The sequence below is a fragment of the Rhamphochromis sp. 'chilingali' genome (assembly GCF_963969265.1).
Source record: "Rhamphochromis sp. 'chilingali' genome assembly, chromosome: 7".
Taxonomy (NCBI): domain Eukaryota; kingdom Metazoa; phylum Chordata; class Actinopteri; order Cichliformes; family Cichlidae; genus Rhamphochromis; species Rhamphochromis sp. 'chilingali'.
In genome coordinates, this window is record NC_137934.1 from 18,076,107 (window position 1) to 18,219,723 (window position 143,617).

Genomic DNA, 143,617 nt, shown 5'->3' on the forward strand with positions numbered 1-143,617 from the left:
GCCCCTGGTGCTGTGGGAACATCTGCTTCCTCTATTCTAACATGACATGCTTCTTTATTTAGCAAGATGTAGCAGTGAAGGGCACATACATGGGTGTCTAGCTACTGCAGAACATGGGAATCAGTGTTCAGGCTGGTCTGTCTAGTGGAGTCCTCCCACAGCCAGTCTGCTGAGATTTTTTTCCAAATAGGCTCATCACTCCTCTGTGTTGTGTGTCTCCTTGTCATAAAATTATGAATGCCAAGCTAGCCAGAATACATACTTTATTAGGCAGAGAAAATACTGTCCAGAAGAAGAAAAACACCAAAAATAAATTTCTGTCATACATCGATTCCTCTCACACGTCATAGGAAGGTCACTAATACAACAAAGAGAAACAAATATTTCCAATCTGACCACCAAGAATAGGCTAGATGGTTGCTGTAGCACGGTCAAAAAGCGTGGCGCAGCTCGAGTGTTGTTAAAGCAGAGCATGATGGTGCTTTCGGTGAGCACATCTGAGGCAGCTTCCTTACTCTCCACACTATGAAAACACATACAAGAGAGGCAGGTGGCACTGTAGTGGGGAGGCAAATCAGCAAACATGAGGCATCAAGAGTGAATAACATCAGCCAAAAAATGGTGGCAAATACACAAAGAAGATCAGTTGCCTAAATGAAGATAAGCTTGAAGAGGTGCCTTGGCACAAGTGCAGCCTTAGCCGAGTGGTTAAAATCTCCTGAAAGAGTCAGAAAGGGAAGGCAGCGGGGGTCGGCTTTTGGCAGCTTGTTCTGACCGGAGCTCGCTGTATCAGTTTGGGGATGATGGGACCTGTTCCACTTTTTTCCCACGTGGAGCTGCTGTTATAAGATGGCAGAAAACCCTGCTGTGCTTATAACACACACATCCAGCCCCTTCAGACTTTCAACATGACACAATCAGACTAGTACATAAACATGCAGACTTATACAAAGGCAGAACTTTACAAAGTCATGCAGATGGAATGTTTTGATATTTCTGACTCTTGATATATTTAACCGGCTGGCCTTAAGTCTATTTTTATATGAGGGGATTTATAGGGAACTACCATAACTCAGTCTAGGCCATCGTGATGGGCTGGAAAGTGTGCTCTTGGAAAACATAACCAAATCAGTCTCTTCATGAGGGAAAAAAAAGAATGAAGGGACTTTACAAAGCTAAATATATCTACTTAAGAAATGTTTCCTTGGATCTCTTGAAATTCTCTATGAGAACTGGTCCGTGTCTTTTAAGGAGGTAGCCTGATCCACACTTAATTACACTAGAATCCTAAGCTTCTCAACATTTTCTTTTAACACTCAGGAAATAGCTTGAAGACTCTCTTTGTTTTATATGAGGCGTGTCGTGTCTTAAATGTAGTTTGGGAAATGTGCTTAATACAGCTTCATACAGCATACTGATGACAGCGAGAAGTCTGACACCGCTCTGTCTGATAAATATAAGGCAGGAAATGTTGATTTACAAAATCCAGCCTGGCTTGGTCCAAAGGTGAGAAAAAGAAGCCTTCCAGCACCAATTAAAGCCTCACTAATGAACATGTTAAGGCAATATGTTAAATCCACTGATTCCAGGGGTACGAGGTAAGATAGGAGTGGACGTTTGTTAGCTTGACGCTCTTCTTACACACAGGACCATCTGAAAGAATAAAGCTATATCATCCAATAGAGTTTAAGGAGTGCAGATAAAGATTAAAAATAAGTGGAAATAAATGTGCACTTTGCTGAATACATGTGTAACTATTGGAAACTGTTAGTTAAAAATAATGAGCAAACAGATGGGTACAAGTTAGGGATAGATGGAGGAAAACTATGTAGCTACAGCTGTGGAATAACAGGTTAAAAATGGCTAAAGAGTGGAAATAAAGCATTTATGTAATTATTACAGTTGAGGATAAATGTGACATAATATGCATAATTCCCACATTTTCATTTTTTACTTTTGTTTCCTAAAATTTGAAAATTTTGAGATTAACATGAAATAATCAGTTTGTATTTCTCAGTTTTCTATGACTATATCTCTTGAACATGTCAAACTCTTTGTGTCTTTTGAATGACTATGGTTCAGTAACCATTCAATTTAGGTAGATACACGGAAATTATATCACTGAGGGAGCAGGGGTTTTCCCCTCGTAGGTGAAAGTTTTGCTGGAGGAGGATTTGGGGAAAAATATTATGCTGTTTAATTGCTGTTTATGCATCAGAAACTGTTCGGTATACTATGTTTTTTGCATTTGCAGACAGTTAAGATAACAAACAATGGAAATACTGTTTTTGTGCACAACTGTGATTATTTGTTAGCAAAACTGATAAAATAAATTGATAATACCTGAAACAGATTCATAGCAATTCAAAGCCAATAGCTTTAAGTTATACATAACCAGGTAAAGTTACTGATATTAAATCAAATATTTAGGTAAAGAATTGAACTAAAAAAAACAACAACTTTAAAATAAACATTAACTTTATAAACTGAAACTTATGTATAAAGAGCTAAAACTTGGAGTGGTTGAAAAACACAATCATTATTTTGCCAAATTTATTGGAAAATGAAAGAATGGTTTGATGTTTCTAGCTAAACGTCACAGATGGTGTAAGCGGTGGACGCCTGTCTAAGTGGATCAGTCTTAATAGCTTTTCAAATAAATGGTCAACACACATAGTTGATAAATACTAGAGTATGACTAATGTTTTGGATCAGTTGCTAAAGTATTTGCTAGAAGAAAGTTAGGTTGAATGAGCAATCTGGTTTCATCTATAAAAAGCTTTAAAAAACTTTAATATGCTTATATTCGTTTTTGTCAGCCTTTATATTACGTACAACTTTTATTTTGTACATTTAGTGTTCGTATGGTCTTCAGAAATTAGCTGTAATATGTTAAATAGTGAGTTTTAATGGTGCTGATAGGCTAATGTTGTTGCTAAACATTTCGAAATATAAAATTATTCCTTTAAGAATATCTTAAGTGAAGTTGTTTAACTTCACAATTAACTTGTTTTTCATTCACTCTATGACTCAAAGTATTTTTACAGTTAAATCACAAAATATTCCACAAAAAATCACTTTAAGGATTATTATGGTTTTCCCTTTTAGTGCATTGGCGTATTTGAACAGCTCAGCAGACAAATTGGTTTGAATATATAGTCTAATCACAAAGAATGATTAAACTTACAAGACTGGATTTTCCTCTGTTTACTAGACTAGTTTTATATAAGAGATAATCATGGTGAATGTCTTAATTCTACCAACACAAAGATGTAAACTCAAGCACGACTGATGCGAATGCTCATCCATGTTCTGGCAGTGAGAGACACGCTGACCCCACAGCCCAGACATGAACAGCATCGTGCCGCATTGCTGCAACCGAATAGGCTTTAGGAGGACGTGGTCCCTGCTGCGGAGTCGATCTCACAGGTTCTCGTTGGTGTCGTGTTGGCACTGGCTGTCGGTCAAGGGGTTCAGGAAGGGCAGATCCTCACCGCAGCCCTGCAGCTTCAGGACCCGACTGCTCAGATCCAAACAGCACTATGAGAGGAGTCACATGGGGAGACATAATTAGTACGCTAAATATTTAACCACAGGTGGCCAATCTTGTTTCACAACACACATGAAAAGTTGGATAGTTTATTGCACTTAATACCTCCAGATATATTTCAATTTAATAATCTAAGATGGAAAATTGTGTGTATTCTTAAATTCTGCTAGAGTAGTTTTGCATGATTCATATCCAAAATAATCAGCTTCTGAAAAAAGCAGCTGTAGGTCCCTTCCCTCTCCCTATACGCCAGTTTTCTTCTGATCAGAAGCAAAGTCGGTGTTGTGGCTTCTGAACTCAAAGCCAGAGCTGTGAGTCTTAGAAACAAGTTTGGAACCCCATGGCAACCACTGGTCACTATGGAAACAATGCTTATTCCCCAACCAGTTGACAAGTCGTTGCTGGAGGTTGCCAGCAGTTGCTAGGTGAAACTGGTCACAAAGAGGTACAGAGTGCTGCATAAAAAGAAATCTCATTAATTGCTTTGGTTCCTAACAGAATGCTGCAGCCTGTAGGTCACATGGAAGATACAGGCTTGTCTGCAACTACTTGCCATCTCTAAAGTAAAAGTTGCACCTTTTTAAATGTCTTGGTTGCAGCAGCAGTAATCATAAGGTCTTCGACACAGCACTGTTTTTGCAACCACTCGCCAACTGGTCAGGGAATATACTTTTTTCTCTAGTGACCAAGGCACAAAAAGGCAAAGTGGCATCATGTGACACCCCTTCGATGAGAATGTATTGGCTATTACTGGGTTCAACAAATGAAATTCAGCTGAAAGTAAACCAGGAAGCTGCATTTTGGGCACAGATTTACTCCATCTTTGATATGACTTAAGTCAAAAATAGACCTGGAGGGCAACCTGTGGAACGTTTCTGAAACAGGCCCCCGTATTTTCGGCATGATTAGCTCCATTGAGTGGGTGGAGACAAATGTCAGGGGTGATTTGTGACATAAAGATAGCAGCAAGCGTGAAAGGAAAGGTTAACAAGCTGGTAGTGAGATCTGCATTAATCCAGTATCGAACTTTATACGGTGTAATGGGAATTATACCATAAATATCCATTTATTTTGTTGTGTTTTTATTGAGTAATTTGCTTCATTTTTCTGATTCTTCTGTTGTTGGTTGACCATAAAGCCTCCCTATCATTGAACTTGATTATGTCATACAAGTTGAAAAATGAATGATAATGAATTGAAATTTAAAGTGCAGTCTAACACTTTCTCTATGAAAACAAAAAGACTTGGAACATTGATTTATGAAAGCAGGGATGTTTTATTCTTCGTCCTTCTGTTAAGCAGCTTTTATATTACATTTGTGCTGGTGCAGGTCATTAATCACAATTACTAACACTGCTTATGAATATTTGCAGGGAAAGCTAAACACCGGAATGAGCTCGGAGCTAAAATGTTCATCTTACCTCACACAGTCCTTCAGGGCTGATCTACAAAATAGGAGCTCATGTTCTTTTCACACCCTGAAGTCTCACTTTAATTAGATCTTCCAGGAGATAACTAGTTGCCTGATTATGTAAAGCTGAAATAAACGAAGGACTGCTCTCAAACTGCCAGCTTGTCTTGTGATTGGATTTAGATGTCATATTTCAAATGTGAATATTAAACATTTCACATCACAGAATGTCCAGAATCTCCTCATGTGGGATTTATCTGCACAGCGGGCGCCCGATTAAATGCTGTGCTATAAAAACAACACGACCCTTATGCAATAAGAACCGGCATATTTCCCCCTTACATGTTCAGTTCTATGAGAATATTTCTTCTTCTCCTCTTTTTGGTTATTTAAAGCTTTGTGACCATTACAGCTTAGCTGAGTCTGTAAAAGGCCACGCACACATCAAAAGATGCGATAAGGCTCACAAAATATGAGAAAATGAAATGAGGATCTTACATTAAGTTCCAAAAGAGTCTGCAGACCCAGGCACAGCTCGAACGCCTCGTCCTCTGAAAGGGAGGAAAAGGAGGAGAGAGATAAGGGCAGAGGGAAGAGAAATACATAAACTGCATTTCAGTGCATTTTGTAAGCTGCTTCCATTTCTTAACACCTCATCTGAAAATGCATTCATTAGCCTGAATCCAGGTTAAGTCATCAGCATGCTCCATATTCATCTGTGTTAATGAGCGCTGTTAAGCATATGTACTTGTGTGGGTGGTGGCAACGTGAGAATTTAATGCACACGAAGGACCCTGGATGCAGGTATAAGGGATTTAGAGTCGGTGGAGAAAGTCCACAAAAAATACAATAATAACAGCAAGCGGTCTTTTTTTTGTCTGTGTGAGGACTGAATGTTTTCACAGCAAGGGAAAGGTAAGTAAAGTAAGAGCAATTGCATGACTTAAGGGCTCTAGATTAACTTTAAAGGAACATTTCAACATTTACAAAACAGATTCTAGCTCCTTGCAGGGACTCAGATGAGAAGACTAATAGCTGCATGCTGGAAGCAGCGTTTTTAGTTTTAGATTTAGTGTAGCTCTGTCCAAAGGTAACAAAATCCACCTAAAACCACCCCTGAACCTTTTATAAAAAAAAAAAAAATGAAATAAAAGTAACTACTACTTAGTTACTACTTACTACTACTACTTAGCTGTAGGCTAAGCTTGTAACAGGGTTTATTTAAGGTTATCTTAGACCCCAGTCACAGGAAGCGACAGGTGTTTGCAGGCAAGTTTTCCACTCAAACTACTTTGCAACAACGGCAAAGTTAGGAACAAGGTTAGGATTCATGTCAGTCTGTATGTTATCTACAAAGCTACACCAAGGAAACTGTTGAAGCTGTTTTGAGAAGCTAATGCATTTACATAAGTGCTGCAGGAAATAACAAATTCGGTCTACCACTCATTTACACATTTGTCCTGACAAACTCAACCCACCATTGGAGTGGGGCTGCCACTCTCACTATGGTTTTCTTCAGATCATCAGGTAAGTAATCCAATAGCGGGCGCCATATATCCAAAAAAATATCATCGTTGCCACTTAATTTTGCACTCAGTCTTTCCATTGGTAAAACTCTAAAGATTTCTTTATACCACTGAGTTATTGTTGGTGGTTTTTCATTAATCCAATTGAAAAGAATACATTTTCTTGCCAAAAACAATAATTTACATAGTAGTATATATTTGTTTTTATCTGGAAATTTGTTCAGAATTGACAGCCCCAATAAATACTGAGATGGATCTTTTTGTATTCTGCTTTTAAATATACCTTTTAATTCTTTTGTTACACAGAGCCAGAATTTTGAGCAAGTCCAAAGACAGTGCAAGTAGGACCCCGCCGCAGATTTACATTTAATACATTGTGCAGACCTGCTCGGATCAATTTTATTCAGAAAAATAGGCGTTCTATACTGTCTATGTAAAATTTTATATTGTATTTCTTTAAATCTGTTACTAAGCAATAAAGAATGCACAGATTGTATGCACTCACTCCAGGCATGATCATCACAATGACACTGGAGGTCACCCTCCCAACTCCTAATCAGTTTTCCAATATTATGTTTGTTTAAACCAGAGATGGGCAGTACTGTAATCCGATTACTTTTTTCAAGTAACGAGTAAAGTAAGGGATTACTATTGCAAAAACGGTAATTAGATTACCGTTACTTTCCCGTAGGAACGCTGCGTTACTGCGTTACTAAAACCGTGATTTTTTTTGTGAGAATGTCTCATGACAGTGATGTAAGCGAGTGCTACGTTCGTGACAACAGCTGTGTACAGATCAACAGTGGATCATATATCGAGTGCGGGAGAGAGTATGAGCGTGCAGCGTTTAAAGCGTGGAAGTACTGACCTTTAAGTTTGATTCCATAAAAAGTGACAAAAACATTAGTGTCTGTTGTGCTGGGAAGAAAACTTCTTTTTACAGCGAAAAAAACCCCCTAAACTTCCAAGCAAGCATCGAGTGCGCAACGACGTAATGGGAAATTCACAGAGAAACTCGCGGATTCTTCCACCTGCACCAGGGTAAACCTCCGCCTAAAATAGAGCAACAGGACCGCTAGTCTTTGATTTTATTTATTTTCTGCTGTGTTTCACTTGCATCTATTTGAAAGAGTGAGTGTAAACACACAAAAAAAATATTTTATGTGCTGGAATGTGCAGAAAATAGGTTTAAATATTAAACAAATTTCTTCCAGTCAGAGAATGTTGCATATAATTAAATTTTTGCTTGATGCATAAAGTTAAAAGATTAAAACTAATAAAACAAGTTTTAAAAAGAGACTTTTCCATTTGATTACATTTTGTGTGATGGATTATGCAGAAAAAGTAGAATTGGGCTGAAAGATCTATCGCTTTATCACCTCTTCAGGTTGTAAATCGTGTTTTTAAAAAGTAACTAAGTAACTAAGTAATTAAAGTAACTTGACCAACACTGGTTATAACCTTGTAGTGTATTGTAAAACTGTCTTTTAGTACTATTATCTGCATTTAAGTGTAAAAAGAAATTTTCCATGGGTCCTAGTTGCATTGTATTGTGCAAAGTATCAAAACGTGAAGTAATTAGGTGACGAGCCTGTAAAAATGCAAAAGAAATCCATTTGATGTATTCCATATTTCTTTTGGACCTGCTCAAAAGACATACAAACATTCCCATTAAACACATCACCCACCACACATATTCCTGCACCAAACCATCTCTGAAATATTACACTTTTCATTCCCGGTGTAAAGTGCCGATTATTTATAAAAGGTGTTAGATAACTCAGTATAGGATTACTTTCAGTGTATTTATTCATATCACGCCATGTGTTTAAGTAAGTATCAATCATTACTTTGTTATGTTTTTTAATATATTTACTCACTAGTTCGCTTAGGAGATTAAATGGCGAACATGTCCAGGCTTCAAGGGGATTCTCTGTCTCTTTTAGATATGCGTGGATCCATTCATGTATAACTCTACTTTGACATGACCAGTTATACAGCAAAATGTTAGGAAAGGCAAGACCCCCTTTATCTTTGGGCAGCTGTAACGTTTTCATACATAATCTGGGTTTCTTACCCCTCCAAATGAACTTTGACAGATCTTTTCAATTTCTTTTACAATTTTTTTGGTAAGAGTTATTGGGAGCATTTGTAAGGGATATGAAAGCCGTGGCAACACGGCATTTCTATTCCTTAAAAACCATCGTGCCAAAAGTTTAATAGATTTTGGTGAAATTTGCTCCACACTTACCTCCACCCACACACGTGAGACCTTCAGTTCTCATTTATTGGCATCAAGAGTTCATACACAGCTAATGTTATCCAGTTTAAGTCAGTGGTGAACTTTAAAAATCTTGAAATGGTATTCATGATTTCACTGTGATATTTTTACCTTTAATGTAAGCTGAACACTGGACTCTCTGTGTTCCCAGCTGCAGCTGCAGCTCCGTCACCGAGCTGTTCACGTCGCATGGTGAACTGGCCTGTCTGGGCACCAGTCTAGCAGCACACACAGAGACACACACACGACGACAATGAAGAATATCTTCATCAGTCCAAAAACAGCCTTTGTGGGTGTATCATGTCAGTACACCTACCTACAGCAGCTTCACCTCACAAAAACAAAGTGCATCTGATTTTTATTAAAATGTCAAAGGTTGGTGCTGCTGGGATTTTATTAACTAGGATCATAAAAAGCAACAGAGGAGCAGATTTTCACATTCACGTACTCGCAGACAAACACTTGTTTACGATTTGGAAAATGAAGTTTGCCGAATTAACGATCAAACGTTTTTTTTCCTGTGTAGCAGTGGAAGTACTGAAAACTATCACTGAAAAAAAATCTTCAAATCGAGAGGATTCAGAGGGAGGTTCTGTAGCCTCTGCACTCCTTCAGTCTGTTGTACAATATCACATTTTAGCAGCAATACTTTTGACACAAATATAATTCCAATACATAAAATCAAGAGAAGCACCAACAGTTGCGTTTAAGAGTGAATGTAAGAGGATTTCCACATGTGTAATGCAAAGACAAGTCAGAGGATTGGGACTAAAATATGTAGCCTTAAGAAAACCGCTCATCAGTGAGGCTAATCAGAAAAAAAAGGCTTCAGATTCTTAGGGAACATAACTTTTACCCTGTTCCAGAGTGATTGGCTCATCAGGGAAAGAAGAGAAGTCGATGACATGATGCTCCCAGCATGCCTGGTGCTTAATGAACAAGCCTGTGGGAGCAGTGTTATGATCTGAGGTTGCTTCAGTTGATCAGGTTTAGGTTCAGCGATCTAACTACCTGAATAAATGTATGACCATGTTCTTCCATCAACTTTTTTTCTTCCCTTATTCCTATAACAATGCAAGAATTCACTTGGCTCCAATTATGAATGAGTAGTTCAGGGAGCAAGGATTGAGTCTGGACCATAACCTCACTGAGTCTTTGGGATGTGATGGAGAAGTCTTTGCATTGAGGTCCAACTCTCCCATTATTAATGCAAGAGCTTGGTTAAAAAAAAAATTAATTAAACTCTGACAGAAATAAATGTTGCGACATTGAAAAGGCCCGTTAAAGCAATGCCATGGAGAATTACGCCGTCATTAAAGCTAAAGATGGCCCAACAAAAGAATCTGAGTATGTGCTTTTTGTTTTTTTTAAACTGTCTCTCAGCGCTAACCACATTCTACACAGGCATGCGGGTATTAACCTGAACTTTATCCACATTTGGCAAACTCATGGTGTAAACGGCTGCACAATATTTGTAGGGATAAAATGTAACTTTGTTATAGAACTGACTCCTTACTTTAAAATGGAAATGATTTTCTTTTTCTTAAGGAAAATTACGAAATAGCCACCAGAAAAAAAAAGATCTTTATTATATATTTGAAAGTTTAAAGACGACATTAAGATCACATTTTTAACAATCTGGAGAAACTTAAGAGCTTTATGTTGTCATTCAGATTTCTCTTTAAAGCTCATTTATTTAAATCTACTTCTTCTGTGAAGTGTCCTTTCTTCTATCCTTGGTTACTTTTTTAATCACTTCAGTATTTGTACTGAGCTGATGTGTTTCTCAGAATAAATTAAGATGCTAATATTAGGTGCATGTGCAGTGAGTGTTTAGAGTGTTTCTTACCCCAGCCTCTGACAGCAGGAGGTGGAGATGTGGTTGTGTTGGCTGCCGGTGTTGATGGATGCCTTGACTTCAGTCTCGCAGCACTGTGGGGAGACAGAGGGGTGATTTTTGGTGTCACAGTGTTATTTTTTACTGCTTCATTTTGGGACCAGTGCATGCAAGGAAACCAGCCAGCATGAACAGCACATTAGCACATTAACTATGGAGAGCGTATAAAGAACGCTGATCTCTCCTGTTTTGAATGAATCTTTTTGGCTGCCATATGCTCACGACTGCCAAACTGAAAAAGTACTTTCAACTCTCAATCAGGTTGGGTTGTGCAAACAAAACAAATATTCCAGTAGTGGAGTATTTCTAACTCCACTGTTGTTTTTTGCTATTTTGTCTGCTTAGCTTGCTCTGTACTGACTCTCCGTTGCTGCAGGTGTTTAGCTTTTTCATACAGTTAAAAATAAACCACCCAGATTATTCTTCATTACCTCCATTACAGGTCTTGAGGTGTTAACCATTAGCTCTATATTAGACTCAAATTGCTGACAAAAGATCTCAGTTCCTCAGTTTGGACAATGATTTTTTTAGAAACATGCATGGAGTGCAGATTTAACACATTGGCCAAGCAACTCTCTGTGTGGAGAGCAAAGTATTTGATGTGGGGGAAAATATACAGTTCACAAACTAATATCCTTCAAGTTAGAACAACAATATGAAAATTAAAAATTATTATTCATTTTAATATCATGTTCTCAGAATTCCAAAAAACAAGTCATGGCCCCCAGTTTTTTTTCCTAGGGGCCTTAATTATTTTTATTTTTTTTCCAGTACATATGCCACTTTGAAAGCACATGGACCCACCAAAGTCAGAAGGACAATTTCCCAATTTGGGAAATAGGATCATTTGATTAGAATTTGAACCTAACTGCTCCAGCTGTTGCGCCAATTCTTTAAGATGGTTAAAAAATATAGTGTTGTTCTATTGTTTGAGTTACTCTATATGGACAAAAGTACTGGGTCTCCTATACATTGCACCTGCATGCGCTGCCTTACAATGGAAACCTATGTCAAGACGCTGCCAGCACAATTCCTTATGCTGATATTAATGCCACAGAAAGTTTGCAGTTACTGAGTAGGCAGAATGCGGGTGGCTTTTATACACTGTGTGCACCTCAACACTGTGAAACCCCTCACTGTACATGATCTACTGTTTAATTACTGAGGTGCTACTTTGCAACAATACCATTTAAAGTTGATGGTGGAATATCCAGGAGGGAAGAAATTTCACAGACTTACTTTTTGCAATGGTGTAATAAGCCAGCAGTTAAAAAGGCTACTGTAGCTTAACAGTAGCTAGCTTAGCAGCTTGGGTCAGCTAACACATCTGATAAATGCATAAATGTTTATACATGCAAGAATAAAATAAGAAAAATATCATGTTATTATGTGCCCAACAAAAATGCAAATGAGTTAATTCCCAATGTATCAATATAGTCTTTTAATCATCAAACTTTTGTCCTGAAAGTACATGTTACATGCTAATGTGAGGTTTGCCCTAATTAACATTGACAGCCTGTTTTATCTCATATTTTCTCAGCTGCTTGTAGTCCACTTTAAGCGCTTTTTTGTATTTTCTTGTAGTATTTATGCTAACCTAACTCACCTGGCGATAGATTTATATTATTACATAGATTTATATGAACAAAGTTGCATCCTATACCCACCAAAAAGGGCATTTAAGTACATTTCCTTATCTGATTTTAAATCCAGAGTTTTACAGTAGCAATGCAAGCAGGCGTCTTTTGGCCCAATTTCCACTGACATTTGTACTTTTCTTTATCTCACGGGTGCCCTGCTGCCTGCAGGGCGCCTCATGTCACAAAGACATGTTTCATCTTTTGCCAGCAGATTGTAATGGTTTATTAGAACTGCAGTCTGCAAAGGCCTCTTCCCATTCAGCATCCTCTGAGGTGATTTCATGCAACATGTCCATGTTTATGGAAAGAAAGCAAAGTACTGGATTAATGAGGTACATACAGAACATATGGCAGCTCTGCATGTCAGAAGCAATGTGCTGGCACCACCCCCATAAGTGAGCATCAGGCTCTTTTTAGGTATTTTCCACCATAAGATGCAGATATATATCAAAGATTCTCGGTGTATTTATAAACAGATTTACTTTCAGATCAAGTAAAGCTTTAGTAGCAGAATCTTTGGGCAATTTCCAGTCATCAACAATCTGAAATATAGTCATCTGTTTCATCTCTCTTACAAATCTAGGACAGTCAGCTTGAGAAAATAAGGCATTTAAAAACACTCGAATGGTTAGTTTCTATAATTTGCTGATGTTTTAAATAAAAGTACAACTAAAAATACTCAGTACAAGTTCACAGGAACACAACATCCTGCATTTTTTAAATTGTATCTTGTAAATAAGGAGTCAGTATTTTAATGTCATGAAAAGAGAGTCTTTCTGTTTTAGATATTGGACATATTTTCAAACATCCAGTGTTCTCTTGTCCTTCTCTCCTCGTTATCTCCTTTATAAGTCAATACCTTATCTACTTGACCCGAGGATATTCCCCCATTTGGAAGTAAACACGTTGATTTTCCATTTACCTTGTTTTGATCCCTCTCAGTCTATGCAGACCGAGCTGACTGAGCAAGGCTTCTTTGTCCTCACTGGCTTATCAGCAGACCCACAAACCTGCTCTTTTGTCTCAGGCCGGTAGTGCAATAATCCCTCCCCATCCCTGAGGTTTAAAAATAGCAGCCAAACAAGTAACTAAAGAACACTTTGCATTTAATAAGTTGATGATAAAACCCAGCAAACGCACACCGAGTAATGGGTGAAAACGCTGAATCCACTGAAAAAGTGGACTTAGAGAAACTGTGTGATATTCTCCCACAGGGATGAGAAGCTGTTTGATCTCTGTATTGATTTCTTTCAAAGGATAAAATACAGTTATGTCCTTGGTGTTATGCATGGCCACAATTCTCCAAAATTCGCGTAAAGAGTTCAGGAGGCCGGCCACGAAGGAGGCCGTGGCGGCAACAACCTCGTTTAGGAGGGCGGCCACGACGGCGATGACGACCAGCCAGCAGCCTAGAAAACGGCCAATGAAGATGAGGTGCCAGACGCGGACCGGATGGTGGTGTGCCAACAGTGGAACCAGGCACAGATGAGGAGAAGGAAGAGGCAGGACCCGCTGAAGCCTCTGGCCCCCCAGCCGACGTGGCAGCTGGTGTGGCATGAGGCTGGACGGGCTCCTCGGGCCCCCCAGCCGAAGAAGCAGGAGGCTGGACGGGCTCCTCGGGCCCCCCAGCCGACGTGGCAGCCGGTGTGGCATGAGGCTGGACGGGCTCCTCGGGCCCCCCAGCTAGCGAAACAGGAGGCTGAACGGGCTCCTCGGGGCCCCCAGCTGGCAAAACAGGAGGCTGGACGGGCTCCTCGGGCCCCCCAGCGAAAACAGCCGCAGAACCAGCGGGCACCGGGGCCCCTGGCACACACAAAACAAAACCAGCAGGCACATGGGCCTCAGGCACACATGAAACAAAACCAGTAGGCACATGGGCCTCAGGCACACATGAAACAAAACCAGCAGGCACATGGGCCTCAGGCACACATGAAACAAAACCAGTAGGCACATGGGCCTCAGGCACACATGAAACAAAACCAGTAGGCACATGTGCCTACTGGTTTTGCATGCAGATTTGTGTTGTTTCTACCATCTTCAGAGCTTTTCTCTTTCTGTAAGCTGCTTTTACCTGATCAGTGGTGAATACCTAACCTTAGTGGCAGTTCAGATCGGGGTTTATGATTATATTTTAAACACTTTCCAAGACATAGGAGAGAAACTTTCACATGGTTTCATTCACCAGACATGTCGACCGTAAGCTCTATGTCTTTTTTTACTTGATGTCTCTATTTTTCTTTGGTTGACAAATCTATGGCAGTAACCCTGGAGAGTCTCTGGAGAGGCTGATGTAACTCAAGGACCATTGAATTCCTTTATGCAGTACTGGCTGTCTTGGCTTGATGTTACAAAGCTCCATTTAATGATCTACTTAGTTCATTGTATTTCAGACACAGAAGCCCAATAAACTGCACAATAATAAATATCACTACAATATTTTCTATCACATGAAATAGAAAATAAACAATCTGTGCTGATGTTCATGGACCAAGAAGTGCAAATTGTTTCAGTAAACCTGACACTGTAGTTCCAATGCCTGATCTTAAAAAGTAATTTATTATTATTATTTTAAAAGGTATTAAAAATAATAGAAATGAAGTGTGATAATGTGTAGGACTTAACGTGGGTGAGTGAGGGAGGTATAGGGGTAAATACTGGTTTCAGCAAATATTCTTTGACTGTTGCTCGTGTGTCTCAAATACTGTAGCTTTGTAGTGATCATGAATCTTCAAAGAGGACTGATGTCTTGGTAATTTGGGGCTTTTAATGATTTCTTTGAACTCTTCCATATCCAGGGTGAAATCATTGTACAGCATACATCTTTAATGGCTTCAAAAAAGTAGAGTTACTAGCACAACTTTGAATTTATATTAGACTTTCTCTCATTCACACAGGGACAAAAGTATACAAATATATACATTTACTTGCTTAAATCTCTTAATAAGTGGTGGTGAAGGTTCTGCAGTGTCTTTTAACTTGACAAGGCCAATGTCTGTTAACTTCTTCTTACTGATTACAATTGACTACAGCTGATAGTTTCTCTTTGCCAGCATAAGAAGTATTTGTTTGACAGCACTCATTGGATTGACCAATACTCAGTACAATGGGAAACTCCAAGGAACTCAGTGAAGATCTAAGAAGGAGAGTTGTAGATTTACATGAGCTAAGATGGTCTCAGGAAACCATTTGTAGATTCCAAATGTACAGTACAAGTCATTCATGTCTTTCTTGCTTGTCAATCAAGAAAGAAGTCCCTGCTCCAAAATCAACACATTCAAGCTTTACTGAAATTTGCTGCAGCCCATTTGAACAAGCAAAATACCTTCTAGAGAAAAGTCTTATTGTTAGAGTAATGGTGAGGCTTTCAAACCTAAAAACAGCAGAACAACTATCGTGCATGGTAGTGGTAGCATCATACTTGACATCTCTCGTTCTAGTCTCTTTCAGTACTTTTGGATCAACTGTAAGTTTTTCAGGGAATTATTAAGACATGTCGATATACAGTTTTCAAGCTTGGAAGTAAATAAGATGTTAGGATTTATAGGGCCGAGTGCAGCAAACTCAGTTTTATCTGAATTCAGAAACAGGAAATTAGACGCCATCCAGCCCTTTATGTCTTTAAGACATTCCTGGAGTTTAACTAATCAGTGTGTGTCATCAGGCTCGATGGATAGGTAAAGCTGGGTATCATCTGCATAGCAATGAAAATGTATGCTGTGCCTTCTAATAATCAAGGGTGTAGATTTGGCAAAGATGGAAGGGACATGTCCCCACCAATATCCAGCGGTTATTGAATTGTCCCCACCAATAATTTGATCTCTCCGAGTAAAGAAAAACAAAACCGATAGAAATAAAAAAAAAAGACGATATGTCAACGTCTCATTCACCCAGCGGTGCAGAACGTTCTCTACCGGAGTCCTATCTCATGTGACAAATATGGCCAATGTGATTGGCTGTGCCTTTCAGGGAGCTCTGTTTAGTTTTAGCAGCGGCAAGCCTGCACTGCAAGGACCTGCAAGGAGGAGAGCAGGATGGCAGCACAAAGGAAGAACCTGGATATAAGGAAGTATTTTTCAAAGAAACCTGTAAGTCACTTAAAGTCAAGTTCACTCATAAAATGTGTCCGTCATAAAACCGTTACATGCTATGCTAGGCTTTGGCCCACATCAGTCTAAAATTGTATGTAACCATGAATAACGTGTTTTGTAAACTAACTGCACAACAGGCAGCAGTATTAGTTGTCTCAGTCTCAGAGTAGGATTTCTAATTTTGTTTGAAACTGTCAGAGAAAACGGCAGCCTCGAGCAAGCCAGGATATTAGTTTACAGAGGCTGTTAAAATTATATGTCTAACGTTAAAATGTTGGTGACACAATAATTTCATCCTAATGTGCTGACATATTCATAGGGTTAATTTTTGAGACAAAATATCACAAAGTAGTCATGATTTTGCAAATATTCCACCTTGTAGTGCAGTTTGCACAAATGGTTTTAAAAATGCACTCATGCTACAAACATTACTGATGAGTCCAGATCTGCACAAATTGACAGAAACACTGAAGCAGCTACACATTTTATTCTTATTGTCATGTATGTCCTATTTGTCAGGTGACAGAAGAACCAACACAAAGCTCAGAGAGTAATGGTGATACAAGATCACAGGTGAAATTGGATGATGACTTGGCGGGTCATTATTGTATTTGAAGCTATTTTTATTTTTGTATGATACCCGATTTATATGGAATATAAACTAAAGTCTAAAATACTTTTTTAATTGTAATTTAACATTATATAAAACTATTAATTGTAATTTTAAATGGTTTAAAAGCATGTAGAATAGCATATGTAGGCAAGTATATTTCTCCTTTTTTATCAAGAAGCAAAGACAAAAAGGAGGAAATAAAAGAAACGGGGCAGAGTTCGGTGGTTGAATCATCAGTCCCCACCAATGCCAAAACCAAATCTACGCCCTTGCTAATAATAATGTCCATGATGAGATGGTGCTAAATTCTGTCCACTGATTAGCACAGGCTTCTTGTCCAGTGAGTTAAAATCTAATAGTATATAGCTTATCCACTATGTTAATGTTGTAGGTAGTATCAACACAATGACCTCAGTTTTCCTCCTGAAAACACTGTAGACCCACCACTGAACCACTGAAAAATGAGAGTATAAATGAAACAGTGGCATAGGCTCTTTGATGACTCAACCTAGGACTACAAATTATGCTTTACAAGGGCCAGTGTTGGGTACAAGTGGAAAAACTAGCCCCCAGGTGGAGAGTTATCTGTTTCTTACCATGTTGGTTAAACACAAGTTTGGGTAACCTGCTGCTGAAGATTTTATACCATTTTTTGTCTTTCTCTCCATCATTTTATCCTCCACACTTTTAAGCCCCTGCGCACTTTTTCTTTTATATGCTGAATCTGTTTTGGGCGCATGCAGATGTGTTGACCAGGTTAGACTTATTTAATCACTGTGACTCAGTGGTGTCTGTGGGTCCTGCAGAGCTTTTGATATGTTGTAAAGAGAAAGTAAATGAAGGCTTTGAATGATGAGTCATGGGAGCAGAGTAGTGTGGTCTTTGTCTCCTCTTTTGTTTTCAGTTTGTTTCAGCAGAGCACCGAATGTGGGTGAGCGTAGATTGAGTACGCAGGGTTCAGTACCTTGCACTGAATGATGAGAGCAGTTAGGACAGGCGAGCTCTCCCCGCCCTCGGGCTTCTCAGCTGTCTGTCTGGCTCCGGCCTCGCTGCTGTCGTCCTCCTCATCCGACCGTAGGCTCCTTTCACTTTCCTCAAAAGACTCCCTCTCCTCTGTGGAGTCGTCAGCCGTGCTCTCGCTCCTCTCCTCGGTGTCAGCAGGTCCGTCCTTGGTGTCGGCCAGTGGGGAGCGAACCCTGGTGCTGAGGTCCCGGCCCTCACCTCTGAGTCGCGTGATGTTTCCCTCCAGCAGGCGACGCTGCACGATGCTGTGAGGTTGCTAGAAAGAAATGCAGAGGACAGATAGGTCTTATACAGGAGTTTTTCTCAGTACAGACCTTTTGAAAATTGCACATAGTGTGTAGTGTGCATATAAGGAGAAAGAAAAACACCCTGTAACTCTACAAATAAATTAGTCAGACCACTGTGTACTGAGCGTTAGTGCAAACAGCTAGTATATAATGTATGTAGTTTAAAATATATTTGTTAGGAAAAAATAGGCCTGCTTCCTGTTTAGGCAAAAAGAAAAGAACAAGATGAGCCAGAGATGTACAGCTGCTGATGTGTGAATTAGTATATATATGAGGTGTTGTTCAGATCAGAAACTGAAACACGACTTCTTCTGATGCCTCCAGAAAAGAGCCGAGAAAGAGATCACTTGTGCATATGAAACAGGCTGCTTTTTAATATTTTGCATTGCAAATGAGTAATTTATGCTCATGAAATGAATCACTTTTGCCCACTGATAGTTCATCCAAATATTTCACATGCATGTTTGCATACTGATGGTTCACACTCTGGAACCTTTGTTAAAACAGAGCTCAGATTTCATAGCCACAACTAGGGATGGGTATCATTTAGGTTTTATCCGATACCGGTGCCAAATCGGTACTTTTGAAACGGTGCCGGTGCTCAAACGGTGCTCAAACCGGTGCTTAAAGAATGGAGAACACAAAATTGGTCCAAAAACCTCTCATGTTCAGCTGTTTTTTGTAAAAATATAACAATGTTAGCCTTTTCTGCAGCTATGGGGCATATATGGTATCACTCTTGGCTGGAAGCAGTGCTTAAACAATGGAAAAAACACAAACTTTGTCCTAAACCTCTCATGTTTAACTGTTTTCCACTTTTTCTTTGGTCATTTTAGCCTTTTTAGCCAGGGTGAAGGGAGTATCTGCCATCAAACAAGAGGACAGCCGCATGTAGCTATGATGATGTTTGCTAGTTCACCTTACATGCATTAATGTAATAACGTGGTTAGCCTACTCAACGTAAATTAGCTACTCACGCAGAGAAGAACGGCTGCTGCTGCCACCATCATCTGTCATCATTTCTGCTACACTGGCAGGGCTAGGGGCCAGGACTCTCCTCTTCGTGTTTTTGGGGGATGTTGCATAACAGGCAACCCACCCGCAGTAGATGTGCTCGGTGTGAGGTCTGGCAGCAAGCTATCAAATACGGCGCATTTCTGGGCTTTTAAAAAAAACGCTATGCGTCGCCAGGTGTTTCATCGGATTCGAGGTGTTACCTCCTTTGACAGTATCACAGTATCAGCTTAAAGCACTTGTTGCAGGCTGCTGAGTTTGCATATTTTGCTATGAAGTACAGCCAGACTTTTGACCGCTTCGCCTTGGACATTTTTAATCTGTAGCTCTGCTCTAACAGAACGTACGTACCTGGCCCCGCCTACTATCCTCGGAAACGTAAAATGATTGGCTAGAATCTAAAGTGTATCACAGCTCAGGAAAAAAAAGCACCGAAATAAAGCACCGAAATCTGCGCTGCTTTTCGGTCTGGTTACTACCGTTTATGTCAGAACCGGTGCCATCATGGCACCGGACACCGGTACCCATCCCTAGCCACAACCCAAAAAATCCCACAACGTACATGAGAATGCAGCATGCAAAAACAGTTTCATTTCTGGTTTATCAGTGCATGTCAATATCAAAACGAAATGAAAGTTATACTGTTGATATCTGACTTATTTTAACTTCCTTGAGAAGTGCACACAGCTAATATCTACGTCATCTACAAGCATCACCGTTTACAGCTGACTGTCCTCATACTTCATAGTTACAATGCAGAGGGACACATGCTGAAAACAGCTATCTGTTTGAAAGAGAAACAGTCTTAAATCAAAGTGTCCTCACCTCTATCTTTAAGCTTTATATATATGAGTTATAAAATAATCCAACTCTCATGGTTTGGCCCACGTGGATATAACATGAAGGGGTTTTGTTCCCAGTAGATGAGTCACAGGAATAATTTTTAAGTCCGGTATTGTCAGACTTTACCTGTGGACTTTTATTGATCCACTATTTCTTTTGTTATGAATGTTGATTAAAAACAGCACCGCATTAAAAACAGTCATGGAAATGACTGCATGACCTCAAGAACACTTCCAGAAATCACTGTGCCATTAACAAAAAGGTTAACCCTCAGAGGCTTAAGAACTCAACCCTAACCCAAGTTTTAAAAAGGAAAAAAGACTTCATTTGGAAAATGAAGTCTTTTTGAATCTGGAGCTGTTAAAATGATTGTTTTCTTTGTGTCTGAGAGAACAGTTTAATAAAAACAAAAATGACATATTCTGTCTACCTGGAGTTAGAGTTAGAGTTATGGTTAGGGTTGAGTTCTTAGATGTTTGAGAGTTAAAGGTTCAAGTTCAAGGTTCAAGGTTCTTTATTTGTCACATGCATAGTTATACAAGTATAACACACAGTGAAATGTAGCCTGACACGTTCCTCGACTTGTGCAAAAATTCTCCTCACATGGCAGAATAAAACTTTATCTTCAGTGAAAAAGTGAAACGCTGTCCCAACTAGCTGAGATGAAGGTCGTATTATTAAGACATGAAAGGCAATTCAAGGAGGATACTAATGCTTTCAAGTCATCACTGTCAGTGGACATAAAAGGCTTAATGCAAGAGGCTTTTATTTGATACACAAACCTAGTGGCCTTTTTTTTTCGTCTAATAAACACTCTTTTAAGTAATCTTAATAAAAGAAAATGTTCTGAAAAAGTTCCTCATGTTTGAAACTGCATTTTAAAACACAGCCTCCACAGATGGATATTGAAAAGCCTGATTTCTGTTGCTTTAGAAACACAACATGTGGCTGTTTTTTCTGGATCACATGAGGAGAAAATTCTATTTAAGCTGCCTGTTGCTCCATAATCACATTGTTCTTCCAGCAGTACAGAGCCTGGGTACAGACTTCCAGAAAGTACGCTTTTAAAAGAGCAGGCCACTTAACACCAGCAGAGTCACTGCATTAATAAAGCACAAATGAGTTGAAGGAACACTAAAATCAGCAGGATATTAAGAGATGTTCCTATAATGTTCTAATCACACTTAATGAAAAAACAACAGCAACAAAAAAACAAACCTCTGGCCAGGCTGTCATAGAATAATTTGTTAATAATTTGGGTTTCATAGAAATGTTGCTAATGAAATGATGAGGAATAAGAGGAAAATGCACAGACTTGTTGCTTTTACTGTATGTGGACTGTTTTTGCTGCTCGGCTAGGGAAAAAAAAACAAATAAGATAATATTATGTGACCAAAATAAAAAGAATGTTTGGCCTGCTAACATGCTATTAGCACCTAACAGCTGGGACTGTTAGGGATCCAGTCACTGGTATCGTAGGCATCCTGAAGCATTTGAAGTGGACATTTGGACCCGTGAAAAGTCATCAGATTGCCTCTGAAACAGACTGACTGGATAACTGTCTCGCCAACCAGCAGTGGCATCTGTCGAGCCGTAAAGTCGCAGTTTGAGCATTCTGGGTAAATGCCAAGCCTATAAAGCACATCGCCAGCTGTCTCCCTGCTGTTATCAAAAGCATTGTAATACTCTGTCAAACAACCTGGGACCTCTACAACCTGTCACACACACCATCTTGCATCTTGTATCTTGTACCTCATTCTTAATACGATTAACAGACCTGCAGGCATTGAACCTCTATAGAAAGTGACGTTTGGCAACTTCAGTCACTCCTGCACAGGCGATTCATCTTGTGGGATGCGGTGTAATTTCTTAGCTCACATGTCCTGACAAATTAAGCAATTTTTTAAAAATCTAGAAGAAGGTTTGCAACAAATGCACATAAACACTGGTTATGCTCAAGGACAGAAAGGCCAGATTAGACTTTGCCAGAAAGCATTTAAAAGAGCCAGCGCAGCTCTGAAAAACATTCTTTGAAAACCTGAAACCAAGATTAACTTGTACCAGAATAATAGAGAGAGAAAAATGCGGAACGAGAGAAGCAGCTCATGATCTGAAGCCTACAACATTATCTGTCAAACGCGGTGGAGCCAACGTTATGACATCGCTGTCAGTGGAACCGACTCACGAGTGTTTATTAATGATGTGACTACCGATACTCTCGGCTCAGATTCAGCCAAATGCTGCAAAACTGCAAAAGCAACCCGAGAGTTTCTCACGACAAAGAAATGGGATATTCTTCAATGGCTAAGTCGGTCACCTGATCTCAGCCCAGCAGAGCAGCTTTTCAGCCACTGAAGACAAAACTGAAGGTAGAGACACTCACAAACAAGCAGCAGCTGAACGTGGCTGAAACAAAGGCCTGGCAGAGCATCTCAAGGGAGGAGACACGGCATTTGGTGACGTCCAGTCATTGAATCCAAGTATTTAAAAAAACAATCCTTATATTTAGAAAGCATATATGTTAGTTTGCCCAGTTATCTTGAAGTCTCTGAAGATAGGGACTGTATAAAAATGAAAAATGTATGTAATGCAAAACTTTGGCTAAATCCTGCAAATTAAAATTATTTGTTTGATTTAATGTCCTCTCTAGTGTTGCATAGAACAAAAATTACCAAAGAAAAAAAAACAATGTCGTTGCCAAAAACGTAACTTCAAAATAACGTGACTACAAGTGGCAGATTAGGTTAACACAGCACATTAACTTCTCAAGTTCTCCGCTGCTCTTTAACAAAAATCCTCAGATTTAGTCGGCAACATCTAAATGACTGCGAGGTCAACATTAACAACTTTGTGTTCTACCAGTGAGAATTTATATAATCAGCCTCCTTTCTCTTGTGATCAATCAACGGCACGATCTATAAAACTCATCAACGTGTACGTAAGTGATTCAATAACAGCCATCGAACAATGAGTCACTGACACATTTTCCTCTGTTGCAAGTCATGTGTAGTCCACCTCCCAGATCCTTGGCAAGGAAAAACCCTGATAAGATGATCATATGTGACCATCCAACGGCTGGGGCTGTCAGAGATTCACTTGTTGGTATCGAAGGTATTCTGACGCATTTAAAGTGAACATTTTCACCTGTGATTGTCTCTGAAACAGACCGACTGGATAAATGAACAAAATGGACAAACGATCACCTAAACAATCAGCCATTCTTCTGTCTGGGACCCAACCCAGATTAAAGTTTAAATTTCAAACAAGGAGCTGGAGAATAAATTGACATGAACTATAAAGTTCAAGAAAATAAACAAGAACTGGATGTATGATTTGTTTTGGAACATGTACGAGCGATCAGCAGCAAAAGCTGACCTTGTTTCTGTGAAGAAACGCCATCCAGCTGCTGCGATTGTCTCCGTTTCACTCCTGATATGACACAGGAGTTATGACGCTGCTATTCGCTTGCCTGTTTATTTTCCACATTACTGGGTATTATTTGATGTTCTGCTCTGATGAACATGCACACACCATCTCTGCTGTTAAAGTATTCCTGAGCACAATATAAATGAAGACAAGGACGATTTTCTGGATTGCAAAGCAAGAAGAGGACAGATGGAAACACGACAACTAAAAACAAATAAGAGGAGGCTTCGGGGCCCCGGAGAGGCGGCTGTCTAACCTTAACACAGCAGTAATAATGTCGTGTCATGTCTGGACATGTCTGTGGTCTCACTCTGTTTGATCTGCCATCACGTTTGAGTGGCACTTCAGTCCATCGCCTCTGCGGACCATCCAGGAGTCTGTTTGCCTGCCTGTCAGCTCAAAGAGCTCAGCGAGCATTTATTCACCTTTAAAAAAAATCAGCACATACTTGAAATAAAACAAGTTTTCTGCAGTGTTCTGTTGTGTCCATAGATTGGTCTCGGCCTGCTGGGCTTCACTGCCGAGCTGCAAAAACAGCACACTTCAAACTAGTAATCACTACTCGTGTCACAGAGTTCAATCTAGCCCATTCATTCCTCGCTGAGCTCCAGCTGTGGCTGAGCAGCTCCTCTTTAAATGTCTCCTCCTTGTTGTTCCCCCCTTTCATTTCCTCTCATCTCCCCTTTTCCTTCCCTTATCTCTCCCATCCTTTCCTTTCTTTCTGTCCCCTCCCTCGTCTTATTGTTGTCCTTTTCTCTCTTTACTGTACATCTCCTGTTTCTTTTTATCCTTTTCCTTACATGTAATCATATCTTATACAGTATATTCCTTTCATTTTCCATTATCTTTCCATTTATCCCACTCTTTCTCCTCATCCCAGCTCCTGTTTTCTTCCATTACCTTTTTGACTATTTGCTTTCAATTTTCTTTTCTTCCCTAACCTCTTCTCTTTCCTCTTTCTGGGCATGACATAATCTCCCCACTCTTCTTTATGTCTCATAAAACAGGGATATTCACACTGGACATGCTCTGTAATTGTTTTTTGTTCTCCAATGCTAACTTTGGTTTTCTCTTTCTGTGTTTGTTGTTCCATAAATCATTAATTTTGGCAATTATACTCTTTGACAAATATGACACACGTAGCTTGTTAAATGGATAGAAATGGCATGTGGAGGATAACAAAAATTGTATTTTAATTAAATTTATTATTAGGTCTGGTGGCATACCAGAATATTTTTATTCAGCACACAAAGAAAAAGACTTAAATGTCAGACTCCAGCAGTTTGCAGAAGACAGTCTGAGTTTGATTAAAGGTTCATTTGTTGAGATCTTCGGCGCTCTCTTTGGACTGACTCACAGAAACACTGAACACAATCTAATTTTAGCGATTAGCTTCTCCATATGTCCTTTGATGGTTAAAGTCTGTTTCTGTTGACCCTCTAACTGCTCTGGGGTCAGCTGGTGTAAGTAAATCACATTTTGCAGCAGGATGCTACCAGCAATCTGCATTTGCTGTTTTACAGTTTAGGGTAAATGCTACATTTTACATTGCAGGACACACTTTCTACCACTCTAAAGTTTTGACACACTGTCTCATTGAATGATTTTTCTTTATGACTATTTACATTGTAGATTCTCCCTAAAGGCATCAAAACTATGAATGAACACATATGGAATTATTTAGCAAACAAAAAAGTGTGAAATAACTAAAAACATGTTTTATAATTTAGATTCTTTAAAATAGCCACCGTTTGCTTTCATTACTGCTTTGCACACTCTTGGCTTTCTCTCAATGAGCTTCGTCGTCACCTGAAATGGTTTTCCACCAGTCTTGAAGGAGTTCCCAGAGATGCTGAGCACTTGTTGGCCCTTTTGCCTTCACTCTGTGGTTCACCTCATCCCAAATCATCTCGATTGAGTTTAGGTCAGGTGACTGTGGAGGCCAGGCCGTCTGGCGCAGCACTCCATCACTCTCTTTCTTGGTCAAACAGCCCTTACACAGCCTAGTGGTGTGTTCAGGGTCATTGTCCTGTTGAAAAATAAATGATGGTCTAACTAAACGCGAACTGGATGGGATGGCATGTCGCTGCAGGATGCTGTGGTAGCCGTGCTGGTTCAGTGTGCCTTCAGTTTCGAATAAATCCTCAACAGTGTCATCAGCAAAGCACCCACACACCATCACACTTCTTCCTCCATGCTTCACGGTGGGAACCATGCATGTAGAGACCATCTGTTCACCTTTTCTGTGTTGCACAAAGACAGGGCGGGTGGAACCACAAATTTCAAATTTGGACTCATCAGACCAAAGCACAGACTTCCACTGGTCTAATGTTCATTCCTTGTGTTTCTTGGCCCAAACAAATTTCTTTTGCTTTTTGCTTTTTCTTAGTAGTGGTTTCTTAGTAGCTGTGTGACCATAAAGGCCTGATTTTTGCAGTCTCCACTGAACAGTTGATGCAGAGATGTGTCTTCTGCTGGATCTCTGTGTGCCATTTATCTGGGCTCTGATCTGAGGTGCTGTTAAGCTGTGATTTCTGAGGCTGGTGACTCAGATGAATTTAACCTCAGCAACAGAGGTGACTCTTGGAATTCCTTCTTCCTTCTTTCCTCGTGTGAGCCAGTTTCATCGTAGCGCTTGATGGTTTTCGCAACTGCACTTGGGTTAAAGCTTTACTAGTTAGCAGTGCCTTCAAAGCAAGTTCAACACATCAGGGATATCTTTTTCTTATCTGGCTTCACCAATCAGGCTCACCACAGAAGTGCTTATCAACTTAATAAGTTAACCCAGACTTTCCTAATCCACAGGTGTTTACAGCAAAGAGGTGACACTGGCAGCATCTTCCCAATCACAAGCACAGACAGGTCTGCTGCCAGCAAAGCACTGGAATTTACAAAATCAAGATAAAAGTATAATATTAGGAAAATATGTGGAGGTTCAGCAGGTAATACAAACTAAAAGCAACACAGCTGCTGCAGACAAAAAGAAGTGTGAGTGTGTGCGATAAAGCGCTGTACGAATGTGTGTGAGCTTTGAACGCTTTAGTGAGTAAGACTCAAAAAACAAACCACAGTCCCATTAAATAAATGTTTAGTTGTAGCTTTTATATCCCACAATTAAAAACAGGAGCTGCTAATTGAGTTGCAATGGCTTTATTTGGCCAAATATAGACTAAAAATACTGACTTATTACAATTAGTTCCTGGATTTCTGTTTACATTTGCCAAACATCAAGGGCAGCATCATCCAATGGATCATCATCCCAAAATAAAGTAACACTAATACCTTTTTTAATATTTCTATCTTAAGGGCACGTTGTGTCAGACTTTGAACAGCTCATGAAATACACACTGTGTATTGCTGTGCTGTGCTGTGCTATGTCTTCAAAAAAATGCTACGTGAGCCAAATTTCCTCCGTTGTGCTCTCAGCACGCTTCTCATCTCGATCCACCGATTGCTTGTTAACAGACTGCGAGTATGTGAATTGGCATGTTTCTGGATTTAATGTAATCTAATCCAATGAAGACAGCAGGCTTCAGTATCCCATAAAGAGTCGGTCCATCATACACGATGCAGCCTGCTGCTCTGCCTCGTTTGACAGCGAGTGTTTTTCATTGCTAGAACAGCTGAAGTGAGGTCTGTTTGTTTTGTGAAGGGAGATTTTGGACAACGTGTTTGTGAACATTTTCTTAACTGTAAAATGTGTAATAGATATTGTGGCAACCATAGGAAGTTTTTACTGTTTATTCTATCTTCCGATCATAATTAAAAGGCATTTATTGGCATTGTTCTTATTTGGTTAGAAATTAGCCGTGAGGCAGATGCTTCATGAATCCTTCCAGCCATAATTAATCCCATGAGGATAATAAGTTTAAAATATCAGTCATAGATAAAAGAAACAGTACAGCTACAGTTGTGCTCAGAAATTTCAAACATGAATGTCATGGCAGTCTTTTTAATGTGGAATGATTGCACAGCATCTTTAATAACTTAAAAAAAACAAGTTAGGTACGTTTCGATTTATATTGGATTTTCTCTAATCCATACAGGGTCAAAAGTATGCATACAGGCTTAAATATATACATGCACTCACTTAAAAATTCTGTGGTGCTGAAGGTTCTGCAAAGGACATAACCCATTAACCTTTTGTTAGTCTTGATAATCCAGACTACAATTGGTAGTTTCTCTTTGCCAACATAAAAAAGATTTGTTTGACAGCACTCAGTACTCAGAACAATGGTACTGATCAGTCCAAGCAAGTACCAATTCTCCAGAGAGGATTGGTCAAACGTGAGCGAAAGTTATGCCAGAAGTTTGTTGATGGATACCAAAAGTGTCTACTCAGTGTGCAACTCGCTAAAGGACATTTATCCAAATATTAGTGGAGATGTGAATTAGATCAAATCCATCCATCTTCCTCCGCTTATCTGGGGCTGGGTCACGGGGGCAGCAGCCTAAGCAGAGAAGCCATGACCTCTCTCTCCCTGTATTCCCCTGGACAAGCTGGAGAATATAATCTCTCCAGCATGTCCTGGGTCTGCCTCCCATTACGGCTAAACTCCTCATCCTATCTCTAAGGGAGAGGCCAGCCACCCTTCGGAGGAAGCTCATTTCTGCCGCTTGTATCCGCAATCTCGTTCTTTCGGTCATTACAAACAGCTCATGGCTATAGGTGAGGATAGGGATGTAGATCAACTGGTAAACTGAAAGCTTCGCTTTTTCACTCCGCTCTCTCTTCACCACTGCACGTACAGCGTACAGCGTCCACATCACTGCAGCCGCAGCACCAATCCGTCTGTCTGTTTCCCCTCCCTTCTCCCGTCACTTGTGAAAAAGACCCCGAGATACTCAATCCCCCCTTAATTGGGGCAGAAACTCGTCCCTGACCTGGAGTCGGCACTCCACCCTTTTTCCGACTGAGGACCATGGCCTCAGATTTGGAGGTGCTGATTCTCAGTCCCACTGCTTCACACTCGGCTGCGAACCGTTCCAAGGCAAGCTGGAGGCCATCACCCGATCAAGCCAGCAGAACCACATCATCCGCAAAAAGCAGAGATGATATCCTGAGACCACCCAGGTGAAAGCCTTCTGCCACTCGGCTACGCCTAGAAATTCTGTCGGTAAAAGTTATGAATTGAATCGTGACAAAGGGGAGCCCTGGCGGAGCCCATCACCCACCGGGAACAAGTCCAGCTTATTGCCAGCTATGCAGACTAAGCCACTGATGAGTGGTTGTAACTTCTGACCACAGATTTATGAAAAACACAAAGAGTCATAAAACACTTTCCTTTGGGGTTGTTAATGATCCTACTCAGTCACTTGAGGTTTACATTTAAACCTGCCATCATCTCAGCCAATATTAAAGGTTTATAATGTTGTACTTTTCTGTCTTATTGTCTAAAAACAAGATTTTTTTGTTTTTCACATGCAGCCAGAGGAATAACCAGGAGTGTTTTCGCAATGTGGGCACAATTCAAGCCAAAACTGGTCAACTGTCCCGCAGGCATCATGTTCATTTGTGCTCATTCATACGTGGCCTGTTGCTGATTTTGCTGATGTGGGTCCTGCGGTGACCCCTGAACACTAACCCGTCCAAACTGGTCTCCCTCCAGTACGTCAGAAAGACAACTGTTCATGTTTGACTTTAGACCTCGACTCTCTGTTTTTCTCAGTTTCTCTTCCTTTGAGTTTCTCCCTCTGTGAGTCAGATTAGAGGCTGAATGCCATGTGGACTAATTATCTCTGCAAACAGGCTCGCCTCGCCCTCATCCAGCCAGTCACGTGACCTCACTAATGCCCTCTCCCTCACTCTGATGGACGTCTCCAGCTGCTGACTTCCTGTCGCAGCGACCGGGAGGCTCCAGCAGCTTCACATCTGCTGCCCACCCACCCACCTCTACGCTTTCGCCTGTTTTACACTACTCTCCTTCTCTTCATTAAGTCCAATAAACCTCAGTGGAGTCGCAGAAAAACCTCAGTGACTGAATGAAGTACAGATGTGGCGACTAATGGCGCTGCTGAGGGTCTATTTGATGATTTGATCTCATTTAGGAAGACACAATTGATCCACTGATCAGGATTAATGATGTAGCCGTGATTTAAACGGAGCTTTTCACAAAATGGACTTTTTAGAATTGTGGTTATTTGCTTTCTTGTAGAGTATTTCTGACTCATTTCCAGACCTGTGTCGGATATTTTATTGACCAAAAGTTGTTGTATTTCTTTGCCAGCTTTCTTTGCTCCCAGATTTTTTTTCTGCCCTCCGGCAGCTTGTTTCAGAAAAAAAAATTATTTATGCCCTCCCACTCTGACTGGCTGCAGGTGTGGCAGTTAATGGCTGCAGCTGGAGACGTCAAACCGTGTCCAATGCTGAGTGAAGAGCCGAAGAACATGCTGCTGCACAGCAGAGACTCCAGCAGGATGGTTCAGGATGCTAATTTTGTGTCTAAGCTCACAAAATAAAAGCCTGAGTGAAGTGTGTGCTGAGGCTAAGCGCCACAGGCTAATAACACAGGGAAAATAATGAATTCAGCTACTCCTGATGTGAATTTTCCACTGCAGCTGGTAACGGTGTAGTTTTAATCCCAGCTTAATTGCTTTGTCACTGTAGCAAAAGCAAACAAAAGAAATTCATGTCTGTTTTTTTTAATAGAACAATGATTAACTGACAGTGTGTTTGGCTGTGATCACACAGCAGTTGCCTTCGAGAGTTCAGACGTGCTTTTTAGTTTTCTATCTTTATTTATGTGTTAAGTATATTGTGTAGGCATTTCTTGACTGGTTTCTTTTAAAATATAGTTTCTGTTAGTGTCTATAGATCATTTATATCTGATTCTTTGTATTTTGGTTAATGTTACTGCAGCCTCCACTAGTATTCTTGTACACATTTGCTGTGTAGGTCTGCTGTCTGTGCTGAGCTACTTCGTGTTTTACTTCTCATTAGCTTGTCTCCCTTGTATATTGTCTTGCTTTACTTACTGTATGTCATTTACCTTAATTATGTTCAGCTGTGTTTAGGTTCCCTCCTGTTTCCGCTTCCCTCGTTATCTCATGTGTATTTATAGTTTGCCTGGTTTCCTGCCTCATTAACTCTTACTATATTCCACATGGTTTCTCCAGTGTCTTTTGATTTTTTGGAGATTATATGCCACAATAAAGGCTTGTTTCTTTTGTTTTAAACTGCTAGCTTGTCTCTGCAGTCTGCATTTGTCCCCAGTCTTCCTGCACTTTATGACACACTCAGGTACCATGCACAACATTCATTTAAGAACCATAACATGACATGTAGATGAATGAATGTTCAAATAACAGTTATTCAGCTGTACAACAATTGCTGTCCTGCTTTGTCTGTCGTCTTCACATGAAAGCTAAAGTACATACAGTGGCTTCAGAAAGTATTCAGACTCCTCACTTTTTTTAAACTGTAGGTTTTATGTTTTTAGTAAAAGTTTCTTGAAATTCTGTCATCATGGGAACTAATGAGAAAAAAAGAAGAATTTAAAAACGATGTAGCTAAATCGCAGTCAAAAGTTGTATACCTTTGAAAAAGTGATTTGATACCGAAATCCTAAAAAAATTTGATACTGAAAAAGTAAAAAATGTTTTTTTAAAAGCCCAAATGAATTATTTTGACCACATTTTTTTTATGTAAATCTTTTTTCTTGTTTTTTTACAGTTTCAGTTTGGGGCTGTTGTTCATTCCTAGAAAACAACCAACTGAACATACAGAACTGGGCTCTGGGTGCCATGTTTAACTCTTTTGGGCATTTTATAGGCATAAATAACCAGTGAATTAACTAGTCATAAAGAAATGTCTTAAACATTTTTGTTTTTTTCTTCCAGTTGTAAAGATCACAAACACCAAAACAAAAGTTGGATCAGGAGGTCTCGTTTCTCACACTGTGCCAACATCTCTGTCCCTTTCTCTTGCTTCCTCTGCTCTGCTGTGTGGGTTGTTGTGTCGTTTTTGTTTTTGTCTGGTATTTTTAGCCCCTCTATGGCATCGAGGGAGCAGCTGAGGGAGTGTTACCGCCCATCCAAAGCTCTGGATGACAGAGAAAGAAGTGTTCACGCTAACCCCTCTCCAGCCCACCTAATTGTCCTGGAGCTAATAATAAAGCACTAACCGATGTGGCAGACAAACTCTCCAGAGATCCGGGAGATCTGTGACCTTGTCATTGTTGCTCTGAAGTGCTGCTTCACCCTCTGGGGAATACAAACAATTCAGTTCAGGGAGTGGATATGAATGAAAATTAAAACCTGATGGAGGATGAGGTGTGCACATCCCTACCCTGATGTTTTCCTGTCTTTAAAGGCAATGTTGGCGACTATCAAGCCTTTGAGTCGCCGAGCAGCTGAATAGGGGAATATTGTTGACGCGCCCGCTGTTTAAAACGTAAGTCAAAGTTCCAAGTTAAAACTCCTTTATTTGTTATCAAATCCTTAAAATCCGTAGAAAAAACAGTGATCAAAAACATTCCAAGTTTGAGCGGTCAGCAAAAGTCGACTTCCCCCATCACCCACTCATTCACAAAATTTCCCTCGGGCCGTGAACAGGTGATATAGCAATCACTATTACAGACACCACGTGACCCAAAGCTACGCCTATCCATAACATTCCGGCCCCTAATTATTACATTTTTACAGTAATAATTACACATCCAACACCACAACTCACAACACACACTTCATCATATCACAGACACCCAGTGAGACAACATAACATACTCAAAAAGTCCACCAAAGTTATTTTCTCATGTCTTCTCTTCTGTCTGCACATGGTCAGTCAGTCATAGGCCAGAGGTTACCAGCACTTAGCCTAAATATAGTCAGTCTGTAATGTACATCTCATAACATTAAAGTCAATTCAAAGTTAGTTATGTCACACTGTGTCAAAATGTCATAGTCATGGGTCAGAAACCTCCTGAAGAAGGCATATCTTTGTGATGGGTCTGCACACATGGCTGGTTGGGGTCTTAATCCAGACCTGACGCACAAGCCCCTTTTCATCTGGTGCAGCTCCGGTGACTCTCCCAATGATCCAGGAACCGCGAGGTGCAGAATCATCCACTATAAGGACCACATCTCCAGGAACGAAGTTGCGTTTAATCCTTCCCCATTTCTGGCGCTGCTGAAGTTGTGGCAAGTACTCTTTAGTCCATCTTTTCCAAAACAGATCAGACATATATTGAACTTGCCTCCATCGTTTACATGCGTAGAGATCGTCCCTCCGGAACAGGCTAGGTGGTAAAGACGGGTTTGACTTGAGAAGAAGGAGATGGTTTGGTGTTAAGGCTTCCAAATCATTTGGATCGGTGGATTCCAGCGTAATGGGTCTACTGTTGAGGATTGACTCCACTTCACAAAGAGCAGTTTGGAGCCCTTCCTCGTCCAAATGCTGTGTTTGGAGAGTGGAATTAAGGACCTTTCTGACAGAACGAATCAACCGCTCCCATGCTCCGCCATGATGCGATCCAGTTGGAGGATTAAAGATCCATTTCACTCCCTTCAAAGACACAGCATCAGAAATCTTTTCCTGATTCCACTGTTCCATAGCTCGTCTCAGCTCGCGCTCTGCGCCCACAAAGTTAGTCCCGTTGTCTGAGCGCAGTTCTTGTACCTGACCTCGTCTTGCAATGAAACGTCGTAAGGCGTTAATGAAAGAGTCAGTGTCAAGGGATGAGGCAACCTCAATATGTACTGCTCTAATTGCCAAACAAGTAAAAATAACACCATACCGCTTCACAAGACTTCTCCCGCGCTTCACTTCAAATGGACCAAAATAGTCCACTCCAACAAAGCTAAATGGGGGTTTCTCAGGGGTCACTCTGCTTTCAGGTAACTCAGCCATCTGCTGCTGGCCTGCAGCTCCATGAAATCTTCTGCAGGTCACACACCTCGACATGATGCTTCGAATCAAAGTACCAGCACCGGGAATCCAGTATTTTTGATGCAGCTTTGAGAGTATGTGGTTCCTTCCACCATGACCCACCTCTTTATGAATATGCTGTAAAATGAGATTAGAAATGTGAAGCTCTTTAGCAATTATGACAGGACGCTTGGAATCTTCTGACATGACAGCTCTACTGAGACGTCCGCCAACCCGCAGCACATCATCCTCCAAAACAGGATTCAACTTATATATGTGGCTGCTTCGTTTCACAGACTCTCCACTTTGGAGACGAGAAATTTCTTCGGCATATCTTTTCCTCTGACAGAACTTAATTATTTGCATCTCAGCATCCTCAATCTCTCCCAACGAAAGAAAGCCATGCCGGAAATCAACCTTATGTTGGGCATCTTCAGACTGAATTGCATCAGATGCAGACTGGAAATGTTTCTTCTTGCGATGCAAAAGCAATGTCTTGAACCTCAAAATCCAACCCATCACCCTGATGAGACGAGTCCAGGATGAGGCACGATGGATTAAAAGGGTCAGAGGATGATCATCATCATGTGCTTGTAAGACCTCGATGGCAGCAGACACCTTAACTTCAGGATCTTCATGTGGAAGTTCTTGCAAGTTTCCTGGGTTCACAGGCCAATTGTTCTCTGGCTGTGTAAGAAATGCAGGACCAGATATCCATTCAGTGTCACGTAAAAAGGTCTCTGCCTTCATACCTCTGGAGGCAAGGTCCGCAGGGTTATGTGTGGTGTTCACATACCTCCATTGGGAGGCACTAGAAGCCTTGAGGATTTCTGACACTCTGTTCGCCACAAAAACACGGAACCTGGAAGTCTCATTGTTTATATATTTCAACACTGCGGTGCTGTCCGTCCAAAAGACAGTTTAGGAGAGGTAGTCTCAGCTCCCTCCTCCACATTCTATCCATGCGAACCGCTACCACTGCTGCCGTCAATTCCATGCGAGGGATTGTGACTGGTTTTAAAGGTGCCACTCTGGATTTTCCCATTATAAAGGAACTGTGCGTCTGTGAGCGACTGTTGTGCAGCAACAGGTAGGTAACAGCCCCATAGCCCTTCTCACTCGCATCTGCAAAATGATGCAACTGAGCGGTGGTCGTCGGTCCAAAGTCAGAAGGCTTTAAACATCGTCTGATGCTGATGTTGTTCAACAGATGCAATTCTTCTACCCAGCTTTTCCACTCTTGAGCAACTGCTGATGGTATAGCATCATCCCATCCTATCCCCCTCTGGCACAGATCTTGAAGGATTCTCTTGGCTGTGAAGATAACAGGAGCAAGGAACCCCAGAGGGTCATAGAAGGAGCTTACTGTGGATAGGATTGCTCTCCGAGTCAATGGTCTGTTTGGGATAGATATGCAGAACTTAAATGCATCTGACTGCAGGCACCACTTCACTCCCAATGCCCGCTCAACAGGTAAAAGGTCACAATCCAGGTCTAGCTCCTTAACTTCATTTGCTCTTTCCTCCTCAGGTATAACTGCCAAAACACTGCGGCTATTGCTGATCCACTTTGTTAAGTGGAAACCACCTTTGGCGCAAATGTCTCTGAGGTCTGAGTAAAGATTGATGGCTTCTTCTTCAGAGCATATTGAAGCAAGGCAGTCATCGACATAAAAACTATACAGAATGGTGTCGATCACCTGCTGGCTGAAGTATGCTTTGTTATCCTCTGCGCATTTCCGCAGGGCGTAGTTAGCACAGCTCGGAGAGGACGTTGCCCCAAACAAATGAACACCCATCCTGTACTCCTGCATGCGCTGATTGATGTCACCACCGGGCCACCAAAGAAACCTCAAAAGGTCAGCATCTTCCTCTGGCACATGCACCTGGTGAAACATAGCCTCGATGTCAGACATCAAAACAATGGGCTCTTTTCTGAACCTCGTCAGTACGCCAACCAAACTGTTTGTTAAGTCAGGACCACTCAGGAGCTGCGCATTAAGAGAGACACCCTGGAATGATGCTGCACAGTCAAAGACGACGCGCATCTTCCTCTTGGTAGGATGGTAAACCCCATGGTGAGGGATATACCAAAGCTTCCCATCACTGCGCTCTAATTCTGTGACTGGGACTCTCTTTGCATATCCTCTAGATATAAGATCTGTCATGAAGGCAGTATAGTCTTTATGAAAGTCTTTATCTCTGATGAACCTTTTCTTCAAACCTAAGGCTCGTTGCTCAGCAATTGCACGGTTGTCAGGCATTCTTATGTCTCGGTCTTTCAGTGGCAGGGCAATGCTGTAGTGCCCATCCCCCAAAGTCACCGTCTTGCTGGCCAATTCCAGGAACTTCAAGTCTTCCTTTGACAGCCCCATCTGTTCATCATCGCTGCTCTCGGGAAAGTCCATCTTGAACTGCTGTTTCCATAGCTTGTCCAGTGTGACAGCAGAAACTCTGTTGACAGTAACTGTTGCCAAACATCCTGGCCTTCCACAGCATTCTCGATTAAGTGGCCCATTCACAGTCCAGCCGAGCACAGTCCTAATGGCAAAAGGACCATCGCCAACACTCCGGATGACCTCCAAAGGTTCTAGAGCTCTGGGCATATTCATGCCAATCAAAAGCTCAACATTGGCCTTAATTTCTGGCAAATGAACATGCTTCAAATGTGGCCAGTCATCCAGGTCCTGTTGATTTGGGACTGTGCTCGTTTGCAGTTTACTCAGTGCCATTTTATACATCAAGATTGTTTTGGAGTCAGCTGCCCAGTTTTGGAGATACCTAGAGATAATAAAATGGAACCACTTGCCATTTGCCTGGCATAAACTCAGTGTACATCTCACTTTCCCAAAAATCAGTTGCTCAAGTAAAATCCACAAATAAAATTTAATTCTTCCAAACTACATTTGACATCAAAGAATGCCTCCATCTCCCAATAATGAGACACATTCTTGTGACAGCAGGACGGAATGCAAACTTTCATGGCATCCCTTCTTAGCTGCTCAGCTTGCAGGCTTTCAGCTTCAGCGCCAGGGTTTTAATCAAATAGACAAATGCTGTTTGTTCACTTGAGATGTTCTGCCAGTTCTTTACTACAATTTCCTTTCAGCTGCTACATGTTTGTGGGTCTCTCTGCCCTCAGTTTTGTTTCCAGTAACTGAAAAGCTGCTGTTGGATTAAGATGAGTTGACGCACTTGGCCACTGAAGAACTCTTGGGTTGCTTTTGCGCTGTGCTTTGGGTCATTATCTATTTGCACTGTGAACCATCATCTGATCAGTTTTCCAATATTTGGCTGAGTCTGAGCAGAGATCTTGCTTTGTCTATCAGTAATCACATCATCAAAAAAACAATAATGACACAGTTCCACTGGTAGCCATATATGCCCATGCCGTAATACTGTTTCTACCATGTTTGACAGATGATGTGATTTACTTGGGATCATGGGCTGTTTCACTTGTTTTCTGGTATAAGTTAATCTTGGTCTCATGTGTCCAAAGAATGTTTTTAAGACCTGTGCAGGCTCTTTAGATGTTTTCTGGCAAAGTCTAATTTGGCCTTCTTGTTCTTAAGTGTAAACAGGGGTTTGCACCTTGCTGTAAACATCCGTATTTACATTCATGAAGACATCTCTTGTAAACTGTGGCAATGCTACACCTTCCTATTCGGGAGTTTTCATGACTTGGTTAGATGTTGTAAAATTGTTTTATTAACCATGGAAATAATACCATGGTTAGTGCATTCATTCTTTTTTAATAATGTACCAGATTGCTGATTTGCCCACTGCATTGTGGTGGAGTACAGAAGCAAAACTACAGAAACTGTAATTTACAGACCTAACTGTATGTCCATATGACTGAATTACTGTAGCAGTAGTCTGATCTGATGCACCTCACAAATACAACCACGGTATCTATATAACAGAGAAAACTAAATTTTGCACTAATGCAAAATATTTTTAAACAACAGTAGCTAAAAAGCAGAGGTGGGACCAAGTCATTGTTTTGCAAGTCTCAAGTAAGTCTCAAGTCTTCTTTATCCTCAAGTCTCAAGTCAAGTCTCAAGTAATGTCAGGCAAGTCAGAGTCGAGTCTCAAGTCACTGGTGTAAAAGTCCAAGTAAAGTCACAAGTCTGAAATTTTGAATTTCAAGTCCTTTCGAGTCTTTAAAAAAAAACGAAAAAAGAATGTTGCAGTTATGCTAAATGTAAATATTAGACCATGTAATTTTTAAATCTGTGTTTTTCTCAACACATGACAAAATAGTGAACTTAGAAAATATACACAAATTGTGAAATTGCACCTCTTTAAAATGCAGCTCAATTAAACCTAGCTCCAAGAATAATTTTCACCGACAGTTCTGAGATAAGCTGCATGTTATTCTTGGATGCGCTTGTAGGACCGGCTTTAAAATCGCATGACAAAAATATCATACACATTAAAAAAAAACTGCATCACCAACGTAGCCTGGACAACATTTGCTAGTTAGATGAAGTCAGCTATCTCATCGTAGCATATTTATATGCATATTTATAATCATACGGTTCTTGGAGTGAGTGCACACACTCATGAAGTTTAGTAACTTCAGGTCACTGCAACAAACCCAGGTACAGTTTACCGACGGATGGGTGCAGGACCTTGAAATGCACCGTGTAGAACGAAAGACCATCGTACGTATCATAAGTTTACCAGTCTCACAAATCGTCGTCATAAATACACATTCGTTAACCGTTTATTAATATAACCTTTGAGCTCAACGGTAATTAATTAGTAGTGGAAATAATTTCTGGTACGCGTTACAGAAATGTAGCAGTGACAATAATACTGTATGCTGTAATCGTACTGGGCAATTTTTTATTATTAACCTTTATTTAACCAGGAAAAGTCCCATTGAGATTAAAAACCTCTTTTGCAAGGGAGTCCTGGCCAAGAGGCGACAACACGTTGAAATTACAAAGTTACATACATACAATTAGTGATACAAAACAACTGTTTTATCCTGTGAATAAAAGTATGTTTTTGTCAATGTACCATAATAACAGAAGCGAAACACAATATTGTGTCAGGACAATTCACTATTTATGCACAATAAACAAAGGAGCATAGCGCGACAATTTCTGTTCAGCGTCAGACTTGCTTGTAACCTATATCACCAATTATGTTATGAAAATGACGCATTAACTACAACAGAAGACTGACCTTTGTGGAAATGCTTGGAGCAGACTAACATGTGAGCTGGAGTGTTCTGGGACGTTATATTTGGTCTTTGAATGGCTGCAATCCAGGCCATCCGTCGCCTCTTTGTTACTTCGGAAACATGGCTCGAACAATTTCTCTTTAACGACGTAATCCGATAACAACCGATTTCTTTACCCGTCGGCTTCCCGTGGCTGTCATGTGACCGGCTATTGCAGTTAATAATACAACAGCTTCTTGCCATTTTTTGTGTTTCTTTTTATCGCTGTATAACTGATTTCAATTAAAAGCCTGCGTGCGCTAGTACCTCTTGCCACGAGTTCCCAGAATCCTTTGTGGTTCTACCCCAGAATGACATCACATTTTCAATCTCTATATGCATGTTACATTTTATATTTGGGGTGAAATATCAAGTCTTTTCAAGTAAACCGGTTCAAGTCCAATTCAAGTCCCAGGTCATTGGTGTAAAAGTCTAAGTCAAGTCACAAGTCTTACAACATTTTTTCAAGTCAAGTCTAAAGTCATAAAATTAATGACTCGAGTCTGACTCGAGTCCAAGTCATGTGACTCGAGTCCACACCTCTGAGAGAAGCCACTAGAAACAAACTATTCCAGCCTAATTGATGACATTTATGGCATTTGTTTTCTGTGCTGACTGATATGCTGCTCAGTGCTTTGCTGCCTGCTTTTAAATCAGATGTCACTCTGAACATAAACACAAGCTACATGTGATGTCTCTGATGTGTATCTGTTTCTACCCGTGCTGATGCTAGCATGACTAAAGCTAGCCAAGCAGCAGTAAATATGTGAAGCAAGGCAGAAGGATATACTCATCAAACAAACAGGATCATAAGAATATAAAACCACGAGCACTACAAATGTAACAGAAATATGTTGACATAAAATGGCATGTTATTTGAAATCTACACGAAACAATGACACAACTACTTCTTTTCAATTTTTTCAATTTATTTATTTTTTACCAATTGTCCAAATTAGTCTGTGATTGGCCTTAGTGTGACAGAAATCATATTTATATACAACTAAATATGACTCAGCAAACATGTTTTAAATGGATGATTCCTCACTTGATGACGAATGATCCATTTCCATATTTGCTGAGTCTTAAATTTGATGTCAGTGAACTTTTCAGTGGTTGGTGTTAAAAAAAAGCCCCCAAATCCCCTATGAGCAAGCACTTGGCGACAGTGGAGAGGAAAAACTCCCTCTTAATAGGGAGAAACCTCTGACAGAACCGGGCTCAGGAAGGGGTGGCCTTCTGTCTTGACCGAGAGGGGTTCAAATGTTCACTGACAATTTAGTTGTATATAAATATGATTTTTAGGACTTGATGTTGACACCAATTATGTGAAATTGGGGACGCGCACAGTTCCGCTTCTTCTTGTTCTTCTTCTTACTTGGCGGAATCTCTGGCAGGCTCTTGACTTCAGTCTTGAGTTCAGCCACCTTGACATTGAGCATTTTCTGTTTGTCTTGTAGACTTTGCAAAGATTCCTGTACAGAAAATGCAGCTGACTCTTCTTTTTCTATCTTCTGTTGTTCTGTGGTGTCTTTTTCTTTCTGAGGCTCCTGCAGAGACCTTGCAGTGGATGGCCGTGAGTCCTCTTTTTCCATCTTCTCCTGTTCTCCAGTCTCGTTTTCTTTCGGAAGCTCAAATTTGTGCATTTCATTTGCAGCAGTGGAATTTTGTTCTTTGTGCTGCTGTGGGATTTTAAGTGAGGAAGCTTTGGCCCCTTTCAGCTCTCGCTCCAGAGACTCTAGCTTCAAATCATGAAGGGCCTTGTTGGGGCAGAGCTGGGATTTCAGGTCACTGATTTCCAGGTTGAGTGTCTCCTGCTCCTGCCTATGTTTAACGGCCTGCTCTTCAAGCTGATTTTGAGCTGCTAGGAGCTGTTTCTGGAGCATCTCAATCTGCTCTTGCTGAATCCTACATTTGAGCTCAAATTCAGCCTCCTTAGAGGACTTCAGTCCTACAGAGTCAGTGTGTGAAGCCTCTGTGGTTGGAGTGGCAGACTCCACACACTGCTCTGTGGTAGGGTGGCTGATTTGGTCCTGCAGGGTAGCAATCACCTCATCCAATATGACCATAGCTTCATTGTCACTTGCGAGAGTGTCTGTCTCACTGATGTCATAGGGCTTATTACTAGAAGCCTCTTCCAGCTGCTCTATGAGGCCTTTGATCGTTTCCTCGTGATTTCGCTCGTTCTCGTGAATTTCTTCACGAAGTTTGTTCACCTGAAACTGGTGATAAGAGGCCCTCTTGTTTGCACCTACCATTTTACAGTAAAGGTCGTTCTGATGGTGTTGGGAGGCTTCCAGTTGGTGTCTGAGAGCAGCAATCTCGTGCCAGGGATTAAACGGGGGTCTAAATGTGGGAATGGGTTGATATTGCCAAGTCCCTCCATTAGGCACAGGGTTTGGTCTGCTGGGGTTCTTCCCATTTCTCTCTCTCTCCATGTCCTCCTTTGCATTTGAAATGGGGAGGGATTCAGCCTTTTCTTTTTCAGGAGTGGCTCCAGTGTTTTTTTGCAGTTCTTCATTTTTCGGGTTTGCTCCATCACCCGTGCTGTTTTGAGCTTCAAGAAGAGCCCGGGCATATGCCCGAGTAATTGCTCTTCTTGGTTCTTCAGCCACTCTTTTCTGTTTTTGCTTTTTTTGTTTCTTTGGTTTCACAACCGTTTCCTTTGGTGGTTGTGCCACAGGAGACTTTTTAGTATTTGGTTGTGCGGCTTTATCAACCTCAGGTTTTGGTGTGATGACCATTTCTATTTTTGCTTCTGCCATTGTAGATGCGTCAGCGTGTGCGTCTGCGTTTCTCTGCGTCCGCCTTGTCTTTGTTTTAACAACCAGGTTGCTTTGTGTTTCTGCCATCCGAGATCCACTAAAGTTGGTTGAACGTCTCCCCTATTTATAGGGTTTTCCAGTAGAATGTGCACTGTGACATCACAGGCTGTTCCTGTGATGCGCTGTTCCTTTGAAGTGCCATGATTGGAACAATTCAAAATAAAATGCCCACAAACCTAATGTAAAGGAAAGGCTTTTATTTTGTAGCACATACTGAATTAACACTATAAAAGCTACTCTACAGGAATTGCAGTAAAAAATAAAACAAAAGCAAAATATGTTTTTTAAATGGTTGTTAAAAAAAACTAACCAAAGTAGAAGACAACTGTTTAGTGGAAAGTATTCGACATTCTAGAGATTCTCAGGCATAATAACTTCTTTCATAATTTAAACAAGGACAGGTAGAAAACGTTCATATTTAGTGAAAGATATTTATTAACATTATCCAATGAGAGTTACTGAATGTCTGTAGGCAGTGAGATCTTGGTGGTTGATGAGGCGACAGAATGTCATCTATGTTTTGTTTTAAATTCAGTTTCAATGCTGAATCTAAGAAACAACAGACTGCAGAGGGAGACTTTAATAGAGGTTTACTAACTCTTACTATCATATACATTGTGGAAAAATCTGTCTTTATTTAGCATAATATATTTGTTATAAGCACTAAATATGTTTTATGATTAACTGATGAACACTAACGTACCAAGCTGAAAATTCTGCTCACCAGTCAGCAGCTTATATTCACAAAAAACGGATAAATCTGCGATCCATGCAACTCTAACCAGCAGAGGTGGGACCAAGTCATTGTTTTGCAAGTCTCAAGTAAGTCTCAAGTCTTTATCCTCAAGTCTCAAGTCAAGTCTCAAGTAATGTCAGGCAAGTCAGAGTCGAGTCTCAAGTCACTGGTGTAAAAGTCCAAGTAAAGTCACAAGTCTGAAATTTTGAATTTCAAGTCCTTTCGAGTCTTTAAAAAAAAACGAAAAAAGAATGTTGCAGTTATGCTAAATGTAAATATTAGACCATGTAATTTTTAAATCTGTGTTTTTCTCAACACATGACAAAATAGTGAACTTAGAAAATATACACAAATTGTGAAATTGCACCTCTTTAAAATGCAGCTCAATTAAACCTAGCTCCAAGAATAATTTTCACCGACAGTTCTGAGATAAGCTGCATGTTATTCTTGGATGCGCTTGTAGGACCGGCTTTAAAATCGCATGACAAAAATATCATACACATTAAAAAAAACTGCATCACCAACGTAGCCTGGACAACATTTGCTAGTTAGATGAAGTCAGCTATCTCATCGTAGCATATTTATATGCATATTTATAATCATACGGTTCTTGGAGTGAGTGCACACACTCATGAAGTTTAGTAACTTCAGGTCACTGCAACAAGCCCAGGTACAGTTTACCGACGGATGGGTGCAGGACCTTGAAATGCACCGTGTAGAACGAAAGACCATCGTACGTATCATAAGTTTACCAGTCTCACAAATCGTCGTCATAAATACACATTCGTTAACCGTTTATTAATATAACCTTTGAGCTCAACGGTAATTAATTAGTAGTGGAAATAATTTCTGGTACGCGTTACAGAAATGTAGCAGTGACAATAATACTGTATGCTGTAATCGTACTGGGCAATTAGTGATACAAAACAACTGTTTTATCCTGTGAATAAAAGTATGTTTTTGTCAATGTACCATAATAACAGAAGCGAAACACAATATTGTGTCAGGACAATTCACTATTTATGCACAATAAACAAAGGAGCATAGCGCGACAATTTCTGTTCAGCGCCAGACTTGCTTGTAACCTATATCACCAATTATGTTATGAAAATGACGCATTAACTACAACAGAAGACTGACCTTTGTGGAAATGCTTGGAGCAGACTAACATGTGAGCTGGAGTGTTCTGGGACGTTATATTTGGTCTTTGAATGGCTGCAATCCAGGCCATCCGTCGCGTCTTTGTTACTTCGGAAACATGGCTCGAACAATTTCTCTTCAACGACGTAATCCGATAACAACCGATTTCTTTACCCGTCGGCTTCCCGTGGCTGTCATGTGACCGGCTATTGCAGTTAATAATACAACAGCTTCTTGCCATTTTTTGTGTTTCTTTTTATCGCTGTATAACTGATTTCAATTAAAAGCCTGCGTGCGCTAGTACCTCTTGCCACGAGTTCCTAGAATCCTTTGTGGTTCTACCCCAGAATGACATCACATTTTCAATCTCTATATGCATGTTACATTTTATATTTGGGGTGAAATATCAAGTCTTTTCAAGTAAACCGGTTCAAGTCCAATTCAAGTCCCAGGTCATTGGTGTAAAAGTCTAAGTCAAGTCACAAGTCTTACAACATTTTTTCAAGTCAAGTCTAAAGTCATAAAATTAATGACTCGAGTCTGACTCGAGTCCAAGTCATGTGACTCGAGTCCACACCTCTGCTAAAAAGTAATGGACAGAGGGCACTACAGGCAAAAGTAAAGATATTTTTATTTTCAGGATGAACTGTACCTTTAAATAGATGATCGGGGTTTATTGGTTTAAATTGGACACAGTGCTTAGTTTTATTTAAAGTAAAGCTCACTTTTCCACCCTCTATAAGCTCCTTCTGTGCCACCGTTTTACATCCAAGTCCAGTTCTGTAGCTTTTGATCATCCTCAGATGTACCTGGAGACTCCAGATCTCTTGATTAGACAGGCCTACAAACACACACACACACACACACACACACGCACACACACACACACACACACACACACACACACACACACACACACACACACACTCAGGCTTCTGACTCACTCGTCTGTAAGAGATCAAACCGACAGCTAAGCTGCAGGGTGAGGAATGAGCAAACTGTGCAGCAAAAGTAACACCAATAGGAGATTTCATTTCAAAGCTTAAGTAGTGCAATACTTTAGGAGAAAAGTTTTTTCAAAACTGTGAAATTTGTTCAAAATAGCTGATTTTATAATGTGGAAGTGTTTTGCATTCAATAAGATGCCACAAATTATTTGTGCCACTCCAAAAATTTCTGTCCACTATAAAGGAGAACATCACAGCCTGATACCTGCAGGTCTGACAGCAGCAGGTGTATCACTCCTGTTTTCTACCTGGAGACAGCAGTCGCCTCATTGTTCTGACACACAACACAAATCTATCCACAACACTACACACTAACTACACAAGACAACACATTAACTACACTCCAAACACGCTAAACGTCACAAATCTCTCACATCTCACTCTCTCTCTCTTTTTCTCCTCTCTCTCTCTCTCTCTCGCCGTCACTCCAAAAACTTCCCCCTCTTCCTAAACAACCAAATGTCATGTCGCCATATCATTTTTTGATTGGTTGACGTGGTGCATTTTTCCACCAACACGAAAGGGCAGTTTTTTGTTTTGTTTTTTTATTTTTTGGTCATAAGCAGAGAGTGCTTGCTAGCGCTGTCCTTAGTAAACGTGAGGAAACTATTGAGGAAAAACAACGTGTATATATTGTTTATCATGACTCTGGTTTTTGCGTGTCCTATCAACACAATTTGAAAACTGATATAGATATCACCTTGTTGCTTTGTAATCTTAAAGTGGTCGTGTGCCCCTTAGCTCCAGGTGTTGTGCCAAAAAGTGATCGTCGGGCAGAAAGTGATTGCCGTCCGCGGGAGCGCGCGCAGCTGCTTAAAGTTGTAGCGCCCAGATTACTTACAGCTACTTCCCTGCAACTGATATAAAACGCGGTAAGCTGAAGACAGCTTCAACCATCTATTTATTGAAGAATAGTAACGCGACCGCACCGCATTTTCTTGTTAGTAACAGTAACGGCGTTGTAACGATTAAAATAGTAATTAGTTAGATTACTCGTTACTGAAAAAAGTAACGCCGTTAGTAACACCGTTACTTGTAACGCCGTTATGCCCATCACTGCTACTGACAGATACAAATATTTAACATTTCACACACTGTGGACAAAGTAATGGTGAGTATATTTATAATAACTGAATGAACTCTGCTGATAAGGACCATTTCACATGTCTGAACGCTCAGGACAAACTTTTACGTACTAAACAGCCACTTTGTTAAGAACACCTGTTCAACTGCTCATTAATACAAATATCTATCACTTAATGACATGGTGGCAAATCAGTGAATTTAAGCATGCAGACATGACCAAGACAACCTGTTGAAGTTCAAACAGGGCATCAGAATGTGGACAAATATGATTTCGAACATTTCGTGGTTGTGGTTAAATGCTGGGATTACACGCCACAGCCTTTCTGAGTATCATTACTGGCCATGTCCATCCCTTTATGTCCACGGTGGCATCCTCTGACAGCTGCTTCCAGCAGCATCACACACCATGTCACAAAGCTCAAATCATCTCAAACTGAATTTTGGAACATAACAGTGAGCTCACTGTACTCAAATGAACTCCATAATCACTAGATCACATTCTAATAGAGCTCCATTGAACGGGAGATTCACCTCACGCATGTTTCTTGCACCTTGTTCAACTTCTAACCCTAACCTAAATCTGTGTGTGTGTGATTTTTGGCTTTTGAAAATTGTTCTTCTAAAAAAAACATCCTTCTGTCTAACTCGCATTAAAATATTTACAAATCTTATTTCCCATTGTCCAAACTACACTGGGTGTGGTTTATGCTTATGGGTTACCCCTGATTTTTAGGACTAGACTTAGACCTGGTGCTAATCCCATGATGGTTTAGACCTCACAGAGTCTTCTACATTTGTCATGTCTCTCAGGCTGCAGCAGCTTTGGTGAGCACGTGTTGAGTGTGTACAGTGGAAAGCATCGCGGTTACACAGTGGTTACACAGTGGTTACACAATAACTCGCTCTATGCTGAGCTCAGGTGTTGATGTTTCCAGCCCAACACAAACACTCATCCTCTCCTGTTTACTCTTCTTACATTGTCATATGCCTGCTCAGAGGTTTGTATTGTGTTGCATAAAACGGCCCCACTAAACTGCGCCTCCTCCCTGACTCTACCTCCAGCTGTCTCTTTCCTTCCCCTCCGCCGCTCTTGTGTTCGAGAGGTGGATTTTGCCCTTTTCAAGCTCAATTCTCCCCTGACTCCACAGCCAAACATGGCTGGAGTAATGCTGCTGCTGCTGCTGCTGCTGCTGCTGCTGCTGCTGCTGCTGAAAGGGAAATGACCTCAGGCAAAAGAGCAGCAAAACAAATTCACTCTTACATAACGGGCTCTGCTGTGCTGCTGAATTACTCACTGCACAGGACAGGCCAGCAAGTTCAAATTAACTGGAAGGAGACGATGCTACAGCAAAAAATAAATAAATAAAAGCGAGCTTGTGAACATTTTTTTATTGATTTTAAGTATGAGGATTGTGTAGCATCATATTTTTTCATTATCATAATTAACCGTCAAATGGCCAAGTTATGACCTCAAGATTAAATAGCTTGCGCAACAACCTTGAAGTAACTGTTTTCTGTATGTATCAGTCTCTCACATTGTTATGTGGGAGTTTTGGTCCACAGTTCTTTACAGTTTTTTGCATTCATGGGCTCATTGCAACACTTCAATTCTTTCATTTTTCAGCCTTTTTGCATATTGGCTGCTGTGTTTGACATCATTGTCCTGTTGCATGACCTACTTTCAGCCAAGCTTTAGCTGTCTCTAAACATCCTACTCCAGTATACTTTGGTATACAGAGCAGTTTATGGTGCCCACGTGCTGTGGCTGCAGAACAAGCCCAAATCATCACCCCTCTACCCCCGTGCTACACTCTTTGTATGTTGTGTTTCTGCTGAAATGGAGATGTACATTATGGCCAAATGTCTGATCATCTTTTCAAAGTCTTTTGGTTTGTTCAGATGCATTTTTGCAGACATAACCCATGCTACCATGTTTTTTTCCTTGAAACCTTTCCAAACAATTCATACTACTGTGAATGTGAACTCATGAATTTGAACATTTAACATGCTGAGGCCTGTAAAGTCTGAAATGTAGCTCTTGGGTTTTTTTGCAGTTTCTCTGGCCATTGCAATGTTTGACCTTCAAGTGGATTTGTGGGTCAGACCATGAAACTGTGCACTTGTTGGCTAAAGACTTGTGATTGACAAGTCTATAGCCAGCGAGCATGTTTCCTACCAGAATTTTAGATTTCCAAAGATTTAAAATCGAATGACTGAACCCATAAACTCTTCAAGAAAGTGTTTACAGAGGCCAAATCATAACGTTGTTTTCCCACAGAAGTGTAAAGGACCAAAAGTCTGGGATGAAATAATGACACAAACCCGACCCATTTTATAATCCTGCACTCCTAAAGTTCCGATGTAATAAATTTCCTGTTTGTTAAAGTCTCAGCTGTTCTGTTTTTTGCTATATGCACACGCAAACTCACCACTCAGCCTGAAATTTCATGAGGCTAAAACTTCCTCCTCATAGTCAAAAGCTTATTAGAGGTCTACACGGGTTATATCTTTAACCAACGTTGTCCTATTTTTGGAGCTCAGTTTCAGACACAGGGTGAAAGGACATCATGGAGCAAAGTACAGTATAAATATCTGTGTGTTTTAAGACAGAGTTATTCAAACAGACCCCCCAAAAAGAAAAGGATGGATCTGTAAAGGGGCATCTGCCTCCTAAATCTTCCCTTTAAACTTTGTAAACGCAGTTGTGCAGCTGTTTATTTTCACCCTATAGACCACAGCTCACTGTGTTTTATCATGTAGGATTTATGCATCATCTGTCTGGTAATACTCACAAATCACCAGGAAATGCAACGGTTTCTGTCAGATAATGCAGCACAGACTCAGTGCTGATTGTGTTGTGTCCTTAAAATTATGTAGTTTGTTGGTATACTTTCATGATATTTCTGTATCTTAAGTGTTTCTGCAAAAAATACTTTTTAAATTACACCTGTGCATCCAGGATGCTTAGATTTAGCTTGAAACAGAAGCATGGACGATGAAAACCACCCTGCTTATGATGACGGCATTGTAATTTGCTGTTAAGTGTTAGAAAGCTAACAGTTCATCTTAATTGACATTTACATCTACATTAGCTTCCATCACACATCCCGTAAATATGCTGTAATGTGAGATGACCTATTTGGCTGCAGCTTCAAATTCATCCCACAGATATGAGATTGGTATCCACCCACTCGTCTAATGATAAGACACAAAACAACGAGCAGAAATATCCTGAAATTTCATCTCATGAGTAGCTTAAGCATTGCATAATATAGCAGAACCAAGAAAAGCAGGAGGATACGACCAGTGTCGCTCTGTCCAAAATTTTAAAAAAGGACCCCTGAAGGTCAAAAACAAATGTCTAAGAGTCAAAATAGCTTTACAACTCTCAGTGTAGGGAACAGAAGAGGCCACAAGACAATACAGTAGCAAAACGTACTGCATATTTATTGTTATATTTATACGTGAAATGTGAAGATGTTGGAATAAGTTATGAAATAAATAATAGATTGTTAACTGGTTACTATATATACAGTAAGTACATGAAAACTTGACAGTGTATAGTGTATAGACAAGTACAATGTTTCTATAACGATGTACAACAAAATCAAAACAGTGTATGCGGCGCAAAAAGCTAAATAAATAAAAGACAGCTAAGCTGTGGAATCTTGTTTCAATTTTTTCTGGGTAGAACTAATCAAACTTTCAAGTTATTGTTTCAGACATTTGAGTTTGCAGAACTTTTAAGAACTTGGAACTTGAAATTTTGACTCATGGATGGCACAAAGGTGTTTTTTAGTGACAGAAACAAACATCCTTTTCTTGATGTAGCGCTGTGGGGTTTATGTTAAGAAATAGCTCCCATATGAAATCTCAAACAAAATAACTGTTTTTCAGATTTCAGTAATTTCAATGATTTCTATCAATCTTCTGACCTAAAAATGTTAATAAAAGCATTTCCACACTGTCATAATATTAATTTAAACAACAGGAACATGGTTAGGGCTACAGGTAATGGCTGTTTTCATATTTCTCTGGGAATTGACTTGTTAGTTTACAAAATGTCTGCAAAAGCTGACACCTTCAAATTATACAAAATAAAAAAATAATTGTGAAAATGAGTAGAAACAGGATTTTTTCATAAATGTTCTGGTATTATCAAAACTATTCTCACTTCATGTTTAAGTCTAAATTTCTAAATGAACGGCACTGTGGCCTTTAGAAAATTTTTTTATTTTTTTATTAGAATTTTCCAGAGAAGGAACAACATATATGTTAATTTATTGTTACAATTATCCTTAAATTAGGTTAAAAATACCAGGATAAAAAGTCTGGAAAATAGAAAAGGCAGACAGCTTTGCAGACAAACAAGCAGATCTGACAGCTGAACCCACATGACCTCATCTTTTTGTCCTCAGAAACACATCATGCCTTCCTTTTAATTTATTTATAGTGCGTTCATTCGGAGCCTGAGTGAGTACACGGCCGACTGCGGGGAGGATGTACAGGCACGGTGGAGGACTGCTGGCAATTTCAGCTCCCTCCTCAGTTTTCCTGGAGCTACTCTCACATCAGAAATCACTTAGATGTCATGCTAATTGCAGCGTGGCCCCCCCTGGCCATGTCTGTGCTACAGATTGCATTTCGGATAAGTGTTGAGATGAGCTTGGTTCTGTCTTTAAGGAGAAGATAATTGGTATTGTGATAAGAGTGTTTTCAGGCCCCTGCAGATGTGGAATCGCAGGCTGCAAATGGATAACTTGCTCATTAAATTCTAATAGTGTTTTATTGAGTTTTTGTTTTTCTGATTTTATCTTTTATAATGTTCAGATGCATGCTTGTAATGGACTCTTTTCAGCTGCCAAAGAGGCTCTGGAACAATGAGCCTAGAAGCTCAGTGAAGCGCAGCGAGGCTTTGACCTGAATGCTAATGTCAGCATGTTCACAATGACAAAGTTAATATGTCAATGTTTGCTGTGTTCATCATCCTAGTTTACATCACAAATACTTGGTGATGTGGAGGGAAAAAAATCATGCTCTTTAGTTAATATTTAATCTATATGATGAAGACAGCATTTATGAGGAACTCAGGATCTGGCTTTTTATAAGCAGATGAATTACTGTGGCCAAAGTGGGCACATGAATGTGAAAAACAGCTCACACAGCGACGGACCCCAATTTTGCCATTTTTGTTACAAAAACAAAACAGTAACATTTCGAGTGGGTCATCTAATAATCAGAAGGTTGGTGGTTCGAACCATCAGTCCACTATCTTTGATGTGCAGAGTGTGCGTGAATGTTAGGCCAAGTGTTACGCAGAGAAACAAGCACCTGTGTGAATGAGCCGAACCAGAAACCCAGTTAAATCTACATGTGTACGGAAAAGCTTGTCACTGCTATAGTTTCAAAGGAATCATAGCTGATGTTGGATTAAAAATATTGAACTATTGCAGCATGACATTTGTGTTTACATCACTGTGACGGGGCGCGGTTTGCGGTGCTGCTGCAGGTGCGATTGACCCACCTGAGCGGCATCTGCAATCACGCCTCGCTGGCTTAAAAGTTTAGTGAGCAGCGGGAGAGCTGCAGCTCTGTGTGTGTGTGTGTGTGTGTGTGTGTGTGTGTGTGTGTGTGTGTGTGTGTGTGTGTGTGTGTGTGTGTACGGCAACCGGTAAAATAAAGATGATCAAAATGCCACTGAGTCTGCCGTGTATGTTTACAATCACTATCAGAGAAATATACACTTCTCTTTGTTATATTTGTTACTGCTATGAAGAAGTCATCTTTGATCTGACTATTAAACTTGAGTTCCTCTATGACCGCTCTCTTCACTTCTTTTTGGACTATGTTGACCACCTGGCAACCTCTAGTTGCTAGGGAAAATCTGAATTTCCTGACCATTAAGTGAGTGGTTGCTGGCTGGCTGATACACGGTGCCACACTGAAAACCACCTTGTGATTACTTTGGTCACTAAAAGATTTCCGCAATCATCTGTTGTTTGCATGGGAGACGGCTGCGTTTCTGGTTTGCATCAAACCTTTTCAGGTTTTACTACCTCATGGTGGCTACTAGTTAGCAAGTGTTTGCATGCTCATCTTCACGTCTTCTATGCAGACTACAGGGAACTTTTTAGGAACCAAAGCAATCACAAGGAGGTTTTTGGTGCAGCATGCTCTTTGTGACCAATTTCACCCAGCAAACACTCATTGATTGGTTAGAGAAAACTATTTAATTACTATATCATTTTTTTATGCTTTTTCTTAGCAATTGGAAGTTGTTGTGAAGTTGCCAACCAGTCTCTGAACTTGTGTGGCTGAGGCCTAGGCAGCAGTCGTGCAGGATATATGATAAGGACAGGAAGAAGACCTTTTTATACATCTGTAGATAAAAGAGGAGTTTCATTACAGAAGTCTACATAGAAGTGCTTTAAGCTTGCTTTCTATTTTAAATATAGCTGTAGTTGCAAAAATATCTTATGTTCATATAGACATCTGCTGGTGAACACTTGATTAGTTTATGGGCTCAGTCACTCATTTTTTGGATCATAATGAATAATATATTTAGTCCACTTTGTAAATTTTGGTTATTCTAAATTTAAGAAATGAGAATTATCCATTCATTGTCACATCTGCCACTCATTACCACATCTGGAAAAAAAAACTTTATCTTGAGGCTTTAAAATGGGACCTTATAGACCACCACAGTATCTACAAACAGAGGTGATGATGCACACAGATTAGTCATCTGAGATCATACTATTAGTCATATGGTACTGACACAGAATAAAATAAGTTGGAAACATGTCCAGCTGTCTTTAAGAGAGTTTTAGACCATCTGGGTGATTATATTTTGTAAAATCTAAAACATCTTGGATGGCTTTTTTCGCTTTTGAAGGCCTGGTTGGAGGGTTAAAGGTGGAATTGGTTCTAGGTTAGAGTTTGGGACTTAAATGTGTGGTTAAGAAGATTGGGAATGCATTGATGTAAATAAATATCCTCAAAAAGCCAAATTAACAAGACTCTGTCTGTATGTGTGCAGCACGCTCTACAAACAGAGTGGAGCAGGCAGCAGCCAGTGTAACAAAGAGCAATGTTTAGCCAAAATATGAGCACCGTTTATGCAAATTAACTCAAACTTAACTATGCACTTACTCTAGTCCTTAGCTAAATATCCGCCAGGTTTGAAGCGAATCGGATCAACAGTTTTTGAGCTAGCTGAAGAAAAGCTAAATGTTAGTTAATAAATAAAATCACAGCATGCGTCCTTCCAGTATTTGTTATTGTAATTCATTGAAATGATGTGTATTTCTCAGACACTGGGTGAAGAAAGAAAGAAGGTCAGTGGAAACACATCTACATCACTGGATTGTAATGAAGCAGCTCAGTGGAGACAGAGGAGAAGGGGGGAGGAATGTTTTTCTAGCAGCAAATGTTGGTATTAAAATCTGGCAGACGTAAATGCATCGCAGCGTGATATCCGCAGATCACAGAGCGCTGCCAGAGCTGCTTTCCTGTGCCAGCGTGACTGTGCTCAGGTTCTCAGAGAGCTCTGGGGAATCTGCGAAGCTGCCACCATCAAACCAGAACTGTGTCAGAGGAGAGCTTGAGTAATAAATTGCTGAGATTATTACAGGGAGTTCCTCCAGAGTGTACATAACAACTTCAGTTTAGTGAGGTTTCTGGGGGAAGAGGAAGTGAGCAGGTCAGACTTGCCCCACTTTACTTGCAAGGCTGTCTTTCATCCTGTATGTCAACCCTTAAAGTGTGTGTCTGTTTCCAAGTGTGCACTAACTTCAGTCTCTATTTGAGAGGCCTGCTCGGTGAACTGTAAACTCCTTTGACAAGACGTTCCCCTCTCTGTATGCAGAGTGCACGACTGTGAATGTTTTATGAATCTTTATTTTAGAGGTTACACTTAATGGCCATGCAGTAACAAGAGGATTTGCAGCTTTTCTTCATTTTATATTGTTATAAAGTGGTTTTGGAGGCTGGTCTGATATTATAGAAAAGGATGTAATTTTGGACTCAGGGATTGAAATTTAACTTTTTTCACAGTTAATCCAAATAATTAATCAACAGTGGAGAGAATAATGGCTGTCAAAGTGGCAGAGAAGTGATTAGCTCCATCGGGTCTTAAGAAACACTGCTGCATACGTTAAAAATGTTAAATGCAGGCTTTAGTGTTTGCAGAGCGAGCAAAACGTGACCAAGGTGGCATACAAAGCCTGTAAATAAAAGATGGACATTACGACCATGCCAAGACCGACTGGCCATGGACTCCAAATTGCAAAGCCTCAGTGAAGTATTGTTTTGAGTATTGTGTTTCACAGCCAGAAGATACTATATTTGGAAAAGAGTGTGGAGTGCTAGCATGGGTGCAGTCGTCAGAATACTAAAATTACATTCACCAAAACTCAAGCCCAAGTTTCTTAGACAGGTTATACCTCACTGCAAGCTATTATATTATTTAGATAATTCAATTAGGGATCCTCCGGAAGGCACAAACATGTGCATGTTTGATTCAGGATGACTGGATGAATCCATCCTGTATCTACAATGGTAAATTATATCTGATGTTTTCTGGCTGTTACTTTTTTGTCATTTAATTCTGATAAGTTAGAGTCCAGTTACAGTGCAGTTAAGGTGGTACCTAAAAATTAAAGCAGCAAAATTATCTTTGTTTTTTCCAGTAAAACCTCTTACTGTCATTTCATTTGGCTGTGAAATCACTGCGGTCAGAGAGCCTCACTGTCTTACATGGTGAGTGTAGCTGTACGTTCTACTTGACAGCAAACTCGATATCCATCCATCGTCTTCCATTGTGAGGCAGGAGGCTAAGCAGCCACACTTTCCACTTCCTGGAAAGATCCTGAGGTGTTCCCAGGACCGACGAGACATATAATCTCTCCGGCGCATTCTGATTCTACCCTGGGGTTTTCTTCCCAGTTGTGCATGCCCAGAAAACCTCCAAAGGGAGGAATCCTTCCTCTAACCAGATGCACCAACCACCTCAACTGGCTACTTAACATAAAGGAGCGGGGACCTTATTCCGAGTTCCTCACTGTACCCCTAAGACTAAACAGAGCTGGGGGAGTCTCTCACCCCCAACCACGATGGAGCGTTCCACCGTTTCCCATCAGGGAACCAGACCAGGGGGGTAGTTTAAGCCAATTTTTTGCTTGCTGTCCAATTTTTTTGTGCAAAGCAAGGAATAGCCTGGCAACCTTCAAACGATTTCTTTATTTCACCAGCTCTATCTACAACATCCTTAAACTTCCACTGACTCTTTCAGCTCTTAGGTGTCTCAGCACACCCTTCTACACCATATAGTGTTGTTGGTACAGCCATCGTAGGCCTGTAGGTTTGTTTCCAGCCAATGAAATGCCATCAAATTACACAACAATCATTGACCATAATCGACAAGGGAAACTGTATTCAAGTCGAACACAGAACACAAATAACATAATCACATTACATCACAAAATCCCAACTGTTGCAGCTCAGTCAAAGTGTGGGTTAGGTCATCAGCAGGTTATGGCAAATTAATCTGCTCACTGCAGACCTTTGACAGCTGCCAAGCACCTGCATGCACATCACCACCTCTCCAATTGAGTTTAGACACTCATGCAGCTCACTCACCAAGTCTTTAGATGTGCCCAGTCTCTTCAGACCATCCAGGGGCAGGAGGTCAGCAGAGTCCTTGTGTGTGAACTGGGTGGCCTGCTTCAGACGCCTCTGCTGGTGCAGGATGGCTTTATCCCGGATTGCTATCTCTCCTTTTTTCGCCTCGCTCATTGTCTCAGGCTATTAAAACCAGTTCTTTCTGATGCTGTGCACGGGAGCACGGAGACTGTAACCTCACAGTGGCAGCAGAAGAGGAGAAACCCCTCCAAAGAACATAAAGCTCTTGTCCTCTTTAAGGTCCTCAGCAGCAAAATAAACCTCTAAACGTTGCTTCTGTTGCTCTCTCTGAAATGCTGCTGTATAGTCCTGAGCATGTATTTCTCCCAGGAGCTATTGTCCTGCTCCTCTCATGTGCATCTTTCCTCACAGCGTCAAGATCTGCTGAGTCTCTCACAGAGGCTGCGAGGCTGTGTGGAAGGTGTGACAGAGTCTGTGTAAGTGTTTCCTCCCCTCCCCTCAGAGCTGTCTGTCCTTGTATCGCTCTCTCTCTCTCACATATACATCTCTGCCTTCGGTAGTGCTTCTCTCTCTCTCTCCTCTCAGCCTTCCTCTTTCCCTCACCCCCAAACACTGAGCATATTTTCCCAGCTGACTCTTTGTACATCAGACCTCACTGCTCCCCTGCTAATCTGTAACCACATTCTTAACCATCACAGTAAGCATTTCTCTGCCTCGTCTAGTCTTTTAAACTGGCACAGCCACCCACACGCACAGTCTGTCACTCCTGTGTGTTGCTTCTGAGCCCGACACAGTTTGCAGCTGTGTAGGTGCAAGAGCTCGCTGTGGTCCGACCCCAAACAGGGGATCAATCTGCACCACCAATGGCAACAATTGATTTCCTTCCCGTCTGAATTAAAGAATCCATTTTCTCCTTTCCATCCATCCACACCACCAAAAGCTATAAATATGCCGTTCATCATGACCTCTACGCGATGACACATTTTTATACAGCAGTGGTGATTTGGCCTGGAGGTGTGGAGGGTTTCCTTGAAGTGTAGTATGGCTGCTCATTTATCAGTCACAGCGTTTAATGAGTGTATCCTTGCAGAGGGTGCGTGTTAATATATATATATATATATATATATATATATATATATATATATATATATATAAAGACTGCTTTTTTAAAGTGTATAATTTTCATCTGGCAGAGGGAGTCCTTGTGAAGGTGAAGTGGAAAATACTGCCGAGGGATTTGATGTTTGTGTGCTGCCACCTGCTGGTTGAGTTTTTCTGCCCAACGTGCATCTTTTCTATCAGTAAAGAAAGGTTTTGAAACCCCTAAATCATAAAACACGTAAGCCCTTCCACGTTATCTCTGGGTCAATTACAATGGCAATGCAAGACAAGCGCTGAGGCACAACCAGCCATTATTGAAAAGAATCTGTTTTTTTTTCCTTTGTACTGTACATGTCCTGTGTTACAGTTGGACAACTTAGCGAAGAACCAATATTCATTTTGTATCTTAAGGCACAGCAGATGAACAGTAACTGAAAGTCATGTCCTTAAGCAAAATGAAAAAATAGATCAAAGACCTGACAATGAAATTAGAGTTGCATCTGACCCTTCAAGTGATTATCTACTGTTCACTGAAGCATCATCAGAAATGGCCTCGGTGGAAGGGTGGCTGCCGAGAGAAATGTCTGAGGTATAATTGGTTCAAATCATCATCAGTATGTACAGATGAGGTTAGGAGAGAGGTAACAATGAGTTTTTAGAGCCATCTGTAAAACATTAAGGCTCTGTCATGGTTTGGAGATGCATTTCAGCTGGTGGTGTTGGGGATCTTGTCAAGATTGATGGAATTACACAGAAAAGTACCAACAGTGTTTGCACCACCAAATAAAACCATCGGGAAAGGTTTTGAGTGGCGCTGGCTTCATTTTTCAGCATGACAATGATCTAAAGCACGCTGTCAATACATTTAAAGCATACCTGGAAAGAGAAACACACATTGGAGCACTATCAGTCTTATACTAGCCTCCCCAGAGCGCGGACCTCAACGTTATAAAGCAGTGTGGGATTACCTAAAGGCAGCCGACATAGGAAGAGTTTTGAATGTCTTTCAAGAAGCCAGGAGATTTATACTGAAAGGCTATTGAAATAATTTAAAAGTTGCCAAGAAAGTTCAGGCTGTGCTGAAGAATATACCAAATATTAACTTTCTAGTTTGTTAGAATTGTAGAAACACTGTTGAATTAATTAAAAAAGCCAAAATAGGTGACTTGTGATAGTAGACATACTAGTAAAGGTGAGCTAAAAATGATCTTTCTGTTGATTTGAGGTTTAATATTTCACAAATGGGTAAACAAATTAATATAAGATGGAAATAATATCACAGAAACCCTTAATTCATGGACCATGAATGAAGCCTCAAATTAGGAGCAAATGCACTTGCAGGCCAGGCATTTGTGCCAACTTTTCCTGGGAAGGAATGGAGCAGGGTGACCCTCAGAGGCAGGACTTTCTCCGGGGTCATGTTCCCGGAAAGTGGAAAAGATATTTTGGTAGGATGTCACATCATAGATTATCAGAGTTAAAAACAGTCAGTCCTTTCTGCTGGTTGAAAATAAGCTACTTTTGGCTGTTCCCTAGTCACAATGGGTCACCACAGCGGGTAGCTCAGCATGTCTGAATTTTATAGCCAGATGAAGGATTTATGTCTCTGGCTGAAATGGAACCAGTGTAATGAAACCAGTGAATGTGCAAACCACACTCTCCGTTATTTGTTTGTTTGTTTGTGTGTGTGTGTGTGTGTGTGTGTGTGTGTGTGTGTGTGTGTGTGTGTGTGTGTGTGTGTGTGTGTCTGATTAGTAGGATAGCATTTAGCAAAGAGAAGACACTGGAACAGACCCCTGAACTTCACCTTTATTGGTCATGACTTAAATGTCCAAACTGTCAAACAACCACTGCAGCAGTTTCAGACTCACTTCTCAAACCTGCACCCGTCCCTCCATTCATCGCAGAAATGAAAACAAAACCTGCTTCAGCAAAAATCAGAAAGTAAACACAGCGATATTGGTTGGTTGCTGGAAATGTAACAGAGTCCTGCATCTTGTGCTTTTTTTCCTGTTTTTATCCTTGCAGAAGGCACGTGTGCATCAGTTCATGAAATCGCGCTTTAAGCTTTTCTTAGTGTCTCTCTGAAGAGTAAGACTATGCAAGTGTTCATACAACACATGAAGCTCCCTCTGAAAGAACTTCTGCTCCTTGTACGACTGGCAGTGTAAAACCAAAGCCACGTTATGATTACCTGCCATGTGCAGTGCATTAATGCATGTTGTTTCTGAGATTTTTTTAAGGTTTGTAGTGTGTTGTGCTGTGTTATGTTAAACTTTGATGCCAATGGAGTGTAAACATCAGGAATAACGTGGCCGTTAGATTTGAAAGCATGCTGTTATGCAGCCCTCGTCAGTGCCTCTCATGTTTTGTATGGTCGTGGATGTAAAAGTAGAAAAGTGCGTTTTAAGTCTGCTTAAGACAAAACAGTGGCAGGCAGGAGATCTGCACAGAGCCTAACTCGGAGTATCATGTCTCATTTCAAAGGCGGAGGGGTTTTCAAATCGCCTGAAAACTCTGGGTGCTGAAATATTTTAGTTAAAATAAAATAAAGTAGACAGAAAGGAAATAAATAAAACGAATAAAAAGTTTTTCGTAAATTTAAAAAAATCAACCAAAATAAAAATATAAAGAAACTGTCAGCAGTTTTAGTGTTTGCAGTCTGTGCTTACTGAGTCAGCTGCTTCCAAAAAATGTTTTTATTATAATGATTATTCTGAATTTTGTTAAGCCTGGGACCTGCTAAATATCCTCCATGTAGTAATAAATTAAAACATGAAAAACTGAAAAAAAAAAAAAAAAAAAAAAAAACTTGAATTAAAAAAAGAATTAAAACTAATTAGTGTATTTTTTATTATTCTATTTTTTAATTAAGCTGTATTTAATATTTTCTTTCAGTTTATTTTCTCAGTGTTTTTGTTAAATGATTTTTGGAAAGAGTGTGGACAGAAATGTCACGCTGTAAATGTTAAAGAGTAACACAGCATGTGAAAAATATGCAGGATCCAGGCTGTGCGCAAAATTAATTTCCAGTTTTTCAAAAATTCATTTTAACGTCACAGTCTACAAATAATAAGGAAAACTCATCCCCACAGTGATGCTGCAGACTTTTTAGTCTCTCTGAAAGAAATTCATAGAAACAAAAATGAATATTTTGCATGTTAAACTAGAAGTTTTGAAATTTGGACTCCAGATTGGTTTTCACATGCTGCGTCACACATAGAGGTTGTTAAAGCTCTGTACGTGATATAATTTACACTATTTGAATTGGAAATGTTTTTCTCATCAAACATCATTTCCAGGACCCTAAAAGACTCTTTTGACCATATGTATGCTGTTCCTCCACCTTTCAAATCTGCAATCCAACCATCATGTGCTCATCCAGATGGTCAGAGGAGACTTTTTGAGGGTTGTGGAAATGCCTTCAAAAGGCAAAACCAGCTGGTTCTGTGTTTTCTAAACTTCACCTGGTGATTATTTAATGGTGACTGCTGACTTTAACACATGAGAGGCACAAACTGGTGCTACCTCTGATGATGCTTTGGGCCACACTTGTGATTATAGCTTTTCCATTTGCATCCACAGCAGTATCTTTAGCGTAGTGCACGTTTTTCAAGTTTTTAAATCCGAGGCACGGCGGTCACGAGGCGTTCAAACTGCCAACCACACCCTGACGCCACAGATCCCCAATGAGTGCAACAATAATTGGTCTGTTAACAGTGCTCGAGCTTTCCCGCCGCTCTGCGTGTCACAGCACGTTAGGAAGGTAAAGTGAGCAGAGCAGCATGTTCTGTCCCAGAGCCGGGAAGCGCCTGAAGGCCTCCCAAGCGTCTGAGAAAATGTTATATTTGAGAAAAACGCGGTGTTCCAGGCTGGTGGGCAGGCTGACGTCCCGGCTCATAATGTAGATGCCGTCGTTGTGCAGCGTGCATGTCAGGTTCAGTCCCGACTTGGACGTGTTCTCCTTCAGCTGGAGCCACTCCCCTGTGGTGACGTTGTACGACTGCACCGTCAGCACGTCCTCCGTTTGGCTGGGACGTCGCCGCCGCAGCCCCGTGTCCAGCTCGTGGGTGTATCCACCCACCAGGTAGATGGTATCCTCCACGGAGAGCATCTGCTGCTTCCGGATGTGAGCCGGGCAGGATCGGAACGTCGTCCAGGTGTCAGAGATGGGGCAGTATCGGAGGATGTTTGTGTTCCTCTCTGTCCGGTGTAATGGGAAGAAGAAACAAAAAAAACTTTACGAGAGTAATTGTTACATATTTAATATTAGAAAGCCCAAAATAAAAAAATAAATAAAAAAAAAAAAACACAGAATGACTGAATAATTAACAAAGAGAAATGTAAGAATGTGCTCCAACATAAACAAACCGATAATAAAATAAAGAATAGTTTTTAAATCTTATAAAATCTCCTACAACCTGGGAGATGCATTGAAGTTGCTCATCTTATTTAAACAAAAACCCAAATATGGAAGCAATAACCGCTTTGATATCCTGTTCACCCAGCAGTGATAAATCCCTTATAATTAAGGTTATATAAGAGATAATCCGGGAAAAGGTGTCCTGATTATAAACGATATGTTGCTGACTGGTAAAGGGATAAATACACATTAAAATGAAGAGTTTATAGGATTATAAGAAGCAGGAGCAGCTCAGCAGACCCAAATATGAAGGATCCAAACTACCAAAATCTTAAATTACTCAATATAGAAATAATGAGTCATTCAGAGATCAGTCTGGGTGTGTAGTAACTACCTTAAGGTGCATGAGCAGTCCATGCTTTTACTGTAAAAGTTTAATAACTTTTTGTGTGATTTCTCATTTCAATTATATTTTTGTCTTTTTGCTTATTGTATTTATTGTTTTTTACTTTACTTAAAATTCTCGTTGGGCGCTAAAATGTGACATGGACATAATGGTTCTAACGAATGCCTTTAGAGGGTTTTTTTAAAGGGGGTAAAAAGTGATCTAATTTTGTTTGAGAAAAGTAAACTGCAGCTCAAGAGGAACTGAATCTGAGAATATAAACAGCTGTAGGTAAGAAAGATCCAAAAACATCTGGTGGTGCAGCAAAGCCTGCGTCTCTAACAGCCAGCAGGGGGCAGATGGTTACGTTGTACAGAAGTGCATGAGAAAAGGTCCTCGGCTCCCTCTTAGTGTGAACTCAGTAAACACTTTGCTGATGAGTTTATGGCTGCAAAGCACACGATGTTTGTTTTGTAAACTGTGGTCCCATTAGAGTCAAAGAGGAGGGTGAAGCTGGATGTTTCAGACTTTGTTATTAACAAATCACCAGAAGAAGCTGCAGTGTGGAAACGCGATCAGATTTGGATAATCACAAATCCTTTATGGTGAGGAACGGAAAACAAAGAAAGGGATGGATGCACTTCTGCATTAACGGTATGTAAAACATCTACTTCAAACTGTCAACAGTGACAAAACAACACAAGGACAACGTGACAAACACCACAGCCAACTGAGAGGAAGTGCAACAATGCAACAACAAGAAAATCTGAATTCACACAAAGTCATTTTCAGTTTAACTCACTTTTACTTAGTGACCTCACAGTATAAGGAAAAGACACTGTCCTGGGTATCTGTGTTCTGTTTGTTCCTCTTCTCTCGCTTCTCTTATTTTAAGCCTAATTTTTTCCCCTTGTGACGATTAAACTTAACAAAACAAACATCTTGATGTTTTCAGTAAAACGTATCAGGAAACTGTTTACTGTCTTTACACTATAAACTGCCTTGATATGAGAGTTACAGTTACCTGACACTAAAAGTAAAAAAACAGATGTTCCCTTATGAGCAGCACATGGCGACAGCAGGGAGGAAGAACTCCGTTTAACAGGAAGTCTTCTCCAACAGAATCACCGTGACATACAAACATCTGTTGAGACTAACCAGAGGCTAAAAATACCATACAGCCATCAGGGAGGTTTTTACTCTGTGGAATTAAGTTCTGTTTTTTCCCTTCATTTCTCAGAGGCTTTTTGGAGGAGTTATAACTACAGTGCCATGAAAAAGTAGTAGTCAGGATTGGGTGTGGCTAAAAAAATGTGGTTAATCACAATTAATCTATGAGTTAACAAGAGGAGTATTTACTTTTTCACACAGGGCAGGTAGATTTGGATAATTTTTTTCTCTTAATAAATGAAATTATCTTTTAAAGACCGCATTTTTTATTTTATTCAGGTCATCTCGCACTGTGGTTTCTGCTGTGAAATGATTCACGTCACCTTCAACCTCTAAATGTGGGCTTTTTTTGCTCCTTAAAAAAAAAGGAGAAAAAATCACTAGATGAAAATTCACAGTTACTCTCCAAACTGTTGTCGGACTGTGTTGGCGTGTTAGTGTATATGCTGCTGTAGCTCCTGTACACACACCTCTCGCAGTGTATCCACCCATGACGTAGATCATACCCTGGCACTCACAGGCAGAGAACTCAGCCAGCGGGTCGGGCATCGAGGAGACGCAGGTCCACCAGTCCTGCTCAGGGCTGTAACACTCCACTGTGCCCAGACACTGGCCTCCCACAGCGTACAGCTTCCCCTGTACAGCCAGCAGCTTGAAGTTGGACCTGCATGAGAAGAATCACTGACTGAAACGCGATGCAAGGCAACCAATGGGGACCAAGTGGGGACTCGTGTTACCTCTTCTGGTTGAGTGGCGCTACCTGGTTCCACTCGTTCCTGCAGGGGTTGTAGCAGTGCACAGCAGAGATCTCCTGACTCGTCATCCTGTACCCGCCAACTATGAACAAGTAGTTATCGAGGATGGCCGACCCATACCCCCTGACGTTGATCATATCTGGAGGGAGGTTGTTGGCGAGAGGCTTCCAGCGCTGCTCCACCTCTCCATACCTCAGCATGGACCAGGGCTCATCCTGATCTGGAACGTCCAGGGACAGGCTGGTGAAGTCTCCGATGGCCACCAGGGTGGCAGTGCCATTCATGCGCATCTCCTTGACTTGGTCCCTGACAGCAGAGGCCAGGCTGCTGAACTCGGGCCGCCTCAGCATGGGGTGGTAGTAGCAGGTCATGTATTTGAGGCAAGCGGTACGCAGGTCGTGAGTCCCATACACCTCGGAGAGGCTGTACAGCTCCACGCAGTTCTCCAGCCGGATCTCCGAAGTGAGGAGCTTAAGGATGGAGGTGACCTGGAGAAAGGAGGCGGTCTCGATCAGATCCTCCAGAGTCTCGTTGACTACCTGGACTTTGGAGGTGTTGATGAACTCCAGGACCAGCTCCAAGCCCAGGACGCTGAGTCCTTGCAGCTGCACCGAGTCCTCCGTGGACTCCCTCATCCCCGAGCTGTACAGAGCTCGGAAGTAGTCGCTCTTCTCAATCAGCTTCTTTTTATTCACCTCGTAGGTTTTGTCATCCATGATGATGGCGATGATCTGCTCGGATGACATGGTGAAGATGGTGGTTTTGGTCTCTCAAGCTGAGTTTTGTCTTTGCTTTCCCTTTCTCAGTCTCCCGAGCCCGTCGCCGTTTACATTTCACCGGCCAGGGAGCTCCGTGCCCGGTCTATATATGGTAATGCTCAGCCCGTAGATCGCCATGGAGCTGGGAAGCTAATCAGCTAGCTGTAGAGGCGCTGCAACCGCTCCCGGATAAACCGGCCAAAAGAAGCTTTTCCCCGTGATGGCATTCCTCCACAACTCGGCCCCACTTTCTGAAAATGTTGGTTGAATATCACGGTTTGTTTCTCAGCCTGCCAGGAACGTTTTCATAACATTTTCCTTGTGAGGGACAATGTCGAGCTGTCAAATTTAACTGTTTTGATTCTGCACCCTACATCATGTGCGTCTTCTTCTTCCATTGGAATTATTGGCAGATTAGGCGTATCGAAGACACCTTACTGCCCCCAGCAGGTCGTTATTAGAATTACATAACATGGTTTGAATAAATGATAAGAGTATGTTAAATATTTGATCCCCCTTTTGATTAGTCTATTTATTTTTGTGATTGTTTATTTATTTATTTATTTCTATTTACTTATTTTATTTGGTTTGGCTAATTTTGATTAGTTAGTTGTTATTATTTATTTAGATTTTTTAATTAAATAAAATTTAATTTGGGGTTTTGTCAGAGATGCTATTGGCTGTGGTCACCTCAGCTTGACCATAATTTCTTCATATTTTGGTTCCAAGGAACCAGACTTTCTTGTCATTTTTAAAGTGGGCTTGAGCAGCAGTTCTCCAGGATTTCTGAATATCTTTCAAAGTTTTTCTTTGGACATTGGCTGCTTTTTTAAATCATTTTCAGTCCAGTTCACGTACATATTTACAGAAGAATGATTTACACTAGGGCTGCCACTAGGGTTGCCAACCGTCCCTTAAAATACGGAATCGTCCCGTATTTAGAAACAAAAGTACACGTCCCGTATTGAGCTAATAAGGGACGCACTTTGTCCCGTAATACAGTGAGAATCAAAAGTAGTCTATAAATGTTTATGGAATTAACGCTTTGTTTGAAAACATAATTCCCAGCCCCTCTCCTGCTTTGTGACCAATGAGCTGACAGCACACTTATGACAATTCGAGTATGACAATTCAGATTACCGCTCATCTCATTGGTCGAGGAAAGGTCGCTTACGGAGAAAATACCGGAAGACAACAGATGACCACAACAAGAAGCATGGCCAACAGGGAAACAAACGCCGTCACTGCGGTGCAAGTCTCGGACGACAGTACACCTAAAGCTGGGCAGACACTGTGCGATTTTTTCAGTCGCGTTATTCAGCTCCTGCTCAAACTGCACGATTGACTCGCAGGGGTTAGAAGTTGGTAGGTCACGATGCAGGTCTCACACTATACGGCCCGATGCTCTGATGCGACCTGAGTGCTCACACTGTGCGTCCATAAAATTAAGGTTATAACAGAAAATCTGTCGCTCGCTCTCTCTGTCTCTCACTCACACAGACACACCACCACCATCAACTTTGCTAAATTGCTAATGAAAAACATGATTAGGCAGCTGTGATTTAGCAGCGATGTAGATCCAACTATTTTCACGGTTGTTGTGGTCGTGATAATTTTGTGAGGCCACATCGAAAAGGCTCGGATGAGCTTTCCAAAGTTCTACAAGTTGTGCCTCCATCGCTTGTGTCCAGATCACACGCTGCACAGCCGTGCTGCTCCGTCTTTTTCACGGCGTTTACGTGTTTGCGCGCGAGCAGTGTGAGCGGCTCACGAGCGATTGATGATCGGGAGCTGGTCGTGAGGTGTTAATCACTTCTCGTTACCCCACGTATACTACACGATGAAGGCCAAAATCGGTCCGATCACTCAAAAATCGGCTCAAAATGGGCCTAAAACCGCACAGTGTGAGCCCAGCGTTAGAGCAGCAATGTTTGTTCCCCTCAGAGAAAGGGAAGAATGGGAAAAGGAAAACACCTGGCTGGAAAAAGTTAATATGGGCATGTGCAGTGAATATCAGCGCTATGTGGCCAGAAGTGTGATAATATAATTTATTTTGTGTAATAAACAACTGCAAGGATAGATGATTACAACAAATAGATGACTAATACATAAAAGTAATACATAGATGAATAATGATGATGAGTTATGATGCGTAATCATGGGAACAAGCGGGTTTACAAACAGGAGCAGCTGATTAGCATTAGAAAAGCTGAAATAATACCTCAGCTGAAGCCAATTGTACTAAATGCACTAAATGTGCACTGTTACAAGAATATTTTTCTTTCTATTGTTTTCTATTATTTTAAGTTAAGCAGGACAGAGTTCTTTTAAAGAAAGATTTACTTATATTCTCAAAAGTTAAGCATGACAGGCTTCTGTTTAAGAAAGAGACCTGTTTTATGTGTTAATGTTGTCATTTTGAGCTAAAAATAAATGGCTAAATGATCATTTGTTTCACATGTGTTCATATCACAAAGAATACACATCTACTTAAATCAAATTCAAGTCAAAGGGTTAAAAAAAAATAATTTCACACACAAAAAAAGAGCTAGAAAATTCACCACACTGGGAAGGGTGAAGACAACTGGGTCGCCCGGCCCTGGCCCTTATTTATTTTTCAGGGAGTTGGCAACCCTAGCTGCCACAAACGATTATTTTGATAGTCGACTAGTCACCGATTATTTTTGTGATTAGTCGACTAATCAGATCATCATCCATTGGACGTACAGCATACAGCTTATTGCACCAGCAGCATCTGGTCTTATATAACTATCATTAGCTTACAGCTTGAAGTGTTTGTGCTAACTAAAAATAAAGACAAGATGGTAGTTTATTAATTTTTAATGAAATTTGCAGATTGTTTCGGTGAAGTTTAATAAACTCCTTGCTTTCTAAAATATAACAGGACACCGGAGTATATTATCCAGCGTCTCAAACTTCTGATGATCAGCTGTCTGCTTGAAGTTTATTTAGCTGTGCAAAAACTATAACTTTAATCTTAGCCAAACCGATTTACTCAGGAACAAATAAAATACTAAAGAAAGCCAAACAATAACATTTTAAGTTATCTAAGTGACTTATATATCATGTTTAACCTGAGTAGCGAAAGACAGTGGTGGGTTTGAAAACGATTTGCCGGGAGTCCGGTGTTCTCACGGCTCTAGTTAGCCTTGCCCCCGCCTAGCTAACGAGCTAGTGGGTAACAGACGTCTCAGAAAACGTCGGAGAGCTTTTGAAAATATGTGGTGTCTTGATAAACTGAGCAGATATTTGAGGTTTACACAGCTACATTCTCGCCTGAAAATATGTTAAACGTTTATTTTGTGACCCAGAAAGAATAATAAGAGTAAAGTTAAAACTAACTAGCTGCCGCCATTGTTGACAACTGCGCTATGAATTCTGGGACACAGCTTCTTCTTCTTCGGGGTTTAACGGCAGCTGGCATCCTTGTACATGCAGTGCTGCCATCTTCTGTTTCAGTCCGTTATTACACCCTTAAATCCTACTACTCATTCCTGCGTCCTTTGTGATCTTACAAAGCTTCAAACGATGCGTCGACTATTAAATTAGTCGTCGACGATTTTAATAGTCGACATAATCGTGACTAGTCGACTAATCGTGGCAGCCCTAATTTACACTTATTAGGTCATTTAACACTAACCCTTGAGTCTATGAAGCACTAAAAAACAATGTTGTATCTTGCAATAATACATATATGACAAACATAAAATGTCAAATAAATATTATGAAGTATCTAAACAAAGTAACGGTACCCTGGAGTTGTGTCACTGGCGTTGCTGATTAAGAAAAGCCTTTTATTTTGAAGGAAAACACCGCGGTGCCGACATCTATAACATGTTTCGTGAAGCGCTGCAAAAAATTGGTGTGGCGAGTCCAGTATCTCTTTTCATTTTTCAGACCTTTTCTTTTTTATATCATAATTTCATATGAAGCATTTAGTTGAAGTTGTTAGAGAACTGAAAAAGAAAGAAGAAAGAAATTTTGTGAGAAAAACAAGACTGACAACATGTGGTTTGATGCCCTATAGGTTTAGAATTTTTTTTTATAGAAGTTGTCACTGGTGTCACCTTGATGATGAATCACAACAGAGCTGTTACAACTAACTAACACCACCGTTAACCATTAACAGAAATAAAAAGCTCTTCATGAAGTTTTGTAATAATAATAATAATTAGTAGTAGTAGTAGTAGTAGTAGTAGTAGTATTAATCCTGTGTTTGTATGTCTAAATCAATTCCACCCAATCCCTGGGTGGTTTATTGTGTCACTGATGTTACTATGCTTTGGGGTTTGGGGGATTTTTTCCCCCACTGTCACAGATCCATTGAATTCTGTTACACTTAAGGGTAAACATCAAATGGATTGTGACACTACTCATTATAACAGTTGCATAGCAAATAAGTGGCTTCACAAATGAACAAACACTGTGCAATCAAACTTAACAACTGAAAATAAGAAAACATAATCTCCTGATTTGTTGCATTATGAGTGCAAGTCCGACTACATGTGCTGAAGAGACTGAGGAAATAATATTTATCAAACGCCTTTTAAATTGCAGAAAGAGTGAGGTAACACCATCTAGTCTGTAAGCCGATGTACAAAAGGAGATTAAAAATCATTAATTTGCCTTTTTTTGTGAATACTAAAGTGAACAGGTTATGTTATAATATGGTCTATGTGTAAACATTAGAAAAATAAATCAATTTTAGGACATCTCACCATCGCCAAATCGGAGTTTATGTAGAATAAAAAAATAAATACAGACAGGATGAAATTCAGTTTTAAAAATGTTGGACCCATGTTACAAGGTGTTTTATTTTTAGGTACAACTAGTGATTGTAATCCTGCAGAGAGAAAATTACAAACTAAATAAATGTTTAGAAATTATTTGTACATGTATTGTATTTTAAATTATAATCTTTTTCCATCAGATGCAGATCTCATTATTCAGATGAATGATTAACTCTCTTCGCTAACTAATATTCAGAGACATTTATTTTAAGATCGTACACAGTTTTACTGAGAGAAAGGACACCAGTGCACTGCATATATTTTTAATTTAAAAATAATAATAATAATAACCACACATTATAAAACCCTGGAGAATAAACCCAGGATAACGGTGTTGTGATAAAAACTGAGGTTCATAGGACGTAACAAGAGAGCTTTAATTTGAAAACCTGTACCGGAAACGATTTTTATTATCAGCCTGTTGACGCTGTTGTGGGTGGAGGAGGGGAGAGTGGGTGAGACAGGCAGGCGGGAGCATCAATGACAGGGACTCTTCTTGTGCGGCCCGCTTCGAGTACGCGGCTCCAGGCAGCGGACACCCGGCGCTCTGTGACCCGGACTGAGGATGAGGAAGCAGGCGTGGGCCTCCCGGTCCCCAAGCTGCAGCTTTTTACTCAGCATCACCACCACCACCACCATCATCATCATCGCCGCTCATACATCATCAGTTAAAGGCGCCGGAGACCTGCGGCCGTGTAATAAGGTGAGCGTCGTCGTTATTATAATTATAATATCTGCTGCTTTTTAAAACACAGATCCCGCTCCGCTTTGCTTTTTCTTTATCCTAGAATAAATGATCAGGGCAACAAGTCAAATGGCCATGCATGCAAGAGTAAATGTGCAGAATAGATTAAGATAAAATAAAATAAAATGAAGAAGGATTAAAAATACAAAAATAAATAAAAACAATGTAAGTGCTGCAAGTCGTTTTGCTGCTTTACATTGGCTCGGCTCAGCTCGGGTCCGGATGTATGTGCGCCTCGTCCTTCACGTCGCTGATCGGCTTAAAATGCCGTTCATGTTGACTATAAACACCCTGCTGGAATCCTTCTCTCATCCCCTTCAGAGCAGCCTCATGCCGGCAAGCCCGACCGGGATTACTCGCTGAGGAGGACAGAGAAAGGCTGCTGGCACGGTTCGCTCTCAACCCTGTAAGGATGACTTGAAGGAATCTCCCTCTAGATGGGGAGATTTTCATGCCAGGACTGATACCCTGTAAATGAAAAAACTAGCATTATCCTTATGGTCACTAGGGGGCGACAGCTGTGATTGAAAATCGAAATCCAGTTATGAAGAAATGTGTGATCCCTGCGCTCGGCAAACACTTATAGCGATTGTTTATGGACTCATTTGCTAGTTTTTTGTAATACTGAACAGATCGAACTCTAAAAGTGCCTTGTATTGTGAGATAAATATCCTGCAATATTAAAGCGAGAATGATGAGCCTGTGGGTAAGGACATGGTGAAAGGGGGGAGGAAGAACTTTCTTTTAGCAGGAACAGATCACAGCAAAATGTTAGCATAAATTTATCACAGATAAATATGTATCCTTATCATTGAAGATTAGACTCTGTATAACATGTATATGACAACAAAAATTTCATATGGGTTAAAAAAAAACAAGTTTATTTTGTTTGTTAAATCAGGGTTACTTATTTAATATCCTTCTCTGTGAATACACTCCTGCATTTTATGATGTCCTGCCTTTACCTGGTCCAGAGAAAAGCTGCTAGTTATGAACCACTTGAGTATTTAAAACAGAAAACAAAAGAAAATAAAAATAAAAAAGCTAATAAAGTGCATGAAAATAATAGAAAAAGAACATTTTTATGACTTTTATTTTATAGTTGTCTACGTAGCTAATCCTAGCTAACATTATCCTGTTAGCTAGATAACTAAGTTATCAGTTACAGCAAACACTGTGGCAGTCACAACTCCATATGATGTCAGACAATATAAATAAACTCTAAATGTTCTGAAAGATATATATATATATATATATATATATATATATATATATATATATATATATATATATATATATATATATATATATATGATTAAAACAGGAAATAACAACTACTGATCATTAACTGGATCAGTGTGCATGTAAATTCAAGCATAGTTCAACTGTGCTTTTACTTTCGAGGTCACAAATTAAGTTTAATGGCCACTTACTATAATTTCCTATTGAAATGCACAATATAAGAGTGTTAGTGAACGTTTCGTCTAACTGTTGGAAAAAAATTATAGAAGCAAATGTCTCTAAATGGTAAATAAAAATGTTTCACACTTAATATAACTCAATAAATAAAAAACTAATTTCTCATCAGAGTTTGAATTCTGGGTAATAAAACAGGATCCAGCCTGTGTTAGATAACAGTTCACTGCCGTCAGTTTATAAAATCAATAAAACCTACCGCACCCTGCATCAAGGAGCCGCTAAGCCACTGGGAGCAGTTATCATTATTAGATTAGATGAGATTCAGCTTGATAGCTGTCACACAAAACATGGAAATACAGCATTTAAAGAGGTGTGAAACGTCTGAACAATGGTACAAAATGAACATTAGTCTAATACATGACGGAAAACATCAGCAAAGTCTTGATCCCCGTTTCCAAGGAACCAGACTTTTTTTTATATTTTTTAAGGTGTAAGAAATGTTGAGAAACAGTTCTCCTGTTTTTTAAGCTTTTTCAACATTCATCTTTGTACATTGGCTGCTTTTTCACTCATTTTCAGTCCAGTCCTTGTACCTGACCTTTTTTTTGTTTGTTGAACCTGTTAACACTGACCTATGAAACATTCAAGCACACAAAAGGCACCAAACTCAAGGGGTGAAGCATAACACCCCTTGAGTAGGGGTGTCTATTCATAACAGACAACAAAGAACTAAGTTTAAATGTTATCTTTAGCCACTTTGTTATCAACAGTCTGTCATATAAACATATTGGTTCCAGTTTCTTTAGTTGAATGTATAAAAAAATGTCAACGATGACATATTTTGATCCACCAACCAAAACCATCAGGGAATCATCTGGACATGGAGAAAATGAATGGGGAATTTTACTTCAGGAGTCAGGGCCATTAAAAAAGCGGGCACTGACAAGTTGATTCCTTATTTTAGCCAACAATAGCAGAAATAAGGGATAAACTGTTGAAAATGGTGACTAAACATCATGTTAGGCAGGGAAAAAATAAAAATTACTGGTGGTTTAAACACTGAGTGTAGATGTACATCAAAATAAAGCATGAGAAGTGGTGTTACTGAGGGGGTCTTTACATCACATGAATGGGCTTTCTGGGTAAGTCAGATGAAAACGGTTGGAAACCTGACTGAAAAAGCATAAACAGTAAGCGGTCATATAACAGCTGTGTGCTGTTTTCTAAAGATGACCTTAATACAGCTTCAGAAGTTTCCAGATGTTTTTTTCTGCACTTAAAAAAATACATTGTTAGAGAGATTAGGGTCCTATCAAATCCTCAAACCTCTGCTGTAAAGAGGCACTGAATTTTATCCCGTCCCTGCTCGCTTCCTTCCATCAGTCTCCATGACAACCGGCGTGAATCACCCAGGAGACCAGCAAAAGGCATTAGCCTGTGGTTTGTTTTTTTTATCAGTGTAACCTTTCCCCCCACTGTCAGCACATTAGCCCTCTTTGTGTGCAGAAACACAGAAAGGTGAATCTGAGCGCAGGTGATGCTGCTGCTCGCACGGCAAAGCCTCAGTTTGAATGTTTGCTGGCGTGTTTGTCGGAGGGGGTGCGGCATGAATGGCCACGTTTGTCACTGCGGCGAGGTGATTAGTCATTTAAAAGAGCTCGGGCTTATCTGCACCACACACACACATCTGACATCTGAAAGCCATCGCTCTAGCACCGATTGACTCTGTCAGGTTTATCGCTGCGATTGTTTCAGTTTAATTAGCTGCTGCTCGGATGTCAGTCGGTGCTCAGCTGATTTGTTTGTCCAGTTGAACAGCAGGATCGAGGGAGGAGATGGAGATCTGCCAGAGCGAGGCTTTGGACTCAGAGGAAGTTGCTTTAAAAGTACAAAGAATGCTTTTCTTTGGGTTTTGTTGTGCTGCCGCCACTATTAATGGTTTCACACTGATTAATTTGTGGATTGGTCACCATAATGTGTGAAATTCAAAACTATAAGCTAGTATCACTCAACAAGTCCAATATCAGCTGATGCATGGACAGCTGGCTGGACACTTGACTTGTTTCTGAAATGGAAAACAGGTGAAAACACATGTTACTAATTCCATTAATCAAGTGTAATTTCTGTGACTAGTAACACCCAAGTTTACCTTCTATTTCACATCAAAGTAGCTGCTGTGAAATACTAATAGGTGGTATAAAAGACACAAATGAGCATGCCAAAGATAAACCTGATTTCATATATTAAATGAACTTCATATTTTATTCAGTGTGACTTGAAAAAAACTAGTGACTGACACAAAAAAGTCACCAGGAAGGTTTTTATTTGGAGCTACAGATCAATTCAGGTTCCCCATGTGCTCTTATACAACCAGAGGTTGTAAATAGATACATTATAAATAGTATGTAAGACATTTTTTCGTTATTACTTTACCTTTTAGTGCCCTTTATTTTAAAGGGCACTAAAAGGTAAAGTAAAAAAGAGGGCCTGTGGATGAACATTCAGTTCCCTCAATGAGCATGAGGTCACAGCCAGCAGTCCTTTGATAAGATGACCCGCTAACACGCTCTTAATGGACCATTAGATGACCGGTGGATGGTTGCTGTGGACATTGAGGTCAGCCATCTTTTTACCCTGTAAATGTCTCCATGCTCTCCTTTGTACGACCAGCTTTTGTTGAATGTGGAATCAGCAGCAGAGCAGTGTTGTTAGTGTCAGGCTACACAGGGTCAGCTCTTATTGGGGAAGCTATGTTGTACTGTATGTGTGTGTAGCCTGTGCGGGCAAATTACGCAACATTAGGCAAACAGTGCTAAGGGGAAAAATTTGAAACCACCAGTCATTTTTGGTCCAGTTCAACCTATCCACCAATCCACAGATTTGAAACAGTCTCATCTCCTGGGAACCATGAATGGATACCTTATTGATCTTTCTATCTGCGTGTCTGTGTGTGTTTGTGTGTGTGATCATCGTGCAGTCAGAGTACTACTACCAGTACACAGAGTGTGACAGCACAGGGGCACGATGGAGGGTCGCCATCCCTAGGTCTCCAGGCTCCTGCTCAGACCTTCCTCCTCCGACCAGAGGCACTGACTGCTGTGAGTACCACCACAGTGTGTGTGTGTGTGTGTGTGTGTGTGTGTGTGTGTGTGCACGTGCCAACACAGCCTCTCTGTTCCCTCAGCCTTCTCATGCCCGGCTGGGAAGTTTTTGGAGATGTCCACGCAGCAGTGCACGCCGTGTGCGGCTGGTTCTTATTCTTTGGGCAGCGGCCTTCGTTTTGACCAATGGGATGCCATCCCTGCAGGCTTCACCAGCTTAGCCAGCTTCCTCGACACTGGGCCGAATGGAGAGGACATTCAGGCCTGTAAAAGGTGGCGCACACAGCATTACCATTACCATGGAGATGGGTATTCATGTATTATTGAATATATAACAAGATGGAGTATGCTGCCGCTGTGTTTTGCTCTCATTGCAGCTCATCGTGGACGCCGCAGGGCGTGTATCTGGAGTCCAACCGTGACGAGTGCACGGTGTCCCTGGTTTATGCCGTACATCTGGAAAAACAGGGCTCTGTCTCCTTCACCTATCAGTACCCCGACAACAACATCTTCTTCGAGTTCTATGTAAGCACCTGTAACTAAAATAGTGAATAAAACCAAGAGTGTTTTATTTCTTGATTTATTGACAATTTAGATGATTAGTGATTGTAAATTGGTTGTAGACGACTACCTGTCTGTAGTGTGCTCGGCCTCTTGCCCAGCTTGGTTGAAGTTGTTTTATTACGGGAGTAACTTGTGTTGCTCATAAACTGCATCCTTGAGAGTGTTGTGAAAAATCTGGTCCAAATCACTCATTTTTAATATGAGATAAGATGAGAATTTCTCATAATTACAGTAGCAAAATGAATAGAGCACCAATAAAAATAAACTATAACAATAATACGACACAATAATAGAATACACTCCACAAAGTAGAAATAAATAAATGTAAACATAAGTATGATTCATTCTATTTATGCTATTAAAAAACTTACATGCAAGACCTTTAAAAGCTTGCTATGAAAGAAGACATTTTTAATTATTCTTACTGGTTAAAGAATAATGAAGGTAGTCAGGAGGCGGCTGAGCTTACCTTTGCACAGAGAAACAGTCATACTGCAGATATTTGTTAGCTGATGAGTTTTGAGTTTGTATGAGCTTGACTTGTTTTTAAGCCTATTTCATACAGATGAAATGTAGTGCTTTAAAAAGTCAAACACAAGGCTGTGCAAGTTTATTCAAGTTATACTCTGGGTGTAGCGTTTGTCCGTATCCGTAATGAATTTAATAGCAGGTAATGTTGAAGAAGAGTCATTTTTGCTTGTTTGTGTAGATAATAACCTCTGTGTTAACTTGTTCTCAGGTCCAGAATGAGCAATGCCAGGAAATGGCTCAGACTGACGATCAGAAATGGATAAAAGTCACCAACAATGGAGAATGGGACACACACACGGTGAGCACGTGTTTCTACCTCTGTGTGTGCAAGCTGCTGCAGTATCATGTGATGTGTGGCTCACTGTGTGCACCTTGGCCTCAGGTGAGCCTGAAGTCTGGTACCAACATCCTGTACTGGAGAACCACTGGGATACTGGTGGGGGGGAAGATGGTCAAGCCTGTGCTGCTGAAGAACATCCAAATAGAAGGTAAAAGTTGACCTCCAGCTCACGGTCGGATGCTTTTTGCAGGTGTGCGTATACTTAAAGCATCTCCACACTTTTGTCCAGGTGTCGCCTACACATCCGAGTGTTTCCCGTGCCGACCCGGTTGGTTCAGCCCGACCCCCGGCTCCTCATCCTGCCAGCCCTGCCCCAGCAACACTTACTCTGTGAAAGGGGCGTCCTCCTGTACGCCCTGCCCCGAACACCACTACTCACGTACGTACAGGACGCCCAACAGCACCACAACAAACAGTGTTTACATTATTTCAGTCATAATGTAAACAGTGTAAGCTCTCTCTCATGTTTGACATGGTGAACTTACAGTAATAATAAGCTTGCATATTTCCTCTGAGGAGACGGCTAAGGAAACACCTTCCCTCATAATAATAATAGATTCATTTAGTTTTAGCACCTCATTGGTCTCTGCTGATGCTCATCCTGCCTCTGTGTTTGCGTCCTCTCTCAGACGAGGGATGGCCTGAATGTAAGGAGAGGCCACCATGCTCGGAGAAGGATTACTTCCAGATCCACACAGCCTGCGACAGCGAGGGGAAGGTCAGCAGCGCTTGCATGTTTCATATTTCTCTCTCTCTCTCTCTCTCTCTCTCTCTCTCTCTCTCTCACACACACACACACACACACACACACACACACACACACACAATGACCTTTTTAAATACACAAGGACAGATATGCATATAAACACGCCCTGTGTCGCACTCATATGCAAAGTCAACAAGGAAAACCAGAGCGAGTGTATATATGTGTGTGTGTGGGTGTGTGTACCATATTTATATATCTTTGTGGGGACCAAAAATTGGAATGCTACTATACTTGTGGGGACCATCAGTCCCATATGGGGACAAAATTCACATCCCCACAATTTTGAGACTCAAAATGTGGTTTTAGTGTCGGGGTTATAATCAGGTTATGTTAGGTTTAGGCTAAGGGTTATGGATAGGGATAGGTATTATTTTAAGCGTACTAATTTATACTTATTAATATTTAATTCAAATTGCATTTATGCAGCACCAAATAACAACAGTAGACATTTTATATTGTAAGGTAAAGACCCAACAACATGAAAAAAAAAAAGAAACCCCTACAATCGTATGCTTGGTGACAGTTGGAAGGAAAAACTCCCTTTTAGCAGGAAGAAGCCTTTGGGAGAACCAGGCTCGGTTCTTTGAACATATTTAATATAATGACCAAATATATTAATGAAGAAAATTAAATTAAATATTTTTATAAGCTGGCTTCCTCCGTGCCTGATCATTTTTGTATTTATTTTATATTTGTTTTTAATTGAACTGCTTTAATAGTAACTTTCTTTATTCCTTACTTTTAATCCTTTTGTGCAGCTGGTATTCGTGTATCTAAAATGGTTTCACCTTTTAAATGTTTTACTTACTTTTTGTTTCCTCTCTCATCTCGTTTATTATTTATTATTATTTTTATTTACTTTGTCACATATTTCTGACACTGCCTGTCACGTGATATGTACAGCACTCAAATTTTATACACTGTACGTATGAAAAACCGTGAACGTTTCACACAGAAAGACAGATGTGATTAAAATGCATCATTAAAAGTGTTCGACGGCTCATTTAGTGTTGTAGCAAAAGCAGGTAAAGTCTCTCAGTGCGATAAACAACCCATGAAAACTCAGCCTGAGAGGCAGCATGCCGACTGGCTTTTGTAGAAGTGCACCTTGTTACAGGGCAGTAAAAAAATCTCACCTTTGTTTTTTTAAGGTGTTTGTTTTTGCTTGAGCAGAGTGAATTTCCTGCTTTAAACCTGCTTTGTTACAGACACAGGTGCTGTATCGTTGGGTGGAGCCAAAAATCTGCGTGGAGAACATCACAGGAGCCGTGGAGCTGCCGGCAACAGGCCAGAGAGAGCCCTGCCCTCCCTGCAACCCCGGCTACTACAACAGCAACGACTCCACCTGCCTGCCCTGCCCACCTGGAACGCACTCGGACGGCACCTACGGTAAACCTGCTCACACCTATCCTCACCGGCCTCACCCTGGTGTTGATAAAATTTAAATCTGTTTTCATCAATCTAAACATCTTTATCGTTTCCACTGCTTCGTGTTCATACAAGAGCTGGTTAGCGATACTTATAAATGCTTTAGAAAAGCATTTAAGGTATAAATACATATAGAATTTAAAGAAGCAGTACTCAAATTAAAATAAAATACAAGTAAAAAATGAAAAATGAGTTTAAAGCAGTACATAACAAACATTTACAAAGCAATAAATAAATGCATGTAAATAGATGTGGCATGCTGTAAACTGCTGCAAACATACTATAACTAATAAAAACAATTACAACAGTCATACAACTTGTACACTTAAGCTGGATCCTGTACTTGCAAATGAGCTCTCTTCCAATAAAAACCAAAGTTCATTTAATTCCTTCATTATTCTCCATTCAAAGGCTGGACGTCCTCCCAGCAGTTTACAAAGCCTCTCCATCTGCTTATATAATGATCACCTCTGTCCATCATTATGAGATGAATTTGTTTAAGATCGACCCGGCTGAAAAGATTGTACAAACACAATTTTTGTACCCAGGAGGTAAATGTCATTGTCGTGTCTAAACAGCTTTTATGTGATCTTTGCGTGTGTGTGTGTGTGCCAGCGTGTGCACAGTGCCCTGCAGGTACCGAGCCGGTGTTGGGTTACGAGTATAAATGGTGGAACGTGCTGCCTTCCAACATGAAGACTTCCTGTTTCAACGTGGGCAATTCCAAATGTGACGACAAGAACGGTGAGCACACGGATGCCTGACACATTAGTAGATATATTTATAACAATACTTTGTTTATGTAACACCTTCAGCTGCAGACTTTACAAAGCACTTTGACAGAAAAGAAAAAGCAGAAAATGTAAAATATTAATTTTCTGGTTAATTACAGTAAAATTTACATGAAAAATGTAAACACAGTGAAGGAAACTACAACACTAGCCATTCCCCGTGTATCTAATCACTAAGAGCAAATGCAGAGGTGACAGTGACAAATGAGTCAGAATGAACACGTCTGGGTGGAAAATGGGCTTTGTGTTGAGCTTGAATTGCGAGCTGAAATCACCTGCAACCACTTTTTACCCATTACTTCTGTGCTAATTGTGGATAATGTTGTAAAACAACCTCTCATATGCTGTCATGGAGAATTACGGAGGTGTAATACGAGTGCATCGCGCCTTTTGCTCCATAGGATGGGAGGTGGCGGGAGATCACATTCGCAGCGGAGCAGGAAGTTCGGATAATGACTATCTTATCCTCAGCTTGCATGTCCCCGGCTTCAAGTAAGTCTGTGTGTTTGTGTACAGAGAAGAAACCAGCCTGTCCTAATGATGACAAACAGGATCTGTGTGTTACTAAATGCGAGTTTGTGTCTGTGTTTGGTGACAGGGTCCCAGCCTCGCTTTCAGGGATGACCGGCAGCGAGTTTGGCCGGATAACCTTTGTGTTCGAGACCATCTGCTCAGCCGACTGCGAGCTCTACTTCATGATGGTGTGTGCCTCTTTGTGTTCATTTCCAGCAGAAGGTGGTAATTAGGTGGCTAACTTTACTGAGTGAGTCAGAATGGTCACGTCTCATCATCGAGGTCTGGTTTATAATGGTGTTCTGCGTGTTACTGCTCAGTTAGCAAATCCTTTGTTTTTGTGTTTTATTGGCACGCCCCCTGCAGGACGTGAACAGGAAGAGCACCACAGTGGTGGAGTCCTGGGAGGGCAGTAAGGGCAAACAGTCGTACTCGCACAGCATGACCAGAAACGCCTCCGTCACGTATACGTGGGCCTTCCAGAGGACTAACCATGCTCTAGATGTGAGTGATTTTCAGTCGTGTGATTTTTATTCATGGCGTCAGCTGTTAAAGCAACGTTATTAAGGCTCTGCCGAGAGTGAGGCTGTCTCAAATATCAAGATATCCAACAAGGAATTGCGGTGGCATATTTTTGTCTATAGGTCCGTCGTTTCATTGCTGACACGGTGAAGATCTACTCCATCAACTTGACGAACGTGATTGATGGGGTGGCATCAGCGTGCCGTGCCTGCGCTCTGGTACCTCAGAATTCCCAGCGTGCCGGCTCGTCCTGCGTTCCCTGCCCAGCTGGTTTTTACATCGACAGAGACACCAACCGATGCCAGGAGTGTCCCCCCAACACACACCTGGCTGGGCGACAAACCTACGGCCAGGACGCGTGTGTCGCGTGTGGACCAGGAAGTATCAGTAACAAGGTGAGAGCCCTGCAGTCATGATACCTCATTCTGGATCATCATGTTTTAGTACTTTTATCCAGTTAAGAGAGATCATGTTTTTCCTTTTTCTTTCAGGAACACTCCCGGTGCTACAGCGACTGCTCCTTCACCCACACGCTGAACAACCGCACCCTGACCTTTGACCTCAGCGCCCTGAGCGATGTGGCCTCACTGACCATCGGGCCCAGTTTCACCTCTAAAGGCACAAAATACCTTCATCTGTTCAACATTAGCCTGTGTGGCCACGGGGTAATTGACCTGCTTTCTGCTTACATCAGCCTCAAAAACACTTCAGAGATCAGCCTGTGAAGCAAACGTATTTAAAAATCATTTAAATGTTCTTTTGTTCTTTTTATCTTTCACCTGTTTTTTATTGAATGTTTGAAGTGTAAGGGATATAAGAACTGAGTTTGCTTATCTTGTATGAAGTCACCTAAATTCTTGTGATCTAAAAAACATACTGAGAATTACTTTTTAATGGTGGATATATTGAGGCAGCACGGTGGTTAGCACTGTTGCCGCGCAGCAAGAAGTTCCTGAGTTCAATTCCACCATCAGGCCGGGGTCTTTCTGTGTGGAGTTTGCATGTTCTCCCCGTGTTTGCGTGGGTTCCCTCCGGGTACTCCGGCTTCATCCCACCGTCCAAAGACATGCAGTTTGTGGGGATAGGTTAATTGATTAATCCAAATTGCCCATAGGTGTGAATGTGAGTGCGAATGGTTGTCTGTCTCTGTGTGTTAGCCCTGCGCCAGACTGGCTACCTGTCCTGGGTGTATGCTGCCTCTCGCCCTATGACAGCTGGGATAGGCTCCAGCACCCCGTGACCCTGAAAAGGATAAGCGGAAACGAATGGATGGATGGATGGTGGATATATTGTATATTTGACCGTGAGATGAGATGTTCGTGTCCACATCTCGTTAGGATGTAAAGCGGTGAAAAATAGATGTGAAAATAATCTGACATTAGAGAAATTATACACTGACAGATTCATTTTGGCGCTGGCTGCAGGGAAAGAGAGCTGCTGTCTGCACCGATAACGTCACAGACGTGTCCAACAAAGACGACCAGAGCGACGCAGCTCAGTTCGTGAACTCAGTGGACAGCTTTATCTGTCAGTCGACCATCATCCCATCGGATGGGCGGGGCTTCAGAATGGCCATTTCCTCGCAATCCATCAGCCTTGCTGACACTTTTATTGGTAAGGGCCTAAACAGAACTTCCTGAGTCACTCACTTTCAACCACCGCCAAGCTTCTTCATATACATACCTGGGAGTTTCACTTAGGGTTTAATTACATTTCTCAAGTCTAGTTATCATATGGAATCAAGTCCCATCAGTGGAGGGTGTCTATTTGTAAAGCCTTAACTGACCAATCAGGTTGGATTAAGAGAATTCTGACGTTTCACTATAAGAAAAACTAATGGAAACAATTTGTGAAACAGATTTATTTGGGACTGACTCGTGAGCGCCCCCTGCTGTACCCCTGGGTGAACAGTTTTAATTGGGTTGGATCACCCAGATTGGTGCTGGTTGAATAGCGTCATGCAGTTTTGTGATAATCAGCTGGTAAAAACCACCTTGATCTCTCTCCCCTTTGTTTTTTCAGGAGCGACAGTAGACACCGTTCTCAATGGTGTCAGTGCCGAACCAGATCTTTTCCCGGAAAACTCACAGGATGTTCCCGACATCAATTTCTTCTACAGGTAAAAAGAAAAAAGAAAGCTGGAAGCAACAGTCAAATATTTTTGTTGTGTTCAAGTCCCTGATGTGTGTTTGTGTTCCTTCAGTTCAACGCAGGTGACGGCATCATGTGATCTGGGTCGGAGTTCAGTCATCACCGTTCGCTGTAACCCAGAGAAGTCTGAGCGAGGAGAGCTCTCCGTACCCAGGTAGTTGCACATCAGTTAAAGTGTAGTTTCTGTATAGATTTGATGTTTATTTTTATACTTTGTTAACAAAAACATTCAATAACTAATAGGTAACAAATGTACTACTCTTAGCAGCTCTATAACTGATCTGTGTGTTTGACAGCTCCTGTCCAGCAGGAACATGTGATGGATGCACGTTTCACTTCCTGTGGGAGAGTGCCAGCGCTTGTCCACGTTGCACTGAGGACGACTACCACCGGATAGAGGGAGCATGCAAGGGAGGCGTCCAGGTAACTCACACCTTCCCCATACCTCATTTACTTCACAGAAAGCCGGAGTCTCTCATACTGCCTCGCGCACAGTGAGTGAGTGATTTTGGTAAAACCATGCAAAGTTTTACCTTCACATTGTGAGACATTTTCAAGTTAAGACCCAAAAGTACATTTTTAATTTGCCTCATCTTTTCCACAACATGATTTTTTGCAGGAAAAAATAAAAACAAAACACATTTAAACTTTTATGGTTTAGCCAAAACCAGTTTAATAATGTTTTAATGGAACAAACTGATTTATATCCTGAGAAAACACATTAATCAGTAATGTAAATCCCCTCATGTCATCAGGAAACTCTATATGTGTGGAACGAGCCCAAATTGTGCACCAAAGGAGTGTCTCTGCCTCCCCGGAGCTCCTCCCCGTGTGAGGCCATCGCTCTATGGCTTAAGGTCGGCGTTGGAGGCGGGGCCTTTGTGGCCGTGCTGCTCATCTCCCTCACCTGCTATTTCTGGAAGAAAAACAAGAGGTAATAAGAGGCACCCTAACAGCAGGCCAATGTGCTCATTAAGATCACAGCGAATTGTTATTAGTGGTCAGAGATGTTTGTCTGTGACAGCAAATTCTTCACCCTGAAGGCACCGGTGACAGTTTTAATGCCCAGCGTTGCAAATCAGTGAATCGTAAACATGTTGCAGAGTGAACTCAAAAATCTGTTTGTAACCCTTTATGATTACTATCATCTTGAATGTATTTTAAAGGCTAGCAGGATTGAGAACATGCTTGTGTATGAAAAGAAATAATCTGTCTTTATTATCACCGTAATTGTGACCTCTTGTATCTATCTGTCTGTGCAAATACAGCACACTGAATGTTTGTGTATCATGTGATTAAGGTCACTGTAAGTAGATAAACCAAAGAAAAAGTGAGAATATTTAGTGGAGGGAAAGACTGTAGATTTAACAGTGATTGATTTTTTTTATAAAGAAATTGAATGAAATTTTATTCTAGACATAAGACAAATATTTATAGTTATAGCACAGCCTCCAATCAAGGGTGCGATCCTCGTGTATTTTACCTTACATCATGAATTCATTTGTAGCTAGAGCTTTCACAGTAAAGTTTAAAATTTACACTGGAAATACTTTTTAGTAATGTGTAACTAATTTTAAGTAACGTTTAAGTAACTTTAACTAATGTTTAAGTAATGTTAAGTAGTGCATAATTCCAATATATTTTAGTGGAAAAACAAATCAAATTTCCCTATCTTACACTGTTTATGCATTATATTAGTGTATATCATTGAAGTTCCACTATTGAATTGTCCTCTTATATTACATATAAATATGTAATAAGGGCTGGTCTCCCCTTCCTGCTTAGAAGAAAAAATAAACACCAGCAAACGCTGCAGGGCATAGGCCCAAATTATGTGCTACTTAAAATCACTAACAGTATAATTTGTGCATTACTCCCTTATTCTAGTGTATCCAATGCTAAGTATTTCTATGACTATATAATTACATTGCAATTTCAGATTGAATGTACGGAAATTACTTTTAATTCTAGATTAATTGCACTTTTAGGGCTTTATTATAAAGTGTTAGGAAAAAGGAAAATCACATAAATATTTCCTGAAAAATTACAGTTAACAAAAGAAAGAAGAACGAAGATATTTTCAGTTAAGTGAGAATATAGTGAAAAAATATGGAAAAGTGTCAACAATATCCCACAAAGGAAATTGTCTTAATATTAGGCTTTGAAAATGATTATCATTTGACATCAGTGTAAAAAAAGAAAAGAAAAGCAGCTCTGTGAGAGATGAGTAACCGGGCATGAAGGGGGTGACTGAGTACATAAGAGGCGTGATTTTCTTCAGAAAGCTGAGTCAAATAGATAAGTCATGGAACGAATTTCTGTTTAAAAATACACTCGTACCGGATGCTGTCTGATGTTAAATGATACACTGCCTGATTGTGATTCACACCCTGTGGTTTGTGGCCAGGCTGGAGTACAAGTACTCTCGTCTGGTAATGTCTGCCAACAAAGAGTGTGAGCTGCCAGCTGCAGACAGCTGTGGCCTGGCTGAAGGAGAGGAGCCTGATGACGACGTGGTCTACGCCCAGAAACCCTCGCTGCTGGGGAAACTGCGCGCCATTGCCAACAAGGTGTGCATAAAGTAAATTTTACTTCACGTGTAAAGACTTACCATGTCTCTTTGATTTTACACGTAACATTTCTAATATGTGCGTCTCAGCAGGAGGATGGAGAGAGCAGCGAGTCTGTGCAGTTGAAATCCTCACAGTCTGATCGATGGGTCCTGGGTTAAACTGATGCCAGCAGAGGAAGAGCGAGGCTGGGCTGACACAACAGAGGAACAGTCTGTTAGCAATGGTCTCGCTGTCCACCTCCCTACGTGTCTCTTATAACCTCCTTCATTGTGGGGGCACCTCTACACACCCCAGTTTGAGGACAGCATGGACAATGGCTTTAACTCTTCCACCCTGGAATACACAGGAAGCTCCTGCTTTATCACCATGGATGCTCAACAGCAGTTACAGAGAGAGGAAAACAAGCTTTTAATGTTTGGGGGTTTTTGTATATTTTGTAATTTAATTTGGTATTTTCTGTTAAGAGTCACGTATTTATATTGATGTTATGATGTCAAACCTTTATTAAAGTTCTCTTTGGCTTTGGGGATTTCTGTGTGGATGTTTGGGGTTCACATACAAGCATTAATTATATGACATCATCATCCACCCACTCTGCCTCCTTAACAGACACCTGTTATTTTTAAAGTAGGCTGAGGTCAAACACCTTTAACACGTAATTTGCCTGTATACCTTTGTAATTGGGAGTGAAGGTTAAAAGCTTGTTTTTATTGTATTCCTGACTTAAGGCCATACTTTTATTGTGAGCTTGGTACATGGGTATTATAAATGATAAAGATGGATGTAGCCAGCTTGGTGTTCTTTGGTTCACTGTTATTTATATCACCACAGCAGTCACCTCAAAGTGCTTTATATTGTACGGTAGAGAGCTTAAAATAATGCAGTTAAAACTCCAGCAATCAGGCAACCCCCTATGAGCAAGGAAGTGTTACTGATGTCACAGAGTGAGGACAGCTGATCGCAGGAAGTGTCTCTGCAGCCAGAGGAGTCACCTCCATTTGGCTGTTAGAAAAAATACACTTTTTAAAAATCTGTGCGAATTTCTTCATTATTATTATCCGTCATGTTTTGATGGTGTGTTTGTTGATACGAGTGTACAGGGCTAAACTGATTAGACAGTGCCTCACAGTGAAAATGATTAAAGACCAAAAGCATACTACAAAAGCAACCCAAGACTTTCTCAGGGCAAAGAAATTAGATATTTTTAAATGTTTTTGAAAATGTGGGACTGTGCAATATTTCTGTTAAACCCTTTGAATTAAAGATGAATGTTTGCACTTCAGTCTCACTGTGATGCGTTTGATGACCATTTAAATTCCATTGTGGTGGTGTACAGAGGCGAAATAACAACGAGTGAGTCATGTCCAAAACCCTATGTAGCTATATACATACTTATATAAAAAAAATTTAAAACTGTATGTATAACTTAACTCAGTATAAACGTCTTGCATTATTAAATAGTGTTAATCAGTATGGAAATATTTTTTTGAAATAAATTGATATCTGGTCGTTCATACTCTTGTTTGCTGTTAGATGTTGCAGTACCGCTGTTGACCGCTAGGTGAAACAAAACTGTCATCATTGCTCTTTTGGGCTTCAACTGTGTCGATAAAATCGGAGGATTGAGCCACGATAGGAAACTATGTGAACTATTCTAATACTCATATTTATCCAGCCGGGGTCTTTGACCGGCTCACTGTCTTCCCTTCCCCCGAAAGTCACGCCTCCAGTCCTCCAGTTCTGTGCTCCGCCTTTCTCCCTAGAAAACGTCCTCCTCCTCCTCCAGCCATAGAGGAAACTTCCGAGCGGACTTCGTAGCTTCCAACTGCGGGATTTGTACGTTAAAAGCCGCTGCTGCTGTGAGGCAGAGCACCATGCGGACCTCCAGAAGTTAGCGGGGAGATGAGCGCAATTTCATTGACTGCGGTAAGAAAGTGATCCCCCATTTTTGTCCTCATCCTCCTCCTCTTCTTTTACCCGACATGGACATGGAAAGAATCACGGCCTGAGCCGCGGCGAAGTGGGCTAGCTTCGTGTAGGCAGACATTAGCATTTTTTCTTATCGCTAAAGTATAAAGTTGGTGAATTTAAAAATAACACCGGTACAGTTACGCTTACCCACCCCCCTCTCTTTTTCTTAAAAAAGCGCAAACTGTTGACCGCAAACTGAAGTTTGGGTGATGACGTCACCACGGGACGAGGATCCCACTATATGTCTAAAAAAACAAAAACAAAATGGCTTTTCTCAGTCAAACCACGTCGAGGCAGAGATTTATTGCACGCACTAGTTTTTAAATTTGGAAACTGCTGTATCGTTGGGCGATGTTTTGGGATAGTTTGTGATGATGTGAGCCAGAGGGCATGAAAAAATTCTGATTTAATATAATTGTGAAGCTTAAAAATGTATTTAATTACGTACTTTTGTAGTGCCCACGTCTGAAAGCCCCATTCAAAATGTGATTGTGTGGACTGTATATAAAAGATGGAAGATGTCATTATTTTCAAAGGCCAGAAGGGGGCGACTTCTCTGGTTGCAAAAAGACTTCCAGTTGTATGATGGGTTATGGGAAAGTGAACCTTGTCTCCCCTGATGGAGTGTAGGCAAATGCTTTTTTAATGACATTAATTAAAAATGCCATCAATTAATTATTAATTAATGGCATTTGTTAAACTAAGCAAAGTTAAAAATGTGCTCATGCTACCTTTAGTGAGGTCACAGTACAAGAGGTGAGTGTTTGACACCAATACTGATGATAAAAAGACCTCTATCCAGATCTGGATCAACTCCAAAAGTTAATCACTTGTAAGCTGATTCAAGTCTTACCTGTGTTCAAAAATAAATCAATAAAAAATAACTTTTTGATTTAATCTTGCTAACAAACAGAAAACTGTGTTACAGTGTTAACCACTGCTGAATGAATTTGAACTGTGTGAGACAGTACCATTAGTTTGTTGCAGGCTCACTATAGTGAACATATTATTTATCTGAGAGTATGACTCTCAGCATAGATGTAGTTATCCTGTTACAAATTAATAATAATGTAAGAAATATTAAGGAATTGCTCAGAGTAAATGTTTTTTAAATGTTATATTTTAATAATGGCATTCAGCCACATCGGGGCTCTGGCATTCTACTTTCCATGTTCAGCAAGTCACTGATATTGTGTCTTTGTTCTTCTACCCATCTTTCCTTTTTATCTTAAAAGTCTCTAAATTTTTGTGGATATTAAAACACAATGCAGAAAAATCGTTGAAATGATTAACATCTAAATGCTGAATGTTGTTTGAAATATTTAATTGTTGTGTCTTATTTTGTATTGTAAAGCACTTTGTGATATTTGTTCTTGAAAAGAAAAGAACATACCTGGGACTCTCCACCATTTGGTCTTAGAACTTCTCGGATGAGAAGTGAAACATCTTCAGGAAACTTAAAGTCCTGTCGCTTTCTTTCCACGCTCCTTAGACTACCATGACTGCTTACTTTACTTACTTATTAGTCATTTTAAAATAACAGAAAGTTATTGTCTCTGGTTGATAGGTTTTTGTTATTGTTTTGCTACTGTGTTACTACAGTGTGTATGACGTTAAATGTTGTAGTAGAGAAACACACACGCACAAAAGTGATTAATTAAATTTAAAATTGTACTACTATTTCAGTTTGTTTAGATTCTTTGTCATATTTTATTCCCATAATTGTCACATGCTTTGACCACATTTAAAAAACAACTGTTAAAAAAATCAAATTTTTGTCAAAAATGTTTATATATAAAATAATAATAATAATAAATACTTGACAGAAAATCTGAGTTTGTGTTGTTGTTCAGTAGGGCTGCCATGATTAGTTGACTGGTCACGTTTACGTCGACTATCAAAATCGTCGACGACTAATAGTCGACACGTCGTTTGAAGCTTTGTAAGATCCCAAAAGACGCAGGAATAAGTAGTAGGATTTAAGAGTGTAATAACGGATTGAAACAGAAGATGGCAGCACTGCATGTAGAAGGATGCCAGCTGCCATTAAATCCCGAAGAAGAAGAAGCAGCGTTCAGTATCGTAGCTGTGTCCAAATTCAGGAACCGCATCCTCCTGCCCGCATTTGTAGGCCGATTACGTTACAGCAACACGACGAAGACTGTCCAAATTCGAAGACTCCGACAAATGCGCCCTTCATTTCCCCAGATTTGAAGGATGGGTCGGGTGTATACTTCGTGGCCCAGCCTATCCCAGAATTCATAGCGCGGCCCTGCTCAGTTTCCAACAATGGTGGCAGCTAGTTAATTTTAATGTTACTCTTATTATTCTTTCTGGGTCACAAAATAAACGTTTAACATATTTTCAGGCAAGAATGTAGCTGTGTAAACCTCAAATATCTGCTCAGTTTATCAAGACACCACATACTTTCAAAAGTGCTCTGACGTTTTCTGAGACGTCTGTTACCCACTAGCTCGATAGCTAGCCGGGGGCAAGGCTCACTAGAGCCCGTGAGAACACCGGACTCCCGGAAAATTGTTTTCAAACCCACCGCCGTCTCTCGCTACTCACTTAGTCACTTAGATAACTTAAAAATGTTATTGTTTGGCTTTTTTCAGTACTTTATTTGTTCCTGAGTAAATCGGTTTGGCTGAGATTAAAGTTATAGTTTTTACACAGCTGAATAAACGTCAAGCAGACAACTGATTATCAGAAGTGTGAGATGGTCGAGAATATACTCCGGTGTCCTGTTATATTTTAGATAGCAAGGAGCAGACGGCAATCTGCAAATTTCATTAAAATTTAATAAACTATCATCTTGTCTTCATTTTTAGTTAGCACATACCTTAAACACTTAAAGCTGTAAGCTAATGATAGTTATATAAGAGCAGATGCGTGCTGGTGCAATAAGCTGTACGTTTTACGTCCAGTGGACGCATGATCTGATTAGTCGACTAATCGCAAAAATAATCGGTGACTAGTCGACTATCAAAATAATTGTTTGTGGCAGCCCTATTGTTCAGACAAAATACACATTTTTAAAGGTTTACCTGGATATTGGGATATTTGTAAAGTTAACATGTTTATAAATGAATTAATGAAATAATCAATAGCCATGTGTAGTTAGTTATTAATTCAAAATTCAGTTTAGGCTTTTAACAATTCTATATATATTTAAAAGTATATTCAAGGTAAAATTATTATTTTGCTATAATTATTTTTTTTTTTAATGTGGATATTTTGTTCTGTGCTGTAAATACAAATACAAAAACAATCCATCTCTTTTCTCTTTTCCTCACATTTGGCTTAGTAAACTTTTCTAAAAATGCACAATTCTAACAAATTACATTTACAATTGAAGGAGATGCATTGTTAAAAAGACAAGTTTGTCTTCATAAAAGGTTCAATAATGTAAAATGCTTCCAAAAAACTAGGGTCTGTACTTGGAGGCTAAATTCTGTTTACCAACATTACTGATGATATCAATACGGCTAAAATTAGAGTGTGCAGTCTGTGTCTGCTGGTCCTTAAATGAATTCATTTCCTGTGAGTAATGTCTTTCCAGTTTTCTATTTTTAACTTTTGGTGGTGGGGAGACCGAGAAAGACACCACCTAAAACATAATGTGGAAAGTACTTGGACTTGGAGAAGTTGTATTATTAGTCAGTTATCTGTTAACCACACTTACGTCTTACTGAACTTTTTACAGTTTACAGGGTAAATGCACGTGCTTAAAAACATTTACAATATCTCAAATACAATTTTACAAGTAAGAGTAAAATCTATTACACTTTTTATGAATGGACCTCATGAAAAGTTCCATTAAATTTAAATTTACACTGCCTCTAAATTTAATATGGATCATTAATTTTGAATTGCTCAGTTTGTCATTTATAGTTTGACTAAAACAGTTTCAGGCTGTTTTGAATATTTCTAAAACGGTAAGAACAGGAATATAAGCTTATGTATAAATAAAGTTTTAGAAGCGAGCCATAGTTGGGATTTTTGAGTGTTCAGTCGTTTTTGTTATTTATGTGACCTTCTCGTCTTGAAGTTTTTATTTAAATAACAAAAGCAGAGGACAAATTCACCACTCCCACACTTTGGACAGGTGAAGGATGTGTGGAGCTGTCAGGTTAGATGCTACCAAACAAAACACGTTTAAAAATGTTCCTAAAGTCAACCACATACTTGTTTATTTGTTTTTGTTTTTTTTTACCATACCCTTCATTTTAAAGTGACAACAGTTTGTTTGTGTGGTAAGTTCAGTATCAGTTAAAGTGGTATTAAAAACTTGTTTACACCTGTAGGCGCCGTGTTAATGCTCGTGTACGTTTGTGTGTCACAGGTAAACCACTAGAGCTTCTGCGTTCTCCTGCTTGTTCAAGTGGTGAGTTCATCTCCTCTTTGCTGTGTTGTGGTTGTACTTTGAGTCCCTGCAGAGGAAACTGTTTACAGTCAGTGTTGCATAATGTGCATCAAAGCAGACTGTGACTTGTGACTTGTGGCTTTTCTGTGCAAACAGGCAACACACAACAAGTGAATCATGTTTTGTTCCCTTAAAAATTCAAAACATTGCCACTGACTATGATGTAGGTGCAGCTCTACGTAATAAAAGTTCATTTTAGACCTAAATTAAGTAAATACTGGTGGTTGTATCTTTGCACAGACCAAAATAATTTAAGAAACTTTATCAGCGCACAGTGGGAACAGTGGTGCCCTAAAGGGGAATTTGGGTAGTATTCTTGAGATCAGTTTATTTCAAAGCTTTAGTAACTTTTTTTTAGACTGTTAATATAAATCTGCCATTAAAAAATCTTTATTTATTTATTTATTCAGTGCCCGTTGGTTCAGTCATGGCTCGCGGCTGCATCTGCTGTGTGAAGTACATGCTCTTCCTCTTTAACCTGCTCTTCTGGGTAATTTTTCCACACACACCGACTCGGCAGTAAGAGATTAAAGCAATTTATCGTCACCGAATCAGCAGGAAGTGTCTGAGTTTCCTGTGTGTTTCAGCTGGGAGGCTGTGGATTGCTGGGTGTCGGCGTATGGCTCTCGGTTTCTCAGGGCAGCTTCGCCACTCTCTCTCCCTCCTTCCCCTCGCTCTCCGCTGCCAACCTCATCATCACCCTCGGCACCGTAGTCATGGTGACGGGTTTCCTGGGCTGCCTGGGTGCCATCAAGGAGAACAAGTGCCTCCTGCTGAGTGTGAGTGTATTACCGTATTTAGTATAAATGAACTTTTGTTCATCTTATGTTGACACTTTTCTTCTTTTATTCAGTTCTTCATCGTTCTCCTGATCATCCTATTGGCTGAACTTATCCTCCTCATCCTGTTCTTTGTCTACACCGACAAGGTAAGACTGCAAAACGCTAGCAATCATGCTCACTCCCAGGCTGCAGATGAGTGTGCCTTCATATCCCATGATCCACCTCTCTGGTTCTGTGTGAACAGGTGAGTGAAAATGCCCGTCAGGACCTGAAAGAAGGGCTGGTGCTGTACAACACGGACAACAACGCCGGCCTGAGGGATGCTTGGAACACGATACAGGGAGAGGTGAGCAGATGCATTAAAGGCAACTCTTTAATCCAGCTGCTTGTTGAGTGAATGATGCACTGTCATTTCCTCCCTTCCTGCTTGTTTACTAGTGGAAGTGCTGCGGCGTGACGAACCACCGCGACTGGCACACGGCGTTCCATGATGACGTGGTTCCTGACCGCTGCTGCCAGCAGGTTTACCCGGACTGTGGACGCAACACCTCCAATGTGTTCTGGACACGGGTCGGTGAAGTTATCAATCTGCTGATTGTTTTATTCCTTCTGTTGTCAACAAGGCCCAATAAATTTAACCACTTAAGCCCCACGCCCCCGATACCGGGGGCAAAAAGGAGGAGATCACATTTAATCGGTTATAACACAGGGTCAGAAACATAAATCCCGACATGTGTGGTATCCACAGAAACCTCTGAATCTCAGTTAAAATCTCATATAAACCATTTCTACAACCACCAAACACAACGAAAACAAACCATGATTAAACAAGCAGTTACGTAAATGCACACAAGTCCGTTAAACAAACAAAACCGCACCAGAAATTCTTTAGACTTCATGTAACCGGCTAAAGAAAGGCTGAAGCTATCACCAATTCCAAACACCAAGTTTCACCACACTTTGACCAAAATTCACTGAATGAGCCGCAAAAGAAGACCACAAAAACACATAGCGGCGCAAATGCACCAAGACAGAAATTGACTTACTGTCCCGATTTTTGCCGGTAGCACGTGATTATCAGCAGTTACCACGCCTAACTAGCTGCATCAGAGCCACGTTCAACAACTTCCATTTTAGACCCACCTACAGACACGTGACTGGACAGAGGCCACATGCAGTAAATTTGGGCCCACGTGGGTTTTGCCCTTGCAACTTCTGATTGGTTGAAGTGACATGAACATGGCACAGTTACTGTGATCCTATTGGCTCAAACGATTAAAAAGAGGTCTCTGGTTTAAAGTGAGCTGCACAACCACGACTCATATAGTTAATGAGTTGGTGTTACAGTTCTTTTCCTGTTTTCCTGTTATTTCTTTACCTCGAACTTAATCCCAAACTGTTTTTGTTTTATTTGAATTTAAAGAAGCATTAGGTTGTGTTTGAATGTGTCAGAAACAACAACAGATGTTAGTAACCATGAACAAAAGGAGAAAAGAGTGAACTCAGTGTAAAACGTTTTTGTGACCAGATGTCTCCTGATGATCTGGTTTCCTTCGTCTTTTCAGGGCTGTTATGAGAAGGTTGAGGAGTGGCTGGACGACAACAAGCACCTTCTGGGGACTATTGCGATGTGTGTGTTGGTCATACAGGTGAGCAGCACTTTATTCACATCCAGACTTTAAATACTCACAGGGTCTGTGCAGTGAAGCAAGTTCAACATATCCAGGATGTAGTTTCCTTAACTTTCTCAGGGTTACAGAATCACAAAAAACTAAATGAAAATTCATTTAAGACATTTTACTGCCAATTAAGGCCATGTGCCTTTAAAGACTTTGTTAGGGACCCTTTCCCTAACAGCTGTGAGATACCACCCCAGGCTACCTGGAGGTTCTGTCTAAGGCTACTGGGGTTGGCAGGTTGCTGCTGAGTGTTAATATGGCACATTACAGCAAGTCTTCATGGGCTGTATTGACAAGAGTAAAACGAGGCAAAAGTTTAGGGCGGTTTCAGTATATTAACGCTCAAAGAACAACAGGAAATAAACTTCCCCTGGGGATCTATTTTCTTACTCATGAGAGGAAAAACAAAAACTTCAGACTGTCCCATAACCCTAGAGACCATCTTATTATCTTCCAGGAATTGTGATACAATTTTCCAGGGAACTGATCGGCCAAAAAGCCTTGATTTGATCATGTAGATCTCTTATCAGACTCCAGAAACGGTTTAGGGCTGGTTATGCTGGTTAAGAAGGGAACCACCTTCTAAAGTTAACTCGCTAAGCACTAAATCCTGCCTCATAACACAGCTCTTTATTAACTTTAGTGTTTTTCTGTTTCCAGCTGCTCGGCATGGCTTTCTCCATGACACTTTACCAGCAGATCCACCGGGCAGGGAAGAAGTACGAAGCCTGAGGGGATTAATGGAGGTGTTTCACACAGCTGAGCTTTGGGTACATAAAATATATCATCGTTAGAGTTTTTAAAAAGCCAGTTTTTATGTGTACCACTACAACCGTATATCTTTTTTCCATCTCTGCACCCATTTATTGTTGTGAATAGCATTTAAATTAGGGTTTTTTTTTGTTTTTTTATAGTTAGCTTTTATAAAAATCACAATATATTGTGTTTTTTTAATGTAAAGTAATAACACGAGAAAAATCAGAACAGAAAAGACTGGGAATGAATTATCAAGTCGTTGAAAGCCACGCGTGTGAGAAAAATGCTTAGATAAGGCGAGCGTTGTGTACTAACATGTTCAATAAAGATAAAGAGCACTCTACAGAAATGCGGTTTGAAGAGATTTTTTTGTTCCAGGTGATGATTACTGAGATTTTCTTTTGTTGCTGCAATCCTCTGATAAAAGCAGAGAGAGTTTCATGCCTCTGCAGGCTTCACAGAGGTCAGATCAGGTAATTCAGTGAACTGATTGATCACCTGAGAGGGAAAGCTCTCTCTCTCCTGACTCAGCTTTTCTAACAGCAGTGATCTGATCTAGGTCATGAACCTTTGCCCACTTTCAGTGGCTCTCTGTGACTTTGATTTAAAAAATAAATCAAGACTAAACAATGGTTATTAACATGAGATTTCAGATTGTTTGAGGCCTCTGTTAACAGACCCAGACCGATGGCACTGTTGGTCTAAAGGGCGAAAATACTACTGTTGTCTGAAATGGTAAAATGGTAAATGGCCTGTATTTGTATAGCGCTTTACACATCCAGTCATCCACCCATTCACACACTGGTGATGGCAAGCTACATTATAGCCACAGCCACCCTGGGGCGCACTGACAGAGGCGAGGCTGCCGGACACTGGCGCCACCGGGCCCTCTGACCACCACCAGTAGGCAATGGGTGAAGTGTCTTGCCCAAGGACACAACAACTGAGACTGTCCAAGCCGGGCTCAAACCGGCAATCTTCCGATTACCGTACAAGGCGAACTCCCAACTCTTGAGCCACGATCGCCCACAATCGTCTGATGACAAAGGAAGAGGAGAGGGGGACGGCATATTAGGAGGCAGTGAGAGAAGGAGAGGTAGGAGTGGAAGGATTTTAAATGTAGGGACTGTGACTGATAAAAGGAGAGAGCTGTTTGATATGACATGGCTTCATGCTTGGACAGAGCACTACATGAACATAGATAAACATCTGGACCGAAGCCTCCCAGTGCTTATTGGGCTGACAGGTGTGACCACACTGACATAAGAGACTAAAACTTTATTTTAGTTAGCTCCTTAAGCACACATTTAAATTTTTAGATAGTTTTACTTCACTCTGTTAATCTAGTTCCACAGTTACAAGTCCAGGATTTTGTTGTTATCATAGACGACGTCCCCTTTGATGATGACATACCGGATGAGCTCCTGATGTCCTCCCAGCTGGTAAATCAGGTGCTCCCACCTGCAGAACGACACAGAGGACAGCCTCTGTTATTTTTATTTCTTATTTCTAATGTAAAGCTGATACAATATTAGATTTTCAATGTAGGAAGAGGTCAGAAGTATCAGAAAAACACCAAATCTAAACATCTGCACACCAAAGTTTCTGCCTCTGATTAGGAATCACTAAAACTGCACAATTAATAAAGCTACCTGGTAAAATAATGGTTCAAATTATGAAACCATGCATTAATACAACATTACAGTTAAAGGCAGCACTAAACTGCAAGCAGTGAGTGACTGAGTGCAACACACAGAGTAAATAATTGCACTATTTCCACAATAGAAACACACAGCTGTTTCTTTAAATTTTACCTTAACTTTTTTAAGCTCCATAAAAACATGAAATTGGTCTTTGAAGTGTTCTCTGCTGTGGGTGGGCTTACCGTGTGGCGTTGAGGAGCAGCAGGTCTCCGTGCTTGTTGACCTCCAGCGATCCATGTGTGTGGGAGCGCCCGAGGGCGTAGGCCGCGTTGATGGTGGCGGCGGCCAAAGCCTCTGGCATGGACATCCTCATGTTAACACAGGCCAGATGCATCACTATCGGCTGAGGGAGAGAAAAAGAACAGAGGGGGATGTAAGCAGAGGGGAGCCTGCAGTTCCTCTATTGGCCACTTGAGGCAGACTCTTGAAGTGAATCAACCCCTCCAGACTTCCATGTTAAAATGTCCAACTTTACATGCCTACAGCAGCAGTTTGCACCTCAGTGGAAGCTAATAACTTATCATTCTTGCTTAAGGAAAAACGGAAACATAATGTTTAGGCTTCATGGGTAATGTCACAGTACTTACATCCATCTTTTATATACAGCGTGTGGCTGTGACAGAGACAAAGGAGGAGTCAGACATCCTGCACTCACCATAGAGCAGCAGTAGGCATTGGGGTTGAAGTCGCTGCCGAGGGCCACGATCACTCCGGCGTCCAGCATGTCTCTGGCCCGAGGCTGGGGCAACCTAAACATCAATAAATGTATTACTCGAAAACTCTCGGTTAAAGTGTGTGTGTGTGTGTGTGTGTGTGTGTGTGTGTGTGTGTGTGTGTGTGTGTGTGTGTGTGTGTGTGTGTGTGTGTGTGTGTGTTACAGTACCGCAGAATGTAAGCTGTAGTCGGCAGGAGGACCGCGGCAGTTTTTGCTTTGGCCATGGCAGCAATTCCTGCATCTGTCACCTCCTCCAGGTGACTGATGGCTAAGGCTCCAAGCTCCGCCCCCATCTGAAATAAATGCACACTCTGTTTAACAAGACAGGACCTCAGATGATTATTAATAAACAATTAAACTGTTAGGTTTCAGATAAATATCCAAAGGTCTCCGTGCAGCTCATCTGCATTTGGCCCCGGATCATCAATTATATTTTATGCGCCTTTAGTGTCTTTTTTTTTTGTCGATAGTGACATTTCCCTCGCCTTCCTGACCATGTTTTTGGATGTGTTAGACTGTATTACTCTGAAAGTCAAAGATTATCAGCAGCTGAAATAACATATATTCTGTACACCCATATGTTCTTAGAAAAAAAACATATGGGTGTATGGAAACTGTTTAATAAGGCCACAAAACTCACATGACTCTGTGAACATTTGTTTTCTCAATCCATCTGTACGGGGATCTGGAGACTATCCAGATGCAGAAGAGCGTAGGTCTGGTAGTAAAGATGGTAATGAAGCATGCTAGTTTTCATCACAAAGGTGGAAACTAGCTGATATTTTTCTTTGGAGTTGGTGTAAACTAAAATAATATGAGTACTGTTGATCCGGTGAGCAGAAACTGAAGGTTATGATGTGGTTCAGAGGTGAATATTCATCTTTAGGCTGTAGCTTACAGTGTATACATAAGCTTCGGCAGATACCTGAGCAGAGTTCATGGGATGAAGCTCATCTCCATGGAAATTGATGTTGAGGCCCATTTGTTTGCCTGCCTGCAGGATGGAGCGGCTCGAGCTGAGGTCAAACACTCCCTGCTCACAAAACACGTCGATGTTGTCGACTCTGAGAGTCCCAGCAGACATCCTTTCCTTCAGCCGAGGCAGCTGAACTCTCAGAATGTCCTCTGTAGCTTCTGCCACTGTTTTCTCTCTGAAGGAGGAGGAAGACGTGGAGGAGGAGGAGGAGATATGGAATATAAGGCAAAAATAGTTATACTTACTTGGGCACTGCGTGAGCTCCGCAGTAGGTGGCAGAGATGTTTATAGGTAGGGAGCGCCGGGCCTCCTCGATCACTTCCAGCATTTTCAGCTCGGTCTGCAACTCCAGGCCGTAACCGCTCTTACACTCCACCAGGGTGGTGCCCGCTCGCTGCATCCGCATCAACCTGCTGCGGAGGGTCGCCAGGAGGTCCGAGGCGGGGGCGGCTCGAGTGTGCTCCACCGTGAAGTGGATGCCTCCACCTGCTCGGTGCACGTCCATATAGGTGGCACCTGCCAGCTGCAGATGGAGCGCCGAGCATGTCATCAACAGTTCAGATGCTCAGTGAAGCGAAGTGAAGTTAAGCAGAATAATTTACCTTCATTGCAAATTCATGCACCCGGTCCCCAGCCCAGACTGGATGAGTGTGAGCATCAACCAAGCCTGAAACAAGAAGTTTGCAGCAGTTAATCACTGCGAGAAGAGGCAGAAGTAAAAGGTCAAACATTAAAAGTACTTTGGACTTCGGCTCCTTCCTGATTTCTTAGTTTTTTTGCATATTTTTCACAAGCTTGATATCAAACAAATCATTTAAATTTAGCATCTTTAGTCTGTAAATTTGATGATGATAATGGGAGAAAACAGAAAACAAACAAAACAAATGTCTGGGAGTCTTTTTTTAGAACATCAAGTATTTTTTTACATTACACTAAGGCAAGAAATTCTCAACAATTCACACGTCTGACTGCTTATATTTAAGCCAACAGAACTGATACAGAGCTAATGCTCACCTGGCAGGACGCACATTCCTGCAGCATCGATCACTTTGTCAAACAAAGCTTCTGCATACTGAGCTCTGATGGTTTCTGCAGGCCCTACAGCTTTAATCAGCCCGTCACTGTGAGGGAAAAGCACACATTCATCCAGTGACGTTGTTCTCTGACATGTCATGAGTCTGTAGAGCCTGTAGGGGGCGCTCCAGTGTGTATCATTGGTCGTCAGGTTAAGAAATCACTTTTCAAATAACCTGAAACTGGTGCCCAAAAGCACAGCACAGCTCCTAACAAGCTCTGCTCACTTCTGTAGCTACATGAGATATTTTCCATCTTTCTGATGAAATCTGAGAGACTCTAATAAAGCTTCTTAACCTTCAACAGAGGTTATTTATGACTCCTGTCATATTTATTCATGTGCCCTGTGTAATTTTCAAGCATTTCCCAATGTATTTGTCAACCTCCAAAACAGATCTGTTTTTTTAAACAGAACCATTGATTCTATTGTAGTTTTTCACTTTTTTTTTGCTATATTTTGATGTTTGGCATTGTAATATAGCTAACAGATCTACAGTGGCGTCTTGGATGACCTCTTTTGCATTAAAATGACTGAAAGTAATAAGCTACATTAGAACATTTCAGAGCATCTGTGATAGACAGTAGAGATATGATAAATACAAATAGAACCATTTTTTTTAAAGCCTTTAACATTACATGGGGATGCTCATCATTTCAGTCACTAAAGCAGCTTGGTCTGTGAATTAGAGATATATTAGAAAATAACAATAAGAAGTAGTGTATAAATAAAATACCAAACCTGTCTAATTGTAGGGGAACATGGTAGAAGAGGCTCTGAATCAAACGTTTAAGAGACTTTAAAATTTTGCATTTGTGCAGCTACATGTGCAATAAAAACCTATCACCAGTTTAGTCATCTTTAAAATCTACTGTCTTTATTTTACTTAACAGGACAGTAAACATTTGACAGTCAAAACCTAATCTTTTACTCAATAATCCCTGTAGCCTTCTTTTGCCATCACATGGTGTAAAGCAAAAGGTGTCAAAGGGAAAAGTGCAGCTTCAACAGCAGGTCCTAATTTTCCTCATTTATTCAGTTTCCTGTCCGTTTGTGTGCTTTTGTAGAGCACAAAGCATGCACATGTATAGATTTTGGAACCCAAACATTCCCACTTTCTTTACAATTCAAAAATCTTGAGATTTTAACAAGCTTCTAACCTTGCATAGACTTCTTCTGTGTTTAAATCCTCACACCAGAAGCAGTAGTCACTTTTGACCCCCGACCCAGATGTTTGACATCTCCTTTATAAAGCTTAGAGATCTGAGAATGTGCCTATAAAATTCAGAATTTGTGACAAACTTACCTTCCTATTACAACGCTCCCATTTTCAATCACGCAGAAATTTTGCATCCCATATTTGGTCAGGTACTTCTCAGAGTTTTTGCAGATCAAAACTAGCTGTTTGGCATTTTTAACCAGCAGTCTGTAAGGTCTGGACATTTTGACTCATCTGAAGTCAAACTTTAGGAGAGAGGGTGTTGAAGCCAACTCAGGAAACAGGCAAATATTTACCCAAGAGAGAAACAGCAGAGTTTAAAGTGCACAGAGGGGGGTGGGGCTTACTGTACACCCCCCCAAAAAAAAAAAAAATCAGACAACACACAAACACACGTATTTTTTAAGAAAGGGTACAATAATCACTTTATTGTGTCTGTATCACGACATAAAACTGGTCTCACATACAGTAGAAAAAAAAAGATTCAAAGCTGCTTGAAAAATAACCCCAAACGTTCATTTGTTTCACACGGTGAAAGCACAAACACACATCAGCCCGGCATCACTCTCGCATCTCGCCGTCCTCTTCCTCCTCTTCTACACCTCTGATGTACAAAACATTATTGCACCTGTGGAGGTCGAGCACAGCATGAGAAAGCGTTTCCTTTCACCAGTCACTTAATTATTAACACAAGTTAGTCAAGTCTGACGACTTCAAACTGTTCAGACTCCCACTGATTTCTCTCTGTGGCGTTACAAAGTGTCATTCACATACCTGATGAGAACCTCACCGAGATGTCCGGCCAACGCTCCATCCACATACTCTTCTGTGTTTGCCAGCTGTAAAAAAAAATAAATAAATAAAACAAAGTTCAAAGGTCAGGTAAGATAATTGGTGGGGCAGAGAAGCCAAGACCTCCCTCATCCCAGCCACCTCCTCCAGCTCATCCAGGGAAACACTGAGGTGTTCCCAGGCCAGCTGACAGATAAAATCTCTCCGGTGCTTCCTGGGTGTCCACCCAGAACACCTCACATAGGAGGTGACCTCCTCAACTGTCTCCTTTCAGTGTGGAGGTGTAGCGGCTCTAGTGTGAGCCTCTAATAGCCAGCCATCCTTCGGAGAAAGCTCATTTCTACTGCTTGTATATCAAAATAACTAAAAAGAGCCTTAACAATACGATCAGGCCCAGACTAGCAAAGTTATGGCATTTTTCTACAAAAATCTTGTTGCTGCAGCTCCATCTGGTGGCAGATAGTTGAATAAATATTTAGGACACCAAATCACCAGCATTGGACTTAAAATATAATTTAATTAGATTTAATGACTTGTACATTCAGCACTGACTAGTGACAATGGCAATGATCAGTCGCCACAGTTGCACAAATTTATACTTAAAACAAGCGCTAAATAAACGAATAAAAAAATGTAATCTGTTTTTACCTGATTTCACCAGGTAAAAACAGAGCCACTTTGGTGATACAGAAAACTCTGACTTTAAGTTTAGCATAGCCTAGCATGCCATTCTGTGGTGTAATTCTATAAATGTGAAGTTTTTAATGGGTAGAAACTGTTCATACTTCACAAATTATCAAGTATCAGGATGTTTTCCCTGAGCTGGATTATTGATGTTGTCCTAAGTATATTAATATGTGTGTATTTTCATCAGGGTGTATGTTTAGAACTACAAGTGAGGACAGTGTTGAGTTAACACAGGTCCCTTCTTCTGTGACTGTCTGGTCACTGGTGTACAGCCCAACACTGGAATGATGCTTCCTTGCAATGATGTCATTTTATCCTTCAACAGGAAAATACTACAGGTTCTTGTGTGACCCCATGAACACATTGCTCGAGTTTTAATAATAATAATAATAATAATAATAATAATAATAATAATAATAATAATGTATACTTGATCCCCACAGGGAAATTACTTTCTCTGTATTTAACCCATTCACTCAGTGAAGCAGTGGGCAGCCACTAATCAGGCGCCCATGGAGCAGTGTGTAGGGAAGGTACTTTGCTCAGGGTACCTCAGGGTAGCCGTTCAGTGGATTCGAATCCCAGACCTTCCGATCATGGGGTGACCATGCTATCTACTGAGCTATCCCTGCCCACAAAATAATTTTCTGTTGCTGGGTAATGCAGGGGAACTGTGTACTGACAGCTTGGAGGAGTTCTGTGTTGCATTAAGCAACAGTAAAAACAACCTTTCTAAGAGAAGAGCTTTGTTTGCTGCTACAAACACAGCGACAAAGAAGCAGAGGAGGCAAAGGTAACACATTACTCTGGGCTAACAGTTGTTTTTACTTGGATACAGAATAACACCAAGTTTAGAAAAATAAATCCAAGTCACCTTTCATGCTACAGCAGCTGCATTAATGCCAAACTAAATGAGCTTGTCAATGTTAAAAATCACATTAGCTGAAAACTGCTTTTATTTTGAAATCGAGTCTCAGTTTCTCTTACCGTAATACCTAGTCTATAAACAATGCATAATTTGACCGTAGAACAAATTTTAGGTAATTGAACAAGGCAAATGATCCACACCTGCATATTCATGTACCCGTCCACAGACACGAGGTAGCCCTTATATTCCATGCCCCACTTCAGCTTCACCATCACTGGTTTTCCTGTCAGGCCGTTCAGGAAGGGCTTCGGGTTCAGAGGTAAACTCTGGAGAAGCAGACCAATCAGAGATAAATACACACACATCAAATTCAGACACCAATGAAACAAACAGCTACAATTTAGCATCGTAATACCCGTACATGTCAAATCAAAACCATATGCAGTGACTTATTCTGATCTGTGATCTTATAATAGGTATCAGGTCTCTAAAAAGAGATCTTGCACGTTTCCTTTCAGTTTGCAGTTTTCCAAAGACAAAGACGATTAAAAAATAAACCGTGAATTTTATAATTATCAAGTTATTATAAGTATTTAGCTTCAAAATATTTGTGTGGCAGTTAAATTAGACGTTTTCTGAATGAAGTTTGGTGCGACACTCTCCACAGATTCAAGCAGGAAGAAAATCGCCAATAAACAAACAGCCAATAAACAGGAAGCATTGAAACCAGCCTAATTATGTTTCCGTAGATAAACATAAAAAGTGAGGCTGCTTTCCGTGTGAGGATTCATTCATTATCTCTACAGTTATGCATGAGACGCTAGCCTCGCTTATGCTAACCAGCTAACAGGCTAGTCGCTATTCCCGCGCCCTTCTGAGTAAAAAATCCCCCAAAACATCCGGTGAAGCTAAAATGTAAAGTTTTCCGAGCTTTACTCACCATTTTAGCTCAAAGTAAATAAGCACTGTGCGTTTTAAGGTATACGTTTGGTATCCTTTCGTCACAATAACGTTGCACTTAACAGCAGCACACGCTTTGCCGCCGACCGGAAGTCCTGCACTTTGCTTCCTGAGGAGTCTGCGTGTTTTTACACACCGCGACCTAGCGGTCAGAGGTCTCACCACACCCAAACCGTATTATTTATTTATTTATTTATTTATTTATTTATTTTATTGGTTATCATGAGCAGAACAGAAACATTTAAGACCATGAGAAACATGAGAAAAACAAACTGTGGTCAACCATCAAAGCAAGGGACAGCGCACAATTTAAAAAATCAACTCAGTTCAAATTAACAACTAAATGATTGAAAATTAAACATAACTCAGTGTTCCAACATGACAATGATCCCAAACACACATAAAAATGACAACTAAAGTTATTTTGCCTCATGATAATATACTTAAAAGTTAAATTGTGATCTGATTACTGTTCAAAGCAAATAAAAGCATCACTGTCGGTGCCTCCACCTGCCCTCAGCTGAACTGAAGGCAGATGGATAATGACATATCCTGTAGGTGCAACACCTGCTCTACTTATGTCACTTTGACATGCCCCTCACTCACAAACTGCTCACTAGTTGAACCCTGTGGCCTCTTTGGGGGTGAAAAGTTAAATAACTGTAATAACCGAGTCAGCCGGCTGTAAGTCTGAGCAGCAATTTCACTCCAGGCAAAAACAGTCTGACGCGCTCACATTTTTTCTGCGCTGAAGCGTTGAACAGTTTCTGAAGTATCTGACAAGTTCAAACCTGATGCGATGAATGAAACTAACACCTGACTTCCTGCTGTTAGAGGCTGTGATTGTCCAGAAATTCCTCTGAAATTGCAGCAGAGCTTTATTTGCATATTTGAAATACTTGTGTCCTTACATCATTTTAGCCTATTAGCCGCCCTCTGTGTAATTAACCGACCCGTCAGTCAGTTTGTGTGTGTTTTATAGCATGAAGGAAATATGTGGCAGAGAGAGAATGAAAATGGCTAGAAATCCAAAAATTACTAGCAAAATATGTTAAAATAGGAAAGCTTGTCCATCCTGGTCACTCCCATAGCAAACTGTAACATTTTCAGCTTGGCCACCATTTCCAAACTGTACATTGTAGCATCTGTACTATCTTGTAAACCTTCCCTTTCACACTTGTTGCAATCCTTCTATCACAAATCACCCCTGACACCCGTCTCCACCCACTCCACCCTCCCTGGACTCTCTTCATTACCTCTTTTGTGCACTTGTCTGTTGATTTCGCTGGTTTAACTCAGGTATTTAGACTCATCTGCCTTCATTACCTCTGCTTTTTGCATCCTTACTGCAGAGAGATTTAAAATAATGACTTCAAAGCAGCAAAAGAGGTTCAAAACTGCTACAAAACATGAAAAATTAGTAAAAAGGGATGTGTTAACACTGCGTCAGGCTGGTGACCTGTCCAGGGTGTACCCTAACTCTTGCCCTATGGTTGCTGGGATAGGTTCCAGCCCCCTGTGATCATCATAAGGCTAAATGGAAGAGGATGGATGGATGGATAAAGGCATTCAAACTAGACTATAAAAGTTTTTGACGTGCCACAGAGATGGAAAAGTAGTATAAGACTACAAACTATCAAAAAGATAGTAAAATGTAGTAAAATGATAAGTAAAAGATGACTAACGTGAACACTGAGTGGGGGCTCAGTAAAGGGCTCACAGATGGTGGCGCTGGTGGTGGAAAACAGACTAGAAAGACACACAACATGACTAGATTAAAAAATAACCTGAAACACATCCAGAAATACAACAAAAAGAGTGAAAGATGAGCACAAACTGAGAAAAACCAACACAAAGAGCTCCAAAACTGACCCAAAAACAACAATGGAGATGATAAAATGACTTTAAACAGAAACTGCCCTAAATAGATGTAAAGTGACCACAAAGAGCTTTAAGAAGACCACAGAGCATTATTGGAGACTTGTTCATTGACTTTTCTGCCCAAAAGCTGAGAAGATGAAAACATCTCTCTTGTCTTTATGGAGCTAAATCCTGGAAACTGTTTAAAACCGTGAGAAAAGAACAAAGTTTTCTCCTCCACAAAGAGCCAGGCGGGCGGTGACTGAACCAGGACAGGCAGAACAAAGTGAACAGGTGAGATAGTTTAACTTGGCTCACTGCTTATTGGACAAGGGTCAGGTGCTTAGAAAGCAGGTCACGGTCCGATTACACCGCAGACAGAGAAGCCAGAGCCGTGCTGGGTTCAGTCGAGCTTAAGCCAAATGGGCCTGAGAGGAAATCGGCGTTCTACCTCTGCTGAACACAGGGAGGCGCCCTGCAGCCTGCACGCTGTTGAAGCCACTCCTGCAGGCTGGAAGCTGGGGGCTTTCCCCTCTTCTTTTTATGGGCAGCGATGATGTGGAAAGCAGGATGAGTATTTAACTGGATCTTTCACTGGTTTTCTATGGACACTGGCGATGTCGTCTACAAAGGCTCGTGGTCGGCAGAGCAACCAGAGGGTGTAATTTGAAGTGCCTCAGCAGCTCACGCAGCTTCTGCATCCAAAGCCAATTAGTCAGAAATGTGGATGTGAGCACTCATGTGGTCCGTTCATCATCAGGGTCTATGTGGTCCCCTCAGGGGGTCCAAACCCTGTCAGGACCAGTGGTGGGCAATCATCAAACTCACTTCAAAGTGTCACAGCGTCAAACCAAAATCAGATCATGTCTTACATCGCTGCAGTCTGAAGCCAGTGATGCACAGCAACACCTCACTTTCATCTGATTTCTGATGATTCACTATAGAGAACTTTGCATTCTGGGTAAAATTTCAAGTTTCTTAAGTCTGTTTCAGAATGGTGACTCTTCAAAGCAAATTACAGCATATGAAAGCTTTCCTTTTTTGTGCCTACAATTTGATCCTGGACTGATCTTCTAGTTTTGATTCCCTCTGTGCCCAAATAGTTTCCCACTGTCATTTTGTAAGTCTTGCCAAATGTAAAACCATTTGTTTTCCTTTTAGCTCTCTTGAACATATAAATCCTTTTTTACTGGCAGTTGTTGCCCCATCACAGTCCTGTGAGAAAATAAGTACATTCCATGATTCAGCAGCTTGTGGAACCACCATTAGCAGCAATAACTTGAAATAATTGTTTTGTCTTCCATTGTTATGAAGGACTTTTCAGATTTGTTGACAATTGGTTAATCAAGTGCATTTGATCAGCACTTGGGTGCTACATACCCTCTCAACACCACCACCAACGGAAGCAGTGAGGTAGGTCTTCATAAAGAGATGTGAACATTGAAAACACAGTTTCAGAGGTTAAAACTGTAAAATATACATTGTTGGGTAGTTGACCTGAAACAATGAACTAAATAAAACACAAAAGAAGCCACATATTTCTAGTTTACTGCGGTTTTCAGATGCAGGTAATGCGTGTTTTGTCATCACATGACTCGTGTTATACTGTACATGTTTGCTATTAGCCGTTTACAGTTAGCTTGAAACTTCCACAGCGTCAGTCACGTTTTTTTTTTTGTTTGTTTGTTTTGGTGTTGTTTTTTGTCTCTCCACAATCACTAAATCACTTCCGTTTTGTTTCCCGATTTTTTTTTTCATCTTGTGTTTTATTTTTCTACTTGCTGGTGTTTTCTTAGGTTGGAGTGCGTTTGAGATGCTAGTCATTAATTGAAAGTCATATATTTAATATGAGCATCCAAATTTGCATGTCAAGAAGTGAGGAAATGCGCCTTTAAAGGAAGTTTGGACTCCCTGAACTCCTCATAAAGTCCCCCCCGCGTGGTCCCGGGTCCTCGTGCCGGGACCCCGCTGGTGCGAAGATGAGGCTGGGAGCACAAACTGGAATGTTCCTTTAAGTCGCAGAAAAATCCGGAGGGAGAGGCGGAGCTGGCGCACAGCGCTGTCACCGCACCTCCTCTGCGTCTCCGTGCGCCCTCAGAGGCAGATCACCGCAGGGAGATGAACCACGCCGCAGGTCCCGGAGCAGCAGACGAGCCAGGCAGACCCGTTCACTTTTCTTCCTCCTCTTCGGCCCTCCTCCTTTCTCTACGGGACACCTCACACCGTCCGGGATCATGCTGTTCCTTCATACGGCTGAGTTATCATCGCCCTGTTGGATCGCAGCTGAGTGAAAGAGAAAGTCCACACTGGAGCTGAACCCTGCGCACTTGCCTTGTTTTTTTAAACTTTGCCACTGTGGATGAGCTCCCTGATTTCTGAGTAACTCCAGCGGATTTTCTGGCTCGCTTTTCTCCCCCACATATCTTGGTCTATTCCCACAGCAGAGGAGATATGTTTTTCTTGTTCGTGGTCAGCCTGGCTGTGTTTTCAGATGCAGGTCAGTGTGATGTTTTTTAAAAAAAAAATTTTATTAGGGGGGTTGCCACTGGGGCAACAATGTCTCCGTGGCAAGTGCAGCAATGCAGAACTCCCTTGAAATTTGGGGCAATTTAACCTCTCACTGCTCAGGTTTAAGATAATTAACACACATATGTTGAAAGATGATCATAATCAGCTTTTATATTAACCTCCAGGAAGAAAGAGAACAATAGAGGATGTGTCCCATCCTCAGTGTTTCCCTTTCAAAGAGCAGATATTGTGATTTATAGTTGAATAATTGAGTTATTTCTGATTAAAGCATATTCAATTTCCTGTAAAACCTGTGATTTTTGTTATTTTACATCCATTTATTCTCTCCCCATCAACACTGTGACATAATTCATATGGATCTACCGCCTAACAAAGAAAATCCACCTATAAAAAGTGCAAATATGCAATAATTCATCCTGTAAAATGTAATGTGAGCCTATCTGTGAGGTCTTGCACATGACAGAAGCAGTAGAGGGCTCCAGGTTTTAAAGTAATAAATCCACAGTGGGGATGACACTATTTGCCCGGAGGGGTGGAGTGGGTGGAGGGTTAGGGTTGTAGAGCGTCTGGAAGGCGTCTGAATGCTGCTCATCGTCCCCGAGCTGCCAAACTTTATCTGTGTCAGAGTCCACGCTGCCTGCGGTCCGTGGCAGGCAGGTGCACAATGCCTCTATTATCCTTTTTGCATAACATTTCCGATCGAGGTAAAACACTTGACTTGTGTACACACACACAAATACACACAGCCCATTTCTCAGCTGCCCCACTCACTCTCAGACTGAATGAGGTGTGTCTGTTCACTGTTCTTTGGCTGGTTTGATTTTTGGTCCACTGACACCGAAAACAAAGCGTTAGCCCAGCTTTAGTTTCACACTTTGTTTTTGTTTGGTTTCTGTTCGAATGAGAGTCCAGGAAAAGTGAAAGTAACCCAATAAAACCGGGAAAAGATGCAAAACAGGTAGAAATACAGACAGAAGAGGCTCAAAGATGTTAAATATACCACTGAAAGAGCTGCGAATCATCCAGAATGTGGTGAGAAAAAAGACCACAAATGGACAAAAACTGCCACAAAGAGAGATTGTGTCTTTTTGACAAACAGAATATTTAAATCTAAGTATAATAGGAAAATGTTTAGTTTTACTGGAAAAATTGAGAAAAATATTAATTTTCTTTCAAGATGATCCAAGGCTCTTTGCTTCTTCTTTTTTTTTTTTTTTTACACTAATGGGGCCAATTTTGTAGATGGACTGATGTCTTTATTGGGTGATATCTACCCAAGCAGATAATTCCGGTTGGATTTAATCTGGTCTTTAAAGTATTTCCCCTTCTCTTTAACTCATTTTACTTTTGCCAATAGTCCCAAAGAAACTGCTGATATTGTTTTTCTGCAGAGTAAACTGGACTCGGGAGAGAAATTTTACTTTTAATGATGGTGTGAGAACCATTATTTTTAATATTTTAGTCAAATAATCCCACCTACATGGCCAGGTGTTGGTAAAGGTCAGTGTTTTGTTTTGGGGTTGTTGGGTTTTTTTTGTTTTTTTGGGTGGAGTAACTCTTTAAAGTGACTGAGGATGGTGTCATGTGAGTCCATAGTAAAGTTCCTTCTCTGCAAACCTTCTTCCTGCAGGTCTGTCTGAGGTGGTGTTTAATGGGGGCGTGGCCCCCCGTTGTGAGAACCGCGCCTGCAACCCCCGCATGGGGAACCTTGCCTTGGGTCGCAGGGTGCTGACGCAGACCGTCTGTGGCAACAACGGCAGCGAGCTCCACTGCTTCTACTCCGACCCCGACGCCAACCTGGCCTGCAGCCCCGCCAAGTGCACCAAATGCAACGCCGGCCTGCCCCACCTGTCCCATCTGGCCGGGGCCATGTCCGACTCCTCCTTCCGTCACCCGAACACCTGGTGGCAGTCGGCTGGAGGGGTGGAGTCGGAGACTGTGCAGCTGGACCTGGAGACGGAGTTCTACTTCACGCATCTCATCCTGGTGTTTCGCTCACCTAGGCCTGCCGCCATGACTCTGGAGCGCTCGCAGGACTTCGGGAGAACTTGGAGGATGATGCAGTACTACGCCACCAACTGCAGCGCTGCCTTCAGGCTGGAAGAGGGAAAGGCAGGCATTGGCCAGGATGGCGCCACCTGCACGTCCAAGTACTCAGGCGCCTACCCCTGCAACCGCGGAGAGGTGAGGCGATGCTCCAAGTCTTTAGGGGGTTTTTATGACATCAGTCACACTGAACATGAATAAAGAATTATTCTATTTCAAATCAACTCTAGCTCCATATTCCCACAAAGCAGGAAGACGAGCAGGGTTAATTTGCATATAATCTCTGAATATGAGCATGCAGAATCTGTAGGGATCAGTAAAGCAGTTTAGAGACAAATGGGAATCTCCGAACCATCAGCTGTCATCTGACTGCAGTTTAGCTTTCTAAACAAATGCGTGAAATGGGACATTTTGGCCTGGATCTCTCCCAGAAACCCCCAAAATACTGGCTCCTGTCCCCAGAATGTGTCATCTGACTATGCTCCAGATCCAGGATCCCAGCATATAACGGCAATGGAAAGAAGAGAAGCCAAACATATCTCTTACACAGTATTCAAAGACGGGGTATTTTTTTTATCTCCTCTTAACACAGGAGCTTTTATAGAAAAAAAATCCCCTTAGGTGCTGCCAAAATGGCTCTGAAACGTCAGGGCATGGACCTTTGGGGGTTTCCTGTGGGTCTGGCACTGAGGCGCTGGCAGTGGAGTCCCGTTGGGGGCAGGGCTGTTGATTGGGCTCGTTCTGGTGCATACTGCAGATGCTTGATTGGATTGGGATCTGAGGATTATGTGTATCTTGTGTTATGTGCTCGCTTCTGGTGGGAAGTGTCTTGCAATTGGAGCTGCAGTGTTTAAGTGGATGGGATTTGTCAAAGTAACATCGATACCAGCACCCAAGGTTCCTCTGTGCCTTTCACATGCAACTGCTTTTCTTAATTCAGTCACCGAGTCCTGAAATGACTCTCTGACCATGTCTTCTTAGTTTTATCAGCCTGGGTCTACTGCTCACAGCCTTCTAGTAAATAAATCTTTGGAAAAAACATAAACTGCACCTGTATTGCATTAACAGAGCTACATTTCTAGCAGACTGCAGAATCATTTAAAGTGTCTCTATAACCTGGTTGGGGTCCAGTTTGGGAGTATATGTCAAAATAGAGGTTGTGTGAGGTTTATTTTCATAGCAGATCTCAGAGGGATTTACAGTCTCTGTGATGGATAAAATTTAATGTTTCAGATTGCAGCAGCACAGATGGGACTCACTGGAATTAAATTTTGATTTTGCTTTTTCTGGACATTGTGCATCAGATGAAAGTCGCTACACGCCACATTTTATTGGACATGAAAGAGAAAATTATTATATTTGGCAACATGTTTTAGCATTTGTGTGTTTCCATTTTAACACCTGCCGCAGTCAGTTTACAAATGGTAAATGGCCTGTATTTGTATAGCGCTTTTCTAGGGTTAGAACCCAAAGGACCCCAAAGCGCTTTACACAACCAGTCATCCACCCATTCACACACTGGTGATGGCAGCTACATTGTAGCCACAGCCACCCTGGGGCGCACTGACAGAGGCGAGGCTGCCAGCCACTGGCGCCACCGGGCCCTCTGATTTGAAGGATGTCCATGGACGAGAGAGTGTAAAAGGGGGGGTGCAGTGCACAGAACCCACATTACCAAGTGAGGACATGAGCAATAATGGCCGGGTGGAAGGTCAAAGTTTGGTACATGAATGAAACCAAAACAAACCACTTTAATGTAACAGATGTGGTGACATAAGTGATATCAATTTATCCACTTCTGTAACTAAATACACCTGAAGAACCAAAGAGGCTTGAAAACCACATTTATATACACTCGTCATGGGCATACATTTTCATGGGAATTATGAGCTTTGAGTGATGTCTTTGAACTGAAAACAGTCCTCATCACGACTTACATTTTGACATCTAAGTCTCTGTGAAACTCTGAGACCTTGGTTTTATGGCTTGTTGGTGGTCTCATCTGGTTCTTAAAACACACAATCCAACACATTTTTAAACCCAAAGTTTTCTTTGTTGGTTGTTCCTGACAAATAAGCAACCCGGTGGTCTCTCCAATTTATACACAGCAGGTACAAAGATGACCTAGAGCGTAGATCATTTCCTTCTGAAATCATAATGATTACAGCCTCAAGAGGAAAATAGTCAATCAGGGAAACCTCATGAAAGCACAGCCTGAAGCAGAAAAAAGTAAAATTCTGCAGGTAGATAACAGCAACAGTTTGAAGTTTAAAGGCTGCACTGTTACTGTTCTTCGACTGGCCTGCTTTCTTTCTGGAAGCAGTTTTGATGATCAGATTTGTATCAGGTCTCGAATTCCCACCTTTCCTCCGAGTCCAAACACCGCCAGCTTGCTCGGATAGCAGGTTAGCGCAGGTGGGAAGGAGCGCGGATGCACACCTGCAGGCCTGACAGACTTTCCTGCTCGTCGTGCAGCTTTTTTCTTCCTCCATGAATGAAGTGCTAATGATGTCACGGGTGACAGGTAAAGCGAGCTACTTAACAGCCAATCCTGAAGGGCAGCCTCTCCATCATTTAACCCCTCCTGTTGGAGCAAAGTCAGATCTTTCTGCAGTAAGTCACGCAACATTCAAGAGTCACACAGCACGCCGAGCAGAGGGAAAGCCAGGTGGGGGGAAGCTCCCCGAGTGCATGATTGAGTGTTTAATAGGCGTACTTTGACTGTAGCACGAGAGGGCTTCCTGCACTCCATTGATGTTTAATTGAAGCAGTGTGTGTTGGGAGCTGCTCTGCAGATGTGTGCTGAGGCACATGCCAAACCCGATGCTGTGCCGGGCTCCCCTGCAGCGCTTTCATATGAAATGTGGACTCTTCCCTGCTACTCTGAGGTGTTTCCGTGAGGCTCTCAGGTCTTTTTTCCCCTCTCCATCTCCTTTTGTGCGTGAAGGTTTGAAAATAGCAGCTTGTTTTCCGTCTCCTGCGTCTCTCCGGCTTGTTTGGGTGAGCAACCTGTGCTAGGAGCATGACCTGTTTGCCCTTTAACCTCTCCACTGATGACCCTGGGGTTGAAAGAGGTTAAGTAGTGCACTGACAGACCAGCTGCTGCTGCTCAGCTGCTCACACCGTCTGTGCACCTTTTGGTTTTTGCTTCTACATCATCTCTACTGACAGTCAAGGTCACGACATGACAACAAGCCTTATTTATGTATGTACTGTACGAATATAGAGCTTTATTCCATGCTAATCTCACTTGTTGTCTCATAAATACTAAGTTCTCACAGTTATGTTCATAGTTGGCCTGCACTCAGGTACTATTTCAATTAAAAGTCAGAAACCTGTTAAAATATATATTGATAACAGTACCTCAGGGGGCAGTAACATACATGTGGCCACCCTCACAGGCTGCAGAGAAGTAAACAAAGCAGAAGAGACATCGTGCGTGAGTGGATTCATGACCTCACCATACAATGGGTCTGCAGTGGTTGCTTACTATGAGTGCAGAGTTTCAGATTTGGATTTCTTTTCCAGTTTTGATTTGAAAAAGATCACGAATTCGGCTTTTACTTTTTTTTATAATGAAGGGTTCTTCAAAAAGTCCTACTTTCACTTATGCTTGAAAAACATCAGCCACTTTGCTTGTGTGGGAATTGTTTTGTCCTCTTTCACTACGGATGCACTAAGATGTGACTTATTCCTGACCTCCTTCTTTAGGGGTCACCACAGTGGATCATCTATCTCTCACCCTGTCCCTCACATCCTCCTCTGTCACACCAACCCTCTCCATGTCCTCCTTTGCTACGTCCATGAATGTCCTCTGAGGTCAACCGCTTTGCGTCCTTTGTCCAGTAGATCCATTATCCCTCCTGTGCACATGTCCAAACCATCTCAGCCTCTCTGAGGGGCACAGGGAACTTTTTGGAATAGACCAAACCCTCAAGGTTTGCCCACACCACGTCGCCGATTATACGCAAATTCCCAAGGCTTCAATAACACCTTTATTTAATTTGAGCTTTGTAACATTTACTGGAACCTTTACTTGTTGTTTTCAGGAGGGTCCAGCTGCATATTGTGGCTGTTATCACAAAAAAATGAATAACTTGAATAACTTTTTAATCAACTTTACATAAACTCACTTACCGTCAGTGACCGCTGAACAGACATGCCATCGCTTGTCTTTCATGGAGCTTTTTAGATGTCATATTGGACTCTGGTTGCGCTTAATGCACTTAAATTGACAAAAGAAATTAATATTCCACTGCTGTTTTAGATTATTTCTGCAGAATGAAACTTTTTTGGCTTCACAGAGTACCGACCCTCCTTCAGAAACAGAAATGTCAATGAAAAAATGCCACTGCGCTAAAATATAAAGCAAGATGAATAGCAGACGCATCAGCGGAGTGATGTTTGATTGTATGCATGCGTGTGATTGCGGTGTGTGGTTTTTTTTTTTTTGGTTTTTTTGGGGGGGGTTTTTGCTTGCATGTGAGTGTCTGAGGCTGTGTGATGAGATAAGTGAGAGCTGTGGTGAATTTTGGGGAGGGGGGGGTCATAGCTGGGAGCGATTACAGGCAGCAGGTATGCTCAGCTCTCTTCTTCTCTTCTTTCACCCGCAAACATGAAAGCATGTCATCTCATGTGTTGAAAGCTGTTCGTGTTCACCTGTAATGTGTGGAAAAGGCGGTCTGTGTGTGTGAGTGAGGGAGAGAGAGAGAGTGTGTATTCAGAGCTGCTTGTCTTATTTATGAGGTCAGCTGGGCTGGAAGAATGTGAGTGTTTGTTGTCCAGACTGACCTCCTTAGGGAAGAGAGAGGGACGCAGACCAGCCGACGCGCACGCGCACACACACTCATCAGTGCCCTTTCAGATAAACACTTACAGTAGAGGCTCTCCCTCTCCTCTGTCTGCTGGGAAGGAAGTGCTGTTGCTCTGATGGATGTTGGTACTGTTGGCTAGACACCCATCCCCCCTACTCCGTCTTTTTCCTTCCATCAATGCCCATTGTGCCTGTTTACCAGATTACAGTCCACAGTGCTTTGATGGAATTAGGCCTGTTAAAGGCAGGCTTACTTTAAGTTTGCAGGCTGAAACAGGAAGAAAGGTTTTCAGTGAACCTGCCGCCTCACAGAGCCGGAAATTTGTTACATAGCTTAATGGCAGGTGGAAAACTTTCCCAAGTGCGGTATGAGGTTTCAGCACGGCTTTCAGCTTCCATAAGTGTATTAACAGTTGATATCCTGCAAAGTGCAAAGACTCTCAGTCTACATGCAGACTAATGCAGACTAACCAAGTTATTTATGCATCAGTTTGCCCCCCCCTGACCAAAACAGCCAGTGCAGGCATATTTACACTGATGGTTTTTTGGTTTTATTTTTTTCTAAAATGTTTGCTGCGAATGTAAGTTCAATAATACATTTTTTATCGTCAAATCTGTCATGTTGGATACAGGAATCTTGTGAGACATGCATGGTTTAACGATATATTCTGGTCTTTTTGACTATTTGAAAACTCATATTTCTGCCAGCTGTACTTATGTAGAGCTCAAATGAACAAAACGTGTATCAGCTCATATATGCAAAGCAAGTTTATTAAAAAACAAAAGGTTGATTATGTTCATAGGTCATTCATGTAGTATGTGGATGGGTGGCCCTGTGCTGTGTAAGTAAACCAAAAAAGATAAAGCAAAGTATAAACCCAAATGACAGTTGACAGGTGAGCAATTAACTCAAGTCAAAAACATTACTGTAAGTAAGCCACTTCCCTAATTCAACTAGTAACCAAAACCTGGAAGTAAACACCCACAAGCCGGTTGAGCAACACAATTTTGTTTTTTCTATCAACCGGGGCTTGCCAAAGGGTAACCAACCAGTCTCTAGGCCTGCATGACTGGGGCCTGAAACAAATTTAACAGCTAACTTAACAGTAATAAGATGTCAGAGCTGTGTTCAGAGCTTGAGGTTGCAAATTTGAGTCGACTAGTGGCACGTGGTATTCCACTCAATAAAGGATGATATGAAAGGGTTCTTGAACACAAACCTTTTTGTCTTGCTAGGATGTATCCTCAACACAAACCTGAGGAGACTGTGGCTTCATCTCTGTGTGTATCATGGATTAAGATAAACATGGGTGTCATCAGCATATCTATAAATGTCAATATTTGTTTCCCAGGGCAGCAGTAGTAAAAGCTCCAGGCGATGCTGATTTGTGTTGTCAGCGTATGTTTATGTGCATGTCGATGTGGGTGCATGTGTGTGCTGGTGTTGCCGTGGTGTCGCTAGGGTGTCGCAGGCTTTTGTCCAGCTCTGAGTTATGTGGAGCTGCATCTCCATCCCCGCCTTTGTCTGACCCTGCTCTCCGTGCTCTCCCGCGGACCAGCGCCCCTCATCCTATTTGTCGTGTTCTCTTAATTGCGGACCACAATGCTGTGACCTCGTGACCTTTTCCAACAACAGGGAAATTAATAGTGCTCCTCCCATCACACTCTCCGCCAGTCATCCAGCCAATCAGCAAGCAGCAGGGTTGTTTTTCTTGAACCAAAGAAAATCAATCAGCTGCACACAAACACACACCACTCACACAATGATATCAGTGACAGCTCGGCACACTGCAAACTCACATGCTGCTTTCATAGTGAGAGTTGGGGCCAACAGCAACTTTTTCATCTCGACGACAGCAGCGGCGATGGTTGCCAGTGGCAGCAGTAGCCATGGAGATGGCAGCCCATAAAGGGATCTTCAATTTGAAGGATGTCCATGGACGAGAGAGTGTAAAAGGGGGGGTGCAGTGCACAGAACCCACATTACCAAGTGAGGACATGAGCAATAATGGCCGGGTGGAAGGTCAAAGTTTGGTACATGAATGAAACCAAAACAAACCACTTTAATGTAACAGATGTGGTGACATAAGTGATATCAATTTATCCACTTCTGTAACTAAATACACCTGAAGAACCAAAGAGGCTTGAAAACCACATTTATATACACTCGTCATGGGCATACATTTTCATGGGAATTATGAGCTTTGAGTGATGTCTTTGAACTGAAAACAACAATTAGGTGCACAAATAATACAAATATACACATACTCCCTCACGAGTATCTTTTTTTTTAAATGCCCCTTAGCAAGTTGCAAGTATGTTTGGAGGAGTAAAGGTGAGGCTTTCAAACCAAGAACACTATAGCAACTGTAAAGTATGGTGGTGGCATTATGCTCTGGGGCTATCATCACTGACATTCATGTCCTGTATATACACCTAATGAGACCCGCAGAGCAGAGCATGCATGACTTTAAGGAAGGAGACAAAGTTGCACCTCACAATCAATCAAACCCTGAAAATCTACAAACGCCTGTAAAATGTATTTTAAAATCTGTTCTAATGTGTTTGTAGTGGTTAATAAAATAGGAAGAGTATACCTTTGAAGCTGTAAAATAAGTTGGAAGACATTTTCCATGAAAGACGTCCCAGGCAATGAGTAGCACATTTATCCAGTTAGATGTAGCATGAAAAAGGTAAACCCGTGTCAATCATTGCTGTAATTTCAACGATGCATGTCTTACAAAATGACTTTTTAGTTCTATTAGATCACAGTGATGTGGGTAAATAGAGGAATTTCCATTTTTTGGTGTTTTGCTCATTTAATTTTTGTTTTCTTTTTGTTTCCTTGATTGTCTCTTTCTAAATGTCAGGTGATCTACCGAACCCTTCCGAAGTGGGAGTCCGTGGATCCTTACGGGCTGAAGGGCCAGCAGCAGCTGAAGGTGACCAACATCCGGATCAGACTGCTGAAGCATCAGAAGTGTCCCTGCCAGGCCAAAGACCTCACCTCCGCACACGAACCCCTCCCCACCCGACACTTCGCCATCTACGACCTGATAGTGAAGGGGAGCTGCTTCTGTAACGGCCACGCCGATCAGTGTGTCCCCATGCCGGGATACCAGCCCATCAGAGACCGGACCAACCATGTGGTAAGAGGAGAGAAGTTAATGTTCTCGAACTCCGGTTACTGCCTGTTTTTTGGTTGTTTTTAAATCTTTATCAATTCCAGTGCTAATCACACCACTATTCACCTTCTCTTTTTTTCACACACGTACATCTTTTTTTCTGTTGCTAGTCTCACTTGTTTTGATTCTTCTGACCACGTAGTCACACGCCATGTGCTCGTTTTTTCACTCGCTCTCGAGAAATCAAGCTTTGTTTCCCTTCATGTTGGCAGTCGTGTTAAGAAAACAGACTAAAGGAGTGGTCACGTTCATTCCCTCCTGCTTCCTCTGCTCTTGACTCCGGCTGCCGCTCTCTGCGTGATAACAAACGCAGGAGATGGAGATGTCGGTTCAACCTGCGGTTTAATGGTGGTGTTGATGCGAGCGAGTGTGTCGATGAAGGTGTGAACTGACAATGTTTTTGCTGGAGATCAACCTTAAGCATTTCAAAGCCAAGTTCCTATCACGGCCATCTCCACAAACAAACACAGCCGGACGACTTTGAAGCCGAGCGCCTGCTCTGCTGCAATCAGCCATGCCTGACAGGAAAGTGAGAGTTTCCTTTGCAGCCTGTGAGCAGAGGCCTTTACACAGATAAACAGTGGTACTACATCAAAGCTGTAGCCCGTACACGAATAAAAACTTATTTTCTTCTCACTAAATGGATCATTTTAAGAGATAAATTTTGTTCGTTTGATCTTACTGCAACAAACCACTTACACTGTATTTGCAACCCTTTGTGGTGCATCAAACCTGCCACCCCTCATCTTGAATTTCATTTAAAGGAAGTAGATGAGTTTGTAGGAAGCCAAATCTGGTGGGCAGATTCTTGGATTGACCCCAGAAACCTACGGCTTCCTTGACACGTCTCAGGACTTTAAGTAGAACTCTTCTTTAACAATCTGACACTAGCAGGGCACAACCCTCGTCTTCTTCACACTCTTTGTCTTTTTCTTCATTTTCATCTTCATTTTATTCGTTTTCATTGTCTTCTTCATCCACGTAATAATCTTCATCTTTGAAAATAGAAGTAGAGCTTCCACCTCAAGCTCTACTTCCTATTTTGTTTTTTGTTTTTCTGTTAGTGCACAACCAGAATATCAGAAAAAGTGAGCATCATCCCTGATCTGATGCTCACTTTTTAGGGTTTAGACTGTAACCTTTGTAAACTCGGTCTCTGGATTCTAGCCAAGCTCTCATTGGCAGTGACGTGAAAGTTAGGCCAGTCTGATACAGAAGGTTTCCTCTTTGTAGTAGTTTGAGATCCACAGTCGTCACAGGTGCGCACATGCAGGTGTTTGGGGACTGATCTAAAGATATTAGCAGTGCTAGAAGAGGTCCAAAGGTGCAAAAGGATAAAACTTTTTAAAGAAAATCTGACAAACTAAACCATTCTTTACTTTACATGGTTCCATCTATCCCTTTTCTATCTATTTATCCGGGTGTGGGCTCCAACCACCACCTCCAACTCTCCAGGGGGGTCGTGGTGGCATTCCTAAACCACCTGGGAGGCAAAATCTCTCCACTGTGTCCTAATAATTGAACAATCCTAGCCAGATGCTGGAACCACCTCAGCTGGCTTTTTTTACGTGGATCAAAAAACTCCCTCCTGAATGACTGAGCTCCTCACCTGATAAGGTGAGCCCAAGCCTTCAGATGAGCCTCACTTCCACCACTTTTATCCAAAATCTAATTCTTTCTGTCACTGCCCACAACATGTGGTCAAAGGTGATAGCAGTAACATAGATTGACTGGTAAATCCACAGCTCCGCTTTAAGTTCTCTCCCATTCCACTCTTTCCATCCTGTTAAAGAAGACCCCAAGAAACAGCTGCTCCCCAGTGAAGTGGGCACTGCTGCGTCCACGTATTATCCTTTTAATTAATCAGTCAAGCGGAGCATGAAATGATAAAGTTATATCCCCTTGAGACATGCAGCTGAAAAAACCCAGAGTGCTAATTTTTTAAACTGATATGAAACAGCGAACGTGTTCGGTATTCCGTGTGATAAATGAATGAGGTCGTTCGAGCGTGTTTTTATTGCTGATACGAGCATTTTTGCCATGAATCTGGTGATAAACAATTTATTGGCCACAGCTCTTTCAATCTTTTAATCTGACTGTTTGCATGCCAAGAAATTCCAAGTAGCTCCGCTGAGTATTTTCATCAGGATTTCCTCCATCAGTGGGATGAAAAATCGTCTGAATAAGACTGTAAAAGGACAGGGCAGAAAAACCCTCCTCTGCATGCTAAGATAATTACAATAAATCATTCGAATGTAGAATGGTGGAGAATACTACTTTTTTCTTTTTTCTTTTTTTTTTACAGCAAGTATTATTCTAGCTGCACGTGAGCGTTACAGTTCGAAGTGTAAATCTGCCTTAACGGTCCTCACAAAATTACCTCAGGTCATTGGAGCGTGATTGCGCTGTGTGCCATGCGGGAACGTTCGGTAAACACACAGGTGAGGTTATATAAACGCATTTTTGTCCCGCCTATCAGCAGTTTGTTTTATGTCTCCGTTTCGAACCAGAGCTGCTGTTTCTGACAAAACCCAAACAAGCAGTGCTGCACAGGACAGGAGATGAGGGCAGAGATTAGTGATCGCTCTGAGAAAGCTTTGTGTGTGCGTGTGTGTGTTGTTATACATTTTTGGGGTTCTTCATACTGTAAACATGTGCAAACTTCTAAATTTGCCATTCTGTGTGCTAAGCAAACAATGCAGTATTCACTTCTCTATCCAAATGTGTACTTTTATCACACATGGTGTGTGTGTGTGTGTGTGTGTGTGTGTGCGTGCGTGCGTGCGTGCGTGTGTGTGGTGTGCACATTTTCTCAGGCATGCAGTGTTTTGTCTGCTCTAAGTGTGCCTGTTTGGCGTAATCAGCAGAGAAAGTGGCTCTGATAGTCACTGAGAGACTGAAGGGTTGCTCTGTTTGTTGGTTTTGTCCTCCCGTCCACCCACAGGAGGCTTTGTAGTTCTGCGTGATTAGCCACAAAGCTAACACAAGCACATTTAATGGCATCCCGTGCCTGCAACTGAACTGTCAGGGGGAAATCAGTTCTGTCAGGGGGAAATCAGTTCTGTCAGGGATCGCTCTGTTCTGAGTGTGACCCTGAGCTCTGGGATGAGTTTTCACTTCCAGAGTAGCTGCTGACCATTAAGCATGCAAGTGAATGAGAAAAAGCTGTCATCAAATAAAGAGCAGGGCCTGTTTCACACATCCTGTTTAGTCCATTTGAATCAAGCTCTGGTTCATTTCACCGCCTCTTGATGGGGGTTGTTTTTTGCCGACCTGAACACAGTGCGAACTTTGGTGGGGACCAAAAACAACCGCACCTTTTAAAAAGGAGTTCTAAGTTTGGCTGCAGATGATCTCCAGAACAGTTCATTTATGGTGGGAACGTGATTCAAATCATAATCCAACCCAGACTGATGCACTCAGGTTCTTAGTGATGCATTTTGGTTCACTTTGAGTTTTCTGTTTGTGAAAGGAACCAAACCACAAGTTTGCAAACTCATCATCTGACTCAGACCGAAATAAACAAGATAAAAGTGTGGAACCACTTCAGAAACATGAGAGGGTGGAAGAATAATTTTAATCTGAGTCATCTTTTAAGTTAATAACTTGAAAATTTTTTTAAAGATAAGCTGTATCCCGAGAGGGACAAAATGCAGGTGACAGGAACTGAAGTTAAAAACATGGATAAAACCGATAAGACAGTTTATTTATGGACCCACAGGAGCAGAGCTGCTCAAACGCACGGAAGCAACATTCCACCACTTTTTTTTTTTCACAAGAAAGATTATAAAATATATAGCTATATATTAGGAGTGCAACGATACACAAAATTCACGGTTCGGTTCGATACTTTGGTGTCACGGTTCGATATTTTTTCGATACAAAAAATGTTCATGCCTTTTTTAATTTGTCATTTATTAAAATTATAAATATATATTTTAACTCAAACGTACAGTTTTTAAATGTAATGTTGCTGAAACAACAAAGTAATAAAATAAAATAAATCTATCTGATCGAGAAATCACTCATCTTTGGAAAAGAGTTTATTACAGAGAAATGTCTCTTTCCAAAATAAAAGCTATACTATACGCTTCTTCTGGGCTATATTCTCAGCAGCATATTAAACATATCAGGTCCCCATAAGGAGAATCATGTGCTAACGGCTGTCTAAATGACTCTGGTGAAGTTTGTAGCATGCATGCTTGTTGTTTTTGTCTGCTTCCACTTGTCTTTGCACTAGGATGATGTCGGCGTAAATGTGCAGTCGTATTCGTTGTGTTCCCACTAGTGCTGTCAGCGTTAATCTCGTTAAAATGACTTTAACGCCATAATGCCGCAAATCTCCATTAACGAGTTAACAGGATCACCCAGTGGGTGGGGCTGGACGGCGTCAACACGTTAACAAGCTAACTGCGCTAATGCACTAGTTCCCACCAATTGAGCATTGCGTGGCACACCCGACATACTGTTTTACTTTTGTCCATGATGCGCTTACCATCAGGGTCATACGTCACCAAGATCAGACCAAGATAGTTCCTAACGCCAGATCTGAATGAGGGTGGGGGAGGTTCAATTTCGGGTAGCGTTGAGGTAGTTGCCATGTTGCAACAAGCTTAGCTTCTGTCTTGCTAGCTTGCGCTGCGCTCAATGGCTCTGCACTCGACAGTGCAGCCTAGGCGGCGCAGTCGAACGCAGATCCACTGAGCGCTCAACACAGACAGCATTGTCAGAAGAAAAGTTGATAAAATAAATTAAAAATTTTGTATTGTTCGATACATATGCGTACCGAACCGAAAGCACTGTATCGAACGGTTCAATATCGATACGAGTATTGTTGCACCCCTAATATATAGCTTATGTTGTTTTAACGTTATTTTATGCACACAAAATAAGTGGCCAAAGATATCAATCTATGAGATCTATGCCGGCACAAAACCCTGTTTTGGTGTTAAACAAAACTGCTAGGAGTGCAAAGTAAAACGCAGGCCAGATTTTGATTTTGACTTTGTTAACTACTAGAAGACTGGAGGATATATTAGTTATATTAAGGGTAATAAAATCTCACTTTCCACATGTTTTGTTGTTGTTGTTCTGTGGGTTTTGTTTTGTTTTTTTCCCTTTTGTATGGATATTTTTGTTAAAAAAAAAAAAAGTTAGTGTAGTAACAAATTGTTGAAGTTGATGGTACTGTACAGTGATTCCTAAATGTTAATGAAAAAAAATAAAAAATAAAATAAATAATGGCCAGGCTTTTAGTGAGCCATGGGAACATGAAAAAAAGGAGTGCAAAGTTCTCCAGGTGATTTAATAACAGTTAATTTCAGTAATTACCTACCGAGAGCAGCTCAGAGACGAGTGCTACCAGTGAGGCTGTGAAGGAGTGAATGATGTCCCGACAACAATAATACACAGTGGAATCATTTAAATTAAACGACCCCTCATCTGTATGAATCCTGCTTTCACCTGAGCTGTCAGATACACCTGTAACTGACGGCAACTGTGAGGAAAAACAGGAGGATTCAAAATTAGCCAGAGAAAATGTGAGAGACGACGAGGGAGAAAGCGAGAGGACAACTATCAAACTGGAAAGAGTGAAAACAGAGAAGACGTGTCAAGGAAGGAGAAGCTGAAAGCAGGGTGTAAGAGCTGATGGAGACGACGACTGTATAGGTCCTTAAATTCAGTCTGATGTTCGATCACTTTGCTCGGTTATAGCTTATAATGTAAACTTGCCATTTTTGTTTAAGTAATAAACAAAAATGTTTATTGCCCCTACTTAAACAAATAGTACTACAGGGGTCACACTCACTTTAACTAATGAGCAATGCTCCAGTCCATCCGACTGTTTTCATTTCTCTCACTTAAATCTTTGCCTCGTTTGTCTTTCACACTAACTCCAATGGGCCTTATACAAGAGGGGTATCACTCATTGCAGCATTTATCCGGTTTCTTTTGTTCCAATGTCCATCAGCGTTACAGATGTGCACAAATATATGGCATTAACAGTGAGATTACATAATAACTATTTGGTTAAAAGTTCAACATTCATATTTTTTTAATTTCCTCTTCTGAGAGGACCCAGAGACATTGCTCAATGCTGGCTCAGGATTAAGCTATAAATGAAGCCAAAATGTTCTGTAACTTTGTACATGTGCAGTAGAAGAAGGGAGAAAAAAGCCTTTTAAACCTTTTATTTATGCATTTTTATGTATTCTCATGAACGTCACAAACCACACAGTGACAATCCTGCAAAGGCACTGTCCTTTCCTGGAGCCTCAGCGCTCCTCAGCCAATTGCTGATTGGAGTCAGCTGCCAAGCGCTCTACCTCAGGCCTCATTAACACAAGCCAGAGACCAGCTGGTGACCTCCGGTCCCTGGGGAAGGATGTGTATTCCTGACCGGTTGGCGAGCGGTTGCTGGCAGCTACACTCACCATTTACTGTCTGGGTGACTCACTGCTCCATTACCAAAAGGCTCCGGTGAGAGAGAAGATGACGACTTCCTGTCTCTGGGCCTGTGAGACTGCAGCCTAAGGTTTTAAGTATAATCTGAGTCAACAGTCCTAAGGTGCAAGACATGCCCACCAGTCCAGTGTCACATCAGGCCCTGGTAGAGCTGTAATAGGCCTTTATTTGTTATGTTACATTTAACACGAGAAAACCTCAGCTATGTAAAACCTGAACTCAGAAAAGGCATTTTATAAAGTGGTAATAGTTAATGAGCCTGTAATGCTTTCATCTGTCTCAAAGCTTTTGTGGAGCTGTTATGGAGATAAATCAAGCACACCTACAGCTGTGGTATTTACTTATAACTGCCGTGCAAATACTAAAATATTTGTACTTCTTTGGGAACTTTTGGGAACCGGTAATGGTCTTTGTGTAAAAGTACATAAATGCACAGACAGGCCAGCCCCCCTTGTCCACAGTCTTGATGAGTTTGCATCATTGGGTGTGTGTTAACTATGGCATATCGCCGTATGGTAAACATGTGGGTTGAAATACCAGCCGTGTGGACTTAAGCCAGAGTTTTTTTCCTGGCTTTTTCTGCTTCTCCTCTTTCCCCTCCTTTCTTTGCACACTTTATATTAATCACTACTCTTTGCTGAACGTGTAATCATGTCTCCTGATTACCCGGACCTCTCATTTGTGCAATTTCTCCTCCTATTAGTGTGATTAAAACCGGTGTGTGAAACCAGTCATGTGTGTGCGTGTTCACCTCGACATTGCGGGGCTGATCTGGGGTCAGTTCAGGCAGAGGGCATGCTGCATGTGGCCGTGCTCCTATAGGATTTTTGAACCGGGGACAAGGTATGACGCATCACGACACCGTGGGAAATGAGTGCAAAGAATCTGTGTGCGTTTGCAATTATTTTGCACGCCTGTGTGCACGTTGATTATTGCGAGTGTACCCCTGCAGTTGCCGTGTAATTGTGTCCTACATTGCAGTTGCACGGTGTAACACAAACAAATAAAGAGCTTCCTCAGATGCTTTGCCCCCCCCCCCCCCCCCCCCCATTCAATCATTATCCAGCATGCATGGCATTCCAGCTCACAGGAATGACAAGGAGATTGTTATTGTGCTCTCAGCGCTGCATAGTTGCACTCGTACACACATACTCATAAACACACACACACACGCAGGCTTTTCAGAGCTGAGGCCCATTCCCGTTTCTAGCCATGAAGCCAAACAATAAATCTCCATTCACTGATTTTGGACCAAGAGAATAGGAGCGATTAAAAAAGGAAGAAAGTGGTTAAGAGAGAGTGAAGAAGCTTGTCCTTTCCATCACACTGACCTCTTTGTTCCTGCTATTTGTCCATCTTTACCTCCGTCTATCATGCTGCTTGTTGCTAATGAGCTCTCTCTCACAGGTCCATGGGAAGTGTGTGTGCAGACACAACACTGCAGGTGATCACTGCGAGCGCTGCGCTCCTCTGTACAACGACAGACCGTGGCAGCCTGCCGATGGACTGACGGGAGCGCCGCATGAATGTCGGAGTGAGTCAAACAAAATTGTTCACACCTTTTTCCACCACAGGACTCTTGTATTAAAACTTAGCCTGTAAATCTTAAATCTAGGAAAGGTTATTGAAAACCTTCATACTTTACTAAAATATCAGAACGAACAGCCTCCAAATGCTCTCTGAAACATTTGTACATATAGCCAGTTGCCAGTCTGATATTTTCATTCTTGATGACTATCTTCTTCTTCTCACACCAGAGTGCAAGTGTAACGGACACGCTCAGAACTGCCGCTTTGATTGGACAGCGTGGCGAGAGTCTGGCCAGCGAAGCGGAGGCATCTGCGATTGTCTGCACAACACTGAAGGGCGACAGTGTGAGAAATGCAAGCCAGGCTTTTACAGAGATCCCAACCGACCGCACGCCGCCCCCGACTCCTGCAAACGTAAGCTTCACACACATTTTACTAAACTATAGTGGGAGGCAGACTTTTAGGAGCACAGTTGGTGGCATCAACTTTATTAGAGATCGTCAAATGTTTCAGATGTAAATTTAAAATGAACAAGCCCACAAAATGACCTGTATGTGCCCCATGAATTAATCTATGTTAGACACCCTTGATGTAAGTCTATATACCCTCATTGGTAACACTTTGCTGGTGCCAAGTTGGACCCTTTGTCCTTCAGAGCTGTCTTAGATCTTCATGTCACAGATCCACCAAGGTGCTGGAAACATTTCTCAGAGCTTTCATAGAGGTCAGAAGTTCATATTAACGTGAAAATCATGGCAAATTCTGACCCTTCAATCTGAATCTTGTAGCAGAAACAGAGTCTTGTCAGAGCGGGTGTGAATTTTAGCCTCAGTTTCCTGTTCTTAGTTAATGGGAGCGGACCTGGTGTGATCTTCTGCTGCAGTAGTCCATCTAACGTTTCATCCATACCTTGGATGAAACGAGTAATCAAGTTGCTTCTACTGAAGTATCTTTTTAAATGTGAAAGAGCAGCTAAAAGCTCAGCCGTGTTCTTGACTGTCCATTTACTTTCTACAGTATATTTTATAAAACTGCTATCTATTTGGAATGATAATAGGAATTTCACTGGCACACGACATTCAATATGGAGTCACAGCATTAGACCAGTGGTGACAAATGCACCATACTGGCACAGCCCTTTGATTTTTCTCAGGAATGCAGAGGACGGAGATCACAAGCCAGAACATGCTGCATAACACTCAGTCCTCACGGGCACCTGGCTCTGTGTGTGTGTGTGTGTGTGTGTGTGTGTGTGTGTGTGTGTGTGTGTGTGTGTGTGTGTGTGTGTGTGTGTGTGTGTGTGTGTGTGTGTGTGTGTGTGTGTGTGTGTGTGTGTGTGTGTGTGTGTGTGTGTGTGTCTCAGAGGCAGCAGATGCCCCATTCTCCATCCAGTTACTCCATAGTTAATCATCAGATGGAGGCATACTTGTGTCTTGACTCAAAGTTCATCATAAAACTCCTGCTTGTCCATCTCGGTTTGTTCTGCCATTTTTAAGATGTGACTCAGAGCTTGATTGTTAGCTGTGAATGTGTGACGGTCCTTTCTCCGTCACTGTGTGTGTGTGTGTGTGTGTGTGGGGGGGGGTTGTGAAGAGGTGAGTGTTAAGTAAACATGAGATAGTCATCCATAAACACAGACCGGTGGCTACAGTCTCCCTCTGATTATCTGTCAGATTTGTGAACTCATCCCCACAGGTATGCTGGAAATGAACGCCAAGGAAAGTGTGTGTGTGTGTGTGTGTGTGTGTGTGTGTGTGTGTGTGTGTGTGTGTGTGTGTGTGTGTGTGTGTGTGTGTGTGTGTGTGTGTGTGTGTGTGTGTGTGTGTGTGTGTGCAAGCAAATCTCATTAAAACCTAAAGAGTATCAAGTAGCAGCAGACCGTTCAAAAACACAGAGGGAAGAACATGTTGGCTATCAGCCCAATTTGCCGTCTTTCAGGGTTTGATTTCATCGTGCAAATCAAATCACTTTTATTGTCACATCACATGTGCAGGTACATTGGTACAGCACATGTGAGTGAAATTCTTGCATTATATAATTCAAGAGATTCATTTCAAGATAAATACAAGCAGACATTTATAAGAACCTGTAAAATACTCAGCAGCAAATCTGTGTCTGGGCATGAATAAATCATGTCTGAAAAACAAGAAAAAGTGTCTGCAGCTCTGCTCTACAAAAGACAGACTGTATATGAATGGCCACCAGAGGGGTGGGGAGTATTTTGGTCATACGAATCCAAAATGATCCAATTTCTTACCTGATTTATGACCTCATTAACACATCAGTTTAGTTTATAATATAATTCAGTAGTTTCCAGTCATTTTTACTACACAGCCTTATGCGTTTTGGAAATTATGATCCTATTCAGAGTAAAATAAATGATAATCGACAGTAAGAGAGAAACCTTGTGACAGAAGGGTTATTACTGTATGAGTGTGCAGAGTCCTAGGTTCTTCAGGAGGATCCACTCTTTGCTTATCCAAACTAAGATAGCTGAGGCAAAATGCCAAACTCAACACTTCAAAGCAGAAAAAATAGAATGAAAATTAACAATGAAGTTTAAAAAAATAACTTCTTTGTAGTTAGAGAGTTGTAGTTAGAGTCGCTGTTAGTTAACGTAACAGCATTACTCTAGAACATAGGTGTCAAACTCTGGCCCGCGGGCCAAATTTGGCCTGTAGCCTAATTACATTTGGCCCGCGAAGCCATACAAAATTACTATTAGAGCTGGCCTGCTGGTATTATACAGTTCATGTACTGCTAATACTACAATTCCCAGAATGCTCTGTTGGTGTTTTGGCTGCAAATACAATTTTTATTTAAGAAATGAATTCCACTGATGTGTTATTTAATTGGAATTTCGATTTTACATGTGTGCAATATTAAGTTATATATACGTTTATATAAGTTTTATATATTGTTTAGTATTAAGCTTTGCTTGTTCCATGCTCAGTTTTTCAGCAAAACTTGTTTGAGTCCATAAGAAAAGATTCCTTGTTATATTTGGAGGAAGATTTTTTTTCAATGAATATTAATGTTAGCCTGCAACTTTGATCCAGTTTTGAATTTTGGCCCACTGTGTATTTGAGTTTGACACCCCTGCTCTAGAAGAAAGTCCTGCCATGAAACTAGCAGCCAGCAGGGGGGGACTCCTCTGGTTGCAAGAAAGGTCAAAAGCAACCCTTCAGCTCCCTGAATCTTTGACCTTAGTAAACACAGTTAAAATTAACTTTAAACTAGGGCTACAGATGATTAATTCATCAGGATTTATAGTCATGTATTAAACACATATTCCTAATTGGAGACAAACAGGAGGATAAAACGGGGTGTGCTTCTCCATCACCTTATGGTTGATACATTGTTACTGTATGAGTGTGCAGTGTTCTGGGTTTCAGATCTACTTGTCATGTCTGGTTTCAGTACACTAAAATAGCAATGGTGGAAACACATCTGAAAGCTTCACTTGTGTATGAATTCACTAACCAGTGGGCGATGTCACAGTGGCTTTGTCTGTTTTTTATAGACACTGATTGGCCAGTTTGTTACGTACAACTTCCTGCTACCAAGTTGAACCCTTTTTGCCTTGTGAACTGCCTTAACTCTTTGTGGCGCAGATTCAACAAGTTGCTGAAAACATTCCTCAGAGATTTTGGTCCATGTTGACATCCATGATGCAAATCACCTGTTCCACTACATCCTAAATGAGCGCTATTGGACTGCGATCTGGTGACTGTGGAGGCCGTATGAGTACAGTGAACTCATTGTCCTGTGTTATCCTGCTGGAAGCAGCCATCAGAAGATGGGAACACTGTGGTCATAAAGAGATGGACATGGTCAGCGACAATGCTCAGGCGGTGTTTAAACAAACACCATTATATCATCATATATTTAATTATATGACCATTGTCCAGTTTTAGTAAGGACTGGCAGCTGGTGTGGTCTTCTGCTGATGTAGCTCATCAGCTCTAAGGGCTGAGATGCTCTTCTGCATCCCTTGCTTGTAGCAGGTGGCTATTTGAGTTACTGTTGCCCAAGAGATGGATGTTTGGGGAAATTCCAGTAGACAAGCAGTTTCTGAAATATGGAGACCATGCCACCTGTGATGTTCCATAACTTTTTAAGCTTGTCATGTCCTGCAGCATGTGTACCAAGTCTCTTGCTGTTCTGTCTGGCAGTTCAGGAACAGTGAGTAGTTGATAAATTGCATACTGTATGGACTTATACAACCTCATTTATTGTCCTTCCAGATTTTCTGACGTTTTCTCATATCTCTGCATCTCTGATAAGGTCACAGAAACAGATGCATGCCTTCTTTACAGCAGGTGTGATTTCAGTCATTAGGTTCGGTGCTTTACACCCAAAAACTCACCTCTGGGATAATAACTAATGAAGGCTGACTGATTAGAAAAAAGGAGCAACAACATGCTTGGAGAACCCCTAAAATGAAGGTTCAGGTTGTGTAATCCCACTGCAGCAGCTCGCTGACAATGGAGGAATTTCCCTCCGTTGTGAGGAACATTTTTTTCATTCCAGCCTCTGAGGGGCCCGCGAAAGAAAACACTCTTGTCAAGCTTCACGCAAGCTGGTACACACCAAAGCCGTTTATCAGGAGGGAGAGTTACAGTGTGTGTTTGTGTGTGTGGGGATTTATGTCTGTAGTGGGTTTTCTCGTGGTTGTTCGGGCAGGTGTCGTATCATGTCTCAGCACACACTCATAAAGTCTTCATTGTCAGAGCTCTTGCAGCTGACAGGTTTCTTAGACGCACATATTTGCTTACAGGAGTTGTTGCATTATGCATTGTGGTCATAAATTTTCACACAAATATGAAAATTCACACGCTTGCCAAACACACCGTCACACGTGTCTTGGTTTTAAATGGCACTGAGGTGGCGCTGTGATCTCTATTAATTATTTACCTGTGCAGGATGCTTCCTAAGAGAGTGCTGATATGGCCTTTTTTACATGCCCACATCTATAAAGGATATAAATGTGATATCTTTATGATTTTATTGGTACTGTATTGCTAGGTCTTCTGATGGAGTTCAATCTTATCTTTGTGTGGGTGAGTTGTCTGATAAACTGTTTGGTTTGACAGTTGACATCGTTCTCTTGGGTCAAAGGCACAGTTTGGGTCATGTAACTCCCGTCGCCTGTTATTGTATTTACAGCGGTGTGGAAAAAGTGTTTGCCCACTTCCTCATTTCTATTTTTTAGCATTCAAGTCCCACTTAAATGTTTCAGATCGTCAAACAAATTTAAATATTAGACAAAGATAACACAAGTAAACACAAAATGCATTTTCAAATGAAGGTTTTTATTATTAAGGGTAGGGGGAACCTACATGGCCCTGTGCGAAAAAGTGATTGCCCCCTAAACCAAATAACTGGTTGGTCCACCTATTAGCAGCAACAACAGCAAACAAGCATTTGCAGTAACTGGCAATGAGTATTTTACAGCGCCGTGGAGAAATTTTTGCCCACTCATCTTTTGCAGAATTGTTGTAATTCAGCCACATTGGAAGGTTTTCAAGCATGAGCTGCCTTTTTAAGAGCATGCCACAGGATCTCAGTCGGATTCAGGATTCGGAACTCTGACATTAACTGAGCTATGTGAAGACTGTGGTTCCTTAGTGTTTTTCTGGGGTCTTTTATGACTTCCTGGAGGAGTCATCACTGTACTTTTGGAGTACTTCTGGTTGGCCGGTCACTCCTGGGACGCTTCACCACTGTTTCATGTTTTTTGTATTTGTGTATAACGGCTCTCACCATGGTTCCTTGGAGGCCTAAACCTTTAGAAATGGCTTTGTAACGCTTTCCAGACTGATAGATGTCTGTGACTTTGTTTGTCAGGTGTTTCTTTAGATCGTGGCATGATGTGTTCCTTTTTATAAAACTATTTAGATAAAACTAGATTTCTTGTGACTAATCTTAACTGGCATTAGCTTACCTCCCAACATGGATCAGTTAATGGGAGCAGCTAACTGAAAAGAACTGTGTGCTGGGACATGGCTTACGTTATAGATATTGATTATCTTTATTGTTTCTGCCAAGTAAGTTATGTGACTGTTGTGGTTTGTTTTTGTTTGAGTGTTTGCTAGGAGCTTAAAAAAATCATTTGTGGAGCTCCTGGAGGCTCAGTTACATTTAGTGGTAGGATAAAGAATTAAATTATTCAGGAGGGGCTAGGAATACAGCTACTCCACATCGAAAGGAGGCAGCTGACTAGGATTCCTTCTGGGTGGCTCCTGAGTGAGATGGTCTTGGTATTTCCTCACGAGAGGAGGCCCCAAACCAGACCCAGGACAAACTTAGGAGATTACATCTTCCAAACCTTCCTCTCCCCAGGTCTTAGGCTGGCTAAGACCTGGGGAGAGGAAGGTTTGGGTTTCTCTGCTTAGGCTGCTGCCCCTGAGACCAAATTCAGTCTTTTTATCTCAAACTTTAACTAGCATAGAGTTTGTTTTTGTTTGTTTGTTTGTTGTTGTTGTTTTTTGCATTTTTAGGCTTTTTAACCTTCTGATAGCACAGAAAGCCGAGAGAGAGAGAGTAGCAGCAAAAGGGCAACGTTAGATTCAAACCCAAGACTTTGCAATAGCAAAGCATATGTGTTGCCTCCTTAACCCACATGAGCTATACCAGCACTCAGTTTTTGCAGTTTAATCATAAAAACTCAGTGGTGCTTCTGTTTATCTACAAACTTCAAGCATTCGTGTGCATTTCACTGCTGAGGTGGGGAAAACTCCTATATAAACTGATAAGCTTTAAAAACTTTTCATGTTGACTGTTGTATTTCTATTTCGGAACAATTTATCAAATAAAGTCCGTGAAGCGCTCTGATAACAGTTTGAAGGCAAACATGCTTTAAGGTCAGGAATGAACTCTAATCTTTGTTTCTAAAAGCATGCCATCTCATTTGTTTATAGTCGTCGATGTGAATTTAACACATTCAGTTCGGTTTGAGAAAACTGCCTGATTCAGACCTCTGGCTTAAAGTTGTTGTTTTTTCTTTTTTCTCCACCATGATTTATTTGAAAAAGGAGCTTGAGGGAGCTTCTGGGTGTACAGTAAGTAGTCATTTACTGGCAGTCAGGCTTCAAGCATCATTAAACACAAGACAAATGACTCCAAACAACACCCCTTCTTTGTTTCTCTCTGCGGTTTATTTATGGGGGAGGCCTGACAACTCCGGGTCCCAGCAGACAGCAGTTTTCTCAGATGTCCAATGGAAACATGGGTGGGTGTGTAATAAGGTGTGTTCGTTGTTTTTGGAGGTTGTTGGAAAAACACCCTATCGGTACACAATTAGAGGGCTGAGAGTTTTACTGTATGTATTTGTTCATCTATCCATGTGAGGAGGATTAATTTGAGTTCTAGACCTTAAAAGCATATTGATCGACTTTGGGAAAAAGCTTAGGATCACAAATAAAGAAGTATAAACATCTGTCTTCATGTGATTAAAAAAACAGAGACGCCTTTGTGTTTTAAGTGGCTGCCACAAAAGCAGACAATAGAGCAATTGATGAAATACTTAAGTGCAGGTGATAAATAGCAATTTGCTAATCAGCAGACTGTCAGACCTTTGGACTCACTGCTCACTGCTTTTCTTTAGTCTTTTGTGTAGTATTTCTGAACAGGTATTTCATTAGGTACACCTTGTTGGTACCAGATTTTTGGGGGGCCTTTTTCAGCTTTATTTGATAGACACCGTGAAAACAGGACAGGAAAGCAGGGGCAGAGAGAGGGGGGAAGACATGCCGCAAAGGGCAGCGGGTCGACTCAAACCCAGGCCGGCCACCGTATGGCATGTGGTCACCTGCTCAACACACTGAGCTAAACCAGCACCCCGTTGGTACCAGATTTGACACTCTTTTTGCCTTAAGAATTGCCTCAATTCTTCATAGCATTGATTCAATAAGATTCTGCAAACAAAAGTGGCACTTAATGTGGTTTTCTGCTGCTGTAGCTCATTTGCTTCAAGGTTTGAGATGCTCTTCTGCATCTTTTGGCTCTAATAAGTGATCATTTGAGTCCTATCATGTCAAAGCGCTCTGGCCATTCTCCAACAAAAGATATTTACCCCAGAGAATCACTAATGATTGATATTTTTCTTTTTTCTAACCATTTTCTATAAACCCTAGTTATGGTTGTGTGGGGAAATCAGTTTCTGAATTATTCAGATCAACAACATACCACGCACATAAGAATTTATGACTATGAATTCAGTAATAAACTGATAACATGTCCAGTATGTACCTCGCCTCTCAGATAGTGCAAGGATGATGTTTTAGTATCATCTACAATTAAAAACCTTCCAATCTAATTTAATTTCACCTTTTTCTTCCCCAGCATGTACTTGTCACCCCATGGGCTCAATGCCCTTCCACTTGGCAGACGGCTCGCTCTGTGACCCCGCAAACGGGAACTGCATCTGCAAACCAGGCGTCGGTGGAGCCCACTGCGACAGGTGCATGGTGGGATACTGGGGCTTTCACGAATACGGATGCCGTCCATGTGAATGTGCAGGAGACTGTGATCCGTTTACTGGAGACTGCATGTTTGGGTGAGTAAGAACTTTTATCTCCTGATAACAAAACTGTAGCGCCTAAAAACAGAAGCACTGAACTTTTTTTAGTCATGACCTTGTGTCCTTATATTATCAAATATCTGCCCAGTTTTTGTACAGCAAGTACAAAGGCAGGGTCGAGACTGAGAATATGTTAGTATGGTATCATCACTCGGCAGTATGTCTGCTCTGTTAAAATAGTCAAACGTGTTTTTCATGTAATTGTACGTAGCCTTAAATATAAATAGAATTTTTTTTCTGCTTAAAGAGATGTTGACTTTAAGGACTTTAAGTGTATTTCGATGCTATAATTCCTGTTTTATGATCACATGTATGCCGATGTTGTGTTGCAGCTCTGATCTGGAGTTGTACCACCTGGACAGAAACGCCAGTGAGTCAGTCAGAATCTTCAGAACAGACGAACTCTTCTCTGCTCTTCACTTAGGTACAATACAGAGAGTGTGTGTGTGCGTGCGTGCGTCCATGTGTGTGTGGTTTATCCTCCTTCACGGTCCACTGACCAAGTGTTAATGTTTAAGTAATGAAAGTCTGGCTACGCTCTCAGAAAGACATTGAACAAAGATGTGTGTGAGTGTGTGCTTGTTTTACTCATGTTGTGGGGACATTAGGGACAAAAGGCAAGTCCTCGTAATTTAAATCATTACATTGCTGTATGAAGACATGCTTGAAAGTTGAGGTATGCAGATTCCAGGATGGAAACATGACTGTGTGTGTGTGTGTGTGTGTGTGTGTGTGTGTGTGTGTGTGTGTGTGTGTGTGTGTGTGTGTGTGTGTGCGCAAGGACAGTTTCCAAGTGGAGGTCTCTTCTCGCAGACCCTCAGTACCACCACACTGTAACTCCAGCTTTTATTGGCACATTCCTCACTGGACGCCACACACTGTACTTATTATTAGTCTTAGGACATCACATACAGTATCTGAGGCAACACGCGCGCACACACACATACACACACACACATAGAGAAAAAGTTATTTATTTATGCTACAAATATGAAACTGTTCTTGCATGTCCCCCCTGCAGAGAAGTGTGAGTGCCAAGAGCAAAGTCTGACCAACAGCAAACTCTTTTGCACCATGAATTATGCATACGGTAAGCATTCAAACATCTCCAAACATGCACTGTAACTCATGTAAGCCTGGCTTTACCTGATTAGTTTAATGCATTTAAATGTAAATCATCTATTTCACTGTATTTATGTCTAACATTGTTATACTCATGCTCATTGATTCAGTCTGTCTTTGTATTTTAATTATACGTACTTTATTTATCCCACAAGTTGGTAAATGAATATGTTACAGCAAACAAAACATTAAACAGAACCTGTAATAAAATGGTTCATTAAAAAATTACAAAAACAAAATAAAAGTCAAGATTTTTTTTGTTTGTTTTTGAAGATTTATTTTGGGGGTTTTTTGCCTGTAGCTTGCATTGAGGACGTTAGCTAAAAGCAGTAATTAGCAAAAAAGTGGAACGCACATCATAAATGGCAAACTTTTGCCTTCAAACTAAATGTTACCGCTGAAACCAAAACCTTTCAAAAGGTGCAGCTTTTGTTTTGAAGACGAATCTTTTCCATTTTTAGTCTGCTGTTCGCTTCTCAGAGTTTCACTACTGCTTAGAGGGGTAGGCAACTCCAGGCCTCGAGTGCCAATGTCCTGCAGGTTTTAGATGTGTCCTTGATTCAACACAACTTACTCAAATGGCTAAATTACCTCCTCAACATGTCTTGAAGTTCTCCAGAGGCCTGATAATGAACTAATCTTTTGATTCAGGTCTGTGGACCCAGGGTGATATCTAAAACCTGCAGGGCACTGGCACTCGAGGCCTGGACTTGCCCAACCATGGCTTAGAGATTAGTTGGCAAGTGTTTGCAGACAATTTGGCATCTTTCATGCAAACTTCAGGCAACCACCCTGTACCCTGTTAACTCTTCTTTACAAATATAAAGACAGCATACAAGAAAAATAATTAACACAAGCAAGAACCTGATGTTTACCTTTAGTTGCTCAGCTGATATTTGTCTGCTCATGTTCACTACCTAATGCAGGTCAAATCATTCACAGCATTTGCATTCTGTTTAATGGGCAGCAGGGGGCGACTCCTCTGATTCCAAAAAGCCTTAACCCTCGCTCCGTGACCTCTAAAAACACTTTCCAGTTGAGTTTATGATCTCAGTTTCTAGTTTAAGGTCACACTGAATAAAACCTGAAGTTAATTTTATAAATTATGGTCATTATTAAAGTCACAAAGGAGGAAAAGTCTAAGTTGGCTAACGAGTTGTTAGTCGTGCTCACCTTCATGAATGTCTGAAGAAAGCATCACAATTCACTTTCTTTACTTTAAAAAGTCCCAGCATTCAGAGGAATGATTAATTCTGCTCCAGCCCCTTGGGGGGGGGGGGGGGGGGGAAGAAAACCTGATCTGAGTTTCAAACTGATCAGATTAAAACTTTGTTTGAAGTTCATCCAGTAACCAAACTTTCCACGACAGCCTCCTTCCATGGATCACGTTGTTTTGTCGCATTTTAATGCAGAAAGAAGTTGTTCTGGTGCATAGGTGTCAAACTCTGGCCCGCGGGCCAAATTTGGCCCGCAGCCTAATTACATTTGGCCCGCGAAGCCATACCAAATTATTGTTAGAGCTGGCCTACTGGTATTATACAGCTAATATATATATTGTTTAGTATTAAACTTGTTTGAGTCCATAAGAAGAGATCCATTCTTAAATCTGGAGGAAGATTTTTTTTCCAATAAATATTAATGTTAGCCCGCGACCTTGTTCCAGTTTTGAATTTTGGCCCACTGTGAATTTGAGTTTGACACCACTGTTCTGGTGTAACAACACTCCAGCTCTGAAGGTCTTGTTGCATTTCTCCCTGACCTCCAGTGCTGAAGGTGAGAGTGCTAGCAGCTCACGATAAGGGCTCCCATGCTGAGGTGGAGGTCAAAGTTCAGAAGGTACTCAGTCAGAATACCAAAATGAAGATACAGCGCGGTCGCGTCACCCTTTACCCCGAGTCCTGGACCGCACGGGGCTGCACCTGCCCTATCCTCAATCCAGGCAAGAATCGCACATCCAACTTTGTTCATTGGTAACATCCAAAATGTGCTTAACCCCTCTGACCTCTCCTCACAGGCGTGGAGTACCTGGTGGCTGGCCACTTGGATCGTAAGCAGGGCCGCTTCCTGGTCAACATGAAGAGCTTTGTCAAGCCTTGGAAAGCAAGTTTGGGCCGCAAAGTTCTCACTTTACTCAAGAAAGACTGCAATTGGTAGATGGGTAATTTAGAAAAACAGCACCGGAGGGACAGCTGACGTGACGGATGTTGGTTTCCCATCTTCTAGGTGTGGATTATTGGGTCGCACAGGTCTGAGAGCAGGTTTTTAAGGGACGGGGACTAAGATTGAGGCCCTACCTGTTTCCACTGCCGAGAGCTCAAAGCTAGTGGCAGACTGCACAAGCTAAAAGCACACAGGACGCAATTTCATTAAGACACGTCCATCTCGCATCTGTCTCTAATTCTTGCATTCTCATATAGGAGTCAAGAAAATGTTTTCTTTGCTGTCGCTGCTGCAGCTCAAGAATTTCAGCAGCATGTCCAAGAACTGAGCGACACTTTCTCCTCCTCTGCAGCACTTTATCCTCAGAAGGACAGAAGGAGGGAATATGGACACACAAACAGAGGAGCATTAAAAATACAAACTCGCACACACGTAAAACCTTCCTTTTTTTGTTTTTTGTTTTTTACAGTGGACACACTCACAGAGGCAGCAAGTGTGTGTGTGCTGCAGACACAATGTGCGAAGTGTGACGCTGAACAAGCCATACAAGCCACTACAGGTGGTTAAATCTTAGCCAGTCCAGGTGTGCCTGTGTTGAAATCAGAGCGACTGGATTTCACCCCAATCGTGAATGTATTTGTCTGTGTGTGTGTGAGAGTGTGTGTGAGAGAGAGAGAGGAAGAGAAAGAGAGAATGTGGTTGAATGCAGCAGTACATATATATATATATATTATGAGCACAGTCCAGATTGAGTCCAGCTCTTAAGCTTTTCTATAATTTTCAACCGTTCCAATGTTTATAATGCAGAACGCTGTACATTAATTTCGCTCATATTTACACTCAGAAATCAGAAAACTTGTTATTCCTTCCTTTTTGTGCTCATGTACAGTATTATTTTGTATATATCTATATAAATATTATGCCATATCTTTCTCCAGTTGTTTTTTTTTTTCATGGTAATATTAAAGGATAACTTCAAATTTCGTCTTGTTTTTGTCACTTAGCCATCGTTTATCAGCACTGATAAGCCTTCTGATAAACTGCAGCGCCTTCAGAAAGCCTACAGAGGCAAGAAACACACGATTGGGGCCAAACGAGCAACACCTGCGCTTACCAGTACAGTTTGCAAAGTGATGCAATTAAAATTGAGGCCCCTCGTGAGAAATAATTTTCCACTGTTTTGCTATTTGAAGATAAAACTGACCCTGAATGTGATCCTGTTTGAAAGTCTGGCACAAGCAACTAATAAACACGGGAAGTAAAATCTGTCTATAAAATCAAGCAGCTGTAGTTCAGACAGGTCATGAAGTCAAGCTCAGCTGCAAAACCTGGCACTTCATCTGATCTCGTATGCCAGCCCGCATCACCTCATACCTATCTTCACATCCAACTGGCAAATCTTAAGATTCAGTGTCTTGGCAGCATCCCAAAAATAGGCTGCCGAGGTTATTAGAAAGAAAGCTCTTTTAAAGGACATTTGAGTCTGCCTTTAAAAGTGAGTAAATCCCCACAAAGTCACATGTTAACATTCCCGACTTTACATTTTTGGGATCTATAGATGGTTGAATGTTTGTATAAATCCATGTGGAGTTTTAGTGACTGATTGTGTTGTATGTTATTGTGCCTTTACTGTGCCTCTGCATTGCTCTCCTACAGTTTACAGATGATATACTGGTTTAACTAAATAACTTGGCAGTTAACTCTTGGGTCCAAATATGGCAACTTAAGCCTCCAATAAAACCAATGTGGTGGTTTACACTTTAACTAAGGGTGTTTTTATGCCTATGGTTAATTTACTCTGGTCCAAATCAGTCGATAAATAAACTTGTAGTATTTTCCCCGTCGTTTAGTTTCAGGATGAAGATGGTGTGTTCTGGTAGAAGTGGATAACATGGAGCAATATCTCCATTTGTATGTCTGGTGTACTGTCGAATCTCAGAATGGAAAGCTGGTCATGGGAAGGCATTTAGCTCAGACTTGCAGGGTCAGATTGAGGTCGGATCACACTCTCACCATAAATGAACCGCTCTGGAGTTTATCTAAGTCGTCTTATTGTAGTTGTTTAGGTTCACATCTGCACAAACAAAACGCACCAAGGGGGGAAATGAAGAAGGCATCAATTGTGTATGAAAACACCCTCAGTCTCTCTTTTATGTGCAGTCTGAGAGGCAGAGAAGGCAGGTCCCAAACTGAACTTTTCTCTACCAATGAGAGTGAAGGATACTGTTCACAGATATATGATCGGGGTACATTGGCAGTTGGAGCGATGCATGATGACCAAAATCAATGTTATTGCTTCCCAAATGTGTAAAAGAAAACTGACAGGAACAAGAATTAAAACGGTGATGGACAAAACTGCAACAAAGTAGAAAAACTGTCTTGTTGAGCAACCTCCGTTTGCTGCTGAAGCCTTGCTGCTGACGCGCAAACTGTATTTTCAACAACAATCGATACGACTGCCAAGACCTTGAAATACTTCACATAAACGGGACAAAAATATCCTTATCACACTGCTCTCTTTCCCACACACACGCCTCCTGCTCCTCTCCCTGTGTCCCTTCGCATTAAGTCATCCATCACTCCTGCTCCCAAAACACTCTCCCCTACATTTGCACAGCACTGCAGAATGTAGACCACAACAGAGGCGCCGGAGCCGGCGCACACACTCCGTTTGGCTGTAGACTTGGTGCGTGTTTTCCACTCGCCATGACGTGGTTGGCTGAGAGGTGTGGACACATTCCTGGAGCGTCAAGCAGAGCACCGTGGCAGGTGGGGTCAAAGGTCGCTCACCTGTCTACCTATCTCACCTCAACAACAAGAGGTGAGCATGAGTGGATATTTTCTCACAGCCAAACCGGATAGCCTCTTGGACCCACATTTCCCGTTTGCGGCCCATTCACAGATTTGTGGCAGAGGGGTCACGGCTCCACTGTTTCCAGACAGCGGGGTAAGGGGTGAACGAGTGCATACGCTAAGAGGAATGTGACCACGAGAACTGCCACAGTACAAGTAGGGAGATATAGATTTACTTCCTTTTAATGTTAAATTGGACTTTATATATCACAGCATTTATTTTGCATTAGCGTGTGTTACCAATTCATACGTTTGGATAGGATTTAGGAGTATCTATTTGAAAAATAAGATTCATTTGCAGATACAATAATTCAAGGATTAAAGGATTCAAGGAGCTTTATTTGTCATTCGCATCACATGTTAACATAAGGTGGACCAAAATTATGTACACACGGTCCCGGACAATGAAGAAACAGATTTTTTTTTTAAGTAATAAATAAATATTTGTTTTGTTTTTTTAACAAACAGAAATGACATGAAATAACACAAAACAATAAATAACTGATATAATATAATAATAATTATGAACCCAAGGTAGTAGTATAGAAGCAGAAAAAAATAAGTCAAAATGTATAGTTGCTTTCTCAGTTTCAAGTTATTTTCTCGGAAGTTTGAGTTAGTAAGTCCAGATTTTGAGATAATAAGATGAAATTTTGACTCATGGATGGCAACAGTTTTTGTTTTTTATTTTTTGCAGTGGCAGAAAAAAGATTCAATACAATAAGCAGATGTAAGTGCACTAAGCAAAGAGAAAACACAAACATTGAAAGGTAAAAATAGCGTAAAACACACAGGTTAATCAATAAAATGACAATAAAATACATAGAAGTTAAAATAATTATGTAAAACAATGAGTTAAAACTAATAAAAGCAAATAAAAATAATAGAGCAAAAAGTGATAAAATAAGCAGAAATTTGGTAAAATTATATTAAAACCAGAAATAAGGAAACACATCAAATACAGTCACCTTACGGTGCTTTACACTGTAAGGTGATAATCAACTCTGAACGTGCTTTTAACAGGAAGAGTCCAGCGTTGAAACCAGGCTCAGAGAGGGGCAGTTGTGATTTTAATGCCTTTTTCATCCCAGTGTGCTAAAAAAAATGAACTGAATTTACAGAAAAGTAACAAAAAGAAAAAGAACAAATGGAAAAGCTCTCATAAACGTTTTTAATAGTCTTTTCTGCCCTCCCACTAAGCAAGCTTACTTCTAATTGGTTGCCCCTCGTAAGCATCAAGTATGAGCAACATGGGTGGGTGGAGCATCTGTGCTCAAAGCCAGAATGATTGCCGGTTCACAGTATGCGTACTTGTGTGTACTGGTGTTCTTGTGTAGTACTGCAGCTCAGTACAGAAGTTAAATTAGACCAACAGTGAATAATATGAAGCCGAAATAAGGTAGGTTGGTACATGGCTTCAAGGAAAATAAACAAAAACGACACTGAATATGTCGTTTTTTGACTATGACGGTATTACACCAACCTCAATTTAAGTGAAATTCAGTTTTTCATTTTTAAAAACTGTGTGTGAACTTTTTCCCACTTCTAAAGTGACACAAGCCAAAGAGAACTTTGAGAACTGCGGGATTAGACAGTGAAGGAGGTGTTTGTGGGAACTGGCCTTGAAGTGTAGACGCAATAGGAAGCCACAAACACGTGCACTGCTGCAGCTGAACCATGGACACCCCCCCCCCATCCTTCTTGTTGGTTCTCTCAGTCATTGTCCCAGGACTGACTGGCCATTCTCAGCCTGCGATGGAGATGTCCTACAGGGGGGTTGCATGCTGTGGGAAACTAGTTGATGAATGAGTGTTTGGCATGCTTGCATAGATGCATAGTTTGCTCCAGTATAGTTTGTGTGTGTGTGTGTGTGTGTGTGTGTGTGTGTGTGTGTGTGTGTGTGTGTGTGTGTGTGTGCACGCACACGTTATTGTAGTAATACTGAATACATGCATATGTGTGTGCCTGTATGAACACAATGCCTCACTTGTGTTGCTATAGAAGTGGAGTTATGGCCTTTGTCCTGTCAGCATTCTTGTGTTGCTGTTGGCTCTGGAGTGCATGGCAGCTCCCGCAGGCTTGGGGACAATAACACCCCCCACCAAACACATACAACCCCCCACCTTCCCTTCCTCACTTGGAGTCACAATGCGCCTCTTGGGCAGCACCCATCACCCTGAGACAAACAAAAATGGCCTGCTCAGGGTGTCAGAGCAATATCCACCCAGAGGACCACGGGTATTAAAGGAGGCCAATTAAGTTTAAAAATATTTCCTCCTATAAATGTACAGTTACAGTGGTCTAAGAAATTTAAAAGAGATATGCAGTTTTCTTTGCATCAAGTCAGTAATTAAAAAGAAACTGATGCAAAATACTTTGTCCAATAACCTGTGTGGCCAGACTGCTTCCAGCTGACAGGAATGCAACAGTAACACAAATAAGCATTCATTAGGTTCAGAACTCAATAACATGAAAGCATGGATCCATCCTGCTTCGTATCAGTGGTTCAGCCTCCTGGTGGTGGTTCCATAGAGAGTAAAGGCACTTCAGAAGGCAGAAGGATTGATGATACTATTAGGAGTACCTAATGAAGTGACAGGAACTTGTAAAGTGGATGTTTTGGGCTCCACACTGAAGCCTCAGCATTAGCCTTTTGGCAGAACTAACTATTTCTGGATAAAAGGTTGGAGAGCTTAAATCTGTAAACTGCAGGGGTGCAACACCCACAAAGTCACATCCTTTCATAGCTAATTAGTGCTAAAAACAAGAAATACTAGTTTTAATTACCAAAACTGAAGCATAAACTTCATGGATTTTCACAGGAATATTAATCAACTCAAAATTCTCCATTAGGCTCCAACAGCAACAAACACATGCACACAGACAGTGTGGAGGTCCACTTTAATGATGAGAGATAGTGGAAGTGAGGCCTACTGATTGGTTCCAGCTTCCTGTGTTCACAAGTCTGCTTATTTCATGGAATATTTTATTTTCACATTTCTGTTTTGTTTTATTGTTTGTTGCTTTTTTTTAAAAATATATTAGCCCTATATGTCTGTGTCCTTCGACTGCTTGGTCTTTTACAGTAATTAAAATATAGTTAAACTTTAACATTAAAATGAATTTCCTCTTTTATTCTTCCTTGGGTGGTGCAATTGCTCTGACTCCTAAAAGCTAGAAGCAGAAACTATGTGGAGATTTGATTTCCTCTCTGCTTTTTTCAGGGAGAAAAAGTGTGCGCTGTCATGCGGTCAGTGTTATCCCCATCAGCTGTGATTCATTTACAGAGGAAATAAGCAGAATGAGGTATAGAAATCAGGCAGAAGCCTTCCTAAGAAACCATTCCTGCTATTTGGGTTGACTTAATTGCCCACAAAAGCACGCGCTTGCATTCAGACATGCATCAGGAATGTTTCTCAACATGAAGAGCAAGCCAGAACAGGGAAGGTGATGTTGACACAGCAGAGCGATCGAGACGCTACTGCTGATTATTTTAGAGCCCTCCAAACAAGGGCCAGATGTCATCAGGTCATTATGAATGAACCTGCACATCAACATGACAACAGATAGTGTTGGAAGATAAACAGACTCATCGTGACAAGCTTGCAGTGTCGATAAAAAACACATTAAACATCAGACTCTGTCAAGTCGCCAACATCTATCCGTACCAACCAGAAGAGATGGACTGGAGGTTTTAAGAGTAGAAATTACAGGAGATATGTTTGTTTATGGGCTGTAAACGCATTTCTCCTGGCTTCACCCGGCACCTGTGTCTTCAACTGCTGCAAAACCAACACCACATCCAGCTGCATTAACACCACCATGAAACCACCAGAATGGCTTCCTATCAACCAACTTTCAGTAAAAACAGGTTGCAAAGCTGCATGCTTCAATGTGTGTGTGTGAGGGATTTTATTTCTGCCTCTATGAGATCCAAGTTTAA

General features: G+C 41.2%; 7 protein-coding genes across 9 annotated transcripts; 3 read left to right on the forward strand and 4 right to left on the reverse strand.

Moving 5' to 3' along the window:
- Positions 1 to 275: 275 nt before the first annotated feature.
- Positions 276 to 55,544, reverse strand: nrip2 (nuclear receptor interacting protein 2). Of its 2 annotated transcripts, none has more exons than XM_080887585.1 (6): positions 55,130 to 55,544; positions 17,971 to 18,285; positions 10,618 to 10,700; positions 8,880 to 8,986; positions 5,460 to 5,512; positions 276 to 3,540 (listed from the first exon to the last, which is right to left on the reverse strand). In XM_080887585.1, exons 1-6 carry the CDS (start codon positions 55,283 to 55,285, stop codon positions 3,424 to 3,426), a joined length of 831 nt encoding a protein of 276 aa, XP_080743711.1. In that variant the 5' UTR covers positions 55,286 to 55,544; the 3' UTR covers positions 276 to 3,423. The 2 variants fall into 2 exon arrangements, with proteins under 2 accessions (XP_080743711.1, XP_080743712.1); XM_080887586.1 differs by lacking the exon at positions 55,130 to 55,544 and adding an exon at positions 19,294 to 19,759.
- A 2,489-nt stretch (positions 55,545 to 58,033) lies between these two features.
- Positions 58,034 to 64,048, reverse strand: klhl42 (kelch-like family, member 42). The gene is made up of 3 exons (XM_080887428.1): positions 62,889 to 64,048; positions 62,622 to 62,815; positions 58,034 to 60,436 (listed from the first exon to the last, which is right to left on the reverse strand). Exons 1-3 carry the CDS (start codon positions 63,650 to 63,652, stop codon positions 59,982 to 59,984), a joined length of 1,413 nt encoding a protein of 470 aa, XP_080743554.1. The 5' UTR covers positions 63,653 to 64,048; the 3' UTR covers positions 58,034 to 59,981.
- Positions 64,049 to 68,744: 4,696 nt separating this feature from the next.
- On the forward strand, positions 68,745 to 90,276 carry LOC308399237 (endosome/lysosome-associated apoptosis and autophagy regulator family member 2-like). Of its 2 annotated transcripts, none has more exons than XM_080886370.1 (23): positions 68,745 to 69,178; positions 73,617 to 73,737; positions 73,824 to 74,013; positions 74,118 to 74,265; positions 75,044 to 75,133; positions 75,218 to 75,323; positions 75,405 to 75,554; positions 75,805 to 75,893; positions 77,150 to 77,330; positions 77,985 to 78,113; positions 78,562 to 78,652; positions 78,759 to 78,861; positions 79,040 to 79,177; positions 79,318 to 79,590; positions 79,687 to 79,860; positions 80,620 to 80,809; positions 81,218 to 81,314; positions 81,399 to 81,500; positions 81,643 to 81,769; positions 82,102 to 82,280; positions 83,754 to 83,916; positions 84,009 to 85,845; positions 90,239 to 90,276. In XM_080886370.1, the coding sequence occupies exons 1-22, from the start codon at positions 69,041 to 69,043 to the stop codon at positions 84,075 to 84,077; spliced, it is 3,048 nt and encodes a 1,015-aa protein (XP_080742496.1). In that variant the 5' UTR covers positions 68,745 to 69,040; the 3' UTR covers positions 84,078 to 85,845; positions 90,239 to 90,276. The 2 variants fall into 2 exon arrangements, with proteins under 2 accessions (XP_080742496.1, XP_080742495.1); XM_080886369.1 differs by having other exon boundaries at positions 68,752 to 69,178; positions 84,006 to 85,845.
- Positions 90,277 to 90,746: 470 nt separating this feature from the next.
- On the forward strand, positions 90,747 to 93,512 carry LOC308399848 (tetraspanin-9; the record flags this gene model as incomplete). The annotated part of the gene is made up of 7 exons (XM_080887260.1): positions 90,747 to 90,809; positions 90,907 to 91,098; positions 91,173 to 91,247; positions 91,346 to 91,447; positions 91,540 to 91,671; positions 92,667 to 92,750; positions 93,441 to 93,512. 7 exons carry the CDS (start codon positions 90,747 to 90,749, stop codon positions 93,510 to 93,512), a joined length of 720 nt encoding a protein of 239 aa, XP_080743386.1.
- Positions 93,513 to 93,654: 142 nt separating this feature from the next.
- amdhd1 (amidohydrolase domain containing 1) lies at positions 93,655 to 99,488 on the reverse strand. Its single transcript, XM_080886371.1, has 9 exons — positions 99,309 to 99,488; positions 97,945 to 98,051; positions 97,533 to 97,597; positions 97,176 to 97,453; positions 96,880 to 97,105; positions 96,123 to 96,247; positions 95,895 to 95,988; positions 95,422 to 95,582; positions 93,655 to 94,997 (listed from the first exon to the last, which is right to left on the reverse strand). Exons 1-9 carry the CDS (start codon positions 99,443 to 99,445, stop codon positions 94,892 to 94,894), a joined length of 1,299 nt encoding a protein of 432 aa, XP_080742497.1. The 5' UTR covers positions 99,446 to 99,488; the 3' UTR covers positions 93,655 to 94,891.
- A 129-nt stretch (positions 99,489 to 99,617) lies between these two features.
- Positions 99,618 to 102,654, reverse strand: snrpf (small nuclear ribonucleoprotein polypeptide F). The gene is made up of 4 exons (XM_080887948.1): positions 102,509 to 102,654; positions 101,769 to 101,894; positions 99,996 to 100,060; positions 99,618 to 99,849 (listed from the first exon to the last, which is right to left on the reverse strand). Exons 1-4 carry the CDS (start codon positions 102,509 to 102,511, stop codon positions 99,783 to 99,785), a joined length of 261 nt encoding a protein of 86 aa, XP_080744074.1. The 5' UTR covers positions 102,512 to 102,654; the 3' UTR covers positions 99,618 to 99,782.
- A 3,723-nt stretch (positions 102,655 to 106,377) lies between these two features.
- On the forward strand, positions 106,378 to 138,473 carry ntn4 (netrin 4). The gene is made up of 10 exons (XM_080886935.1): positions 106,378 to 106,885; positions 108,548 to 109,101; positions 116,647 to 116,925; positions 124,834 to 124,960; positions 125,184 to 125,369; positions 133,302 to 133,515; positions 133,872 to 133,963; positions 134,561 to 134,629; positions 136,427 to 136,600; positions 136,676 to 138,473. Exons 1-10 carry the CDS (start codon positions 106,840 to 106,842, stop codon positions 136,813 to 136,815), a joined length of 1,881 nt encoding a protein of 626 aa, XP_080743061.1. The 5' UTR covers positions 106,378 to 106,839; the 3' UTR covers positions 136,816 to 138,473.
- Positions 138,474 to 143,617: the final 5,144 nt, after the last annotated feature.

Bases quoted from the DNA above. Each gene is read 5' to 3' on its own strand.
- LOC308399237 (XM_080886369.1), top strand. From the start codon at position 69,041: ATGAGGAAGCAGGCGTGGGCCTCCCGGTCCCCAAGCTGCAGCTTTTTA. The intron at 74,014-74,117 runs GTGGCGCACACA...CTCTCATTGCAG, and splicing joins GACATTCAGGCCTGTAAAAG to CTCATCGTGGACGCCGCAGG. The intron at 81,501-81,642 runs GTAGTTGCACAT...TGTGTTTGACAG, and splicing joins GGAGAGCTCTCCGTACCCAG to CTCCTGTCCAGCAGGAACAT.
- nrip2 (XM_080887585.1), bottom strand. From the start codon at position 55,285: ATGAGCGAGGCGAAAAAAGGAGAGATAGCAATCCGGGATAAAGCCATC. The intron at 18,286-55,129 runs GTGAGTGAGCTG...ATTTCTTTCTAG, and splicing joins TGGGCACATCTAAAGACTTG to CAACCTCACAGCATCGTGCA. The intron at 3,541-5,459 runs GTAAGATCCTCA...CTCCTCTCATAG, and splicing joins AGACTCTTTTGGAACTTAAT to TGCTGTTTGGATCTGAGCAG.
- ntn4 (XM_080886935.1), top strand. From the start codon at position 106,840: ATGTTTTTCTTGTTCGTGGTCAGCCTGGCTGTGTTTTCAGATGCAG. The intron at 116,926-124,833 runs GTAAGAGGAGAG...TCTCTCTCACAG, and splicing joins GAGACCGGACCAACCATGTG to GTCCATGGGAAGTGTGTGTG. The intron at 136,601-136,675 runs GCAAGAATCGCA...CTCTCCTCACAG, and splicing joins CTGCCCTATCCTCAATCCAG to GCGTGGAGTACCTGGTGGCT.
- klhl42 (XM_080887428.1), bottom strand. From the start codon at position 63,652: ATGTCATCCGAGCAGATCATCGCCATCATCATGGATGACAAAACCTAC. The intron at 62,816-62,888 runs GTAACACGAGTC...CTTCTCATGCAG, and splicing joins GCGCCACTCAACCAGAAGAG to GTCCAACTTCAAGCTGCTGG. The intron at 60,437-62,621 runs GTGTGTGTACAG...TACACCGGACAG, and splicing joins GGGTGGATACACTGCGAGAG to AGAGGAACACAAACATCCTC.
- amdhd1 (XM_080886371.1), bottom strand. From the start codon at position 99,445: ATGTCCAGACCTTACAGACTGCTGGTTAAAAATGCCAAACAGCTAGTT. The intron at 98,052-99,308 runs GTAAGTTTGTCA...TTTCCCTCACAG, and splicing joins GGGAGCGTTGTAATAGGAAG to TGACGGGCTGATTAAAGCTG. The intron at 95,583-95,894 runs GTGAGTGCAGGA...TCTCTCCCTCAG, and splicing joins ATGCCTACTGCTGCTCTATG to CCGATAGTGATGCATCTGGC.
- snrpf (XM_080887948.1), bottom strand. The intron at 100,061-101,768 runs GTGTGGATCATT...TTTTTTTTACAG, and splicing joins ACGGGTACATGAATATGCAG to CTGGCAAACACAGAAGAGTA. The intron at 99,850-99,995 runs GTATGTGAATGA...CGACCTCCACAG, and splicing joins CTCGGTGAGGTTCTCATCAG to GTGCAATAATGTTTTGTACA.